At 43.4% G+C, this 121896-nt stretch overlaps 1 protein-coding gene across 10 annotated transcripts; it reads right to left on the bottom strand.

The window, feature by feature from the left end:
• Positions 1-1585: 1585 nt before the first annotated feature.
• Positions 1586-118994, bottom strand: CAMK2G (calcium/calmodulin dependent protein kinase II gamma). Of its 10 annotated transcripts, XM_084210687.1 has the most exons (23): positions 118771-118994; positions 116832-116926; positions 65372-65431; positions 50200-50254; positions 49564-49629; positions 46692-46764; positions 43390-43492; positions 42436-42519; positions 41430-41524; positions 38825-38947; positions 36493-36576; positions 35803-35845; positions 28003-28043; positions 19451-19483; positions 15578-15646; positions 13922-13966; positions 13251-13299; positions 11100-11213; positions 9303-9428; positions 6742-6817; positions 6154-6248; positions 4859-5104; positions 1586-2311 (listed from the first exon to the last, which is right to left on the bottom strand). In XM_084210687.1, exons 1-22 carry the CDS (start codon positions 118833-118835, stop codon positions 4872-4874), a joined length of 1827 nt encoding a protein of 608 aa, XP_084066813.1. In that variant the 5' UTR covers positions 118836-118994; the 3' UTR covers positions 1586-2311; positions 4859-4871. The 10 variants fall into 10 exon arrangements, with proteins under 10 accessions (XP_084066813.1, XP_084066818.1, XP_084066816.1 ...); XM_084210692.1 differs by lacking the exon at positions 9303-9428; XM_084210690.1 differs by lacking the exon at positions 15578-15646.
• Between the last annotated feature and the right edge of the window lie 2902 nt (positions 118995-121896).

Below are 121896 nucleotides of genomic sequence, written 5' to 3'. Positions count from 1 at the left end.
TATACTTAATACAGAGGGTTCTCTTTTTTAACTATTAATAATTACCAGGTAAAGAGACAAGGAAGATCAGACCGAAAGAAGGCATGCATTATGTTTTGTATTTATCTTTTTTAAGTGGCATAACTGTAATCTGTTTGCTTTCTTTGTGGCTTAAAATTTTTTCTGAATGAAATATCAAGGCTTTTTACTTTTCCACTTCAGTCACTGTCTTAAAAATGTTTCGAAATAATAAAATCTAGTGTTTGCCCCCCCATGGGTTCAATCCTGTCCTCACTCCTCCCCTGGGATAGCAAAGGGAGGAAGAAAAGGGTGTTTGCTCAAATAAACCTGGGAAGTGTGGATGGTTTTTTCCTCCATCAGTGGTTAGCTGATCTAATCCTGGTGTGGGATAGCACCTCTCCAATAAAGGGAGCAGAGCGCTATCTGCTGCAAAGTGACAGCTCCACTTTGGGCAACAGCTTTTGTTTTCTGCATTTTATTGAATAAGGATTAAAATTCCAAATTCTCTTTCTTCTCTTCTATAGTCTGCTAAAAGATTGCCACCCTCTTAGTATGCTGTCACAGAAATAATTTTAACTCTTTCTAGAGATCCAAAAAGTTATTAGGGGTAGATAAATTCAGGTAAAAGCCCATTTCAACTTCTGCAAGTGATGCCTTCCCTTGGTCAAGACAAATCCCATCAGGTCTGCCAGAAAGGCCATTTTCTTCTTGGGGCTAGGCTCCCTCCTTGGTAAGGTCAACAAAACACTTCCATATCTCCCACCCAATGAATAAAGGAACTGAACTCCTTTTGCAGCAAAGAAAAAAAAGGAAGATGAATTGGCCCAAAGGACAAACGTCAGATCACGTGTTCATTTCCCTTTCCCCTCTGCTTCATGAGGTATCCTCTAACACCCAGAGGCAACACGGGGTGGGGGTGGCCTGGATTCCTTCAGCTACAGCTTTTGAGGTTCTGATCTGATAGTTTTCTGTGTTACAACATCACTGTAAAAAATAGAAAAATTACCCAAATAAACACTAGGAAACATGACACTTACAAACATCAGATGGGTTAGTGGTGGGGAGAAGCACCTGGCTGGGGCTGCTGGCTCCCATTGCTATTTTACTGGAGACCAACAAATCATACAGGAGGCCAGGTAACCCCTTTAATTCTACGGGTGCATATATTTCAGTATAAAAAACACACGCTATTTATGCCTCATATAGGAGTGTATGTGCAAGTTTTCATGAAGAACATAACACTAAATTTTTTGTCTGCTTCCTAAGGAACATGTCTTCTGCAGCACTGTGGATCCCAACTATGCTACTAAAAAGAAAAAAATAGAAAATCCCATACAAATACCCTCTTCCTCTAAAATCTCTGCTCTTAATGAAATGGTTTTTTATTTTGTTAAATTAAATAAGCTGGCTTCAAAACTCCATGTTTGTCCAGGTAGTGGCTGTTTCTAAAACCAGTATCACTAAAGAGCGAGCTTCTATTCAAGTTAATTAATTGGGTTAATAATGGGTTACTTAAACCCATTTTTAAATCCCTACTTCCATCTTTAGTTTTAAATCAACATTCCATTTTGTTTTATTTTGTAAAAAAAAAAAAAGAAAAAAAAAAAAAGAAAAGTCTGTTTTGGGATCCAGCAGCCGAGCAACCAGGTCTCCATAGCATTCTTGCTGTGCAGAAATCGAAGAAGAAACAGGCTGAAGTCAGACTGCTGGGCAACAGGAAGAGAAGCACCTCCTCTCTCTTGAACCCCAGTCTTCACACTGGCTCCTCTGGGGTCTCCTTGCCTCCTCTCACCGACTGTAGTTGCAGCACAGCCCGAATGTGGCATTAACTTCCACATCGCTTTGCGGAGCACAGTTCAGCCATCCACTGTTCAAGCCGCCTCCTTTCTTGCTCTCCCTCTCTCTTTCTCTCCTTCACTTTTGCTTTCCCCCTCACTTCATTTCTGAAAGATGTTCTGGCTGCTGCCACTTTCTTAGCCCTGGGGGAGGGGGCTTGTTGGATAATCTGTCATTTATTTAGCATTATTCCTGTTTTTTTATTCTTTTATACAAACAACATGTCTTTTTTTTTTGGATTTAAAAACACCTTCGTACAGCAGAAACAGACACGATGGATCCATGGAAAACAACAGAAAGGCAGTGCCCGGAGCATCAGATGCATGCAGGGTTTCGTGCATTTGGCTGCTGCCTGTTTGTAATTTGTATTTATTTTTTTAATGTCAAAACAGACATGACCGTTGCTGTCACTCAGGCACTCCAGAGCTGCTTGCTAAGAAGATATTGCCCTCCAGCTGAGTATCTCCACAAGTTGCTGCAGTCAGGAAGAGGTGGTGTCCACCCAGAAAGGAGAGGGGAGAACAGGATGGAAGATGAAAGGAAATAAAGCCATACATTAGCTGTACACAATTAAAAAACCACGTTTTCTACAGGTTAATTATTTGGTGTAAGTAGAAACTCCTAACATAAGACAAACTGCAGCTCATGAGGAGACCCCAAAAGGTAAGAGGCACTTCTCCTCTCCTCACTCCTCCTTCCAGGTGGCTGAGAGTGCCAGTGAAAATTAAGTAATTGCTAAAATGTATTACATGCTGCTTTGGAGAAGCCCTGAGCCCATCCTCTCACAGCCATAACCCAGAAGCTAAAGAAGTTTCCTAAGGAGTGCTCAAAGGCTCTGGTCCTAAGGAACATTTTCTGCCTCACTTTCCATTGGCTTTTGCCTCAAACTGAAAGATAATTATATTTTTATTAGGGTTTTTTTTCAAATCTTCAGTAATTTTGTCTCTGAACTTTCTTAATATTTAAACAAATGTATGAGCTTCTCTGCAGTTTTGTCAAGTTGCAGCCCTAGTGACTGCTTTTTGCAAAGGCCCTTCCTAGTTAACCCTCATGTGCCAAATTACTGGATTTATTTTGATCAATTTTAAGTCTGGGTTTTTTTAATGTCTGTTTAGCATTATCCTGTCATGAAAGTATAGCCAAACTCTTCTTTCTACTATTTCTTAGTTTGCAAATCTTTGCAGAATCTCCCTTATAAGTCTTCTCCCTTCTTGGTTTCCACTCTCCTTACACAGAAGTCCTCTGATTAACATCAAGCTTTTTTTCTGGCTGCAGTTTCCTTTTCAGATGATTTACCCAGAACTGAACTCTGCCTTCCAGGTGAGAAGAAACCACTAATTTCTATTTAAGCATTCTACTCACCTCATTCATTCTTCATCCTTAGCTTTCACTGCACATGGGATAACACTACTCCAAAATGATTCAGTGCATTCAGATGGGGGCTGCCCACACTGACCCCATTTGTAATTGCTTGTGGGTATACCTCCTTCAGAACCCAGAAATGCATGCAAATACTTTTACTTCTATTAGTTTACAGGGTATTTTTAAGTATTGTTTCAACCAACATTTTGTGGTTTGGAGATACTTTCTGCTCTGCAGTTTTCAGAAACCCTCCAGCACATAGTTTTGGAGGGCTTCAGCATTTCCACAGCCAAGAAACATACCTCTTCTGCAGCAGACTTTCCATTCCTAAATTTCCTCAGAAGTCATAGGCATAGCCACTGAGCCATACTGATTTTTAATTTAATAATTTCTTCTGCATCTTTTTTTGGACAGACGTCTCCCTCAACATTTCTGTGATGAAATCTGATGCAAGTTTTTTTTTTTGTTTTCCTGCAAAGGCTTTTTCCTTCTCACTGCTTTACTCCCTGGAAATTCAGCTGATTTTCCAGCTCCCTTGAAAGCTTCCCTGCTTCTGGTGCCCCCAACTGGCTTCTGCTTTTCAAATTCCATCTGTGACCTCTGCAGTTTGCTTGTGATAGTTCACATTCCTTCCCATTGCCTTCAGTGGGATGAATACAAACTGCTCTTGGCTTAGTACCAAGTTGTTCACAGAACTAGGACTCAAGTAGCAACTATACTTAAGTGGTTCATCCTTAAATGACCACATTAAGAAAAGGTTGCTTCCCAGCTGGAAATGTTTGTTGTGTTTGCCCTTAAATAGAAAATACTTAGTAAAAAGGTCCTAAGATTAGGAAACTTTGGGCTATAAAATGAATATAACATATATTTCAGCATAAAACAAAAGGATGCAGAAAGACTTTGTACATCTAATTAAAAGAGACCACTATGGCAATAAATGAGAATGCCTTAATGCTGAAGAAGTAATTTGATCTGTTGTCCTTCAGGAGCAAGCAGCAATGACTTCGTCATGACATATTTTAGACCTAAAGTTTCTTCCAATTATGAGTTGTGGCAAGTTAATTGGGGTATATTTTAAATCCTCTGATATTACTGTTTGTTTAGATTCTTTTCCCTTCTGAGTTTTCTCAGTGTGGTACATTAAATACTTTTTGCTTATAGGAAAATCAGTAGTAAAATTTATATGAATAAACCCTTACCCCTTACGGCACAGAAATTGTTCTGTATGGATTCTACAATATCCTTTCTAGAAAATGACAATCATCAAAAAAGACCTCTGAAATGACCCCCCAGCATGGAAAGGTAGACTTGAAAGGGCCAACCTGTGCACAGCATGAGATACTCCTCCTTTCTGCTCCAGATTAGCCGTTTGTCCAAGCACAGACCTGAGCACCTGGGAGGAAGCCCAGCTGCTACAAGGGTACCTATGCCCAGGAACAGCTGTCTGGCACGTGACTCCCATTTGTCAGGAGTGGCAGATAACCCTACTGAGTCCAGAGGACAGGACTTAAAGGAGCACCATCTACAAGCCAAAGTTTTCAGTCCTACAGACACTAAATATGATTTTCTCACAGCCAGCTAAACAGCCTTGAATGCTGAATTCCCACATACAGCAGCCTCAGCTGTGAGTGTGACGTACTCCTTCCCTGAGAGTCCATACCCGTATTTGATCCTCACTGGAGAGGTGCTGCAGGAGCTCCAGAGCAGTGGTAGTGGACATTGAGCCACTTGCCATCTCGGCGGTGCCAGACACGGGTCTCCTCGGACTGCGTGGTGCGGGGCCGGCCTTGGCCGTCGATGTACTGCGTCAGGCGGATGTACGCGATGCAGGCGGCGTCCTCCCCGATGACGTGCACGTGGGGGTTCAGGATGGTCGTGTGGATTGGCTTGCTGTTCTTCGACAGTACTGGCAGGACATGCAAAACCATCGGGTTCATTTTACAGCTAAGAAGGAACAGCGTCCCACATTCTCCAACCTCTTCCATATTCTACTCACCTTTCACTGGATTCTGGAATACCACAAAAATTGGTCCTACAACTTTTCAGGAAAAATCCAAGCACTTCTTACCCCTATCAGCTCTTGTTCTATTCAGAAACTGCACACTTATTGCCAGGAATCCCCTGGCCCCTTTGCCCCCACTTCCTCTGCTGCTGTGTCTTCAGTTATGGAGAAAGATCTTTCGCTTACAGAATATTGTTGCAAAGGAGTTAGTAATCACGAGATCTTTAAGCTAGGACAGCATTAAATATGAACAAACCTCAGAGAAGTGTTAGAATCACTCCATAAATAGGCTGTTGAGAGAGACAAAGTCTCTGCATACTCAGAGAACTACATATTGCCCATACTAAGGACCTTGACCTAACCCCCAAATTAAAACAGATTGAACAGCTCAGGATTTAAATTTCAATTATCTCATCCTGTGGAGACATCCAGGAGGGGAGACAAATCCCATAGCATAAATGATAGCATTTCTCCCAACTCTTTCCTGCCCCAGGCTGATAAGGTGACTCTTGTCTATATAAAAAGTTCATCAGGCCTTAGAGAGCTGAAACCAGCCAGGGAAAACTCAGAGCGAAAGCATCTTTATGCCTGACCATTCAGTATGTCTACCCCAAACATACACGTTGCCTCCACCAAAATCTGATAGTTTTTTTCCAGTTTTGTATCAGTAAGAAGTCCAGTGAGTCAAACTTTTAAAACTCCTGCAGTCCATGCCAGGTACAAAACATTTCCACCTGGCAGACTGTATGCCTAGAGTGAAGGGATGTGGGGGGTATAATTGAAATTGTTGCTGAACAGGCTTTTTGACAGAAAGGCTGCTGGCTTTTATGAATGCATCATAAACCCAAGCACAATCAAGTTCCTGCTTATTCTGAAGGCAAATTTTCCTCCCCACACGTGACATAAAGGAAGAGTAGAGAGAAAGGCTGGAGTTACCAAATCTACCCACTCACAGTTTTCAAAGTAAAACTTATGGAAATCCATTCCTTCAACCAGGTTCCCCAGTGCTTCAGGTTCAAATGAGGTCAAGCCAGGATCACAGATTTTTCTGCAAAGAAAAGCAGCACAGGTTTACAGTTTGCATTTCAGCCCAAGAGCTATTCACACAGTGAAGTGCTGGTATGCTATTTGACTCACACCTTGTGTCCACCTAACTACATCTCCCTACTCCAAGAAGTAAGTTCCTGAAGACTCAACCCTACTGTAACTCAAGGAGCCAACTAGATGGCATTTCACATGAAATAAATTTCTAGGTTACTGACTTTCCTTTTATTCTCTTGCTGCTCTTCACGTTGCCCTCCCCTGAACTTTTCTTACAAACCCAGGACATTTTCCTATTGTTGCTCCTGTTGCTGTTTGCCACCTGACTTGATATTCATTTAGAGCTCTACTACTCCATCCCTTACTCCTAACTGATGTAGGCTAAAAAGGATAAAACCTTTTACCATCCCTGACTGTGTGACAGCTCCTCATACCCAGGAGCCAGAGCATCACTTGCACACAAACTGATAAACAACCTGTCAGAAAGCATCTCTACTTACGTATAAGCCTCAAAATCTCCATTGTTGATGGCCTCTATCAGCTGCTCTGTTATCTTAATGATCTCTTGCTTACGCACTGTGAACAAGAAGAAAGAGCAATTTAGCTGCGCTGAAGAGTTCAGTAGAAATATGAGGCTAGTGGGTGCTTCCTACAAGCAATTTGTAGAGCACCATTAGTCTAGATCTCATAGGATGCTGCTCCCTGCATTCTGGAGATATGCAGTTAAGACAGTCATCCACATGAGAGCAGGGGGGCAGTGGTATGAAAGGGAAATGGTGATCCCATAAGGCAGGGAGAAAAGAAATAAAGAGACCATATTAATTTTCTTTTTTTTTTTTTTTTTTTCTAGAAAGGTGTAAGGCACCAGAGGTGTCTCCTAAATGACAGCCAGAGCTGCTTCTGGGGAGTCTGACCAATGAATGCCAGTGGCCCTGCCCATGTGAAGTAGTTGTTTGGCAGCTTAAGGTGTGGAAAACCTTCACCACGGTAATCATATACAAATGGCCACCACACAGATCAAGCCAATTGGAAAGAGTCTCCCAACAACTTGCCTATCACCATCATCAATACCTCAGCTATTGTGAATGCTGCAAACAAGCAACTAGGACATGTAGGGATGGCTTCTGCAAGCTAGAAAGATGACGGCAGCAGGATGGATGGGTTGGATGAGCAGGTCCTAGCTATGTCTGAGAGTGCACACTGTTCCTCAGGCAGTTAGCTTCTGCCAATCCCTATAGCACAACTCTTTACAGCACTCTGACAGCATTGCCATTAAGCCAGCCCAGCACTCTGGCCTTCAAGATGAATGAAGACAAGGGCTGTCTGTCTACTGTTGTTTGGCCCCCATCTGACCAGACGTCTGCACTCTCTTCTCTTGGTTCCCCACAGCAGATTGCCCAGGCCCCATCCCCTCTGCAGTGCTCCATCATCCATGCCGATCTCAAGAATTAGTAACATTTACAAAGTTTCAATTAGGTCTGTTAAACAACACAATTCTATTCTATGACCACTGTGTGCACCATATCTATGCCTGAGCCTATATGCACAACACCACATCTCTTCAGCCTTCCCCACACCTGTAGGTAGACTCTTCTGCACATTATACAAGCATTTAAGAGGTTCTCTAGCATTCTTTTCAATGTTATCAGATAATACACAATTCCTGCCACTAGAAGTGCCATTCTTGTGCCTTTCAGCATCTAAAATATATGTGTCTAACATGGAACCTGTCTGCTGACTGTTCTCCCTTTGGGCCCTGAAACAAATTGGGACTTCTGGGAAGGATCACATAGGTATCTTAGATGCCTATCATTAGGGGTATGGTGTTTAAATCCGACCTGCTACCCTTAGATGTTCAAGTCAGGGAAACTGAATTCCATTCTAAATGCCAGAAGATGCTACTCTGAACTGCTCTCCCCCTTGCCCATGCACCTCATCCCACCATAAGTGCAGCCAAAGACCACTGGCTACGAAAGATGTCCGTACCCACTCTGGAAATCAGTTAAGAGAATTTTACTACTGAGCCAGCCTCAGAAAGCACTCAGATAGGGGACATCTGGCTCCTAACAATAAGGTGGTGGGTTTTGCTATGCAGGCTGTATACACTTCTACCTGTGAAAAGATCTACACAGGGAATGGGTCAAAACGATACAGTGGGCTATGTCTGTTGTGAAAAATGTCCTTCCAAGCAAGTTGCCTGGGGATTACTTTCAGACAAAGAAGGGCTACTTGTTGGACCTCCACACCCCACCCATGTCCAGAAGATGGAGTGCATGGGAAAGGCTGCATTTGGGATGAGTGAGGGAGTCTGCAGTCCACAGTCACGGTGTGCTGGCTCAACTTAAGGAAATCTGCATCCCCTTCCAAGGTGCCTTGATGCAGTGCCATCAGGCCTGTCCTTCAACACTAGACCATCCCATCAGACTGTGCTTGTCTCCTGGCTTTCACTACGTGTCCCGAGCTAGAACCGGCACACGGGAGGTGACCGCTCTGTCCGAAGGACAGAGAGCCTCGAGACGTCCAGGGGGACGGCACTCGCGCCTGCCGCTCCCGATGAATCCGCGGGTCCTCCAAACTGGCACGGCAGAGGCACAAGCGGGAGGTGACATGCACCAGCACGGTCATCGAGCGTGGCCCGTGGCTGCTCCACCCTGCTTTGTGCGAGCCCAAGAGGCAGCCCGCCACATCAGCTACACCGCCGGCCGGGGAGCGCTGCGGGCGCCTTCAGCGAGCGCCGTTCACGGCCGGGGCCGAGCCGGGGCCGGGCTCTGTGTCCCCCGCGGGCCGGGGCGGGGCGGCGGCCGCGGGCGGGACGGGCTGAGGGCGGCCCCGCTCCCCGCCCCTGCGCATGGCGCCCCCCGGCGGCCGCCGCCGCTCCCCGCACCCGCTCCTGCGGCCGCACCGCCGCCGGACCGATGGCGCCAGCTCGGAGCGCCCAGCCCGGGCACCGGCTCGGACGGACGGGGTGAGGGGCAGGGGAGGAGAGAGGAGGGAACTTTACATCCAGGGTAACTAGCATGAGTTGCACTACTCCACTACTGCTACCCAGCTGCTAACTTACACGGTGCTCGGTCAAGTACAAAGGGAACTACTGGAGTGAGCAAAGGCTCCGACCGAGCACGCTCTAACTCCAATGTCTGCCCTGGGCTGTCCCAGGCATGGAGCTTCTCTTCACAAGACTGTGTAGCTGCAAAACAAATGTAAGCGTTAAAATAATAAACAGACAAAAATTAGAAAGTAAAATAAAAACTAACAAAGAAGTACAGACACACACAGCCCCAGCCCCGGTCAGCACACAGACACATCCACATTCCAGTAACTTCTACCTGCTCTCCTGCCTCTGTCACATCACTTGGGCCAGACACTGCTTGGCAGGGGCCACCCGGGCGCTGGTGCAAAAAGTACAGCAGGAATTGCACCAGTGCTGGAGGAAGTTTGAGGGTGACCTAAAACAGTGGTTGGAGTAGTGACAGCAGCACAAGGGCAGGTACAAGATCAGGTTAAAGAAAGTAAGGATATCCAAATCACTGCATATCTCAACTTGGAGGGAAGTGAGGTGGGAGAACACTGACCCACTTGGCGGAGAAGTGATTCAGCACTCCTCAGTGTACCAAGCAGGGCCTTGCTATGAGCAAGAGGAAGGAATTGATGAGAGCAGTGATGGAGAGCTCACAGCAAACAGACTTCAGAAGAGATCATTTCCCTTCCATTCTGGCTAGGCAAAACACTTTTCCTATTGCACCTTACAAACCAGTGGTCTGACATCCTTTGAGCTACTTCATACTTTGAGCTACTACCAGAGATGCTCCAACTGCTGTATCATATGAGATACTGGTGCTGCGTGTAGAAAACCAGGAAAGTAAGACAGGAAGAGGCAGAAGAGGACACGCCTGGTTCTTCCTTCCTAGACTGACCTGAACAGAATCTAATATTCCAGATGTTCCCAACTCACACTAAAGAGCCTTCTACTATTGCTTTAAAGTCAGGCAGCTAGTACAGTATGTCTGTGTAGGTGAAAGACTGTGAATTCCACCTAGATTTTCTCCAACCTAATAGCTTTTTTCATATGCATTTTTCAGAGTTTTTCAGCCACAGGCTCCTATACAGAGCTAGCAAGTTCAGGAGATATCCAGCAGAACTTACCATAACTCATAGACTAACCATTGTACCAGCTAACTGAGCTAAAGACAAACACACAAGGTAAAGCTCGTGACAGACAAATGCTCTTCAGAACCAACATTATCCCAGAATTTTCACTCAGAGCACCTGATAATGGATTAAAAAATGCTTTGGGGTCTTTCAGGAGCCACAACCTCCCTTTCAAAGCGCCTTAAAGTAGTCTGAAAAAACTAGTTTTTGTTCCTTTGGTACTTCTGAGCACCATCCATGTCAGAAGTCCTCAGAAGTTCTGACGAGTGAGACTGAATTCAGTCTCATGCATCCCCTCCATAATCACATAAGCAGACCTGCACCACTGACCCCATTTACCACAAAGAAAACTAAGAGATGCAGTGACTTGCCCAAGGAAACCCCAAAAGGCAGTGTCTCTGCAGAGAACTCCACATCTCACCCAGATGAAAGCAAGGGAATGAAATTAGCTAGGATGAGGTTCTGAGTTTTGGTTTGTTTTTTTCTTTTTTCAGAAAGGGAAGGAAATGTTTGGAAAATTTCAGTGTGCAAAGGAGGGTATTTTGCAGGAAGGGAGATGATTTCTTTGTATTCTGGAACACTGGAAATGGAAAGTCAACATATTTGGAAGGAAGTTGAGGAAGGGAAAAATCTTAGGTAAGGAGAAATGGGGAGGGTGGAGGAAGGGGTGAGAAAAAGATGCTGTGAAGCACTGCACCCCTGGACTTACTGGCTGAGAAACAGAGAGAAAGCTGGGACTGCATGGACTCAGTCTGTGTTTTGCTCTCACTGTGCCTCCGTCCTTCAAGCACTGAGCTGCCGTCCCCGGTGGAGAGAGGGGGAGCTAGCATGGCAGGGAATTAAAACACAAACACAAACAGAACACGCAAGTTCAGTAAATAAAAAAAGAGAAAGTAAATAGGAGAACATTAAAGAAACCACAATGCTGGGCACAAAACATGCAGGAGTATCCTCCAGGGCAAAGCCAAGTAGACAGCTCAACAACATGAACCTGCTGTGCAATTTAGAATGACACAGGGGCGGGGGCCGGAGGAGAAGGACGACACGCACTGCCTTTAGCCCCCCCACAGTGGAAACAGCATATCCCTGAGGCAACTGTCACTGATGGATAAAGATAACATCGCCTGCAGTGCAGCAGAACTGATCTGTGTATCCTGGTGTCTATTTAAAACAAGAAGTTGGCAGAGGAACTGCACAAGCACTTCCCTTTTCTGAGAGTCATGGCTATGTAGAGCACTGAGAACTTCAACACTCCCAAACCTTTTGGTCTACTTAGTTTTGCTCAAGTGCTTGCTTATCTTAAAATGTGGAAGGGCAGGAATAGAAAAAGAACACTGGTGAACACAGCTACACTTAAAACTTGATGACTAAAATTACCAGAGCTGGCCACAGCACAAACCACAACTGTGCAAACTCTTTCCCTCCCAATCACCATTCAAATGCTCTCTTCTATTAAAATCATAACAAAATTTTCTAACCTCTGCCAAAAAAAAAACCAAAGCACAGTTTTGATCTGTAGCAATGTAGCCCTATACAACTCTGTACACTGACCAGCTGCCTTCCTTCCTACCCACCTTCTGTTCCAGTCCTAGACTTCTTTTCCTTGCAGCATTTGTATTCCTGACTTACAACACCCATTGGCTTAGCTAACTCAACCATGGAACCTCTCCAGAATAAAAAGTGCCACAGGAGACAAGGTTCTGGACAAATACCCATTCTGGATGGCTTTCCAGAAGAGCTGATAAATCAAATTTATTACTGCAATATGAAACCCATCCAGTTCCCATCACTCAAAGCTAGGTTCCTAAACCACAGCTTACTCTTTGGCAAAAAGGTGGGAGCTAGAACACTGTCATGTAACGAGGCCAGATCTTATGTGAAACAATCTCTATTGCAGAGCTCATTCACTCACTGCCATGTGTTTCTGCTCCCTGTGATTCCTCAGAAGAGGAGCCAGCAGCTTGTGACAAGCCATGGGAAAAGCATCAGGAATTACCCCACTGACAGATGTGACATTGCTGCTACATCAGAGGGTCAGCACTGATTTTTCCCTGGGTATGTAACTCAGATGAACTACAGGGAGAATGAGAATACCTCTGCCTCAAAATGGAAGTTATTGACACATTTGTCTCAGAATGCAAACTACCTTCACCCATCTCAAACTTGTTTATTCAGGAAAATGTCTGCTCATCCTTCATTAGGGGGGTTAGGCAAAAGATAGCTGCACAAACAACATGAGCAGATATGGACCTTGGAGCTCCTTCATTTAAGAGGTTTACAAGCACATGATATTTATGATATGGTCACTGAAAGATATGAAAACTCTTCTCGGCCTCTCCCTCTACTGATATCTCAGTCAAGGACAACAAGGCTGAGAATTATCTTCATCCTAAAGAAAAATAGACCCAAAGAGAAAAAAATAACAAGGGAAGTCTTTGCATGTCACAAAAGATATTCCCAGAAAGGGGTGAAAAGGGAGACTGAGTAGTAACAGAGAGGTTTCAACTCTCTGTAATCTACAGGGAAGCAGAAAAAACAAGCAGAGTTCAAACCTCAAGGGACTGGTAGGGATTTTTCACACCTAGAAATGGACTTGAGATGAACAGATTATGATATATGCAAGAAAAGAATTCCAACTCTTAGACAAAAACAAATTAGGTCAGTGTTTATATACCACAGAGGCCAAGTCAGATGGTTCCCCAATGCATGGTCCCACTGTGACAGGAATGACAGCGTCATGGCGAATTTATGAACTGAGTCAGACACAGAAATCTGGGAAGCTAGTTCAAGGCAATGATTGAATCTCTAGAATTCCTTGCCTACACTTAGCTGTATTAGAAATTACAGGCAAAATACCTACCTTTCAGATCCTCATCTTCAGTGGTGGTGTTACAGCTCTCTGTGGAACCCTGCATGGCAGAACAGAGCATTACCAGGCATCAGCAGTCGGGAGAATGAGCAAATAGTTTGATTTCTTTGTGAAGAAAGATGGGGAAAAGCACAAAAACATTGGCAGGGATGGAGAAGATTTGAATGTAAGCAGGCCAAATACAAAGCATAACATAACAGCATCTGCTCAGCTTTTGCATGTTCGAGCTCTTAACCCAGAACTTTTACAAGTGTGGAAGTTACCAAACTCTGTCAAATTAAATCTAATGGGAGTTGCTTCTGAAGTAGAGCTACAAGAAGCTAAAGAAGGGCTCCAAGGCTTTCTCAGAGGAAGTGTCCATTTGCAGAAGAAAAAAAAAAAATTGTCTAAGTGCCTGTATCTCCTCTTCCATCCCACATATGAAAGAGAGTGGTGGTTATACACCACAATAGGAAAGATGTGTTACTATCTGAACAGTTGTTTTTACTCAGCCTCTTTGAGAGATCCACAGCCATGTAACACAACCCTCCTAGTCTACTGTCATCAATATTCAGGAGCATGCTACAAACTAGATATTGGAAAAGTAGAAACTGAATTAAGACACATGAAGACAAGAACAAGAGAGAAGCAGAGGTTTTTCTAACAACACTCCCATCCCTTACCTTTATGCCATCTGTAGCATTATGGACAACAGTTGTTTGAGGCTCCTAGGAAAGGATGGAATAATCATTAAACTCTAGTTCCAAAGCATTCTCTAATTTACTTTCTTTCACTCCCCAGCAAGTGGAGAAAAGGTGACTGACATCAAAAAAAGTCAAATCAAATCACAAACTTCAAACATCACACGTGTGCCTGAGTGCGTGTGCACACACTTCCTGCACAGGTTTCACTACAAGAGAGGCTGCACTAAAAGCTACAGTCACAAGGAGACAAAGCCCCCAGCTTCCCTGCAACTTCCCTAATTCCCAATTCACTTCCAGTGAACCAGGCTGGCACAGACACCAGGGGGCAACCAAGCAGCCAGTCTGCACCCTCTGAAGCCATTCATGAGGTAATGACCCCTCAGCAGCATCCTCACTGGAAAATGCTTCAGAAGAAGAAAGGGGGAAGAAAGGATAATACTGAGCTGGGGCCTTTGTCTCCCAGTTTTTTGGAAAAGTTGCTGGGTATTTTACCCTAAAAAAGGGACATTCATAATTTCCATAATAAAAATAGGATGAGCGAGACCACCTCAATGCCTCTCAGAAAGGAGTTGCTAAGGAACTGTGAAAAAAGGCACATTTTTCTAAAAGTCTCTGAAATGAGCTCCAATTTCAATAATAACCATATTTAATAATTTAGAAAGGCTCTCTCAATATCAAAAACATAATGAAAAAGCTAGTGAAAGGAAAGCAGAAAATTATGAAGTGTCCCAAGAATCCTTCATTCTACAACAAAAAATCCCCAACACCAAATCCCACCCTCCCATGCCCCAAAAATACCAAATCCAACTCTCCAGAGACGGACAACAAAGAGCAGCTACCAGGCCCATGGGTGCTAACTAGCTCCTGCACTCATCCCTTTGTTACTAGGACAAGACTTCAGGATCTTGCACCATCTCCTCCCACTGCTGTCGTTCTTGCTGGGTGGCTCAGCAAGGAGGGCATTAGGGACAGTGCTGGGCAGTGCTGCGCACTCACCCGTGTGCCTCTGCCACTCGCTGCACTGCTGCCTAATTCCACGAGTACTGAGGCAGGCCACACACCCAAGCTGTGCCATTCAATGTACTTGGCACTGGCACTGTACTGGCACTGTAGAGCTTGCACATAGGCCAAACAAAAAGTGCCAGCCCAGCAAGTCAGTGAGCTGCAGGAGATCAGCCACTCAACTGAGCAGGCCAAATGGGTCAGCAAAGGATTCTTCTAAAAACCGTTTGTCTGCCATTTCCTCTCTGGTGTCCTGAAGTCCATCCTCCATTTCCTGAGTGTTGGAGAGTGGATGGAGCTTGACACTCTTTTCTTCAAAACCATCCTCCCCAAAGCCAGCAGGAACAGTTGAACGGGACACACAGAACTATACAGGGGTGGCACACGGGGAAGTCCAGGCAAGCTGCGATCCCCACATCCAACCACAGCTCTGCTCAGCACCCCCATCCCAAAGCCTGTGAGGCTGTGATCAGGCCCCACAGCAGCACAGGGACACAGACAGAACGAAGCCAAAACATAAGCTGAAACAGAGTGGCACAAGCAGCACTCGGGAAGGGGTTTGGGAGGAGAAGGGGAGAGGACAGAATCAAAATTAAATCAAACAGGAATAAAAATAGTGGTTGGGGAAGATACCATGGACGTCTGCACTGGGGGTGTTTCTTTTGCAGTGCTTACTATACTGGTTTTGTTGTTGCTCTGTGGCTGAGACAGAAAAACATGGTTTTAGTTCCCATGCTGGGCAGCAGAGGCAGCAAGAAAATGACAGTATTGCTTCAAACCCAACCATCTCTTCAGACCCGACCCTCCCCACAAGCTCAATCACCAAGAAGAGGGAGGAAGGAGGAGTGCTGCCCCAGTTGCTGGACATCAGCCTTCCTCCAGAGGCAACAGAAGTTGTAAGGGATGTACCAAAATTCAAATGTGAATGGACTGCTAGAGCTATAAGGAAGGAGAACAGAAGGCAAAAAGGCAGCAGCCCAAAGGCATGGGGAGAATCCTGCAATGAGCACTAACAAAAAATATCTGAAGGAAAATGAGACATGGCAGCTGTCCTGAGAGAAAGAGACTACAGAAGTGAGAGACACACAGTAGTCATGGTCTCAAACAGGGCACAAATGGGAGTCAAGTCTGAGGTGTTCCAAAGTGTACAGAAACAGTTCTAGGTGAGAGTTCCAGGGAATCTATTGAGCCAAGTAAAAGTGTGGTCAGCCCTAGAAATGGTAGAGAAAAGGTAATGTATGATATATTGTATCCCTGCTGTAACCTGAACAAAGAGACTTCAGGACCAAAATATTGAAAGGAATTGGATTGGGACATAAGGAAAAGGCCTATATAGTTCCACAAGTAGGAAGTTCTCTGGATGGTGCTCAGCAGCTTTTCATCTCTCCCCTCTTCAGACTCTCTTGTAGCTGTGGCAGAAGAATAAAATCTCAATTTTCTGCATTCATACAGCACAACAGTGAGGCCATCACCAGCTTGCTGAAAAGAATCATCCCATTGAATCATGTATGTCAGGAATGAACCAAGTCTATGTTTGTAGACAGCCAAATCTATCCCTAAGTACAAGATTCCTAGTCCACAAATCTAGCCCACGTGTGACCCCCACACCAGACTATGTCTCTTTTGCTGCTGGATGCCAGCAGCAGCAAGGTTAAAATTGTCTCTGCAGGAGCCTCGCTCAAATTCCTTAGTTTACAGATCAGGGCATCTGATGGGAGCTCACAGTAGTGTGCCCTTGTTGCAGTGGCTCTCTATCCCACTCAGGGAGTGCAAACTCATAGTGCACAACATTAGGCCCTCATCACCACACCACAAACACCACAAAAAATGGAGAAGTGAAATGCTGAGCTGGAAAACATCTGCCAAAGGTATAATTATGTCGACCAATGACAGATCTTATAAGACTGAGACTTAACAAACTCCTACTAACAATTCAGCTTTTCTTCACGAGCAACAGGTCTTGGCTTAACTGTCCTTTTTGGAGAGGGAGAGAGGAGAAACAGAAGAGGAAGATGAGGCAGGTGGAGGGGGGAGGAAGTAGGAGAGAGAGAGGCAGAAATGAACTCTTTAGAAGTCCGTGGGAAAAAACCTCAAACATTTACACTCAAACTCCAACCTAAGAAAGGAGAAATACCACAGAAGTTATGGTTTGCTGCCTCTTTCTATACATCCCTGCACTGTCCTAAGACTCTGGCGTTCCATGTTTTATGCATGTATTTCCAGCCTGAAGGCAGAAGAGATAACAGGTCACTGTAGATGTCAAAGAGGAACAGATCAACCTGAAAAAGTTAATCCCAAGCTATTTTGTGGCACAAACACAAACTTCTGACAATGGTCCACCTCTCCACACAGCACTGAGGCTCTTGTACTTCTTCAGAAACAGTCATCCTAATGCAGAGATCTATTTTCCAAACCTCTTCCAGGGAGAGGAAGGTAACCCATTTTTTTTTAGCCCACTGGGATAAGAGGATAAAATTAGCAAGGAAGAAGCTATACAAAAATAATTCCACTGTTTTGGAAGGCCAAATGAGAAAAAACCCCAACAAAACAACCAAAACCTAAACAAACATCCACGAAGCCACCGTTCCAAATAAAAAGTTGACAACAGCCTGTGAGGAGTGATATGTTGCCTTCTAAAGTGCAAAGCCCCACATACTCAAAGCACACAGCCTACCCTTCATTCTGCACTGAGCACCCAGCTCACCCACTATATTCTTCCCCAGCCAGGGGGCAGAAGACAACAAAGTATCACGTTTGCTAGTCCAGAATTGGATAGCATTTTACTAAAGGATAGAGTGCCAATGAAATTAGAGGCAGCTTAGCCTGCATGTTTTTCACAGCTCTTTCTCGGGTGAAGGAAGTTATCTGACATATTGAGCTTCCTGCACGCACTCACATCATGTGGCCATCTAACCACGTGCTCTTCCCTGGAAGAAGCTAGCCTTTCCTTCCCAGAGGTGCAGGCAGCACAGCCAACTCTTACCCCTCCTTCCCCCCTACTGCCAGCCAACATCAGTCAGGGTACAATCCTTGGTAATTCTGTACAACTCAAGTTAAAAGAGGCCCATTCACCTACAAAGGTGCTAGGTCCTTCTTCAGATCTGTAACACAATTTGTTTTGGCACAGCAGTTGGCAACATTTCCTGAGCTCGACAAGAGACAGACAGACAGGCACAAGCAACACAGAGGGTGCAAGAGAAAGAAAACAGACCAGTGCTCATATCGTAGAGACACACACATAGCCAACTAAAAGAAACTACCAATACATGGGCTGTCTCTGGTTATTCAGCCACTTTCACTGCTTCCATGTTTTAAGAGGTTGATGCTTATATGGTTTACATATCCCAGCTACTATAAAACATGCAAAGGGAATTTAAGTATTGCTGGCAGAAGGGCAAGAAAGGCAAAGTGAACTTCTGCCCCGCATAAAGGCAGGGCTGGTGAAAAGTTAGTCACTCACTTCAGATTTTCAAAGCAGTAGTTTGGGATTACTTTTTTTGTGGTTTTGTTTTTTTTTTACACAGTTTACGGTGTCATTGAAGGAGGAAGAGGAGAAATATCTTCCAGGTAGTAATGCAAAAACAATTATTCTGCTGTCTTGGTATTGTAACATTCCCACCTCTATCTGAAATGGGAGAAATCTTTTCTGTTTTTCTGTGCATAGGAGATAATACAATAACTAATTCTTGTCCTTTGGTTTCTGTTCATGTCTTGGTGTCAAAGTGTGTCACTGGGCTGTGTATGACTTCTGACAATATGACACTGGCCAATTTCCTCTTTGGACCCTTGAGAGTGGATTTGACTATTTTTTTAACAAATTCTATAAATGCCAAACACCTTGATGAATGAAAAAGGAAATGAACAGGACGGGGTGGGGGGGGTGTTATTGGGTATTTGGTCATGCTGGGATACATAAACAAGATCAGGACAAAAGGAAGTTTTGGATTATAAAGGCTCTGAACAAACCTTTTCTGTAAGCTAAAAAAAGAAATGACCGGCAGCTCTGAGATGCCCAGTGGTGCTGTGCCTGCCCATTTCATCTGAACAGTGGAGCCCCATCAGTCTCTGCCACATTTGGAGTGACTCCCAGTTTGTTCTACATTGCAAGACTCCTATCAAGGATGACAGCACCAACACCAGGCAAAGCACCTGTTCCTCTTTTTGGCACCTCTGCCACAGAATGACAAAACCTCCTGTCCAGGCAAGGCACACACCTGCTCTGCTGAGCCCAGGAGAACCACCGTCTTTTTTCGTTTCACACTCAGAGCAGGCAAAGTCAAACTGAGTTGCCAGCAGCTCGATTTTCTGCACAAAATGGGAGCTGTATGTGGCCAGAGGATCCCAGAGCCCTTTTTGTGAGGACATGGACCCCTGGGTGCACACTGATTCCCCCCGGCCGCCCCCTTGCACGGACATGCTATGTAGGGTGATGAGCACAAGCCGAGCGTGCATGGCATGGAGAATGGCGGAGGCACGAATCGCAGGCAGCTTACGGGAGGTGCTCACCATCAAATGCACACTGGAGCTCGACTTCCTTTTCTGGACACATCATTGAGAGAGGGAAAGAGAAGGGAAGAGAGGAGATGAGAAGAAAAGCACAGAAACTATTCACACATTAGTGTGCCAGCAAGGGCCCCCCTGCCAATAATGCTCCCCTGAGGCAGGTATAAGCAGCAGCAGAAATGCACAGACACGGAAAAAAGGAACAGAGAGAGAAGTCACCATTAAAGCACAAGACTACACACCAGGGAAAAGGGCAGGGCTGAAGACCCCCATCTCCTCAAACATTGAGGTCAGAATATAGGTGCCCCACACACTGATATAAGGGGAGAAGAAGAGCACAAGATGTAGGATACAAGGGGGTGTCTCTCTGTGCTCTCCCACCTCAGAAAATGGGGCAGCTTCCCCACCAAACTGAAGAGGTAGGCAGAAATCCCCTGTGTGTTCACATTTGGAGAATGCAGAGGTGTGTTTGCAACTCAAATTAGAGGGTAGGGAGGAGGCCACAACAGAAAGGCACACACAGGGACTAAAGAAAGAAGAGGGAACTTGTGCGCATAGCATGGGGAGGAGAAAGGCTCCCTCACATAGAATTTGGGCCTGATTGGAGAGGTAATGCTCAAACAAGAAAGACAGAAGCACTCAACAGCCAGAACACTTTACACTCTCAGATACTGGGAGAAGAACAAACAGGTTCAAACACTACTCAGCATTCTTGGACTCTACTCTTGTTCAATGGCATCTTCAATCATCTTCAAAGACACCTTCACACCAAATCACACTCTCCAGTAAATGAGGCTCAACATGCACTTCCCTCCTCTTTCATCAAATTCTCAGTGTCATCCAGTTCAAGCTGATCCTGGCAGGTCTTTCAGAACGCCATGCCTTCCCCTTGCTGTCTCTACGTACATTTTCCGTCTGCCCCTCTCCTTTGGTACTATCTATTTCTCTGCTATTTCTCTGCTGCTTACTACAATCGAGCCCACAGAGTGGAAGAGCACAGCACACCTCATGTCAGTCAAAACCCACGATGGTGTGGGCTCAGTTCTGTCGCTCTGGACTCCTGCACACTACCACAGCACCCCCTGGAGCAGCTTATGAACCCAGAACAGGCCATGGAGCTGTAGCTCCCCACTTCATACACTTACTGAGCCTTTACAGCTCTTACCTTGAATATTGCCTTCATCCCTGCTATCCTCACATCAGAGCTCAAGCTCACACACACAGTGGCATGTGTTCAAAAGCAGAAGTGCCCATGTTCACCTCATACTCAGACCACATTCCTAATCACACCATACAGTCCACAGACACATAGCCACTGCATGAGCAGACTCAAACTAGCAAAGCTTCTACCTCATCTGATCGTTAATTCCAGAACAGACTCTCATCTGTTCACCATTTGTTCACAAATCTTCCATTTCATGGAGGCACAACACAGGGCTTGCCATTACATTAAGTTTTCTCTCATTTCTTTCAGGACAATTTAGCTTCTCCACAGGCTTTTCCTCAAGCTAGAACTAAAATAGCATGTGCATGAATATAACACTTAGACTGCTATCAACCCAGAGAAATTCTTGTACCCCATCACAACAGGGAATTTTTAACTGGGAAAAGTGAAAATTTACAACAATGAAAAACTACTGCTTTTACTTTTAATGTATCCTGTAAGTTGCAGCAGACAAAAAGAAACTATATGGATACTGAGGTAAACCTGTCTCTAAGAAAGACAATCTCATTTGAAATTCATACAGACTTCTAGTAAGTTACAAAAGAAAATATGAACAAAAAAATGTTAAGATACAAGCAAAAGGTTCAATAGGAAAAGAATCAACCAAGCCATGCGGAAAACAAACACCCTCCTACACAGAGGGACAAGAAACACTGACACAGGAGGAAACAGAATCCTCTGCAGATCAGAACTTAATTAGAGTACAAGCTAAATTTAAAACAGTGTTGTTCTATTACAGGGCATGATGTAGTGTAGAAATCCCAGAAAGCACATTATTACTGGCTACTATAATAACACGGGGAAGAAAAGCTAGGCTGGCAGTACTAAAAGGGCAGGGAGTGAAGGGCAGTCTGTGTTATGAGCAGAGCATGAAAGTACTAGTAAAACACAAGACAGGTTAGATAATGCCAACATGAGGCACTGGCAGTAAGTGCTAAAGCATCAAAATTTATTAAGTCAAATCATATACAAGGAAGTTACTAAACCAGGTCAATCTCCCAGCACATCTTAGCAGCTTTATCAGAACCATCTATTGTTACCTTCCCAAGGAGACTAGCTGAGTGAGCAAAGCTTTTTGTTCTTCTTGTAATGTGACTACAACTTAGCAAAGTAAGTAAGAGAACAGAAGTTTAGTTACAGAGTTCTCTTTCCCTTCTATAAGACAGAACCCTCTAAGAACTACTAGGCAGGGCAGAGATATCCCAGGGAATGAAAAAAATTGTTAAAGGCAGACACAGCCTATGGTAAAGTACCTCACTGATCACTTTAAGGGTTTCCCTACACCTGAGGGACAAAACATTCTCCCAAAGCACTACAGACAACAAAGCTAGGGATGAATGTTTGTTGCAGTTGTATTTTTATTATGTGTGTGAATTTTAGGTGTTCATCTCTCAAAGAGGAGCAGATTCTCTACAGTGAAACTTAAGGAACAGCCTTGCTTTAGGTAACAATCAACAGAAGTCAGCAGGTGACAGAAGATAATCTGAAGAATCACTTTCTCTTCAGCATGGCAGCAATACTAGAAATAGTGAGTGTAAATCATTCCACAGCCCATACTAAAACATACTATAAGAAATAGAGTGATTCCAAGCAAGGTCCCATTCACAGACCTGGGAACTTAACATGGCTATTTTATTTTTATGACAGCTCTCTGTGTTTCCATGTTCTACATGCAGTTCTCCCCCAGTCTGATACTGACAGTATTTATGTTAAAATATCATGCTTGCAGCAACTCATATTCCTATAGAGAGTATAGTCATTTCAGAACTTAAGGTAGCAAAAAAATGTTGGACTAAAACCAGATCATCATAGTGAGAGTCCTCTTGAACCAGCAAATTTGAGGTCCTATTTCTACTTCTGCTTTAGCCCTTTTGTGTGATGCTGAGCAAATAATTTAATCTTTGTCAATCCATCTCCTCTCTTGCCCTTTTGTCAGCTTGTCTATTTAAATTGTAAGCTAAGAGGCAGGGATTTTCTGCTTAGCCACCACTAGCTAAGCACACTGGACCCTTGATCTCAGTTGGTGTTTCCAGGCATTACAACAATGCAGTGAAAAAACTGACTGCATCAAAGATGGATATAATATACTACTGGATGTCAGTGCTTAAAAAGATCTAAAGCAGTCCCCAGGTGTCTTGCATAATACAGTTCAGCACAAAACTCTGCTGTTCAGATGAACTTGGGCTCTCCCTGTTTAGCTTCACCATAAACAATCAGTTATACTTTAAACAGTATGTCTTTAAGATTATAACAAGTCCAGATACAGAGATAGGAGCATTGACTCCTGTTGGTCACCGTGTGAATGTTACTTGACCCTCGCAGATTTCATAGGTTGCTTTACCTTGCTACTGTGCCTTCTCTGTTTAAGGCATGCTTTCACCAACTGCTTCCCAGCAGCCATGCCAGTTTACAGAGCATCCTTCCTTCCCCACATACTCTTTACTGGGCAAAGGGCAGAGAAAGTGGTACACATCAGGCATAAAATCTACACTTACTGCAATATTCCTTACAAACAGCAGAACAAATGGTATTTGGTACCTCTTTGCAGTTATGTAACATATAGGGCAGATTTTAGAACATTAACCTTGTTAAAGCAAATGAATGGATTTTTCCTCTTTCAGTCGAGTTCTCCTTTCAGCTCTGCTATTCAGCTTTTACTGGGAAAGAAAACAGTGCATGTGGCAGAAAGACAAGGTAGAAAATCAATAGACTTGGTAGAGCATTGCAAGTGAATGCTGTTAAAATCTCCTGCATCCCACAGCATGCTCCACAGTTCACTATCCACATAGTGTTACAGTGGGCCTGAAGAACATTTTTGATATAATTTTGTAAATCATAGTCACAAACCCATATGGTCAGAAGTAAACAAGAAAGAAAAAAAGAAACTGACAAAGAGCTTAGAGAAGGACCAATTAAAAAATAATTACCATTACATGCTTAATTGAAAATAGGACTTTGTGCATTAAAAGATTCTGATTATAGAAATGGGTCTTACAGGCCCTGCTAGAACTGGAAACACACACAGCCTCTCACAGCAGGAAGTGAAATACCCCTTTGGAAAAAAGGGAACACGACTCTTTCAAGTGCTACCCAGAGACAAAAAAAAAAAAAAATTCAGCAGTAGGACTGTAACACTCACTACAGGGAGCCCAGACCCTGACAAGCATAGAGGAAGGACACTCAGCATAAAGTGTCCTTAATCTTCATCCAGGTGTTACCCCAGCCCACTCCTTAACCCCTCTCACCTTGCAGTAGATGGCAACTCCACATAACCGTCATAGAGGGGAAGAAGAAAGCAAATAATCTAATTTGAAAGTATCAAAAGTCAATTTTTTAATGATAGATGCACAATGTTGCTCATAAATTTAGAATCTTAAAAAATACCTGGGACCTACAGAGATGACCACAAGATAGGTGGTATGTTACAGGGGCTCTGCAACTCGTCACTCAGTATCTTCTAGCCTCACTTTCTGGATTTGAAAGCAGAAAACCATATTCCTTGGGGATAAAACTTGGGCCTTCCTGCTGCTACTCCAACAGCTTGGATCCAAATTCTGCTTGAAGAAAGTGAGTGCAGCACTACAAAGGTTTGGTGAGCAGGCAGAATTTAAGATTCAAGGCAGTTTAAATCATTCATTATTTAAGATAATGGAAAAGTTCTCAAGTGCCAAGCTGATGAAATATCTACCAATTAGGAGAATTAGTACTTGAAATAGAAACAACAGTGCAAAATGAAAACCAGGAATGCTTCAAATAATATTTGGAAAGGAATTTTCTGGAGGGGGCGGCCATATCTATGGAAATTTATCAAAACAACCCCAGTGTGGACACACTAGTATTGGAATTTAAAAAAAGAGTTTCTTTCCTGTTCTCCCCTCCTAATTTGAACTTCTCCCACTGCCTTCCAAAATGGTCTGATCCAAGTAAAATGCATGCATCCTCATTGCTTTAGTGCTAAGCTTTCTTCAGCAAAGGATTTGAGGCTATTGCTAGAGAAACAATAATTGTGCTTTTTCTTTAAATATCAGCCCAACACAACTCACGCTAGATGCTCATATCACCATGTATGACTACCAAATCATTCCTCTCTCATTTATGCTATGTCAGCAAGTACATGGGGTACCTTGCATCAGAAATTCACCAACACACATTTTATGGAGTTATTGGAAATAAAACTTGAGAAAGATGTATATGTCTCACTCAAGCTTGTGTAATACCATGCAATAGAAATTCCTACTATCCTTGTCAAACAATCCAGAATTCTAGCACAGTCAGCTCTGAATACCAGCCAAAAAAAGGGAAAGTTAGCTGTAACAGAAAGTAAATTAACACAAACTGGTGGTGCTTTTTTCTCAATTTCTTTAAAGCCATTAAGTTTTACACTAGCATAATAATCTATTTGTGGAAGAAATACTCTTTCAATTCTTATCTACTTTGTGGATATTTATGACAACAGTCTTATAGTGCATAGTCCCCCTGGATCAGATAAAACCAATGAAGAAACTGAAACATATTTCCTCTCAAATCTCCATAAAGAGTTGATTTCCAAGAAGGTTGTAAGAGACAAACATAAAACTGTACAATCAAACAAACCAATCTTCTTATCTGGAGGAAACATGAAACACAGCCTAACCAGATGGCATGTGGTCAGCAGCAGACTCCAGTTAGAAGTACAGCATGCAGTGCTTGTTCTAAACCTACATTGGAAGTAGAATAATCTATATAGGAAGTGGGAGTGAAAAGGATACCACAAAGCTGAAAATCTGGTTGGTGTTCAAGCCACGATATTTGTGCTCTGCACTACTGCAACGGGCAGAAAATCATTGCTTGCCACAAGTAAGACCAGATGCTCTTACCTCAATCAGACACTGGCACAAGTCATTTGTCAGAAATGTACAGGGTGAGAATGTGAGTGGAGCTAAAATTACACGTTTCCTGCATAAGGAGCAACATGTGACAAGTATGCTGGTCACAATGGTGAGGCCACCAACCAGACAGTGACCAGCACAAAGACTGTCCTCAGCAGTCAATGGGCCAGTACTGCTCCAACGAGCAAATGGACATGGTGAAATACTACACTTCAAATGGGATGCAGTGCCCATTACAGTAGGGCAAAGAAAAAGATAAGCATGTAGACACAGAAATCCTACAACAGAAGTGTTAAGGATGTCCTACTAACACGCACAGACCATTATGTATTCTCTGTCTTGTCCAAGCTTAGCACTGGGAGAAAACAACTTGTACTTTTAAAAGTCTGTATTACTGAGCAGAAGAGTAACTCAAACAGGAGTTTAATAAGAAATACATTATTTATTTCTAAGTTTTAACACTTACAGAAATGAGGACTCAAAATCCATACCTGAAGGAAGACACCATCAGGGGAAAATGGGAAGATTAAACACCTCTCCCTGGGGACCATCAGCCCAGGGTGAACATGAGCAATGCACCTCATGGACAACACCGAGGTTCACACTGCAAAGCCAGACTGCTGTAACACTTTGAAGGGAGGAAGCTACATGGTCTCTTCAGTGTCCTGCAGAAGCAGTGGTTTCCAGAGGACAATCTCATTCACCAAGAACAGAGAATGCTACGCTCTCTAATATACCTTCCACTTTCTCAAAGTATTAAATTACACATACGAGGAGCAACATACACTGCAAAGGGATGAAGAAAAGCAAATCCAGAATTATCATTTTCACAGAGGAAGACACTGTGTACTCTATGAACCAAACACCACAAGCTTTCTATGGAGCTGGAAGGTTCTAATGTACAGGGTCTCCTTGTAACTACATTACCAGGAAGTTGTGCCTCAAGATTTATGTGTACATCTTTTGTCGATTTTTTGAATATTTTAACCCAAGATATGACACTCCCTGAAAGCTTGTTACAAATCAAGAAGCCTAAGAAGAAAGGCATTTTTTTATCTAGATAGGTAACAAAACTTTGTAGACATGTTGATACCTGCTGTTTTTCCAATTACTTCTCCCCTGCCTCATTGGGATTTTGAAGCAAGCACCTGTTGGATCTCATTTCACAACATCAGGGATAATCCATTCTTATTCCACTGGAATTCTACTGTAATGTTTTAAATATCAATAGATGCAACAACTCTATCACACTTGCTGTATTAGTGTGCATGTGTTCAATGCATGTCTGTACAAGAAGCAAGCTGGTGCAATGGCCAAAAGCTCACTCTTGCAGGCACATATCAAAGACAAGAATCCTAGGACAGGAACAGCATTTTCACAGAGCATTTTGATCCAAAAATAAACAAACCCCAAAACCTGGATGTCAGTAGGGCAGAATGCTGCAGAACTGTAAGAATGCATTGTTTTATTAGAGCAGTCCTGAAAACAAACTCTTCTGAAAACACCTCTTATTCCAGCAGCCTGCTTGTACTGTGAGCCCTCTGGGAACAAAGCCTCATTAAAATGGAAAAGGGCTCAGAGAGCAGGAAAGAACAAGTGTGCTGGTCCTACAGTGTGAATGTCAGCCCCCCAGCACAGGGAGAATGAAGACTGCCCACAATGCTAAACCAGGAGATGAACTGTTCCACCTAACAGCTGTGGAGAAAGGTTTGGACTTCAACTCTTTTCCACGTGGAGGACAATTATCCTTCAGAACAGTTAGGGGAGGACCATGCTCTAGCCTATAATTGTCTCTCCTCCAGTACAAGACAATAAAGGGCTGCTGCCTGCAAAAACAGAGCCTTGGCAAGGGCCTGTGTGACCTCCAGAAATAAATGATGACCATGCAACACAAAGAGTGACATTGAAGTGGGGAAAAAATAATTCCCTTCATAAGGGAACAGGAGAGTGCCTCCTGTTCAAGGCACATGAGTTGAACTTTGAACACCATCCTCAGTTTCTGTTCTGTCCAAAGATGAACATTTGGAGGCTCCTCCTTCCCCACCCTTCTTCCCAGCTCAGCCTTCAGCATCTGTCCAAGAGAGTAGACCGAGAAACTTCCACGGGGTCTGCTGGCTATATCATCAGTCACTCAAAATTGCTCTGTGCAATTTTCACAGTCAGAAGCACTGAACAGAACAGACTAGTCAGAGGCATGTGGAACAACTGAGCAAGTCCTTGGTCTTTCTAATCCAGTGCTGACCAGTTCTCCATACATCACAGAAAGGGGAAAAAGAATTCCTGCTGCTGCAACAGTGTACTTTGGTAGTTATGCATGTAAGGAACACTAAGATCCCACCCAGGGTTATATAACATGACACAGGACTGTGGTTTTACCCTAGAAAGGGACAGGCACCAGAGAGACCGGCTGCTTTCTGTTCAGATGGTGGATGAGACAGTGAAATGGCAAAGCAAGAACTTACCTTCACTCCATCTGACTTCTTGTTCAGCAGGCTTTTGGCAGCTGTGGAGAAAAGCAGAAGTAGGTCACATTTTGGTTTCAAGACTATCTTCTCTCTCTTTCATCCCCCCACTTCCCTCAAAAAAGCACAAAACTTCAGAAGGACAACCATCCTGCTAATTTCTCTCTAGCAGCAAGGGACCTGGAAAACAGGACAAGTCACTCATCAAATTCATCCTGATAGCAGAGGGTCATCTATCCTATCCATTGTTCACTTACTCAGGCAAAATACTACCACTTTCACCAGCCCAAGAAGACCAAGTCTGAAATGGCAATTTAGAGCTTCTCTGTCAATCTTCCATTCCCACACTGTGACCCCACCCAGAAGTGTCAGCAGTTGCAGGGGGAAAAGAAACCTGTCTGATTTTTGCAATAGGATAAAGGCTGCACCTGTAAGTGCAGTCATTCACATAACAGATGTGGTTTATAAAGGGGGTGCTGATAATACAGAAGCCTTTTAATTACTGTTATTCACAGTTTCTCTGGAAATAGCCAGATAGCTAAAAGAAAGGGACTGAAAAAGTGCAAAAGGCAGCATCTGAAAACGGTAAAAAAAAGGAAGAATGGCAAAAGAGACAGGGAACTAGGCTAATTATCTTAATTGAAAGATAAAAATGCTCTGCTGTGCTCAACTTGAACAACTGGCACTACCAATGAAACTGAGAATGATAAGCACATACAGACAGCCCACTACAAATGCCAGGCAGAAGGCATACTTGGGAGCGATGAAGGAGCTGCTTCATCTATTACACCAAAGTGGTACATTAACCATGACTGTCAACAGCAAGACCCCATCTACAACTTCAACAGATACAAACCATTTCTCCTCTACTTCTGAAGAATGTATTCAGTTGTATCAAGTTCTGTAAACAGCATGCAAGACAACTACTGTACCAACACATGCTGTGCCTCTCCTAAGCCGCTACCTTCTGGGTCTGAGCATGTGGGTATTAGGTGCAGCAAAGATGAAGCCTAGAGAAAAGGCAAGTCCTAAGACAATGCTGACATGACTGTTGAAATTCCCAAAGACACACTGACCAACTTGCACAGAGTGCTCAATCTCCCTAGAAGCAGCAACATTATGCAAAAGAGGTTTTTGCAATACCTAAGCAACTGTTCAAATTTTATGTCAACCACATTTTCCACTCTGCCTTCTCTACAAGACCCTACAGACATGGATTAACTAGACAATATTAGCTGAGTTGGTGCAAATGACTACAGCATCTCCTCCCAACAAAGAGGCGGCATCCCATATAAGCTTACTAGAATCTTTGAATTAGTTTCCTAATTCTACTCTCTAATGCAAGTATAAAGCTAGATTACAATTTTGTTTTCATTCCAGCTCTCAGAAGCCAAGAACATTGGAAGAACCTCATGCAGAGGTTTTCTGAATGTGATGTCAAAACACAGTGATCCAACGTGCACACATAAAGGTGGGTAACAACTCATCCGCCCTGCAAAAGTCTCTTTTCTGAGTGTACACAAAGCATTGCAAGACTGCAAGACAAGTAAGTTCTTGCCACCTTCAAAGCTGGCAAGATTCTACATGCAAGTGAGAAGGAGAACAATGTGACTATGGGGTCAAAAGGGATCCAGCGTTCATACCACTCATGCATGAAGGCATCTCAAACAACAACTGCTGAAAACAAGAAACTGTTACGGCCTTACAACACTTCAGAAGGAGTAAAGGATTCTGCAACTTAACAAATACGCCAAATGGGACATCCTTGAAGTGAGAAAAAAAACCCCACCATCAGAGAAGCAAAATAGTACCACCATATGTTCTGGGAACAACCCAGACAAGCAGGGAAGCAACATTGTTCACACTCTGCAGTTTTCCCACAACCTCACATTTGTCTTCGTGGACAGAAGAACAGCTAAAATCACGTTCTACGATGTTAGAGCAAATTCAGCTGAGAGTCCCTCTCTGCAGCCCAGCACTATGTAATGCTGATCCGTGTTCCCTGGTGCAGCCTGCCCATCCAGCCTCCTTCCCTGATTGTACCTCTGCATGGCACACACTGCTCTCCCACAGGCCTGACAGCATCCCAGGACTGTAGAAAGAAACTTGGTCTGTGGTGTATTTGGTTCATGCACCATACCGTGTTTATAAAGAGCTGGAGAGCCCATGAAATGCATTTACACACAAAGATGACTCAGACACCTCCGACAACAGGGAAGCATGCAGGTCTACCCACAGATCACCGTGTACAAATTACAAGACACAAATTAAAGGGGACGCAAGAGGAATTTCTGCACAAGCAACAGACAAGACTTTCTGTAACAATAATCCTTTTAGAAGACAGGCAGATTAGCAAGGGACAACAGGAGGGGAAATATCCAAAGACACATGCAGGCAGATTCTTTGCTGTTTCTGAAACAGTCTTGTAGCAATGCTCTGTGGTTTTCCAGGTGTGAGATGCTCGGACTAATTTTTTTTATCTTTCCCATTTCCTCTGAATGTTAAAGGGATTAAATTCCCCCTCTCTTAATTCTAACAGTTAAGAGTTCTTCTAGAACAAAGAAACATGAAAGCACATGCTGCTAACCCAGTAACTTAAAAACACAATTCTGCTCCTGGCTTAACAAGACACTCTTCAGTTAAACTCTGAAGAGAAACACAAAAGGCCTCTCCTGCACATACTCCTCCCTCTTCCCACATTTTTCAGTTCTGGCATCCATAGTAAACAGCCTGGGCTCTGGACCATGCTCCTGGCAGAAACACAAATCCTTAATGCTGAACTCATCAGCAATAAACACCAGACACTCTGGATGTACCAGAGCCAAGGGGGGACTGAAGAGGAAGTACTCACCCCAAAGACAGCCACGGACAGTGCCTTCCCCACTGCCAGCCCCACTCCTCCTCTTCCAGAGCAACCCTTCATCCAGCCTGTCCCCGGGTTAGTTCTGTCCTCAACTGCCAAAACTCAGTTACATTTCTCACATCAATTAAGCTTCCAGAGAATTCTTTTTTAGGATGCAGGAAGAACACTGGGGCTGCTTTTATTAAGTCTGACTAACTTATGATGCTAGTCTAACAAACAAGCAAAGTTCTGACTTCTAAACACAAACATTTATACCTGAAGAATTCTGGACTTTACTGAGATGTCATAAAATAAAAATTGTATCATACCAACACAGACTTCCCAATGATACAGAGTTGCAGCTTGTCATTCTCATATTCTCAGTTAAAAGAAAGTAATATTAACTATTTCTCAAATTGATGTCACATCTCGGGTCACCACAAAGGAGCCAATAGTCAGTGTGCAGTCACAAGAGGCACTCTTGGCTACCATCACACACAATAACCATGAATGCAGTGTTTCCTGAACTTTAGAGAGAGGAACGTAGAAGAAATTATTCTAATCATTTACATCCACTTTTGATGATAAATTAGACCCTCTGGCTATAGTGATAAACAATTAAATGCAGTAATGAAATCTGTATCACTCTAGGAAGTTGCAAATGGAAGTCCCTAACTGCAATCCACTACTTCGGCAGGTCCACACTGTAGTAGTTGAGCATCATTCACTGAAACCCTTACTGATTCTTAAGAGATTTGGTAAATACAGAGAAAACACTTAAAAACAACTTAATCTTTCATCTTCTGCTTGGGAAATGTGGTTTCCAGTGATGTTATACTTATTTAGTCAAAGCTCTACAAATACCTTAATAAATTTTTCCCCCTCCGTATTTTCATACCTTTGGATTCCTACCAGGAGATACAAATTTCTGGTCCTGAATCAATATCTACCTAACATAACACAGTAGAAACTTCACATCAGTTAAAGAAAAGAACTCAAATTTCAGCCTGAGTATAGATATATATATATATATATATACATACACACACACATATGCACAAAATAGCAAAAATTCAGTTCCACAATTCTGGAAGGGAGGTATAAGAAGACAGCAAAATATTTCAGTACCACTTCAGTATTTGTATTATTTCCTCCTTTTTGCTCTTTAGTCAGCTAAAAAAACATCTCTGTACAGGTTACACTAAATATACACAAAGATATTCAGGCTTTCTTTACTTAGTCAGAAAGAACTCTGCTCCTCAAATCTGCCTCCAGACTCTCTCAACCTCACCTATCTAGCCAAACACTCAAATCTGCACATTGGAGTGTTAATAAGGATCTGTAAGAGACATGTAACAAATTCCAGTTATTGTCACACTCTGCCACAATAGCTCCCTCATAAAACTGACTTGAACAAGCAGTGACAACCCAGAAGAAAGGTCAACATCAGTTAAAAATAGAGGTTTCAGGCATAAGGTGTAATTACCTGCAATGTCTGCATTAGAATCTATTTTGAACAGAGGACTTGTGCTGAACCACGTGATAGAAATTAATTTCCCAGTGTGAAAGCTTGTTGAACAGCTCCCCAAATTAACAATTGCAATCCACTTAGGAAAACAGTACTAAGAATTTCACATAGGCCACGTGTAAGTTGTGCATAAAAACTGGCTTATGGAGAAAAGCCACTTCTCAGCATTTTGTGATACTCCTCCTGGCATCATGGCTGCTCCCAAGATGAAAACCAGCTTTCTTTCATCCTTTTACTTAGTTTATTGCAAGCCTACTTACAGAGTTTTATCTACATAAATGAGTCCAGGCACTCTTAAATATAGCAGGAATCTCTAAAACCTTGTCAACTCTCTTCTAGTAATAAATTTACATTTACTTCTCAGAAGATGATTTAGGAGTTTCTTGCATATGATCTAATCAGATGATTTACCGACTGCACTTCTGAATTCTGTAAGTGAATGCAGATCAGATCAGTGCTTGCTTGGATCATCTGAACATCTGAAGCCCCAAGTGAACACCCAAGTAATCCTGTGTATACCCTGGTGTGACCCTAACAATCCTACAGCAAAACTTAGATTGCATCATCTCTCTTGCAGCTGAATTAACACCTTACCAGAGTGTGCAGAGAAGCTACAAACCCCTTCCTGTAACCAGGTTTCATCTTCTGACTTATGCTGAAAGAAGTGCAACTGTATGTGCTTTTAACAAACAGCCTACAGCTGGCCTGAGATGCAATCTTCTAAAAAGAACCACAATTAGCCAATCTTAAATGGCTGAATATGTCATAACTGGGGAAAGGAACCAGATATCCCTTAATTTAACTGACCTGGGGCAAAAGGCACCTTGCAAGTGATAAATTACTCACAAAAGAACAGAAACTTTTTTTTCTTTGTAAAAAGTAAGAATTTTTGATGAGCTAAAAAATGGGAGAGAGAGTACTGCTACAGATTCTTTAGGGATACAATTCGTCAGGCCTATACAGAGAAGGAGCTCCATACTACAAAATGTGACACAGGAGATAGTAATGACAACAAGATTAAAGGAGTCTTCTCATATTTCCTGCAGATAGTACAATCGTGCCTAATTAATTGACACTTGGGTCACATGAGCCTTTATTTTCCTCTTTGTTCGAAACATCTATGAAAGAAGCTTTTAGGAGATCTTATCCCCAGGCAGGAAGAAGCGTCTCTCTTCATAAATCTAGTTCCCTGTCTGCTGGGAATGGGACTTTTAAAAATCCACAAAACAGTGTCACCCAATTAGAGAAAAATAAAAACCCCTTAAGGGCTTTAGGGAAAGAAAGAAATATCACTGCAGAACCCTTCAAGTCTGAGGTCTACCTTAAGTTCCCCCGCAAACTTTTAAACTTATTACTTTTAGTTAGCATGCATTTATTCTTTAATTCCAGCAGATGCATCTACTTCAACTGCAGCCAACAAGAAAGCCAAAGTAAATGAAAAAATAATTACAATTTTAAAAAGTCAAGCTCATATTACACACAGTCCTGCAAAGGAAACAGGAGTAGATGATCTCATCCCTCTAAAAAGACATAAAAAGGAATTGCTACTCTGGACAGAGGCTTTGCATCTAAATTCACAACATCTCTCTCTGGACAGTTTTTCTGAGTGTCTCATACTTGGAATCACAGTTTATATTCAAGGCAGAACTCAGTGACACTGCAAACCCTGCACTCACTATGGGCCACCTAGGATTTCCTTTTCTTCAGCTGTTAACTGAAGTGGATCCAGCAGCTTCAGCCCTTGACACAGAGAAGAATGAGTAGTGCAAGCTTTTTCCTCCTCAGTACTAGCTCAGGGATTAAGTGGATGTACAGGTCACACACCATTAAGGAGAACCCTTCTCTCTGACATTTCATGTACTCAAAATCTTACCCATAAGAGATTTTCTCACCCAAGCACTCCTGCAGCCTCATTAGAAGTGACAACATTCGCAGAATAAAAATTATCTAAAACTTCTGTTTATAAAAAAAAAAAGAATAAAACCCCTGACTATTTCAGAATCATCAATTAAGTGAAATAAAGATGAGCTGTGTAAATAGAACAAAAAAGTTCACACCAGCAAAAGGCCCAAGAAAATTTTTAGCTCTGTACAGGCCTGCAGAAGTCCTGTCATTGTGCCATAGCTCCTCAAACAGTTATTTCAGAATCAATCTCAGAAAACAGTATAGCATTTTTAAGTCCTGTAATAGCACAAATATGGGACAGATGAATGGATAAAATTGCTCTGTTCCTTTAAGGCCAAACTATGAGAAATGCAGAAAAAAGAAATTGTTGTAGTCACAAGTAATGCTGACATATTGGCAGAGGTCTACCTGAAAGCAAGAACCAAGAAAAAAAAGTTTGGATGTTGGTGAGGGCTGGCTATTAACTGTAGCATAGTTCCACATAACTGTTTTTTTTTTTTTACATCACCATACAGAAGGTTAAAAATGCTGCCTTGAGTTCACAGAAGAATGTATGCATGAGTGTGCACTTTGTGTGCTGGGATGATCATTTTACAGAGGCTTTCATTCCAATTACAAGTTTATTGTAACAACATCCAGAATATAAGTATTGGTATCCACCATTAGTAAATGGCCAGATGAAATCAATACACTTCCATCATCACATAATCCACATAGCAGACTTTGACTTGAAAGCAGCCATAGTAAGGTGCAATAAAAATCTGACTCATGCATTCAATGACTGCTCTTTTAAAAGAGAAAAAAAATTACAAAGAGGGCAAAGAAAACAAAGATCCCATAAACCAAAAGCACTTACAAATAGAGGTTTTCCACCCAAATGAAAATGATCACAGATAAGACTGCGTCACCTAGGTGTGCCGAGCCAAGACAGTAATCTTCCAAAAAGCATGGATTTACATGTTGAGATTTGCATTTTCAGTAAATGCACTATGTAATGCACTTGGGTGGGAGCCAGACTACCAGCTATTAAATTTAAAAGGATGAAAACCACTTCTGAGACTCCAAGAAGGAAAACTAATAGCCAGACACTTCAGACCCATTTTTGATGAGTCAAAGTAATACTATACCTAAAGAGCTCCTGTCCCTATTCTCACCAATATTACTTCCCTGTCCCTGCCTCAAGTCTGAAGGAAACACTCCTACCTGATAAGAGCTCTTCACTCCTGGTTTATGATGGGAAAGCTAATGATACCAGCTGTAATTTCTCACAAGTAATTTGCTAATAAAACATCATGAGATGATTATAGAAGCGGACTTGACTTTTGTTTTGTACCAGACTACAATACCATGCGTTCCTCTCCAAACAAATAATTTCCTATTTCACACTGGTCACCGGCTCAGGCAAAAGACCACCATTACACCATGATGAATTGAAACCATGTTTCTTCCCCTCCTACTTGACTCCAAAATGGTTAAAATATTCTCACACAAAACAAAACCAAGGATGGAAACATTGAGAACTTACCGGAAAAATTCCGAGACACAAGCATCGTCGTGAGGATTGCACCCTGTGGGGAAGACAAAGCAGGGATTACAGAAAGTGCCACCTGGGAAAGGGGCTGGGCTAACCCATGGAGGACACAATGCATCAGTTACCAATGCAGAAGTATACCACTGGTAGCCTGAAGAGCCCCAGCGTATCCAGGAATCCCATGTGTGCCTCTTTGGCCCGACATGGGACCACTCGCGGTCCTGCCTTTCTAGAGCAGCAGCTAGATGCCAGGCAGGATAGCCTAGGAAATCTGAAATGGCACTAAGAATTAAACACATAGCTGCTTTCTAGATTTCACACAGCAGAGAGCTGCTTTGTGCATAGGCCAGAGGCTTTGCCCAGCTGCAGGCAACTGGTAACACTAGTACTGGAAGGTACAGAGTGTTCAGAACTAAAGTCCCAGAAGTACCTGCTCTGTTTCAACTCACTGGCAGAAACTAGAAGAGGTGAATATGTAGCAGAGGAGGCATGGGAAGCTTAGAGCTTGAGAAAGAAACTACTCAGCTCCTCAGTACACTACTTCAATGCACTGTACTGGAGGATCACATAAGGTACTTTTCTAACACTGTGCTAGTCATGAAAAAAAGTATTGCTACTAGGAAGGCACTAACCTCAAATTCAGAGAACTAAAATCAAACCTAAAGTGAATTAAGATGTACTTACCTTTAGCTTCCTTCTAGCATTGAACTTTCTCAAGCACTCCACAGTCTCTTGCCTGTGCATCATTGATGCAACAGTGGATCGTTGCTGAAAAACAGGAAGAGCAGAAGATCAAGAACATACCCATACCAAATCAGTCAGAGAAGTTCATTCCACTTGCACACAGTCAACACATTCAGGCTGACATGGCCAAGCCTCTCACCACTGCACGGATGCAGAGCACTGCAACTGGTGCATTACCTGAGAACTTCCATCAAGACACATTAAATCAAGACGGGCTATGACAGAACTGCACCCAAGAAATTTATGACTGAAGTAAAGGTGAGAATCAGCACACACAGGACTTAAGATAGTAAAGAAGAAGACAAAGAATACCTTTGGGAAACTGAGTTAGAGGCACTACAGAAAAGACCTGGGCCGCATTAGCTACAGTTTGAAAGGGAAATTTCAAGCTGTAAGGGAATGCTTCTGAGCAGCAGCCTTCTTGGACATGGCAACCCCCTGAATATAAGAGGTTGACTAGCAGAGGCCTTGGCATCTTTGTATCAGTATTGCAGAAACAGATTCTCAGCATGTAAAAGATCATGTATTTCTATTGTACCAACGGAAGAAAAAATGAGCATAATCTCTATGCAGTGATGCACATCTGTCACCCACCGCAGACTAGGATGCCATCAGCTGCTAAAAGACAACTTCCCAGAAGTGCTGCAGCCATTAAGACCACAAGAGGAAATCAGAGACTGTTACTGCCAAGTATTTAAAGCACATGAGGAAGCCAGTGACTAATGCCAAAGTAGCTGTTGCTCTTGCATAGAACCACAAGCCTGAATTCCCTTTATGAGGACAGTGGGTGAATTTCTAACCTGGCACATAAGTGTGAACAAGGTCTCCACTAACCTTCTCTTGCTTGGAAAAAATTCTGCAATACCCAAAAGAACTGTAAACTGTGCGTATATTCAGCTAGTTTCATGGGAAATCTCTGCTTTGATCCTATTGTCAAAGCTGGTCACCTATTGCAGTACACATGGCAGTGTGTGGGGAGAATATAGCAAAAGTGTCCCCAAACAACTCTGGCTGGTTCCTCCAGCCTTTTCAGGAGAGACAGTGATGTCCGGTTGTTCAATGTGCACTTACAAGAATCAGGACACACACGTCAGAAGTTCAGTGATGCTAAGACACTCAGTGTCTCAGAAAAAGTTTTAAACTTTTTTAGATTTCCTGCAACATTTACTTTAGAGGAGCCATACATACCCAGTAAAAAACAGATGTTGTGCACACAGGGACTGCAAAGCAAAGGGAAACAACAGACTTGACAGGAGGCAGTTTCACCAAGAGGCCGACATGGCTGGGAAGTGAAATCAGACTCTCCCTAGCTCAGAGAAGGAAAGCTGCCACAGGGAACGGGCTATCATAATACAACTTTGGTTACAGGCATTGGGAGGAAAGTTTAATACACAGGAATTTGATCACAAGCATGCAAGGAGAAAAAAAAAATGCAGTCTCGGCTAGTGTAAAGTTTTGATTTCCAAGGAACTTGCATCATTTTACAGCCTACACTCCTGTTAGACAGATGTTCACATAATTAACTTGAAATCTGTTGATTTGTGGTATAAGGACACCACCACCACAGTTTCTCAAGAACAAATAAGCAAAAGAGCACACTAGACCCATCCCAGAAGTATGCTCTGGTATTACCAGAGCATCTGGTAAGACTTAGGTCAAACTATTTCATCCTGCAGAGATAAAAGTGCATCACTGCTGCCCTCCCCTACACCCACACCCAGATGTGTTCTGGGATTTCCTTGCCAACTTTGCAAAAAATGAAAAATACTTATGTGTGAGGTATGGCAAGGCAGAAACTACATACACAGAACAGCAAAAGATTTTTTTGCTGATTTCAAGTTGACAGCCAGTTAAGCTGCAACATAGCAGAAATGTCCCAAATATTGCCAAGATGCTATGTTGTAAACTGAAGCAGAGATGAAGAACAAAATGGTCCTAAAATTTTTGGCTGATGCCAAATTCCATTTGACATTTTAGGATGCTATGGATTGGAAAAGATGTGGGGAAAAAAACAGAAACTGTGGACTCTGACAAAATTCTAAAAGAATAAGGGATTATTTTTTTTACTACTATGGCAATAAAAGCACCACAGCATGACAAAGTTGGCTTGTTGAAAGTCAGTATCCAAAAAAAAAAAAAAAAAATCTGAAATATTTGAAATTGTAGTGAGGGGTGGAATGTGGTGGTTTTGCCACCACAGAAATATACTGGGTCCTTCAAGTCTTCCTGGCATGTCCATTCAAGGCAAACCTGTAAAAAGGAGAACACTTACACAAACCCATGGGTGTTTGAGAGCCTGGTCAGCTGTGATGCGCTTTGCTGGGTTTATCGTCAGCATCTGGTTGATCAAATTCTTGGCTTCGGGAGTCACAGTGTCCCACTCAGGTGATGGGAACTAAAAGAGGAAGAAGGAACAGATGATGAACTGAATAGAAATATCTTCTACTATCACAAGACATTCTTCCCTGCCACACAGCTAAATGCCAGCCTTTGCCCTTTTGATACCAGGGCTAACACAGTAGCAAAACCCACTAATTTTTGTGAAAACTCATACTGAACAAAAATCATCCAGAATCCAACAAATGAATGGTGCCAGACAGCAGGACACACCTGTACCATTCACCAGACATAAGCAAGAAGATTTAAAGTTTAGAAGCCTTTTAGGAATCACTCAGACCTTTGAATTTCTTTCACACTCAACAGTTAAAAAAGTAAAGTCACAGATCTTTTTAACTGAGTTCTTACATGAAAAACACAGACACTATCTGTTTTTACCCCACCTGTCTCTTTGTACAGCATGCTAAAAGCTCTAACAGCTTATGAAAAATCACAGTTAACTACAGTAAAACTGCACAAAAGCAAAACCTACTAACAGGGAACATCCCATCAGGTACACTTTTCCCACTATAGAACACAATGTCCTGGAACAATACCACTTGGGTGTAGCAACCCAGCAGCAAGTTGTTAGCAACCACCTACCATACCAAGATCTTTACTTGGGGGGCAGGAGAGATGTAACAGTGGATGGGAATACAGAAGCATGAAAACAAAGAAAAGAATTTTAAGTATTTCTGCTGATGATTGTCCATGAGGAGTAACTGCTTTCTGCTATAATTCCAGCAACGATAAAGATGAGATATTTACACCATCCCGTAAAGGCTTGCATGTGGTATGGATGACAGCATGCTGAGATTAAATCCTATGAATCTACTGTACAAATACGGTGATCTTCAGAACACAAATATGCTGGTGGGGTGAAGCTCCCTGTCTTTAAGTGGGAGAATAAAATGGATTTATCCTGAAAACATTTCCCTACAGTACTACATAATTTAGAAAAAGTTTATTCCATCTTTTTTTCTCATGCTTTTTTATCGCTTTACTCAGTTGGGTCATAACGATACACCTGCCATATTTGATTTGTATATAATCAAATTTCTGCATCTGCAGGCATCACTAAGGCATTATACAATTTGTTTTGCAAACATTGCATGAGGATACTCAAAAATCATGATACTGAAGTTTCAAGCAAGGACACTTTTTCCACACCTGAACTCTGAAGCATTCACGGTAATGTCTTGCAAAACCCCTACCCAACAGCACAAAGTAAAAAAAAAAAAAAAAAAATTCAGTGTTTTCACTGTTGCCACTTCCTGTCTGATCATGTGCCTACAGGCCCAAAATGAAGGAAGGATCTAGTGAAATTTGTTCACTATAGATAAGAATTCAAAAACAATAGATAGGTAAGGAAGAATCAGGCACTTCACTCTTCACGACTTACAGAAAGAGGTATTTAATCCCTGAAGTGCTTTGAAAATCCCAATTGATATAATTAGTGGAAAATAAGAACCACCAACACAAAAACTGGAGGGGAAAAAAGGCAAGAGAAGAACACAAGTCCATTTAAGGCTATCAAGTACAAAGACATGACTTTGCTTTCACTCAGGAAAGTCACAGAGCCAGGACATAGGCAGAGCTTTGTTCTCACCAGCACAGCTGCTCTCATGGTCTCAAGCACAGAAGCTGGGAGGTAACTGCCAGAAGGAGTCCAGCAGAACCCTCGCCTTTTGGGGTTTTATTTTTGTTTAATACAAACCACAAGACAGGCTACAAAAAGAACTCCCCAACTTCCTCTTGATATTCATGCCCACAGACTTTAAGCTAGGATTTCCAGGAGTTCCTTCTGCCCTCTCAAGCCTCTCCTTACATGGAAGAATTTATGTACAACATAAAAGCTGTGGTACTCAAACTATATTTTAGTCCACCTTTGCTTCCCTCAGTACTAGCCTCCTTGCTATTCCTCTTTCAGGCACTTTTTACACCTCAGTTTTGCTGTGCTTTAAGAAGCATTCCATGATCTGCTTGGCTTTTTACAAGAGCCTCCAACCCAATCCACCATGCTGATCCCCACCACAAAGCCACCCCTCCAATGGTCCCCCAACCATTCAGTCTTCTCACTGGGCTCCATTCTTTCCATGGACTAGAGCACAGAGGAGTAAAAGACCATAATTGAAGCTAATATTCCACAAAATACATCCCCATACTTTTTATTAGGCCTTGACAAAGACCAGCTCCTTCATTCTATCTTCCCTCTACTTCCCTAAAAATATCAGCATTACTAGAAGACACCATTTCCCACCCTCTACATTTCCCTAACAAGTGTCAACGTTCTAGTGCCCGCTGTGATGCTTCCCCTTCATATCCTTTCAGCAGCCCCAGACTGGACTGTATCCCAGGCAGTGAAGACAACGAGGTGTATGAGCACGTCAAACATCACTTTGCACAGAAGCTTGGCCTGCTGCAGGATGCCAGGTAAGACAGTGCCATGTTTTGGATGGCTTCTACACCCATGCAGGTACTCAGCAAGAAAGTGCCCTTACGTCATAGGCTCCGGCCTTGATCTGCTGATAGAGTTTGTGCTGATCTTCATCCCAAAAGGGAGGGTACCCCACTAGTAATATGTACAGAATCACTCCTGGGAGGGAGAGACAGATACACTATGGTTAGGCTAATATGCCATTTATTCCTTCAGCCCCTCTTCCTTCCCTCCTGACAGTCCCCAAGGCAATGATTGCTCCATGTATTCATTTGCCATCATATTTAGCCTTCTGAGATAGCAAAACACAGTACAAATCTGTCATCTGCTGGACCTCACCCTGGCACTTCCTGTTCAGCTCTTAACACCAGTGTCATGAATTCGATTGAGCTGTATAATGTCCTTCTACCCTCCTCGGGCTGGGGAGCCACAACTACCCACCATGGCTGGTGAGCCACAACTCCCAGCTGCTCTATGAGTAAGATGAAGCCACATCTCATACGGTTCCTGGGCAGCAAGGGACATTTTAGGAGGGACTCCCTTTTTAGATGCTTACTGTGCACGGTGTTGGGACAAAAATGACACTGACAAAGCTGACACTCCTGGCCTGCAGAGAACCATTTAGTCCATGTCAGGCAGCACTGATATCACAAATCTTTAAACTTATCTGTCCCAGATACATTAACACTTATTTATTTTCTTTTAAAAAAATCATCCCTCTTCAGTATTTTATCTTCTACATAGTTAGTGTAGTAGGAAATTGCTACAGTTATCTAAACAACTGACTCTGCAAAGCATAGACAGGTCTCCTATCTCTTGCGTCTCAAACATCTGATACATGGCCCAAGGAAAAGATTGGGAGCCAGAATCAAGTGAGTTCAGGCTCCAGTATTCATTCCATCTACACAAGGTGCTTTCCATCTACACAAGGTGCTTATCCTCAATTGTGCCTTCATGTCTCCACCCAGTAAGAAGGAGCACTGTGCACCCTCCCAGCAACAGGCTACAAAGAATCACACTTTTACATGGAATGATGTTGTTTAAATGTAAAACATTTTGTCAAATCTTACCACATGCCCATATATCCACTGGTTTTCCATAAGGATCTTTTCTTAAGACTTCAGGGGAGAGGTAGCCTGGAGTACCAGCAAACCCTGCCAGAAAATGGATGACATGAAGTACTTACAGTACCCAAGCAGAAGAGAGCTTGCCAATCCACTAGTGGTAACTAACAAATTCCAAAACCTGTCTCTCCCACCCTTCATCTCTTATTTGCTAGAGGTGTCTCTTGGTAACCCAACAAAAAGAGGCAAGAACCCCCAAAATAAAACAGAAAATCAGATAGGATCCAGCACCTATGTACTGCAAGGAAAACAGACAAGTAAGAGGGACCATGTCAACCAGCTGGACACAAACTTGTATGCCAGGCCTTATATAATTGTTACATTTAATGGCTTGGAGTTTGAAAACACAAGACACAAATGGGATGCATGTGATTGCTGAGTGATATGGGGAGACCAGGAGAAGAAGTTGTTTTTCCAGAATCTCTGCAGCATTGCAGAGTATCAGAGCTGATTTTTAGCTTGGAAAGGTCTAATTTCTAATTATGTTTTAGCTAAACAAAGATACGGTCAGATCCAAATGTGCCTGAGGAAGGCTAGGTCAAATGCATTTCTGTAAAGTGACCAAACAAAATTCCAGATGTCTACACTTATGAGCAGTAGGAAAGTTCAGATCAGGGTCTAAACTTAGCAGCTGCATTCATCTCTGACACTAGCATCTACTGTGAACTGAGAAGAAAAATAGAGAAACACATAGCCATTTTTTCGGTCTTTCTTTATTAGTTTTTTCTCTATTGTACCTAGGCTTGAGCCTAAGACCCAGAGGCTGTCATGCTTGGCAAAGAAACAGCCAAATACAGAGAAATGTGCTGGAAGAACTGAGACAAAGTACTCAGGAGGATGCAACCCAACCAGCCACCAGAAAACAGGGGAGCAAAGCTGGGAAAGCTCAAACAGTCTTACCAAACCAGGCCTGCTGCTCTCCCTGGACTTCTATAGCCAGTCCGAAGTCAGCCAGTTTGACAGCAGCACCCTTACATTTACTCGCTAGTAGTAAATTCTCAGGCTGAGGAGAAGAAAAAAAAAAAGAGAGTAAGAATGAAAGACTGACATCCTTGTTAAAACCTCTCACCTAGTATTCACATCACTAAATTGCACCTGCTGACTGAATTTAGCATGCAGTACTAAACCTGTTCAGATGAAGACACAGCAACAGCAACGAATGGCCTTGACCTAGAGTGGCAGAAAATTGTCAAGTCTAACACAAATCCTCTGGCTCCTCTGTGGGAGACAGAGCCTCTTCCAAACCAGCCCATGCTGACACCAGAGGGCACTGGCAGTACAGCTCCTGCAGCACTTAAGCCAAAATTCTATTCTGCCCTCCTCAAAGAGGATAACTGGAGGAGGGGAAAGGGAAGCAGGGGAAGAAGGGAGGGACAATGCAGGAGATACAATCTGCAGTGATGTTTCTCCCCTTGAACATTAGACAGTCCCCAAGGCACTGAAAAAGTAAATATGATGCTAATAAGGGCTGCCAAACACACTGCTGTAATGTGGGAAGGCATCATCTGGCTAGGCAGTAGTTTTCATCCCTTACAGAAAAAGCCTCAGCCTCAAACTGGCATAAGCAGCACAGCAGTGAGTATTCTTGTAAGCAATTTTTTCATGCTACACATTTACAGCAGCATAAAATATTCTGTCTTGCTACTGCTGCCATCACCTATACAAGAAGCAACCATGTCACTTTTTCCCTGTGCCAGGAAAGGGAGACAGACTTTTGACCCTCATATTTTCACCTTGAATGAATCTCACTCAAACCATAATTCTGTTGTGTTCCAGCAGAGGACTGCAGCAAAAGGCCTTACACAGCTCCAAAAAGTGGACTGAGAATTGGCATCTTCCTCTGAAGCACCAAAGCAGCTGGTGCTTCAAGGGACCCCTTGAAACCCCAAAGCCTTTAAGGTGATGGCTATTACGACTTTGCAGGAAAATCAGCTGGAAGATAGGCAGGTCAAACAGTGGTTTCTCAACCTAACCTCTTCTCATCTTATATGCAATTCGTTATCAAGTTGATTTTTTAACTGAGCAGGATGGATACCTGGAAATCCAGAAACAGGAGCTTGTCTCAGTTTCAAAAGTCTGATAAGGGTCTTTTTTGCAGCCTGCTCACTATTTCACCCCATAGCAACTCTACCCCTGTTCTGCCTGACAGGCACAAGATACTTTGCTCACTCATCTGTCCTAAAGTACTGGGCATGTGCCTACTTCTACCTTGAATGAAAGGAGAAAAGCCTTCCTCAACACAGTCCTTGCCATAAGCAGCATGGAAGGAAGGACAGCTGGGTCTCCATAAATTTGGATGCCACTAGCTTTTCATGATATGGCAAGAAGAAAAGATTGTGGTAATTAAGCTACACTAATGAAAATTCACCTCTATAAACAAGACCCTAAAGCAGAAGATCAATTAAATATTCTGAAAATCCCTCTCAACTCCAGATTGCACCTAGGCTTAGCTTGACTAAGAGCAACATTTAAGACAGACTTGTGCTAGTTAAGCACTTTGTACCTCTATTTTAGAAGCAAACACCTTAAGGCTAATGGCGTTTATCCATGTGCATGTTTGCCAACATATGGGTTGTCTCAGGTTTCACATACTTTTTGGTGAGGATGTGAACACACACTAATTTCTTACAGTCCCTATAGGCAGCTCAACATTTGACATTTTTTAATAACATGTTAGCCAAAATACAGGCTTATGAGTGTGAGGTACAAAAGACAAAACTTTACTTGAAGCAAGCTCTGCAGTTATTACACACTGACCTGAAGGCCAAGCTTTTGGAGAGGAGCTAAATATTAAAATAAAATAACAAACTAAATAACTAAAAATATTAAAAAGCATAGGAACTTTCATTGCCAAAAGGAATGGTTACTCCTCAGGCCTGGAGAGTTTCAGATAATCAGAGCAAGCAACAGAAGAAACATATTAACTACAGCAGGGAGTGTCTAGAAGCTGAGAAATTCTGAACAAGTTGCTAGCTTTCCTACAAACAAAACTTTTGGAAGGAAACCAGATTATATTTGAACACAATGAAAGCTTCTTCTGTACTGTAAAACATTATTGATTTCCATAGACTCCCTAATTTTGGACACTAGTGCCTCTTGGATGCTGCTCTCTCAGGAGCTGGTGTTGGGTCTAATCAGGAGCAGCCACAGCCCACAGTAGATCATTTGCATGTTTTTACAGTGTAGTGAAGCAGAAGGTCAGAAGTATTGCATGGGAGTTTGTCAGAAACACAAAGGATTCTCCACCAGACCAAAACACCAGAGGAACACTGCCACCAAACTTGCAACGTGCTTTTACCTGATTCTCTGCAAAATATTTTTCTACCTTCCCCCTCATACATTGTTTAACAAGCCCAAACCAACATTAGCAGCAGGTGTCATCCTGCATTAATTTAACTGGACTGTTGGTGACCATCACCATTGCCACTTTAGACAGAGAAGGCTCCAGGGCATGCAGACTTTTCTGCACAAATCTCTTCATTCTGGAGCCTGCCCAGCTCCCAGCACAGCTGCCCAGTTTGGGGAGTTTAGGTGACTCTACTGCGGAGGCTTAGGGGCTATAAATGTGTTATAATGTGTCAAATGATTGATTCATCCAGTCTTTAACTGGCCAGCAGTTTTAGTTTTAGATTAAAAGTGCTTCTACTGATGAGAGAAGAAAGAAATAACACAAAGAAATTCTTGTTGAACATCTCTGCCCTTGCACAGCGGCATGTATTTGGCAACACTGCAGAATAAAAATATACATGCTCTGTGCAGACAAACTCATCCTGGCAGATTGAACAAAGATTGCTCCAGGTCTCTAGAGATCTCTTCAATCATAAACTAGAAAGTGTCCTTCATTACAATGAATCCTACCCAAGTTTGTCTGGAAGCATACTTCTCTCCAAGATTCACAACTACCACATCCTGGAGCTGCCTCAGAGAGGCTGAGAGCTGGCAAGGTTCACAAAGATTGAAAACTTCCTTGGGAGTTCATCACACCCTCTAGCCCTCTAGAAAACTGTGAAGAAGCAAATTTGTGCTTCAGGAACCCCTGAACCCAGTTAAAGTAAAACAAACAAACAAAAAGCCAACAAACAACAACCAAACCCCAAAAAAGCCCACACAAAAATCCCTGCTAGCTGGCAACACAATATTCCTGCCTTTTCCAACGATCCCCTGGCTGCTCTCCTCACACTACAGCACAGAGGAAACATTACCTTCAAGTCCCTGTGCACAATATCATGCTGGTGAATGTGATTCACACTCTCCAGTATCTGATGAATACAGTGGCTGCAAGATAAAAGGGAGAGACACACAAAGTTACACACACACATTTAACATCTCATCTCATCACAGAACTACTTCCCTAAATTTCATATTTGTACTATGGGGCATTCAAGATCTCATGCTGAATGTCTTCCTCATGACCAGTGGATGCCACAGCTCAGCACCATCACAGCTGAACAACCCCAGTCCCCCGAGGAACAGGATGCCAAACATCCTTTCTGTAGCAGGACCACTAAGCCTCTCTCCTACCTCCCATCATTTCCTTCCTTCCCTTCCCATCATACTAAGCCTCTCAGTTGTTCCTTCAGCCAACAGTGCCCACCCCACACAGAACAACCAAGGTATCTGAGTATCTTCAAACAGCAGCCAAAATTGTGCAAGCAAGACCAAATCACTCCAGGAAACATTCCACTGGGCTAGTCCTGAGCAAAGAATAAACTTTGGGAGAGCAGCAGCCTCCCCCAGAAAATTCAGGATGACGACGCCTGGGCGCCTGCCAGTTTGCAAAGCTTTCAGAGCAGCATCTCAAGCACTTTATATACACAATGTGCACACACACCCGCTTGCTGGGTGCCTTTTAAGTACAGATCCCACTTAAGGGGTTAGTAATCTGAAAAGCAGACTCATTCCGTTAAGTGCAGCGTGCTGCACTCCCCCAGCTCACAGAAAACCCTGTCTATGCCATTCCCACTGCTGTAAACCACAGGGACAAAAACAAGATGTTATTTACACCTGTCACATAACGACAGCACAATCCACCCATGGGTGAGATTCCAGGTTGGAACCATCTCTTCCACTAAACATTTATTTTGCTCCCAAGGATGAATGTGGAACGGAACAGGGATTTTGACAACTACAGCTGGGCAGTAAGCACGCAGATGTGGACAACTCAGAGAGGTCTATGTCCTCACTGTAGGATCTCTCAGACCCTTCACTGACTTCTACAAATCTCAGAGGAACAAATTTGAAATGAGTGAAATATTTGAGGAAAGGAAAAAAGGCTACAGGAAAAGATGGGAAGAGGGTGAAGAGAGGAAGAGGAGAGGAGGTACAGCACTGTATATTTGCTATCCCCCGCCCTCTGAAGCCGGCAGTACGATCCTCAGGGTCGGAATCCATGAAAATCTCCCTGCTCCCAAAACAAAAATGTATAATTAGAACAGAGCTGAGTCTGAGCGAGAGAGATTTTCTGGCCAAAAATGGCAAAAGTGTGAGGTGTCCCAGGCGAGCCAAACACGGCAGATTGGCACAGACCTCGCTCCCTCGCTCTCTCAGACTGCTCTGGAATTCAGCACAGCATGGGGAGAGAAAGGGAGGAGTTTCACTCTGTCATCTTGTGGGCACTTGGAGACCTGACCAGCTGACAGTCAGAGGGCTGAGCACCCTAAGGAGGGTTCACAGAGCAACAGACTGTCCTCCTTTTCCCCTAACCTTGCCATAATTTTCCTGAGCAGTGTCAGTCACTGACAGCTTTTGAGCACTTCAGGGAACAGGCACTGGCAAGAGGAACAGGGGAAGGATTGTGATTGATAACCTCAAAACTTCCCAGCTTCAAGGCAGAGTGGCATGATTGATCTGAGATGCTGTGCCTACAAGATCCGTACACCCCGCTGAAAGCATCTATGGGGCTCTCAGACCTCTCTGCCAGGAGCTCCAGCAGAGCTGATGAGTTCACTGGCCTTCCCAATCACCAGATGGCTCCTGGCAGAGCACACAGGGCAGTGCCTCATTTGAAAGTCTGCAATGACCAGAAGACACACACTGTAAGTGAACCACGAGGAAAGCAACTAATTGCCTGCAGACTCCATTAGCAGTACCTACACCAGCACCCCAGGTCACAGTCTCTTTCCCTCCTTGCACTCAGTATCATTGTCCTTAAAGTACTGCCTACCAAACTCAACTTGCCACAGTACCCACTACTTCCTTCTTACTCCTCTCTTCTCATGGCTTCCCTGATTTCTGCTTCAGCAAGGGTTAGTATGGGATAAGAACATGAATGGGGGTTCAGTCTGCAGGGTGAAATATCACCACTGGGCCACTCTGAGGCCATGCAAAAGCAGAGCAGGAGTGGCCTAATCCCAACTTTGATTCCAGATGCTGCATGTCCAGCAGATGGATGGGTCAGACAACACCCTCAGCTACTGCTGCACATAACATCCACCATGTATAAACAGGGACATGCACGTGCCCCTTCAAGAAACTCGCATGTGGGAAAGGAGGGAACATTCAGGAACAGAAGGGCATAACTCTAAATCTTTTTACATTAAAATATGAAGGTTGCTCTTTCATGTTGTACCTTCTGTCACTGCACTGACCAGCTGAGAGTTCCACAGAAACACAGCCTTCAAAGCCTCCTTTCCTCACTGTCCTGTAAACCATTACCTAGACACAGGCAAATTGAATGAGTCTGCCCAACATCACTGGAAACCCTGCTAGAAGAAGAAGAAGGCCAAGCAGGCAGCACCCTCACAGCTCTCCTTTATGTTTGCTCAGTAAGGACATGCTGTCACCAGAAAGGCCAGGTAGGACAAAGCTGCTAGCAGTGGCTCTCCCAGCAAAGAGCACAGCATTTGCAAGTGGCAGAGACAGCAATGTCTCCAGGTGGGCAAAGGCTAGAGCTGTACTGAGTCAGGCTATCTGGTGACAATTAAGTTCATGCTAATAGCAGAAAGAGGATTTGTTTTATCCAGACAAGGGGCAAGAGTGTTAGAACAAAGCCACGCACAGATCAGCAGTCAGGAAATTCATTCCACTTGTACATGTACATGGAACACACGTGCAAGGGTCTGGAAACAGTCTTACCTGGCATCTGCTTCACTGTAGTATTCTCTAGCAACAATATCTTCAAAGAGCTCCCCACCAGTAACCCTGGAGTGCAAAAGAACAAAGGATGTTAGAGAGTCCATGCTTGTGCAGTTAAAGGATGTATATGGCCACCCACCTGGGTCCTTTACCAGAGCCTGCATGGGATACTGCCTTACAGGGGAACCAGGGCAGAGCTCCACTACCATGGCATCAGCACTGTTATTTCCACATGACTGAGCCCTTGGACAGCCTTTGCACCAGCAGTGTACAGGACACTGTTGATACACTGTGCAGGAATGCCCACACACCTCTGCTGAGCATAGTGTATGCTGAGCTTGGGAAGGACAGCCCTCCTCTGACCCCTGTTGAGCTGCCTCAGAGACAAAAATCAGTCTCCATACAAAGGACAGACATTCTTTGCCATCCCACACTTACACCTGGTGCCAGAAGCCAGGAGCTTTCCTGGTCTGTCCCCACCACACAGTCAATGGATTTTTGTCAAATAGGCCAGAGGTATTTACAGGTCTCAAAAGAGAAAAGGAACATGATACTAATGCAGGTGCTTTTATTCCACTCTTAGTCAACCACCAACACGCCTGCATCACTGGTGAAGCATCAGAGACAGACACTTACAGATCAAAGACGAGGTAATGGAAACCTTCTTCTGAAATACTGTCATGGAGTCGCACTGCAAAAACAATCAAGAATTGGAGATTTACAGAGCATGTAGCAAATATGACACTTCACAAATCAAACTCATGCACACAACCAAGTTCTCCCTCAACCCACTCAGTCTATTAATTCCCCATGCCCTCTACTATGTGTGCTCCCTTAGTGACCTATTTTCTTCTGTTATCTCAAAGGAACAGATGGGTGTCCTGTACATACATTCACCCCTCTCCAGCATCAAAACAAGCTCTGAGTATTTTTGACCTCCTGTTCATTCTTCCTCTCTAGTGTTTCAGTACCCTCCTTTCACTTTTCCTGCCAACTTTTTCCTACATGCTCATATTTTGGCATCTCTCCCAATCCATTATTTCCTAAAACAAACCTTTTTCCGAGTCCCAAAACAAGCCCTCAATCCATAAATTGACTTCTGACTCTACTGGCATGTCAGTACCATTGGCCTCCTTTCTGCCATTTATCTGTAAGGCTTAACTATGTTCTCTTCTGTTATTTTTCCTCACTTCACTCTGACTTACATCACAAATCCTTACACAAAATTCAGATCCAGTTTTTTGTTTGATTTTTCTGACCTGCTTGTTTCCAAAGACATATTTGATCACATTCCACTTCTCAAAATTTCATCCACCTTCAGCAATCCCTCCTTAATTCTGCTGCTATTACCTAAATTAACTTTCATCTTTTACCATTCCATGTCCCAGGCTCATGATGGGCCACTATCCCCTGATATTCGGGGATCTCTGAGGTCCCGTTCTCCTGTCCCCATTTTACACCCCATGTTATTGTATCTATGCCCTCAGCACAGTGCCATTTCCTCTTGTCTGAATCAAAATCTCCATTTATTTGACCATTCTTGGATACCTAGGCACTATTGTAACCCAAGAGGAGAAACTTCATATGGCTATAGAAACCATACCTTTTGCTTTTTTCCTCTGCTGAAGAACATCACTCTTTTCCCTGCCAATCAGTCACAAGTTAGCAATTCTCTTTCACTCAATTCCTAAGCCTTCACATCCTGACTAGAACAAGACGTCTTCTTCATATGACCATCTATAATCTTTGCCTATTGATTCACCCAAGTAAAGCAACTAGCTGAGACAAGACTGGGTCTCAGTCACTTTAACACCTTGTAATTGAGTATTGACCAAAGCAGCGTTGACCGTTCTCATCAGTACAAGAAAAATCTCATTATCCTGCTCTGTCACTTCAATGGTACCTTTGCCTCTCTTCCCTATCTTCCATTCTCTTCCACATAAAGCACAGGTGACCTTCCTTTATTTTCCCAGCATCATGATTTTCTCTCTGTCAGTAACAAGAAGTCAGTTTGCACCTCTTGTCTGTGCATGACATCAGCTACCATCATCACTGTCTTGGGAAGGCTTCAAACTAGCACTGGGCACATATGGAACAGCTTTTGCACATGTTGTCAGTGCTCTTCTTTACTCCTCCTTGCAACTCTCCTTTGTTAGGCACCCTTCCATGTGCATGCAAACACACCCAAACCCAGAAGAGAGAGTAGCACAGATGTGCAGAGACCACTGCAAGTACCCTTCCTCAGAGGATTTCATTCTTTCCTTGTTCTTTTTGCTTGCTGATTCCCACATTTTTTCTTCCTTTATCTAAAAGCTCTCTGACCTGGTCCCTTGGCAAATTTCCATTCCTTAGCATTTCTACTGCATATCTAACTGCAGGGGTTTGGGAGGAGCACTCCATCCAGCAAAATGCTGCAAACAAGCCAGTGCAGCATTCAGGTGCAACATGCTGTTCCTAATGCCTGAGAACAGACACATCACCCTGACCAACTATGTCCCATAAATCACTTGCTGCAAACAAAAAATTCTTCCCAGTAAGCAGTTTTAGTTGGGTTTGCAATAACTTCATTGTAACACAAATTTGTGTTCACAAGAAAACTTGCCTCCTGAGCACTTGGCAGAAAACAGCAGAGGCGGAATTACAAAAACACAAGTGAGAAGAAAGGTATTTCCTAGGAGAGAAGATTTCCATTCAAGATTGGAAACAGGATGGAAAGCAGCTGAAAAAGATACTTGGATTTCCAGTGCAGGGCAGTTTTCACTCCAGTGAAGACTGCTTGAGGACAAAAGCACATCAACAAGAGCTGAAACCCAAAACACAGGCAAAAGTCTGCTGAGAGACATCATGAACAGATGGAGAAACTTCAAGGAAAGCTGAATGTACTAACAAGGTCATGTTTGGTGATGCACAGTGGGCATGAAGAAGCGTTTTCCTTCCTCTGGCACCTGAATGGTCACCAAAGCACTGCAAGAGCCACCGAGCACAGAGGAGAGTGGCATGAGTGATATCACAATGGAGGAGTACAGCCACGAACATGCTGAGAACAGTGGCCTTGAAAAAGACATGTAAACATGTTGGCAGGTAGAAGTGAGGAATGGTGAATGATAAACTTTGATGCAAAGATTTGGACAGTAAATTACATCAGAAAATGAAACACAAATTAGCTGATTGGTGCTATTCCTTTGTCCCAAGGAAAGCAATTTTGTCAGCTACATTATGAAAAGGGAAGGAAGTAGAAATTCAGCTGGCAGAGACTGGCAGAGGCAGCAAAAAGAGCCTTCAAGGACAGTAAAACACCACTTGCATCCTTAGGTGAGGAACCATGACAGGACGGCAGAGACAGTTCATAAATACTGACGTTGTGCACCACCCTAGGGCTGCAAGCAAAAGAAGGCCTTGAAGGCAGGACACAGGGCATTAACAAGGGAGCTGCCTCCTCACAACAGCCCACAATGATGCTGAAATAAAATCTGCCTGGGACTTCATCTGCTGAGGTAATGAAGCTTAGGGAATAATGGTAGAATAGCAAAATCCAGAAAAGCTGTAGGAAAAATTACACTGGGCACCGCCACATTGCACAGGAATAATGAGTGACAGCTCAGAATAGTAGGCTTTAAGTGTGGAGTGAGACAGCAATAAGGGGAGTCCGAAAGGATCAAAATAAAAGTCTGAATATACCAAAACTCTCATGACACTCAATTCCAGCCCTAACTTCACATTGATGCAAAGAAACAAAAACAATACACAGTAGCAGAACAGAAATAAAACCTAGTGTCCTTTCACCCTGAAGCTTTGCTTACCTGCCCTCCTGCAAAGCCACAAGAGCTCTCCTGACTAGCAAAGAGTCTACAATGGACAGCTCTGAGGTCATGGTTCACTCTGCTGACATGCAAAGTTAAAATGCCCTGCTTTCTACTACAGTTGTGCACCACCCTAACTAAGGGATGATTAGCATAAAAACATGACCTGCCTTTTCCAAAACTATTCAGCTAGTCCATGAAATGGCATATATTCAGAAATAACTGAATGATAAAAAACATTTTAAAAGTTTCTCCAAAAAACATTTTAAAAGTGCCTCCTCTCCACTTTGGTGGTTCACAAATACGATCCACAATGTGTGAGTATTCACCATGAAGAAACACAAACATCAGAAAACATCTGATACCTTCACCATCCAGACAATATGGAGCCCTCTCTGCTTAAGATAACCTGTGCAAATGTCCTCCACCTGAAGGCAAAACACAGATTCCCAAATGGCTCAGTTCCAATGGCCCAAATGCCAGTTCCAAGAGCAAAACTCAAGTACTGGGCTGTCCTCTGTTTCAAACATCTTCCCATGAAAAGAGGATCCCATTTCTTCCACAGGCTGCTGGTCCTGACACACTGTCTAACAGTGTGTCTCCTTTAGTACCATAAGTTCAGCTTTAACACAGTGGTTGAGCAGAGCCCACAACAGGTGCTCCTATCTGTATAACCTGTTGACACAGTTTACAAGAGAGTGAAAAATATAATTATATGTAGACACTGGAGAGCAAAATACTCCTGAAACCTGATTATCCATAATAAGAAAAACAGAGAAATAAAAACAAAAATATTCTTCCAGTTAAACTTTTCTTCAAAAGTATTACAGTACTCTTTGTTTTCTCTCATCAGGGGACCAGTGATGCATGTGTCTAGCAGGGTAGGCTAGACAAATGCACACATCACAAAAGGAGTCACAAGCTGCAGCAAGAGGGAAGTTGCACAACAGTAACAGAGTGTCTCAAAATACAACCAAACTAAAAAGAGATCAGTATTTGCCAAGGAAGCTCATCTCACTCTATTCACCAGAAGATGAGGTGGATTATTTCTATTAGCTGATTCTGTTACCAAGAAACAGCAATTCAAACCGTATTTCCTTCCTAGCCAAACCCTTTTAACACAGGGATTCTTTTAGATCTAGGAAATTAGACCCTGCCAACACCACTCACAGCTGGAGTCACCTGATGACTCTTCCCATTCAAAGATCTCTGATGGATGTAATACAATGGTTAGGTTCATAAGAGCAGACAGAGAGGGGAGTAGGAAAGAAAAAAGAAGCAAGTCAGACAACAAGGCACTAAATCAATTACAGGATATGGTGAAAGACTTCACCCAAAGTTTTATTCAGGAGGAAAAAAAAGGTCCCATCCACACAAAAAAATAAAGAGGTTTTGTAGAGTTCACAAGCACATCTAATTTTGTAAGACTGACAAGTCTTACAGATAACTTTTGAAAAAATACCTTAAAAACCACAGAGCATTAGTAAGCACTGCCAGAACAAATGCTGTCCAAAGGAGCAGCATCAATTACAGACTGGTAGGTAGAAAGCTTTCCAACAAAACCAGCTGCTCAGGCAGGAGAAAGTGTACATCACCACTTGGATGATATTGCCAAGAAGCACATAGATTCTGAGAGGAATAAGCAGTGGTTTCAATATAGCATCTTGATTAAACAATCTTTTCAGCAAGCCACAAAGAAAGCCTAATGGGTTTTTCTAAGTATCTCCTGAATCTGGCACTGCAGTGGTACTCCACCAAGGGTCTGCTACTCAAGGCTGTCCCCACAATTTTAAATGCACACATGTAGCTTCACTGTTAAAGAGCTGTGGGACACACACAAGACAAAACCTAGCTAACTGCTCTAAAGCATCCTTTTCTTCCCTCAGTCTGCTCTCCAGCCTTATCCTCTGTAAACTGATTTACCGTTACAGGGAGCACCTCCCACAACACTGGCCTTTTGGAAAAGTAACTAACAACAGAAAAACAAAAATACCAAATGTCTCCCTTTCCCCAAAACCTCAGATTTGCAGCACACCCTGCAAGTTAGGGCAAGCTTTTTTCTGTCTTGTGTGGGTGTGTGTGCAAGGTCCGTGGCCCTAACGCAATCCAGGGCATTTGCAAAGAGCCTGATACCACACTGAGTGGCTCAAGGGACGTGCTGCGGTTACTGAACCTAACAGCAGCTGTGGATTGGAGTTCAAGCACTTTCTAAGAACATCTGCTGTGAATATTACTTTTCCCTGCCTGCTGTCTTCAGAGTCTCACTGGGAATCTTGCCTCAAGAACAGAACTTCAAGCTGCTACTTGAAAGTGTTCCAAAATCCTTGTGCACTTACCTTTTTTATTTTAGAAAGAAATAATACTGATAAGCTATTATATTAACGAGAGAAAATTAGGCATTTTCATGAAAAACAGCAATGCAGTCATGCCATATGGTTTGCATTCCATGCCTGAAAAAAGTGACCTAGTACAGCCTCAGCTCTGTGATGCCCAAGTGTGATACAAACGAACTGAACATAAGAGGAAAATCTCCTTCATAACAAACTGCACCAGCCTAACAACAAATGCAAATTGCTGCTGAGTCACGCAAAGCAAGGCTCTGTGAATGCAAAAGTTGAAGTGAATAATGAAAAAATCAGAAAAGAGCTATCAAATTTTGTAAAAATCCAATCGAACTACAAGAACATAAGACACTGAAAAGCAACAGGCGTCTCATCTTTAAAAGGTCATATCTATAAGGCTAATTGGTATTGGGGTCACAAACACAGAATATGCCTAGCCTAGCTTTGACCCACATCTCCTTTTCACTCTGTCCAGTGTGCTGAATATTATTATCTTTTTACTCTTACGTCAAGCACAACAGGCCAGGAGGATTTATGCCTGCCACGTAAGCCCCAGGATGAACATTCCCTGTATCCCATATCCACAGGAAACAGCAGAGCAGGGCTGTACAGGGGCTCAGCCCATGGCAGGGGCGGGCAGGCTCTTGTTAACACAGGGTGATTTCTGGCAACCTGTTGCAAGTAAATATCTCCAAGCAAAGAATTTTCCAAAGTTGCAACAAAAAGCAAGTACAGAAGCAGAATTTCACAGGACAATTCCCAGTATCTTCATGCAGCAATCACTCAGCTCTGCTTAGGAAAAGGTAACAAGGGATGAAATCTGCTTACTCCTACATATCAGTGGTCTTTGCCTGTCCTTAGGAAAAGAGTTCAAGCTACAGGTAATCTTGTCTGCTAAATCTAGGTTCACTGGTGCTCCAAAGTGTAAAGCATTTTGATACTAGGGGCACATAAAGGACAGTATCAGCCAACTACCTCTGCACCAACACACATTGAGCGCATAATGCAATATTTAGGGCTCTCAAATTAAGTTGCCGGTGTTGCAGAGCCAATAAAAGACAATGCAGAGGTTCATGATTGTCTCCTGGGTCATGGTAATTGCAACACAGGAACTCTTCCATGCAGCCTTAGTAGTGCAAACTCAAAAGTGCTCTGGGATCTTCTGGACTGAACCATGTTATTTAAACATCAGCCACTCATTAGGAGAAACCACAGCTTCACTTTTCAGCAACTTTCAACCAGACATCAGAGATTTGCCTGTATCACGGAGAAATGGAGGAGGTAAGAGATGCTGCAAGGGTTTATTTCATGCCACTCTGCATACCAGAAGCAGCAGAATAAAACTGGAAGGTAAAATCTACCTGATGTCCTCTTCCATGGATACTCTGCAATGTGCCAGGAGGTACTGAAACTATACACATGGCCCAACAGACTGCAAACTGAGCACTATTGTCCATGGCAGCACAAGTGACAAGTGAACTGAGGCAGATGGCTACCACCCACACTCCCTGCTTCCCCAGCTGCTCACCAGCCTGGACAGCCAAGACGGGAACTGTCCCACCATATCCAAGCCTGGCTGTGTGCCAGGACACTTCCTGCACGCTTCACATCACTCAGGATGTCTGTCCCGCGAGGAGCCACCACCAGCCTGTGACTGCCTGTGAGCTGGGTGCTCAGTTCCCACCCCAGCTGTTTCTCTAATTACATTAAACACGCAAAATTCAGTTGCAGCTGCTCAGGCTGTCTCCTAAAGGACTCTCCTTTTAATTAAAAATTCACTATTAAAAAGCATTAAATTGTGTAATGCAAATAATCCTCTAGAAATCATCTGTCCCAGCAGCTAATGCCCAGCTTTGTCAGAGCAGTAACCAGCAGCAGCAGGACAGTTAGCTAACAGGACACAGCAGGCTGCTGTTCCCCAGCCCCTCAGAAACGTGCTCTCCTTCCCTCCTCTCCCAAATCTGACATGGCGAGGTCAGGGTATGCTGGACATATATCAGCTTGCTGTAAACTCCCCAGGCACACAGCATTTTACACCAACCGCAGTTCCAAAGCTTTGGAAAATGGGAGAGAAGGAAGATTTGCTAACACTCTGCTCAGGTTCAGGCAGAACCAAGCTGCTGCAGGCTCTGCAAAGAAGGGCAAGGAACAGTGGCAAGGAAGTATGAAAAGGCCCACAAGCACAGAGGTGGATTTCCTGTCCCCCTCACCATTGTTCTTACTGTAACCTTTTTAACTCTCCAGCCCTAAAAAATGAGACTAAGGTAGTGCCAGTTGGAAAATTACCTTGTGCACAGAAATTCACAGCCTAGAAAGGAGCTGCAGGGAGAACAGTACCTTTCCTGTTAAGAAACCTGTCTTTCTGCAGAAGTAAAAAAGAAAAAAACCTACAAAGTATTTTTAAAAAACATTTCAGTGCCAACTAAATGCTATTTTGTCTGTATTGAAAAGCTGAAGTTCAGCACACAATACATAACATCTAGAATGCCCTACTTAAACATTAGACAAGCCAAATGAGTGAATTCACAGGAATATTTCCTGCTCTCCTGATAACAATGCAATCATGACCATCCAGAATTGTTATTAATAATTTCCTATTAGCCACATAGCAGATAAGCAAAGTACTTCTGATAACCACTAGTATTATATGAGAGCTTTTTCTAAAAACACACAAAATAATAACAAGCCGACTTCACTGGTGTCTCAAAGAAAATAAGCAGAGAACACCCACTTTATTAAAATTAATAAAATACAGATAGTGGCCACAACAAATTTTAGCTCTCTCATACAATGCTCTGCATCTTGCCATTTCTGCCATCAGGGATGAATCCCTGCAGACAGGTGCTGTGCCTGCCATCCCCAAACCTCGCTGTGTGAATCTGATGTTCTCAGCTCGTGCCTCGCATTGCCCAGGACAGCCACGAGCCCTCGGCACAGCCGCAGGCTCTGCTCCAAAGGCTGCCTGTTGCCTGCAGGATTTGACCAGGGCGCAGCCACCCCCTGCTCCCATCAGGCCTGGGGCAGAGGGAACCCAAAGGAGCCTCTCTCCATTCCTCAGTGCGGGGGGGAAGGCAGAAAGTAGGGGAATCCTCCTCTGATTTTTGCAATACCTTTGAGTGCACAGAATCTGGCCCTCATCCCACTATTTATTTTTTTAAGGGATTGTTTGCATACAGATAAATCTCACAGCTAAACAGAAGAATAACAGAATCCAAATATGTCTCTAGCACAGACCGGAAACACATACAGAATAAATATATCCCCTGGCAAGGAAAAAAATGCAATTATTACTCCATTCCCAAATTGAGATGGATATGGAGAAATGGTTTTCTTAAAACCAGAGAAAAAGCTATAGGAAGAGGTGTCAGTAAAAGAAGAAAATATGCAGATAAAAATAATAGTGAAATAATTAACTGTGAAAATCAGAATGAGAAATGAAAAGGTGGACTGTGAGGGGTTTTGGAGAGCATTCTATGAGGCAAACATGCATGGTCACCCACCTAAATCTCTAACAGTACAGAGACTAGAAATAACAAATGGTAACTTGCAGCTTAAAGGCTCAAACTTTGCAGCAGGAACTCACTTCAGCTGATAGTCTGTTTGAGGGATTTGTGAGCGTTTGTTGGTTGGTTGGTGTTTTTTTTTTTCCTTTGGCAGGGTAGGAGGAGAGCAGGTTAAAGGTATAAGTGCAAGAATATTATTGTTTGACCTCTTGGGAAACTCAGCCACTTGCTGTCCTCTCAGACAGCCCCATGACACTTCCAAGGAAAAGCTGCTCAAAAACTGAGAAAGTCTCAAAGCATAACTCTTACTACAAGGTCTATTTTCCCCCTACTCCACCTTCCCCACAGCATGCCCTCTGCACCAGAAACAGTCCTTCAGCAACAGAAATTGCAGGGCAGCAGATTCAAACAGCCAGCCGTGCATGGGAGCATCCCACTGAATACCACTGAGTATCCACAGGGCAGCCATCATGGCCAAAACACCAGAGAATCCCCTGCATTTTAACTATTCTTTGCACATTACATCCTTTCTGTCCCAAATGCAAAGGCAGTCTGGATGCCTGCAGCCAAATGAAAACAAGGAAATCTGCTGTTTACAGCAAAACACAGCCTACAGTTTTTTTCTGGTTCACTAAGGAAGCAATTCACATCTCTTGTTAAGGAAAAGGTGATAGGAAAACATTCCAAATGGCAGCAGGGGGGAAATACTGAAAGCTTTGTAATCAAGACTAGTACGTTAAAATGAGGAATGAGTGGACCTGAAGTTGTGGCTGATGCCACCAAGACAATAAGTCCAGTATTAAGTCTGCAGATGTGATCCACACACCCTGTTTCCCACAAAGGTTCACTATGAGTATTGTGGGATAATCCAGCTGGGCTGGACACAGAAGCACAGCATCCTTCTTTCTGTCTTTGCCCCACTTCACAGCTCAGCTGTAACCGTAATTTAAGGGCACATAAACTGGAGCCCTTTTCTTATACATATCCATCAAAATCACTCCCATCACTCAGAGGTAGGAGGAGAACAGACCACTTGTCAAAGGAAATAAAATTCAACTGGGTCAAAAGAAATTCTTCTAATTCACAGGAGATTTCTATACTATTTTCTCCCCATTTTAAGTAAGGACATGCCCAAAATTGTGGGTTTGTGCTGAGAAAAGCCAACGGATAGAAGTTAAAATAAAGAAGAATTCAGGTGCAAGCATATTTTGGAGAAGAAGTCTGAAGTAGGAAAAACCTGAAAAAGCAATAATTCTGATAGATGCTGAGGACAGCATTTCACCATTGCTATAAATTCCCGCAAAGAAATTAACTCTGAAGCATTCAGCAGAGGATACAAAAGAGAAATCAGAAAAATATTTTGGCTCTGGCTCTTGGGCTACTACCAACCTCTCTTAAAACATGTGGTTTTATTATTCTAGATCTAAGGGCATGCAGTTCTTCACAGCAATGGGCTGCCATGAGCTGGGGCACAATGACCAACTAGAAGTGCTCAGTTCCAACTATGAATGAAAGATATTCAAGAACTTCTTTTGTACAGTTAGATTAAAAACACCTAAGAAAAAATACAGATCAAGTGGTGACAAATCCAGAAAAGAGGCCCATATTTAGACTGCCACAACAAAGAAAATTTAGGAGAAGGGCAGCACCTAACAACACAGTGGACAAAATCCACACACAGAGCAGACTTCTGCTCTGTACTAAACTAGTCACAACCCTACCTTTGTAGGAGAATGATAGAAAAGACTTTTCAAAACTATGAATGATGATTTTTATTGAATTTTGCATCATTATTGCTTTGGGAAATAAGACAGGAAAGGTCATGTTTAACATGTTTCTGAACTTCCTATCTGCACTGAACAAACCTGCAGGAAGATTCTAGGGTCCCCAGCTCTGTTACTGCTTTAAACCTTTGATAGGTAGCAGGAAGCATGGGGAAAAAAAAATAATGTTTCACAAAGACAGTGTCTGTAGTGGATGAACTACAGTACTTAAAAATCCAGATTTTCAGACTGACTAAAGTTTTCAACTAAGAAGAAGACCAAAAGAGCTATTCCTGTAAGCAGGAGTTGATATTCAAGACATTGTAAGTTTAGCTCTGATCTTAGCAATTGCACAGTTTTCACACAGCAAACCATCTGGCACAACCAGCAAAGCATCTGCAAATGAAGGGTCAGGGCTATGTGTGTTCTTATAGAAATCTGCCTCTTACCAGCAAAACAGGGATTAAGGGGGAAGCAGCTGTATCATTCTCTTCTACATGTTCACAAATACATCCATGTCTAATGTCACAAGATCTATGTCTAAGTGAATCACTGAACACTAAGTTGTTCTAGAAGTGGAATTTCCCACAGAGCCATAACTCCTGCCAACTTCTACAGGCACTTTATCTCTTTATGGACAGTGGGGTTTTAATGATGTTTTCTTCTTCCTCTTCTACACATCCATATCCTCAGTAATGGGTGCCTTTTTTGAAAAGAACAGACCACTGACTGATCTCTGTCCAATTCTGCTGTATTTGATGACCATGGCTGGCAAATGTCTCTCTGGGCCAGAATGCAAAGTTCTCTAGGAGTTGTCAGAAGGAGAAAGAAAAAACTGACATTTAGGGAAAGAAGTCCTTACTCTAGTGAAGTCTGACCAGCTATAATGACACATTTCATATCATACATCCCGTAAGTCAGAAATCAGAAGAAAATTGCCTCAAGTCAACTTTCTTTTGTCCAGACAAAAAAAAAAAAATCCTTATTGCAACACCAAGCTTTTAGGATTACTCCACTGTGATTACCTTGGCCATAATGTGCATCTAAAGACAAGCCAAACACCCAGCTACAGAGCCAAAGCCTGTAATTAGAGCTGATATTTGATGAAGGCATGTTAGGATAACTCAGAAAGCAGTCATTAAAAAAAAAAAAGCAACAGCAAATGGAAATAGCACTTCTACTTTGTATCTAGAAAAATCTTTTTTTTTTATCAGAGTAGCAGTGTTATGGTCAGTTCAGAACCAACTGTCCTGCAGTAAATGCATAAGACCACAAATTCAACAACAGGCTTGCTTTATATCCTGTGTACAGGCAAGAGGGAAAAGCAGCCTGCCTCACAGAGTTCTAACTTTCAGTCTTCTGCCCCAGACTCGCTACAGGCTCAGGTCCCTGTTGATTTGCTGCAACAGAGTCTGCAACAAACACAGTAACAACAAAAAGTTGAAATTGAAAGCAAATGCAAAAGCTGCAGAATTCTTTATGGTTTGTATAGTCTTACTCACATAGCTCACACTGAGGCAACACACTAAGTACTCACTCAGAAGAGTTTACAACATGGAATGCCAGTAACTTGGTGATTACTAACTGCTAGTACACATTTTGAGGGAAGAACCTCACTCCATCAGAACAACATGCTTCCCTTCTATGACAAAATAACAAGTCCAAGGAGCATGGAAGCAGCAATGCATGTAACATCTGGACTTCAGCAAGGCTTCTGACAGCATCTTACAGGCTCTTTCCACAAGCAATTAAGAAAAATTGTGTATTCAGAACTAGCTGACAACAGCGCATACAACTCATTGAAAAAGTACTCGAGTAAAAAAAGTACTTTGATCATTGTCAAATTGGAATGTATCAAGTGATATCTTCAAGAGATTGATGGGACTCCAACAGTATTCAACAGTATTATTAACTAGCTACAGGATTCAATACATGGCATTGTTATCAAAGACCACATTCCTGTGGGAGCTGAAACCCTTTTACATTATCAGAAGATAAATCAAAATGGTTTTGACAAATGTGGAGAGGTGAACCCCCAGTCTGGATTTCTTCTTATTTCTGTCTTTTTAAATAAAGATAAAGGTAATATACAGTCAGTTCAATAGGGATCCTCATTTATACAAGAAAAAAAAATATTTGCTTGCCAGAAGTTGTGCAGAAACTAGTCTGGACCAATAATGTGTCAACAATATATTTAAATGAAAAGCTTCAAAGGTTGATGCACAAAACAAACATCTTTAGTGGGACAGGTGAAGCAATTCTTTCCCCTCTGGACAGCACTGACATGACCTCAGTCACGTCCAATTTTGGGCATCACATGTCTAGAAAGATATGAAGCAACTGGAGAGAGTCCAGAGAAGTAGGAGGGGGAAAAGAAAAAAAAAAGTACTGGAGGTCTAGAAAATATGACATATGAGAAAAGATTGAAAGAACTGGGTTTGTTTAGTCTGAAGAAAAAGACTAAAAAGAGACATGATAACAGTCTTCAAATATGTAAAAGATTGTTACAAGAAAGAAAAACTACTTTCCCCAGATACTCCAGATAGAACTAGAAACAACAAGCTAAGAGAAAGGCAAATTATGTTTTTAATGTTTAACTGACAGGAAAATGAAACATTTGAAAGACTGCCACCAGGGGCTGTGAAAGGATTAAAGGTTTTTAAGTACAAACATGCCTGGAACCAGCCAGGTATAAAAGATTTTCACAGGACTGCTGAATGAACCATATGACTTCTTGAGGTCTTATTCAATGCACTTTGATTCTGTGTTGTAGGCATAAAAATTAATTCCCTTACTCTTATTTGTAAGCACTCATTGAGTTTACAATGACTAGTTTCTTTTCTTAAAAGAAAAACTGCTCTTTCTAGGAAGATGGGAAATTCTCTGTAGAAAATGCAAGAGACCACTGACATTCCCCCAGACTGTCTTTTCCAAACCACAACAGAAGACAAGCACTGCCACTCATTGCAACTGTAGAACTGAACCAGGAATGTGATCTATTTCTCTATCCATGCTGTTTACTTATAAGAGTGGTTTTCCTGTTGTGCATAAGATTTACTCTGTGAGAGGTTTGGAAAGAAAAGATGTAAGAAATTATAAAAAGGAGAGAATATAGAAGTGAAGATCAAAATATAAAGTAGCATCACCAACTAAACTAAGTATAGCAAGTTTTACAGGGCAAATGAAGTGCAATAACTAGAGTTTTAGTCAGTCTGAATACTGCCCAGCAATAAATTTACTGGCTAATATGTTCATCAGTGTAAATTACTGCCAAAGGTGGCCCCTGGTCCTCTCAAGCCATACCTATACCACAACTACACTCAGATGCAAGAAATCTCTTTCTGATTAAAAGCTGCTGCTAAGGAACTTTGCATTAAGCCAGTCCCTGAGCTTGTAGAAACTGCCTGTTGATCACACAAGGAACAGAGTACAGATGCCAGTCCATGGGGTACACTCTAAGGCACCTTTCCTCTCCCAGCCCTTCAGAGCAAATGATTACAAAGCTGAAAGTCAGAACACCAGAGAGATGCCCTTAAAGTATGATCTCTGCTGACTGATTTATGCAAAAGTAATACAAAGCAATACATCATAGTCTTCCCAGGAATGGATATTTAACTGTGGTTTGGTTAAAAGTGGTGGTTTGGTATTTCTTAATGTTTTCTTAAACAAATTAGCTCAAATCAGATTGTAGCTAGGATCCTAGAGGCTTTATTTATTTAAAAAAGCTAAAAAGAGGATTATTAATAGTCAAAGCTTCCATGGTGCTTTGGAACTAGCTAAAAATCCATGCCCTCTCTCTACATTTCAGTAAATAAGGTAGATTTTTTAATGTTGTGCCTTATTTTGCCTCTCTCTTTATTTTTAGACAAACTATTCCCTTTGCTCCAGTACTCTTTTGTTTCCCCCTCCTTCAAAATAGGCAATTCAGTCTTGGTCCCTTGTTTTCAGAGTACATGGCCACTGCAATGAGAGTAGCTGAAATATTAGCATGTTTAAGTTCGGGCTTGTCTCTGAATACAGCATTTAAACTGCCATGTCAGTAAGGGCCAAGGAGAACAAACAGAGGATGGATGTGGAGAAAACTAACACAACACCTCACTTCCATTGCAGAATGTCAGATGAGCAGACAAGAGTCATGCCTCGCCCAAAGAGCAGGGACAGCTCTGCAGGGGGGAGCAGGCTGGAACACGGAACTCTTTGGTGAACGTCTGGGGCAGGATGCTAAGGCATGGGACAGAGTTGGATGCAGAATTTGTCAGAGGGATAAACTACTGAGGTGATTTCAACTTTGACAAGCTGTTGTGAACATTCAGAACACATCTGTCCTCTTACAGCCTGCTAGCTGAGACATATTGCTATTCTTGTCTCACTCCTACCCCTCTGAGCCCAAATAAATTTACCAATATTTGGATGCTTTAGAAGTCGGCAAATTCGAGCTTCACGTTCCAGTTTCTGGTGATCTGAAAGAGAATAAGAAACAAGGTTTTAGGTACCACAACTCTGAATTAAGCTCTTCCTCATAGTCAACAGAGAGAGGAACACAGTGACCCAGCAGACATCCTGAAGGCTGAGAACTGCTGGAACATGTCTGTCTCCCAAAACTTCACAGGCATTTCAGGAAAGGGCTATACAGCAGAGGCTGCACAAGGACTGCTGCTCACACTACAGAGCCAGCACTAAACTGGTAGTGCACCCTTTGATTCAAAGTGAGTAGCTGCAGAAAGGCACTGAAAGGCTCTGCTCCTCCATCAGCTTTTCAAATATGCAAAGCCAGTTCCAGTGAGACCCCTTCTGGGAGGTATCCTTTCTCCAAGGCTGGAGAGTTGGAGGAAATGTCTCGGAAGAAATAACACACATTAAATGGGAAAAGGAACTGCTTCCACTCCAAAGAAACACTGTGAAAGAAGGGCAGAGTAGGAGGGAGAAATACACAGCTTCTGCTAGTGCACAGCCATCACATGAAGCAGAGAACTCTGCCAGCTTCAGTGAACTGTAAAGGTAACCATACTTCAGTACCCATGGACAGACTCGCTGGTGAAATGCTGATCACGCACTTAGAAAACTCCAGGCAAGAAGTTCTGCTCAAATGCTAAGTATGCTTCTTCCAGCCCAAAGGCAACATCAGTTCAAGCACGACATTCATCTGGATTAAAGAAAAATATCAAGGAGAGTAAAAAATGGTTTCTCTTCCCATGTGTGAGTTCAAGGAAAAGAGAAGGACCTAGAACAACTCTGCCTTCCTTAGCCAAGAAGCAGGAGGCTTTTTAGCCACTGAGACTTTTCACTACAGCAGTGGTTGATTCCTGAATTTACACTACAACGACCCCATCTTCTCCTGTGAAATGCTCACACTGGACAAGCACAGATTGACTGAAAGGAACTGAAGGAGACAAAATCTTTTAGGCAGCCCTGGCAGCTGCTAAAATCTAGATGTTTGTGGGTGCAAATGCCTAGAACAAGACAAGTAAGAATGTCCAGTCCTAGGACTTCCCATTCCAGCCATCTAAAGAACACAGCAAAGTGAAGTAGCAGTCCCTGCCCACTCTTGACATTTCCTGTCTAGCAGATCTTCAGCACAGGTGTGACTCTGTACCCCTGTGACACACAGACCTTCACAGGAGTAAGCAGGACCCTTAGCTGGTTGGACTACTCAGCAAATCACTGGTAGGAATGAAGCACCCTTTGATTTATAGGACCCCCACTGGAGACCCACTTCAACTAAGCTGTGCTGCACTACTCTGCCTGAAAATTGCCTGTTCAGCTCCTTGGTCTCTGCATCATCTTCCCTTCTCTCTGTAAAGGAGGCTTTGGGCAATTGTTCTCCTCCCCATGAGCAGAAGACAGACTGAGCCAAATCTCAGCACAGAACACTTTTCTCTCCCAGGCTGGGAATAGAAGCTCAGGGCATTGCACGATTCCTGTCTTCTTTTCCACTGCTGAACTATAGAAAATGTCCCAAATAATACATTATAGGGCTGAGATGTGCTTACATCCTCATCTGCTATTGTTCAGGGATGGGGGAAGGTAAATTACTCCTTTCATCTCTCCTTCTTTCTCAGTCCTGGAAATTATTGTTGTTGTTGCATATATTTCAGCGTTCTGTGCCAGAACCACTCTCCAATAAAATACGAGGCAGCAAGAAAGCCTGGAGAGCTTCCATGCTCCTGAGGCCTTGGTGCAGTGCAAGCACTTTCTCACCTGCATTAGTTGGGAGGGGTGGGGGTGTCTTTGCTTCCCTTTTAGCAGCATCTCTCACAAACGAAGTTTTGCAAAACACAGTAGCAAAGTAACAGACAGTGCTGCACACTCTGCACTCAGGATAGATTCTCAGAGGAGGACAACAGTTTAAGATAAACTATCCACAGCCTGCTTGCGTGCTTTGGCCTCGCAAATTTCCCACTTTCCCTCTCAGCTCTACTTGGAGCTCCTACAGAAGGGGATCCTTCATCTGCTCAGATCACATTGCCCTCGTGCACAGCTATACTTGCTGAGAATCTGTTCCCAAGTACAAGGGCACAGAGAAGCAGGCAGCAAAAACAGCTGAGCAAAGGGGGAAGAAGAGGCAAGAGCTCACCACGTGCTATTCAGCTCCCAAGTCCTGACAGTCAGGACAGACAGCTGACAGGAGCAAGGCTCAAACAAAATGACATAACCATCAAAATGCCATGGGAGATGTAAATCAAGAGCAATTGCTCCCCTGAAATCCTACACCATCGTGCAGAGGGAGGGGAGCTGGCAGGGCAGCTAGTGCTCATGGGCAGCAGCCACACCAGAACTTGTGACAAGAGGTCACCACCCCACACTCCATCCCTCCAGCACCACACAGCCTGGCCGGAGACCAGAGGAGGAGTACAGCACTCCGGTCACAAGGTACAGGAAACTATTTCTGGTCGGGGGGAAAGCATACCACACTCTTCTGTCTCCAGGGCAACAAAACAGGCCAACTCAAGCACAACTCGCAGAGAAAAAGCACACTCCAGCCCTGGGAGCACCAGCCCGCAGCAGTCAGCCGCCACAACTGCGAGCAGTGAAAGGTCAGGCTGGGCGGGTTTCCTGCCGCGAGCCCTAGAGGATCACAGCTCCCGTTCCTGCAGGATCGCTCGTCCTGCTCCAGGCAGCGCCAGCACACGGCCCGACCAGTGACTTGATAAACATTCCCTCACCCCATCCTCAAAGGTCTTCACCTGGTGGCCTTTGGCATGGTGTAAACATTTGACTCTTATCAAATCAGCACCAGAATCAAATCAGTACTTATTCAGAACAACCTGGTACCCAAATGCATAAGGAATAAACACAGAACCTCAATTTTCTACCTTACTCTAGTCTAACAAAGGTTTAGTCTCAGTAGGAGACAAAATATACAAAATTTTTTGAGTCCAGCAGAGCAGTGAATGGGTTGGCTTTAACACTTTTCTCATAAAGGATCTGTCTGAACTTTAAAATGCAAAGCAGTCTTAACTGTATTAAAATAACAAAAGATCCCTTCCTTACCAAGAGCTTGCAAAGAAATAATTTCTCCTCCCTCTGCCCTAAAGATAAAACTTTTTTCTGCAGGTCATTTGTGGAGTGTAGGTGTTCATTCCTAATGCTCAGTGGAACGATACCTCATAGCTAACAGGAGCACAACAACACATCTGACCTACCTTACAGGATTCTAGGCCTGAAACACTGGGCCCATTTCCCACCTTTCACAAAACTGTGACATTCAACCAGTAATTTCCATAATCTGCCTAAAACAAAGTATATCCTTTAGAAAACATAAGGGTTCACATTCAAGAATACAAGTGATAAATAAAGTCATACACCCACAGAAATTACTGCAAATGTTAGCTATCCTTCCTGTTAAAATTCAGCACTGCTGTTCCAAGTCTGAATTCATCTACCTCCTGCTTCCAAATATTGGATTTCATTAAGCTCTTTTCCTGCTACGTTACAGAGCTGTCTAGCCCTGAACAATAACTGATGCTTAAAACTTAAGTACAGGATATTACAAACACTCATCTAATATTCATTCACTGTTTTCCAGCCAAAAAAAAATAATCTTGCTATTTGGAAAATTATTCTATCTGCAGGCTGAAGCAATGAGTATCTACACAGACAGGAAAGTGCAGTCTATGTATCTCTTTTGTAGCAAAACTTAAAATGTAAATGCTTAAGAAGATGGTGCTTAAAAAAAAGACAAAACTTACTTGTGTTTGATACACAAACTAAAATGTGAATATCTATTTATCTTTATCAGTCCTTTATATAGTATGATTTTTGTATCTCTGTTCAGCATGTAAACCTACATTTAATTCAAGTACCTTTAACATCATTGCTCTGCAAACATAGCATTGTCATTTTAGACATTACCGCTGGGTTTCTTTAGAACATAACTGATGAGAAAATGCCTTTTAAAAGAATTGGCATTTCTTGGGGATGGCTTTTGATTTTGATTTACTTAAATAGAAAACAAGAATGGCTGTGTTAGCATCAATTGTAAGAGTTAAGGACCTATAAAAATGAAACTGCTGCATTTTACACAAACATGCAGTCCACTCACTGAGACAGGACTCTTCATGCACATGGATGGACAGAAAATGCTGTGAACAATCAGTAAAAAAGTCACTGCTGTAAGAAACTCTAACTGGGAAGGTTAAAACAACAACCCTGCCTGAGTACAGAAGACAGCAGACCAAAACCAATCATAGTTTGTCCTGATTTTCCACAATGCATTAAACTTCAGCAGACACGCAGGATAACTTGATGCTAAAGAAATCCGACCTGGCAATCTCCAGCAAGAGCGTGGAATATAACCGGTTTTATACTGATGCACATTTCTTACTCTTTGCTAAGAAAATAATTTTATTGTCTGACCAGTTCTATATGATATCCCAAGGATGCGGCGGCAGAGATGGCTGAATAACATGAGACCCATTTTCTAGGCTCTATTTTTCTTCAGGGAAACAGTTCCAGTTTTCTACTCTAGCCACTACATGAATGACTGCTTTGCAGGAGGTTCATCCTCACCAGGTCTTTCTCCTCCAAGGGTACCCAAGACCCAGAGAACAATTTCAGACACAGAGCAGAGGATATCTACAAATCCCAGTAGTCCAGAGCTGCCAAGTGAGAACATTTACATAACAATAACAACAACAACAAAAATATGAAGAAAAAGTTCACTGTGCCTAATCAGCCTGTTAAGAAGCTGTGTGAGGAGAAGGGGCTGCCAGGGAAGCACAGGGAGACCTGTCTGCATAGAGCTGAGGTATGCTTGTGAGAGGCAGAGCCTGAAGAACAACACCTACCATAAGCCCAAAAAAGAGATCAGTCCCAAGTAGGTGGGGTGAGGGCCAAACCTGAGCCAGAGAGCAGGAGGAGCTGGTTAGGTGTCAGGTGCCAACACTGCCACCCTGCACTGGCAACAAAGTAAGAAATCCTCCTGACTTCAGGCAGAGCTGTGTTGCCCTGAGCGACTCCTGTCCCCAAGAGATGCACAGAGGGCTTCTGCTTCAGCTGTGGGCTGCTGCCAAGTGAACACGCTCCAGCCACAGCTTTTCCATAAGCTCCACAAAGGATCACTGGCCAGGGAGGTTGAAAGAGAAGAGCTTTTTTTGAATCCCATCCCCCTCCACCTGCCCAAGGAACACTGAAATTTATTTATTGCTTTAGGAAACAAATGTGAGCAAAAGGACACCTGTTTCAGGTCATTCTCTCTTCTGGCAAGAGGAAGTAGAAGTCAGCATTAAAAAGTCATTTAAATACTGGACAAAACAATTATTGACATACACCAAGATTTAGCAGTAAAAGTGATTAATTTCACACCGACCAGAAAATAAGAATTAAAAACTTAATTCCAACATACTTTCTTTAACAAGCATTAGAAACACAGTACTGTTTCAAAATGGTTCCCTATGGAAAGGACTACATCTGCTGCAGCATTTACTGGCTAATTTTACCTAACCATAGTGTGCTGGTTCTATATATATATATATATATATATATAAATTATTTTATATATTTTAATATATTTATATATATATATTTATACTGAGGTCTTGTGGCTAAAGCTCACTCTTTATTTAGTACACCTGCCTTAAGAAAGGAAAAAGATAAAGGAGCAGGGGATAACTTTTAGCAGTCTAAATTTTAGCCACTTTAGTGGAAAGGCAGATTCTTTCCTAAAGCAGTAAAAAGAAGCATCAAGAAAACCAACACTTCGATGTGAATCAGCTCTGTGATAAGAATCTATGTCATGAAGAAAAAAACTAGTGCTCCTCCCATTACAAATGCATAATCTTTCTATTCTCAGCTGGAATATACAATCTGGGTGCTCAATACTGCAGCCCACCTGTCTTCATCCTGCATTAGGACCATGCTCTGTCCTTGCTGTTAAAGGAGGCTTACAACTATCATTCCTGTGGGAACACATTCTAGATTACATTTCTGAGAATGGGAAGAGTCCGGAAGAAGAATCAAACTCAAAGCAATAAATTCAGTTTGATTGCTGTCATCATGCCAATTCCGGGAGATAGTCAATTGGTGCCAGCTGCTAAGATATCATTTGAGTTGCTTCAAGACAGAAATCGAATTTACATTAAATACATTTTGTAGTGTGAGACTAGTCTGAACCTACAGGTTCCTTCATACTTGTTTAAATTTAAACTTCCTCTCTGAGACATTCCCAGCTAAAGTGAGTTAGCTCCCTCATCCTGCACTTCAAGACACAGACTTCTCCCCATATTCTCTCATTTTTTCCAGCAAGACTGTACTACAGAACAACTGACATGTCTCAGCATTTGCAACAGGTAGCAGAGGACAGTATGCCATACCAAACCACCAACTTAAACAGGGATAGTAGCAAGTCTCAAACTGACACCACTTCCCCATCTGCAGAATTAGTAGAAACAAACATAAAAAATCATCCTAAGCCTTAGGAATGACCAGAGGTTCCCATTGATTCAGTATATCCTTTCTGACAAGAGCTAAGAGCAGATGCCTAAGAAAAAATGCAAAGAATATAAGCATATAATGACCCCTTCCTGTCTCCTTTTCATTTCAGTGTTTCTACACTGCCATTTCAAAGACCAGCTAAAATTAATAAATCTGTAGCAGCATACTACTGCCATTGCAGGTGACATTTCTGAAAGCAAGTCTGTTTTCCAGCCTCTCAGTGCAGAATGATCCCAGTGCCACCATGTCCCAAGTGCAGAGGGGCTCTCACACCCAAACAGCATATCCAGCACCTCTGCAGTAGCAACTGTGCAAGAGTCACAAAGTCACCAAGGGGAACACGTCTGGAGCCAGCATGTGAAGATGAAAGAACCAAGATCTACTTTCTCAGCCAGTGAAAGCTAGAGAAACAGGACAGTGGCAAAATCCTCATCTCTTGCCATCAGCTACAGACAGAAGGAGGAGGTTCAAGTGCCAACATGACACAATAAACAAATATAAGATTTCTTTTAAGAAATGCGGGCAAACATATTTTCTGAAAGCCTTTCCTCCAGTAAAACCACTAACATCAACACCTTGCAACAGCCTTTTCCCATGGTCTCACTACTTCCCAGAAACAACTCCTTGTGTAAAAGTATAATATGACCCCTAACAGTACATATACACACGGATCTTAAAGACAACCTTAAGTCCACATCGTTGGTCACAAGCTCTGTTTACACACACCAGTATCTGTGAACCCCTTGGTATTACTGTACTGAGACACCAAAACAAACAAATTAAAAGAAACAACCTACATAAACTTAGCACAGTCTCTACTTTTCTGTTCAAGTAACACAGAAATTAGACTTTGAACACCACAGAGTAGAAATCAAGATGGTTCAAGTAATTCTATTTCTATCTCAAATAAGCACCCTGAAGAACGGGCTCTCTTTTCTGGCATTTCATTACCTTGTACTTACTTTGCAAAGATAATATGACTGAAGGCAGACATTAATATGTATACAACAGTGGCCAAAGCAAAAAAGCTATTAAAAATACCTAGAACAGAGGAATCTTATTTAAAAAGTCATAGTGTACAACTTTGGCATTGCACTTTCTACACTTGGTGTCACTCAAAGCTGCCTTTTCTATTCACATGTATATTTCTCAGTTTATCAGTTAACAACCTGTGGAAAATTTTGCTTTGAATTATCCAGCAGGTGGACCTGGTAAGAGAAAGAGAACTCCTATCCACTTGTTTTCAACAGGAACACATACCCTGAGTATTACCTACTGTACACCCTACAAAGCAAACCAGCAGCACGCTGCTGTGCACATTAAGAGGAAGTGGGGAGCTTGGGCTCTCACAGCCACCAGCAACTTTCCAGGAACTTCAAGAACCAAAGGAGGTCAAATTAGTGAATCAGCACAGCCTCACTGCTACAGGTGAGAGTGATCTCTGTCACAATTAATGATGTGAGCAGATTAAGTGTGCTTAAGCCTAACATGCCATTCTTTGCCTACAAAGGCACGGATCAAGTCATATTGTGTGTTTCACTATCCCAGAGAGTATGATAACCAGGTTCTGCAGGTTCTCACCTCCAGAAGATCCCACAGTTTGATCAAAGCCAGCACTACAAAGTAACATGAAATACAACTGCATGGGCATTCAGGAAGGAGAGGGAGCAAGCACCCAGCCATCCACTGCAGACATAGTCCTTGGCTTAAAACTTGAGATAAACTCAGAATCTGGGCAAGGGAACGCCTTCTGACCTTTCTACGGCACTCATGGAAGCATTTTGTAAACCCCCCTCATGAGACATCCTTCCACAACACACACTGCCCCCTCCCCATTAGCCAGAGGCTCCTGCAGCCCTGCTCTTCAGGCTGTTTTAAAAGCTTTACTGTTCCCAGTCTTACTCAGCAAAGTGCAATGAGCCAAGTAGAGCCCAGTGGATTCAGCTGGAAGCCCTGGTCTCAATGCAGCCACTGACAAATGAACCAGCAGCATGACTGCATTAGGAGAGTGGAGGATACCTGCCTACAGAACAACTGACAGAAGCCAAAACAGCACTGAGACCCCAATTAGAGTCTTCAATAAAATCTGACACGACATACATGCAATCTCATGCACGAGCCCTGTTTGTGGTCCACACTTCTCAGGGCATATCAGTCTCTCTTGCTGGCAAGATAAACATCTCTCCATCTCCCCAGTCATCTTTCCCATGCTGCCAGTGGGATATACAAGGCCTGTGCCAACTCTGCTTTATTATTATCTGCCTTTCCCATCAAATATTTACTTTAGTTGCTAAAAACCAATGAAGAATTTCCAAGAGCCTCTGACTTGAATTTCATTCCTCCTCTTTTTTCCTGCTAACCATCAAGTTGATTTCATGTCAACACAATGGAGGAAAGTCATAGAAGGAAGTATCTTCCAGGGTTGGTGGTGAATGGGTAGGAAGGAAACATTTCAGCTCACAGGTTGCCTGCAAAGCTCTGTGCTAGATTAACATCTACAGACATAAATTTGGTACCTACAGTCTACCGCAATAATTAAGAATTCTACAAACTGACCATTAAAATTACCCATCATTCACCAACTCCAAGGCTATGGCAAAGAAGGCCATTTCTTGTTTTACAAACTTCTTCCTTGCTCAGGGTGGGAAGGAACACAAGGAAAATCAGTGCTGCAGTGGGAGGTACTGGCAACCATTCCCACAGCAGCAGATTGTAGCTCCCCTCTAAAAGAATACATCCTCAAGCTGACAAGAACAAAAATGCAGCCACCTTCCTCCTAATCTGAAGCAATGAAGATCACCAACCACAAATTCTGTCAGGCTGATAGAAGCACAGCAAAGGGCATGAATATTATCTGTCGTGGCCAGGAGGCATTTGTGCACCCATCACAGCCCTGACACAGGAAGAAATGTGGTGCAATTGCACACCCCCTAAGAATGGTGTGATTGCCCTGCTGGCCAGCCTGGCACATTGGGGCATTTGCTTGAAGGTCCCCACTAAGTGTGAGATGAGCATAATAGCTTATTTTAGCTCTTCTTGGGCATATTAGTGTAATTTTAAAAGCTTTCAAAAGCCTATATCTCAGAGAAAAGAAGGACTGTGGGGTACACAACTAGCGAAATGAATGAAGTTTTCAAAACAGAAGACACTGAGCTCCCCAACTGTGAGTGGTCAAACAAACTTCCCTTTCTTACTCCAAACCAGAGCAAAAATGACTACAACTCTCTGTCACAATCATTTCAGACTGTTTCTTGCAAGAAGACCATCAGTTCAGAGCACTTGTGCAGCCCAACTCTCAAAGCACAGCCCCCCACACCACGTGCAGAGCCCTCCCTTTCCTTGTGCCTGCCCCACCACATGCGCCCACCTCCTTTCCCCGGTAAGACTGTGGTTCAGCACATTCTCCTCCATTTTGCCTCCCCAGCTTGCACTTTCCTGTGCAGCCCCACATCCCCCCACTTTCAGCAACTCAGCAGGGAGACATCCCCGATCCTTTTGATGGCAGCCCCAGCTGCACACAGGGCAGCCCCAGCCCAGCTCTCCCAACCCTAGTTTCCCATCTGCAAGGGCACCATTTTTTTTTTTAACTGCATTTTACAAGTAAATCACGTGATCAGCTGCTAGTTTGGGCGCAGAGCCAAGAAACACTGCTGTATGGGGGAAGGGAGCTGATGTATTTTTTGTTTCATGTGACCAGCTTACCAGAACTTCACTAAGGCCAAGAGCAGATCCTCCACCCACACCCCTCCTTTACCACAGCCCCTTCCCCCTGACACTCTCACAGCAGAGGTGCAGAGCAAATGCACATCAGGAAAATCAGGCAGCTCACATGCCTACAGCCAACCATCAAGTCCAAAAAGAGGTTGGATACCAGCTTTGCATCCGAGCGGATCCACTGAAGGCAAACATTCAAGGAGCTCATCTCTCCCACAAAGGTTCTGGCTCCCATACAGAGAAAGGGAGAAGTTGTGGGTTAGGAGACGCTGAGGCAGGAGGCTGCAGCACCAATGCTAACTTGCACAAACATACCACAATATTTTGGTTAGAAAGTTGAGGGGGAATGTTTTAGATCCAAGAGGCTGGCTCTAGGATGCATGCTTAAATAAAGAGCATCCCATCATGCTCTCACAGACACATGTAGAGGGGATAAGCGATTTTTCAAAAAAATACACAGTCTAAATTTTAGATGGGTTCCATATGCTTTCTAGATGGACAGGATAATATGCATGGCAGCATCTCTTAGCTCACACAGAGCTGTACAATAATGTATTTCCTTAGGTGCCCTTTAGACATCTCTCTTGAATTGCCCCTAAACCTACACAGCACAAGCAGAGATTTGGGAAAAAAGAAATTCTGGCAAAATTCTAAAAGACAAATAATTAAATGGTGGGGAAAAAGAAGTTAGAAAAACAAACAAAATATGCAAATAAATTAACAACTACTTCCATAGTATCTTTTTTTGGAGAATCTCTAGGTGTCTAACAAATATTACTCCAAGGCCAGAAAACCCTTGAAGCATGAGGTTTCTATCTCTACCTTTAAAGAGGTGGAGAAGAAAAATAGAGGTACTGAAACCAGAGAACATGTCAGTGACAAGTCAGTGACCAAACTCAGATCTTTGGAATCTGAGCCTTTTACTATGCTGGTTTTTCATCCCTCTGCAGAAAGAGAAATGAAGATAGAAACAATGCAGTTCAGATCTAATGGATTTTGAACACTCAAAGCAAAAACTGATAGGGGCAGCATTAGTACGGCTGTGATACCTCATCATGTCTCACTCTGGGAAGCATGAAATCTGACTGGCATGCTAGGACCTAAGGAATTTTTATTATGAGGTCTGGTGTTCAGAATTGGAAAAAAAATATTTTTCTTTTTAAAAAACCCAGATTTAGTCTCTTTGGGAACTGCCACCCAACAAAGACTGCATTGCATTTGACAAGAGCACAGCCTGAAAATAGCTTCCTTCACATGAAAGCTCCAGATTTGGACAATCTGGTACGCACAACAGCTTTAAAGTGGTCACCCTGTTCCATTACCATGCTTGCTTTCAGATTCTGAGGGAATGAGGCACCTGACTTGCACCTTTTTCCAAAAAAGCAGCTGTTATGCTACAGTTTTGATTTATTCTCTGGCTAAGTTAATTTCTTGTTTTGACCAATGTTTAATGCTCCTGGCTAGATCAGTTTAGATCTTGTTTGTTTAATGCTCCTGGCTAGATCAGTTTAGATCTTGTTTGCCTGGAGGCATTTAATGCTGCTACATTACCGTAATACCAATTTTAAGGTCATCTACAGCTCCCCCACACCAAGTCTTTTGCTGTGATTTCGATCTAAATTATGTGGTACATTTTGGCATTGAATTGCACAGCACCATATCAAGTCAACAGATACTTACTGAATCTCAAGAGATGGTCAGATTTGCTGATTAACAGACAACACACCCAGAACATTCTCACTGATGGAGTCTACCCCGCCACAAAGGAAGACTGAACATGAGGGATTGAAACTGTAGCCCTCATGTTATCTCAGAGCAGACAGCTCTGTAAATTGCTGCCTATCTGAGGCAAAAAATGAGAGGAGAAAGGGTAGTGTGTCACAAGGAGAAAGAAAATGCAGTGAAACAGTTATTAAAGCACTAACACTGATAGCTACAAAGGAACTTTCTCTGTTGAGATTCAGTTTTAATGAGGTGGCGGTTAAGATGTCAAGCCAACATGTCTGAAGACTAAACCCTACTTTGTCTACAGAACACATAAATGAGAAGAGTGGCAGAAAAATCTTCTCCACATTACCCACCAGGCAGCCTCAGCTTTGACCTAAAAGGAACACTTCTGCCCTACAAATGTTATTTCCACAGAGTTTGAATTTCAAATAAAGACAGCAGACCATGGTGTTGTCTATGGCCAGTGCCTGAGGAGTCTTCGCAGTCCAGTATGAGCTACATGGAGCACACAGGTAGGCTGTAGACTGCAGCACTCCTTGGAAGAACAAGCTTCTGAACAGGCACCACTCATAGCAGACGACACAGAAAAAAAAAGTGTCCTTATACTCATTTTTTTTGCCATATCTACCTGGACAGCTGGTCTAGCAAAATAAGAATTGGGATCTTGCTCATCCCATCACTAAAGCTGCCATCTTCATTTCAAGGGGAATGCTAGCAAAGACCACGATCCCTGCCCCTTCCTAAGCCTCTCTCCTTTTCTTCAGTTCTTCTGTAAAGAAGTGTATCCAAATAGTGCAGTCCTCCAGCACAGCAGGCAGAGGACAACTACAAGTATATACTGTGAAGAATACTGCTGCAGCCTCAGCACAGAAATACATAGCTCACAAGCTCACAGACAGCTGGGGAACTTGGAAAAAAGCAGTATGGCCCATTACCTAAAATAAATAACTAACTAACTAGTCACTTGTGCTGTAGGACTGGTCTGTGCAGAAAAAGAGGTTCCTGGGTTCCGTGACCCAGCAGAGGAGGGGAGCAGTAGCAGAGCAAGCAGCAGTGTTCAGGACTTAGGGACAGCAAGCTGCTCCCAAGCTGCTTATATCTAACACAGCCAGGATCTGGAGTGACAGCAGCCAGCGGGCAGGAAGGCCTAGAAAGTGTGTGCTCCAGGCCCTGGGAAATGCAAGCATAAAATGTTCTTCTAAAAGAAAAACATTAACGGCACTTGAAGACAGGAAGAGAGACAGGAGACAAAGACAACTAAAGAAGTGTCCAGAGGGAAGACAAAGCCACGTGTATGGAGCATGGGAAGGACAGAGAATCCACCAAAAGGGGCAGCATAAGGAAAATGGGATCATGTGAGATGAGTAGGCCCAACTGAGAGATGTGATTTGTTGGCCTTGGTGAACAGGAGCAAAAGGCAGCACAATGGCTGCCCAGGGCAGGCTGCTCTCCTTCATGGGCCATAACCCTCAGCAGCCTTACTGACCATGTCACTCACAGTTCAACAGAAATTAAGTTTGGCAACTTCTGATTAGTTAAGCAACTGTTATAATCATAAATGAATCTGGTTTTCATTTTACAATTATTTAAAGAATTTCCTGTTCTTCACACTGTACGCATATTTACTCCTCCACCACACTCTAAAACATGTTTCTCTGTTCAGCTGGAGCAAAGCCATAAGACCCTCCAGTCCTCACCGCCAAGGAGGTGCCCGGAGAGGGCACTCAGCCTAACCACAACCGCCACCATCCAAAACAGTGACCATGCTGCTGGCGGATCAGCTCAGGAAGTTTCTGCCTCCAGCCCATTTGCTTGTTCTCACCTCCTCAGCCAAGTTCAGTGCCAGATCAGCTGTTTGGGTGACAGCCCTACGAGCAGGAAAGGAGAAGAGAGCAGCAAAGGCAATTTTAAGTCTTCTCTGAAGTCAGTTAGCTTTGAAAGCAGTTGATAAAATTAACAACCCTAACAGAAACTGCCCACTGCAAACAGCAACCAAATAAAGCCGCTAGTTCCCGAATGGCTGATGACCAAGCCACAGCTGTGCCGGGTGGGGGAGGAGAGGGGGAAAGCGCGCATGAATCCTCGAGTGAGTCACTCACTCCCTGCATCCCTGCTGGCCTAGATAAATGCTGCTGCCAGTCGATGATGGGTGCTGCAAACCGACTCTTAAGCCCACAGCATCCCTGCTGCTCATCTCCTGGTGGGCACAAAGCCTGCACTGAACAACACCATCTTTGTGCAAGTGGGCAAGTAAGAGAGGTAGTCACAATCATGGGCTCAGGTGTTCCCATTTGGCTATGATTGACTTTTATGTCTCTTCTTGCCCTTGCTCCTGCTTTCAGGAATTGTCCCTCAAGGGCTGAGATCTCAGGCAGATGAGGATGCATTACAAAGTTTGCCCATTTAGACAAGGAAAATACTGAAAAAAGTGTGAAAGCAAATAGATAATAAAAATAGTAATAAAGACACTGTGTAGGATGTTGCTCTGAGTCCCTGCACTGGCATTAGTTTGTTTACAGTGCAGGATGCTCACTTGTACTGTCTGAGCAACAAGTCCTGGTGGATCACATAATAACTGCCTTACCTTGATGCAGAAGTTTAGGATGAAGGCAGAATTACCCAAAGCACAAAATGCATCAGAATTAAGAGCAAATCATATCAAGTCTATACCACATGTAACATCTCCACTACAGATGCACCAAGGTCAGGGAACTGGTCTAAAACAGACACTCCAGCTAGTTAGGTGCCTGTAGGACAAAGCCTTAAATGCTGTAATACTGAGGCACCACAGCTGCAAATCCTGCAGTCTTGTCATGTTTTAAGAATGAAGAAGTTTAAATAAGTCCTGTGCCCAATGCAATCCCTGTGGGACAGCTATTGAAGTTTTAACTGTCCTCACCCCCTGAGAATGTGACAGATTTTTTTACCCTGGTTTCCCAAGTGTACAGATATACCAGAAGGAACACAGCAAGAAGAGAAAAAGAACCTCGAAGGAGCAGTCTGAATTAGCTGCATCTACAACACTGGTGTACACGCTGGATGCTAAGGATTTCAGAAACAGAAGCTGGCTAGCTGATACTCATACCAAGAAGAAAAGGTCAGGCCACAAACTCCAAGGTTCAGCCTAATGGTGCTACATTTTGCAATTTTCTAAATTCTACTTTCTATGTCACACAGTTCTGAAAACTTCCCTCATGAATGTTGATTGTGAAATTACAAGAAAAATGGAACCCTGGGAAAAACACAGTTGTACTCACAGTTAAAACTGACCAAGACTGGTGTCTCCTCCAAAACATTATCATAAGTATTTCACAGAATCCAAAGAAATAAAAGAACAGCTTATCCTTCATCTAATCCATTTTCCCCTCTGGCTTGAAGATATATGTTACAGTGATTTTCCTACTCCCTACCACAAAAAAAATTCCAATAATTTTAGATGCACCTGTAAAACTTCCTGCCTGCAACTTCGGACACATGATGGGAGGACTACAATACTGCCACACATGGTTAAAAGCAAGGAATATATGAAGAAGAGAGAGCAGCACAAGGCAGCAAGTAAGGTGCTGTAAAGGGCACCTGCCTCAATCCAGGGCACATTAACAAAAAATCCTACCAAGTACACATACATGCAATAGCCCCATAAAGGGTCACTGATATAACTAAATACTGACAAAAGGTCAATGGATTCAGCTACTTGTGCAGTCTTTATACCTGCTCCCTATGCAGGTGGAATTGCTTGAAAGCTTTCATGCCAGGTTTCTCTAATGAAACAGCCAAAACAGGCATATCTGAGCTCCTTTACTGCATTACTAAAAGTGAAGAGGAAAGAGATGATAATTTCTACAGCCTTCAGACCCACACATTGCACAGTGAGAAAGAGCAAGAGAATGAATGAAACGAGTGGTCAAGACACAAAGTACTGTCTATTGTACCCCAAGACAGGCAAAGCAAACTGACTTACTCTAGTCACAAGCACTCTGTCCAGTCTCCAGCTGGGTACTCCAGCACACTGGTTCTTCTGAAGCAGACAATGCTGCTGCCTGTTCCAAGAAAACACCTGGCTAGCAATGCCGATGTGCCAAAAAACAGGCTAGCCCAAGATAATGATGTCTTCATGAGGCTTCTAAAATCTCCTGAAAATGCCAAGATGTCCTGCCTTAAAAAACTCTGTCTTCCACCCAGCTCTACCAAAGGTATCCTCAAACAGCAAATCCTTGCTTTAAAAGAAAATGGTCCAGGGACTCAATGAATTATGGAGAGGCAGAGGAATGCATCTTCCCATTATACTGAGCTCATGTAAAAGTACAGCAATGGACAAATCAACCAGTGGACTTGGGAGACCTGGGAAGAGACTTCTTTATTTCCTTCTATCGGTCAGCTTGGTCTATCCACTACCACTCTAAAGTAATCTCTGCTTAACTTCCCAAAGCAGATTCCTATCAACTGGCTCGGGTCCTGCTTGTGCAATTAATCACACTTTGTCATATTTAAGAGTGGCATTTCTTTAGCCTAACTCTGAAGCCTAGGGCAAGAGACTGCTCACTGAGCTGTCAAGAAGACCAAGAACTCAAGAGATAAAAGGTCTGTGGGAGGAGGATGTCACTAGGATTATTGAACCTGTGTGGGATAGAGCCTGTGTTCTTTGGAGAAAGAAACATTTTTAGGAGAAACAGCTTGCTGCTACCACCAGTTATGCTACCTTTTATATGGCAAATTTGTTTCCATTTCATGACTGGAGTTTGAATAAACATGATTGATTCCAGCAGATTTCTTGCTTTTGAAGTCCAAGTTTTCCCTCTTATATTCCTTCCATCCCACCATAATTGTGGATTCTTTCCTTACTTCACATTTTAACCAATAGATTTGTGCTTATAAATAAAAACTATTTTTCCTTTTGAAATATAAACAACAAACTCAAAAGGCTTATAGAAGAAAATGACTTTATACTAAAGTCAGCAAGTAACTTCATATAAATCTTAATTTAGAAGGTACCCAAAAGAGAGCTGAGGGCCACTGCTGGTGACCTCTAAAAGTCAGGCAGGCGCATAAGACTCGGCTATCTCCACTTGTGTGTACAGACTGGGTAATAAGACACAGGAGAAAAGCCCCAGAGAAAGAGATCTGAGGGTCCTGGGCAATGGCAAATTGAACATGAGCCAGCAGTGCCCTGACAGACAGGAGAGCCAAGTATGTCCTGGGGGGCATCAGGGACAGCATGGCCAGCTGGGCAAGGGAGGGGATTGTCCCACTCTGCTCTGGGGCCTCCTCACCTTGAGTGCTCTTTATATGTTAAGAAACATATAAGGAGCATCCAAAGAAGCACTAGGAAGATGGCAAAGGGCCTTGAGGGGAAAGCTTATGAGGAATGGCTGAGGTCACTCGGCCTGTTCAGCCTGGAGGAGACTGACGAGAGACCCCACTGCAACTCACAACTTCCTCATGAGGGGAAGCGAAGGGGCAGGTACTGATCTTTCCTCTCTGGTGACCAGTGACAGGACCTGAGGAAATGACCTGAAGCTGAGGGGAGGTTTATGTTGCATGCGAAAAGGCTCTGCAGGTAGTTGGACACTGGAGCAGGTTCCCCAGGGAAGTGGTCACAACACCAGCCTGATAGAATTCAAGGAGTGTTTGGACAATGCTATCAGGCACCTGGTGAGACCCTTGGGGATGGTCCTGTTCAGTGCCAGGAGCTGGACTTCAATGATCCTTGTGGGTCCCTTGCAGCTCAGGATATTTGGTGATTCTATGATTCACTTCTACAAGCACCCCAGAGACTGGTGAGTACAAGCGTAGGCAAGAGCAAGCAGCTAGCCTGCCACAGGAGGAGCAACTAAGGTCAGTTATAAGCTGGATATAAAGAGAGGGTGGGGAAAGGCTGCAGTGAAGACTTGGTGTCATACCAGGACAGGCAGAGAGAGCAACCAAAGAGAACAAGTCATGATTTGGCAGAGGGAAGGGCAGGATGGGAGGTGCAGAGCAAAATAGAGAGGAAAACGAGGCATGATCCTGCCTACAAAGGACCAAAAAAAAAAAAACCCTGAAAAATTTTTCTTTCTAACATTGCAGTGACAGTTAAACTACTACTCTAGCAACATAGAACTGCCTGAGGAATGTTACACAGGCTGGTTTGCACCGAGTGGGAAGGAAGAAGATGCACCTGATGGCCTCCTCAAAAGAAGACACATGGTCTTACCAAGTACTGCTCTTCTTTGCTCTCTCCAGAAGGTTCACAAGGCAGAGCTGGAAGGACAGTATTTGACAGCATTAAGATATCTTCCTGTCCTTGCTGCCTTGAAAATAGAAATATATCTGAGGTGCAAAACAACCTGACCCAACTTACAAGCAGTTTTCTACACTTCTTTTCTGAAAAGGTCAATGTGACAAGGTCAGATAGGCTTTTATGGAATCTGCTTGCCAAATCCAAGACAGCACTCAAGAACATTATTGTTCCAAGTCCCTTACAGATCTGTCTCCAACGATGAATAACCTTTGAGACCACAGAGAAAATTCAAAGCAGGGTTCAGAGAACTTCTGTGTGCAATTTTTCAATTTGATATACCATTTCCACCTAAAACAAAGCTTTCTATTAAATTACAAGTCCTTCTTTTTAATAATGCACTTACCACAGGAGTTGTATCTCCCCAGACATCTTGGTGAATACTGTTTCTGGTTCTTTAGGGTAGCTTGTTAGCATACTGTGTGTATCTGCAAGGGCCAGACAGCATGGCACTAGCACAGTGAGCTTTCTCCAAGAGCTTTTAGCAAGCCCACAGGCTTCCTAACCTGCAGGCTGGCAGCTGTCTGTTAGTAGAATGCCAGGAAAAAAATAGGCTGCCCCTTCACAAGGATTAGGTGTGCAATCAGGAGCAAGTGTCTGAGCACAATGTACAGGACTAACTGCATGCTGTCACACATCCAACCAAAAAAATTAAAGAAAGGGTTTATTCTCCTGCATTATAGACATGACACAGGTTCCAATATGAAAAACAAAGATCAGCATATGGAACAAAAAATCACTTTAGGAGTGCATCATGACCCTCATAAAAAAATAAATACAGAAATTACCTTCTAGAATTAAGTATCAAATGAGGAAAAGGAGCAATAAGCTGCCTTTTGTAAAAGACCTGCATCACCGGCTACACCACTGATAAAAATAAAATAAAACAAGAGGAAAGAGAGCTCTGAGCAACTGCATTTATATTAGTGAGATAGGAGGGGAAGGGAGAAAAAAAGCCTTCATTAGTCACTGATAGGACTGACAAAGAGTGCATTAGTTATCCAATTTTTTTTTCCAGAGGAAGCTGAGGAGGGCTCAATCTTCCCAGCTTCCATGGGAGACAAGGTCTCCATGCCCCAAAGTGCAGCTTCTGCACATTTCCTTCCAGAAAGTGCTCATAATGGCACAAGGTCTCCATATCCCTTCTTCTAGGCACTGCCTTCTGCTCTCTCACAGACACCAACTAGGAAGATGCAGCTGGAAAATGGATCCTTCCAATTGGCATTGGCCCACACTGTGTCAAGGCTTGGTCTGTTAAACACACATCAAAACAGCACCGCCAGCTCTGGTGGAAGGAAGACGCAGGAAAATCCTGAGGCTGCAGCTTTTCTAGTAGCTGTCACTGTTCTCATGAAAGCTCATCCACAAAGGAAGAGTGCAAGGCAAGCAATTCAGATGTTTTGAAAAGACAGCCACTCCTCTTTTCCTCCCTAAAGCTGCAGCATGCTGCAGAAAGCCCAAAATACACAGAGACTCTCCTCTAACCAGGGCAGCTTGAGGTGTCTGAACTACACTGTACTTCTGCATGGCTTCTGTGCCTGCTTCATCTTTCTAAGCACACCTTATCCCCAGCAGTCAGACAGAAGTCATCTCTTCCTGCACACCTTCTTGTTCTATGTTGGCTATAGCCAACAAGGAAGGCTGCAGCAAGAAGGACATGCTCCTCAGCATGAAGGGAGCACCAAGGAAATGCTGCTGCTGTGCTTCCACCAGCACCTGCAGAGAGGTTCGCATTCCAGAGGGCTGGAGGGTCAGGCAGGCTGAGGAATGCAAGAGTAGTCACAGAGTAAGTATGCTGTCCCTTCAAATGTTGAGCTGTTATCAACTCTTCAAGAGCTTCTGAGGTGTGGGGAATCTGCCTCCAGTTCACATGAGCAATTCTAGGAAGTTGTCAAATTCCCAAGATGAGGGCTGCCAGCTCAGTGCACATTTTACTGCTACTATACCAAAAATCTGTTCATTCCTGCTAAAAAAAAAAAAACCAAACCCACAAAAATCAAGCCTGTAACCACATTCCAGTCTGCCCTGCTAACAGTGATTTTGCTGCCTCCTTCCCCTGCCCAGCCACTCATTCATCTTCACACAAAATAGCAAAGGGATTATGTAGATGTTGCTTTGCTATCCTGACCTTCTTAACCTATGCCCACATGCCATCAGTGATGTTGTGCGTTCACTGTCCCTTCAACCATACGTCAGAGGCTAATTCCCTTCTGGCTGTACCCTCATTCAGAAGCTGGATGATAATTCTCATCTGCCACAGAGCTCTGTTCACAGGAATAGAGACAGGAACTCCCTGCATCAGTACAGCTGAGGTTTGGAGCACAGAACTGGTTGTAAAGCACACAAAGAAGGACAACACAGGCAGTGTATCCTGAGCTGTGTCCAGCTGAGGAGTAGCAGGAACACTGAAAAACTGAATGCTCAGAGAAGTAATCCATGGCATGGCCAGCATAGAGCATCTGTGGATATCTGCCTGGGGAAGAGTAAGTGGGGGTGGGAACTGCACCATGAGGGACAGGATTTCACTCTAGTGCCCAGGAAAAGCAGCTGTTCAAATGGAGTTAAGGCTACTGCAAAGGAGTAACAGAAGGTGGCTGAACCATCAGTTTGCATGCAAGCTGTTTCCTTCTTCTGGGTGAGTTGCTGTCTAATCCAGAAAAAGAGGCTGCACAAGTCTTGAATAACAGGTCAGCAAGGATTTTCACAGTGATTACTTGACCACACCTACGGACAAAGGAAAGTTGCATCCCATCCAACAATGATAAACGACCTTCACTGTCCACTTCCTGCTTCACAGAGCCTGAGATGCTAACAGCAGCCTTGAATAAATCCATGAATCCACCGTGATATCTTGAGTGGGGAAACAGCCTTGATTTAGAACAGCATCCTGATAGATCTACAGCTGGGGAGATTCCAAGTGAACAGGAGGAAAGATTCTGAAAATTGCTTGGCAAACTGGAGGAAGGATATAATAGACACAGGACCAGGTGGCAGGGAAAGGTCTCTGGCAGGGACAAGAGGGTAACTTCTGCATGGCCGTAACTGCAATGATCACAGTCAATACTGCTGGTGAACTTTGTGTCAAGAGCCAAGCACTAGAAAAATGAAATTCACAGAACCTGTCACCAGATCTGAGAGATCACCCAGAGCATGCAGGGAAGCAGCAGGTATCTCTTATTTTGATTTCAAGAATCAGGTGATCTTGATTTCAGCCTTGTCATCCTCACAGTTCTCCCATATTTACTGCAGTGCTTGAGGCATCTGCCCTTGGGAGCTGTAGGGCTGACACATCCACAGGGCAGAGTTGAGTCACCTTTCCAAGAACACGGTTTTCTCTGGAGTTTTGTGAGGAGGGAGAAAAAAACCAAAAAATACCCAGTAAAAACCAAGGAATCTTCAAACCACAACCCAACAGTCCCACTGCTGAAACTTAAGACACCAACATAGCTAATAATTCCCATGGTTGCATTTTCATTCCTTTGGCAGGAAAGGTGTGTGGAGGAGCAAAGTACACATGGGTTACTAAGCTTTACGGTCACTTTCCTAGTTTTTAGATCCCTTTTTCACATTTCATAAGCCATGAGAGTCATGGTAATTTCCAATGCACACTACAGCTATAGTACCAACTTTCATGACCTCCAGGACATTAAAACCACCAGCACCCCTACCACACCACAGCTAGCACAGGCACACGCTATCAAAATCCTTTGGCTTTCTAGAACCTTCTCTGCTACTGTGCCATGAAAGGACAGATGGATGGCTCCTGAAGTGTCTTCCATCCATCTGCTTCCTCACCTCAGCTAAGGGGACAGAAATCAGCTGTCCCTTGGATCCCATGATGACGATAAATCCAGCATCGTGGACAAGCTGTTGCCTATAAGTGATCACACAGATTTTTCTCCATAGGGTTAGAAAGAAGAAAAGTTCCAGGAGGCTGGGCTTCAGTGAATGAGACCCTCTGCAAGAGGATATCATGAGCAGCTGTCCTCTGAGAAGCCAAGACCTTCACTTTAAAAGGACAGCAGCAGAGAGAGATATGGTGTAAAACTGAAGTGATAAGCAAACTGCACAATAATTTCTTCTGGAACTGGCACTCATGAGCAGGAGACAGATGCCCAGCTTCTGATATTGTTCCTGCTGGGCACCTTCTGTCCTTGTAAAAGAGCTCAAATCTTTATGGAGATGTCTACTCCACAATCAAAAGTTTAATCACAGCATGAACATACACATCCATGTTAGCACTACACCTCACTAGCAGGACTAGTAATAGTGGGATACATAAACTTGAACGCAAATTGTAAGGCCTGCTGGGGACTTACATATGTTCCAAAGCTGCTAGCCGCCACTGAAACCCATATCACTGAGGCTTCAATGCTATTATCTCTACAACACTGAGAATAAAGTTAGTGAACTATGTCCTTCATGCTGCAATCACACCTTCTGCTACACTACCAACAGAGACTCAGCTCTCTCTTCATCAGTTTCAGATGTTTAGTTCTTGTGTTTAGACTAGGAGTAGCACAGTAAAAGGAATGGACAGAGGGAGAGACAGAGAGAAAATACAGACACGGAGATATTACTAATAATGCTTTGCTTGTCCAGTCCTGTGCATTTTCACTCTCAAACACTGAGCACACCCAGAAACAAAATTATACGAGAATAGTGATTGTATAAATAATAATAATCACAATAATAATAACAACATAAAAACACACCAAAAGGGAGGGACACGTGAAGACCAGCTCCAGGAACTCACAGCACACGTGGGTGAAGTGATTACATCTCTCACAACTCCATTGTGCACGGTCAATTTCATTTTCAGTGCAATGAGCAACCTCCAGAGAAGCTGCAGGTGAGTTCAGTCACACACGGGACTGCACTCACTCAGCATGATGGTCCTCCATCTCAGCATGCTGGCAGCACTACTTCCTCATTCACTGTGATCACTCCATTCACTTGCCTTTCTACATTACTGCAGGATGGGGCAGTACTGATAGTAACTGTGTTCAATTTATGGCTCAAGTCTATACTTGAGTGTGCTATTCCTAGGTTGAGTTAATGTTCTCCCAGGTCTGACAGTCAGAAGAAATTGCAAACAAACAAACCAACAAAAAAGAGGCCAGGCCTGAATCACCCAGTACTGCATTATTTTCCTTCCAAAAGGTAGGCATCAGAAAGAAAAGAGGTTTTCAAAATTATCATTCTGAATTTTAAAAAGATTGGGCCACCCTCAAAGGCACATGGACAGGAACAAAAATGAGGGTACAGAACTGAAAGAAGCTTTGGACCAGGAAGGTCAGAAGAATGACACCAATAGAGCCATCATCAATAGGACTGAACTCCATCCCAGTTAAGCATGTGCTTGCTGTACCACCAACACGCTGCCAGGAGCTCAGGAGTCTGAACCATACTCAAATTACAAGCTGCACCTGGCTACCTGAGGCCACTGAGTTAAAGAAACTGAGAAGCAGATCACCCATAAACACACAGTGCTACTAACTATGGATGCGTGTTTTGGGACTTCTGGAACAACTAGGTCCATGAGGGCTCAGGTTATTGCTGGAACAAGAGCAAGCCTCCATCAGCTGATTGTATTTCCTTCACTTCTCTTCACCAAGCAAAACCCTCAAAATACATAATTTAAGAAAATAATCAACCCTGCTAACAAACCCATAGAGTGGCTGAACACACTCCTTTCTTCCCTTAAAATTCACACGGTGTAAATCTGTTTAAGAGTCCCCAAAGTTGGAGACACACAAGCTAACAAGATTAACACAGAAAACAACTAGCTGGACCCCTAGGGATCTGCAAACTAGTTAATTTTGCAGGATCAGAAGTATCTAGGAAAGAGAGCACAAGGACAGTGCAGAAGAAAACACTCCATTCAGTCTGCATCACTACCAGCCCACTACTGGGCAAAGAAGCAGTCACTAGTAGTCCCATATCCTCTATTTTGCCATGTCAAGAAAGCAAGTAAAATAGGAAGCCTAAGAATGAATGCAAAAACAGTTATTACAGTAAAATAATGTATCAGAGAGACCAGTGTCTCGCCCAAGAATTCAAAAGGACACTTTAAAAACTCACCAAAAGAGGCAGACTTGCTTAATTGTTACAGCAAGCTTAGACAAAAGAATCCTGCTAGTTTGTTTCAGAACTCTTCTGAGGTAACTGAGGGAAACGCACTTGGGTGACAGGACCCGAGGAAAGAGTGGATGTTCCCTGTAAAGCCTTGATGGCCAAGGTGCTTGGGGGAACAGTAACAGCCTGCCCAGCTTGCTTTGCTTGCTGACAAAGCACAGCGGCCTGCCTGCACATGCAAACCCGTGTGCATGAAAGGCATTCCTCCCAGCTCCAGCACTTAATTGTGAAAATATTTGAGTGACATCCCACCAGGGTACACAGGGGACATCATTCTGCCCAGTAGTCCAGGAAAGCTTACATCTTGAGATGCACAAAGGCAGAGAGGCAGCAGCTGAGGGGGAAGGTCTAGGGAGATTAACATGTTTATCTCCTCGCTTAAGTCTCTTACCGGCCAATGGTTTCAGCACGATGGCAGCAACAGGACTAAAAATAAGAACTCAGGCATTACCAGTGACTCACCGTGTGGGCAATGACACTGCGAGGGATCACGCAGATAACCGCTCCCACTCCGGGAGCCTAGCTCCTCCATTGTATAAAATCACTCGCCGCAGAGACAAAGGACACACTGCATAGAGATCTCTTCATTCAAGTGATCTTAAGACTGTATGACATTCTCTTCAACCATGCAGTAGCTTTAAATAGATAATCAGACCAATCTCAGACCCAAATGTTGGGTTCAGCACCTGACACGGAGGCTTGAGGGGATAGAATACACCATCAAGACTATGCTTCCAGAACATTAAAATTACCTGTTAGAGGTGATACTAACCACCGCTGGTCTTCCTTTCTGTCTGGATCGTGTCTACCAGTAAATAAATTTCATAGGCATAGCAATTTCAGGATGTTGCATTAGAAGAGTTCCTTCAGCAAAGGCTAGTGCACATCAGCAAAGCTAGCACCACAGCAAGACAGTGCTTACCCTAAAGAACCTCACACTTCCTCCAAAAAAGCCCATATACCCACTAGATAGTATTTTAGTAATTCAGCTGCATAGAGATGCAGCAGCATCTCTGATTCCTTACGTAAGCTACTGGAATTAAGGGTTTCAGTGGGACAGCTGTAGGAGTTAACATCCCACTACAGCACTGATGTAGTACCCCAACTTTCTCCTCTGAAAGGCCACAGCTAAGATAAAGCCAGATTTTTTTTTTCATAGCTCTAGGAAACAAAGAGATCACTCTTCTGGCACTGCCTGTGGTTCAGATTTGTCCAACAGCAGGTAAAGGAGATCCCCTTGTTGCAAAGCTGGCACTCACGGCAGTCACATCCTTCCCCTGCCTCTTGCTAATGGCCCTGTATCCTCTTTACTTTTGATGCTGACGCAAGCACTTGTGCAGCAGCGCACTGAACTGGATAACTGAACTGATCCATCATTAACCTGGTTCACCACACACCTATATAAAGAATTTGTGCTAGTGCAAGGAGGAAACAGCCAAAAGAAAGGCTGCCTCTTTCAGCAGCAGCAGAGCTCATGCTGGCTGAGACTGCTCATGTTGCTATGGGGGACAGTTCAACTACCCTTTGCTGTGATACTCCAAGATACTGCTTGCATACAGTTCATGTCAGACCATGAGATGTTCTAGTCTCCTGACTGAATTACCCCTAGTTTCTGACCCATCATAAGAGAAAACTGTTCAGAGCTCCCCTAATATTCTCCCTTCATAACTTCTGCCACTCATAAAAAGACCATCATTTTTATAAGTACATAGGGGATATCTATCTTTACCATCCCTGCCTCATGTAGTGAAGAAAAATACTCAGTTCTGCAAATCAAAAAAGTAGAGTGAGAATATAGCAATTTATTTCAAATTTGCAAGGAGTCAGATCCTGCGCCAAAAGAAAGAAATAAAACCCCATCCACAGAATACCAGAATATCACACGCAATCTGGATTGTATCAAGGCAAATAGGACATTGCTATTGGGACAGCAGTGCTTAGAGATGGGCTGTTCAGCAGTCAGTGAAACACAGCCATTTCCTAAGAAGTAATTATGCAGCTGGCTGCTTACAGTCAGAACCAAGGACCTCTCCCATGAGAACAGACACTGCGTGATATCCCTCAGATTGCCTACTGCTCTTTAACAAGAGCAGCCAAAACTACAGCGTACCAACTCCTAAATCTGCATTTAGCCCCCTCTCATGCATTCAATATACTGGAAAACTTGCAAGGAGCAGCATCTCCTCCTATGTCCATAAGCATGAAGAGCAATTCTCTCTCTAGCTCTAGCTGGTCAGGAAACCACCAAGTCAGAGCACGGAGGCATTTACAGCATTCAGAGTTAAAACTGGAGACAGCTAAAGCTTCCCAGTTTGCCCAACAAGAACAGAGGCACACATGAAGAATTATTCAAATATTAGAGAAATAGGACACTTGCCTCTGCAACTAAAAGAAGTGGAAGCTTCAAGGGAAGAGCAACTTCTCCAGAAAAGCACATCAGTGACTGCTTTTGTGAGAAGCTCTTCTTTATCACAGCCTGTACATAATTCTGCACGCTAAGAGAAATATCACAAAGATGGCTCCACAGGAACAAAGGAAGCAAAGACATGTCTGGGGAAAGCAGCTACCAAATAGCCCAGGCAGATGTGGGAAGAAGGCATTTCAGAAGAGCCAGGTGACACCACCAAGAGCCGTGGCTGGCGGGAAGTGCTGTGCCAGACTCACACTGATGGCAGGCTGCACTGCTGTGGGCTAAGATAAACCTGTCTTGGCCTCTCTGATCTGCAGCACAGGGAAAACGAGATAAGCAGAGTCCAGAGAGGGAAAACACCCATTTTACCAGGAAAAGAGGGGATTTTGAAGAGTTTGCTTTGTTTATCAAATAAGCAGGTCCTCATATAGGAGAACTTGGGGCAGTTTGCTTCCTGCCATCAGAGGTGAAAGAGGGCAACATATCTCAGAAAACCAGATGTCTGCTGCTCTAAGGTGCTTTTCCAGTCTTCTCTGCCTCCTGCTGTGTAAATGTATTTTGTCCTATCCAGCTATTCTTACAAAAGACAGTGCTTAGGAACTTTTGGTTGCCTTCATAATAACAAGAGGCATCCTTTAGTCTTAACCACTGGGCAAAATCAGTTTGCAACTCTGTGATCAGATGTCCCAGGAATATAAGTGGGACAAGAGAAACAATGAGTCATATTTCGGCAAAAATACACCAGATCTTTATTTTGCATCTTCCTGTGTTCGTCAAGTGCAAGGCTGCTTCCCTCTGCTCCTCATACTTTTAAAAGAGCAATAACTACCACCACTCCCCCCACTCCAAGAAAAAAGCTTTATTATTTCTTCTGATTTTTGCTGAACCATCATATTCCCAACATGTTAACTGTCTTCACCATGTCTGAATTATGCAATAGGAGAATTCAGATTCAGCACCAATTTAAGATACAGCTTTGTTCTGTGATTCCCCAGCCTATGACTGCAATTCAGTGGTTCCACTACCACTGTCAGCTTGGAATGTACTTTGAGATTCCCTCAGCTTATGAAATTTTATTACAAAGATAAAATATTTGCTCCTGGATCAGTTCATAAGATTCTGATTAGCAAAGCTCTGAGGGCATCACTAGAAGAGCTCTAATCATCTACCTCAGTAGACCAGACTGACCCAAAACATGACAGCTTATTAGCAAATATTTCATGTTATAGGAAAGATCCTTATGCTCGGCACATAAATTGGTAAAGTCTGCTTTTACTATGTAGAAAATGGATGTTAACATACAGATAGGTCATGACTAAGCATCAAGAAGAATTTGAAACACCCTTCAAACAAAATACAGATCTAGCATTTCATACTAGCTGCAAAAAGAACACCTAGCATTTCCTATGACAACTTCTAGCACTAAATTTTCAGATGCTTTGAACAGCAATTAACTTAGCCTAATAGCCCAGCCATAACAGACTACACCATTTTACAGAAACACAATCCAAGACTAAAATTGTCTGCATTCTAAAAGGTTGAGGCCCGCTATGACTCTCTGCTTTACCACAGATGATGCCTGCCCAGCAATCTGACTTGCTTTGACCAGACATTAGCTACTTCTGAATGAATGGAGACAGACAGGAGAGAAAAGGATGAAAAAAAGAGAGGGTATTGGGCTTTCTGTCTGAATTTAATACCAAACCTCAGCAGACACCAAAATGCAATGACTGCCTTATCACCTTATTACACAAGCTACGAGTAAGGTTTTTAAGGAAAAAGGGCAATATTGCCCCAGAGATACCCATTTGCTATAGGTGCTTCTAATAAAGGGCACTTCTTGGTGCCTCCTCTTCCATACCAGCTACACAGAAACTATGCTCTAATATTCAAACATTAAATGCACTTTGAAGAGGCACCCAGTCATTTATCCCGATTCTCCAGAGTCAAAAGACATTCTAGACATCTTGGAAGTGATGGCAGATTGTGATAAACTGCATCTTTGTTCACTATGCTCTTTTGCATACTTTTCACAAATCATAGAAAGGGTGATAGAAGGAGAAGTGGCAGCTACTGCAAAAGACATTATCCCCTAGCAAAGGATTCATAGATGTAAAAGCCTTCCTTCCCTACCAGCCAACAGTTAACCCAGGAGTGGGAATAATAAAACACTGGATTGCAGCACTGAATGACCAAGTCAATGAAGAGAAAGAGGAAGAATATTTACGTAGATCCTGTAGGCAAAACACACATTTTTAAAAATGGAATACCTAAGTTCCATTCCAAAATACCTAGAAGTGAAAAAAATAGCAGAATTAACATTGTCTATGCAAATTGGTAGTGATGCCACATCATAGATGTGATTAGAGAATGCATGATTAGATGTTTGATCCCAAGGAATGCTCAACAATGGGAATGTCAAGATAAATTATCCCCAATAGAAGCATGGGTGCTCAGTGCTTCCGCCTCAAAAACAGACAAGCTAAGGAGAGCAAGAGGCAATTAATGAAGTCCAAGATTTAGCACAAGCTTACATCACAGTATTCAGGTTTGTGGAATTACTTTTTCCCTTCCTTCTGTTAACACCTTGTTAGATGATATGAAATTCCAGGGGAAATCACCTCTGTTTTGATTTTTCAGTAAGGAAATCCCAATCTTTTCAAACACACAAGTCTAAGAAAACAGAGCAGAGGCATATCTTGGTAATTCTGGGTCAAATTCACAAATCTTGGACTTGTGGCAGTGTACAGCAGGAAAGAGCAAGACCTGGAAAAGAAAATCTGGCCAAATGTGCATGTAAAGCTGGCACTGGTGAGTGGCCTTGGCCATCAGGCCACAAAACACTTTGCACCAAGAACTAATTTCTCCTTTCACCTACAGAGCAGCGCTCTGCACACCCCCATCAGTGCTCTGCTCCCCGCTTCACTGCCAGCCACCTCCTTCTCCATGAGCTGCCCTGCTTCCTGTCTAAGAATCTTGCAGCTTCACTGGGGATGCAGCAGCTCACCATACAGTATATTTGTTGGCTCCATTTTAAAGGAAGCTCCTAGCCAATGCTCCTACATGCCCTAGGCATCCACTGGATTCCAATCTCCACACAGAAACAGCTTCAGAAGCCTGTTTTCAAGAAGGTGATTGTCTCCCCCAGATGGCTCAACAGTCTCTACAGTAGGGGTTGAGTGCTCTATGGCAAACACTCCAACTGCTCTCTTCCACAAAGGACACATACATTAGCATATAAAATATCCTGAAAAATTACATGAACCTCCCAAAACCTGCTAGAGGCAAGGAAAAGTGGTTTGAAATGCTTTCTTTATAGCATAGAAACAGCTCCTCTGTAAGCAGGCACTAACACCTTTCTACTTAGCACCAGAGGATGAAGAGACAGAAGAATTGCCACTGAGCTGGACATTGTCTATCCATCTAGGACTGCTTTGAGCATGTGATCCTGCCACAGATGGCAGTTAATAGGATGGTGCCTTCTTAGAAGATGAAGTTCAATTAAAACCCTGAGGGGTGTGGTACCATTAGTTTTAGTTGGCAACCAGGGTACAGAACCAAGAAATTAAGTCTTCACTAATCAGTGCTGCCCCCAAAGCGGAAGAAGAAACATGAAAATCTCTCCTTTGTACTAAAAATCTCTCCTTTACAGGAAAATCTCTCCTTTGTCCTAAAATGTGCCCACTTTGTCCCAGAGCATGGAAGTTCTCCCAATATACAGAACCTATAACCACAAAAAACTGTAATTCTTAGTAGAAACAGAGCAGTAACAGAACCAGAGAAATCCTTTTCAGTGAAGATGGACAAGGTGGTCTTGTACTAAGTCAAGCTATTCCAAGTCTGCCGGCTGGCATGACAGGCTGTCCTAGCTCAAAAGGGAATTACTAAAATGTATATGGGAGTGCAATACTGAGTGGGAGGACACCAAGGCAGAGATATAGGTAGCTTTCACTACTCTAGACTTTCCCTGTAATGCCTTGCTGTTTATTCATATGAACAGCCATCATCCAGGCAGTCTCCTTGTGTCCTTTCCTAAGCAGGAACGTAGGGTTTTTTGTATCTCAAATCCAATAAAATCATTGCCAATCCTCCCCTTTCCTTAAGCAGGATTATTCACATATTGAAAAGCAATGTATATCCTGTCTAACTAAAACAGCACATGATGCGGAGGTGGCAACACACAAAAATACAAACATAGCCAGATGAATAACTATGCAAAAAAATCACTTTTCTACTCCATGCAAAAAAATCACTTTTCTACTCTACTCTGCTCTGTGTTGTTGACTCAGATGCATTGATTTGAACAGACAAAAATAAAGGGTTTTACTACTGCTGCTCCCACTGAATCTTGGGAAAGCAAAGCCAAGCCTACATGCCCCAGTCTCAGCTAGGCTCAGTCTGGGAAGTTCTTTAGCTCTAGAAGCCCCAGCTCTGCAAATCCCCAGCAGGAACTGCAGATCACGGGCACATATGTAGAAGAATAATTAGTTTCAGAGCCAAGACTGTGCTCCTCCCCCACCCCTTAAATTAAATAAGCCAAGAAAGAGTACACAGCCATCCAGTCATTCTTGAAGAATTATTTTTCTGACTAGCTCTGCACTTTAGGGATGCCATTTTTCATTATTGTTAATAGGTCTCATTAACTAGAAGCTCTTAAGCACAAGACCATTACTAAATGCAGTTTACACTGCACAAAAGCAATGCCCTTATTGTAGCAAGGGCAGAAGGGAAGGAAACAGTTTGCCTTTCCATAAATACCAATAATTCAAACCCAAGCACTATTTTCTCTTCATTTGGGTTCACAGTTACTTCAAATTAGTAGACAGTTAAGAGAAGGATGGTTTTAAAGATCTCCAGTTTGCAATTAAGCTATACCTCATGACTTAAAAATGAACAATACCTCATTTTAAAACAGAAGCTTTACTCAAGCCAAACTTTCAGACCTTTCTGGGGTTAATGATCACATCATGGACTTGTGAAGATATGCAACCACACCCTTAAATTTCAGGCACATAAGCAACCTAAAGAAACAAATACATATTTCCCCTCTCTCACATACAGACAGAACAGTGAACTCTCACTTCTGCTGAAAGTCTGAAATAATATGTGTATTTGGAAGCCCAAAGAGAAGCCTCAATAAAAATTTCACTTTTATGAAGCTACAGAACTACTGAGCACACAGGGAAAGTTGACTTCTTCCTAGAAGAGTCAGCCCAGGCTGGCGCTCAGAGGGATGTGGACAAGTTCAAGAAGTGGGCCCATGGGAATCTCATTGGATTTAACAAGACCAAGTGCAAAGTGTTGCACCTGGCAGGGGCAACCCCAGGCATCAATCCAGGCTGGGGTATGAACCAATCCAGAGCAGCCCTGCTGAGAACTTGGGGGTGCTGGTGGATGAGACACTGGACACGAGCCAACAACATGCACCTGGAGTGCTGCCTTCAGCTCTGGAGTCCCCAGCACAAGAAGGACATTGATTGGTTGGAACGAGCCCATAGGAGGGCCACCAAGCTGATTAGAGGGATCTAATCAACTCCTCCTATGAGGAAAGGCTGAGAGAACTGAGATTGTACAGCTGGAGAAGAGAGGGCTTCAGGGTGATCTAACTGCAGCCTTCCAGCACCTGAAGGCAGCCCACAAGAAAGATGGAGAGGAACTATTTATAAATGGCAGGCAGGAGAAGGAGCAATGTCTTCAAACTGATAGAGGTTTAGATCAGATACTAAGAAGAAATTCTTCCCTGTAAGAGTGGTGAGGCATTGGCACAGGTTGCCTGCCCCATCCCTGCGAGTGTTCAAGGCCAGGTTGGATGGGACTCTGAACAACCTGGACTTCTGAAGGATGTCTCTGTCCATGACAGGGGGGGCTAGAACTAGATGATCTTTAAGGTCCTTTCCAACCCAGGCCATTCTATGATTCTGTGATTCCACGAAAATTGAAATCCACTCAAGAGTCAGAGAAATACCTTCTCCACTTATTTTAGTGTTTCACTTATTTTAGTGTTTCACAAAACTTGTACAATCACCAGGGCTTTCAGTTAGTAACATAGCTGACACCACTACAGCTTGTGCATTGAAACAGCTAGCAACTTTTAATATCATTTTCCATGGAGAAGGCTTGACATCATGCTCTTCACACTTTCAATTCAAATATTGCTTAACTCAAAGTGAATTTCTAATCATGAACAGACACCCTGTTTGTTTGGAGGTGACCAACATATCATCCACAGAGAGAAGTAGAACAATGTTTATAGCTCCAGCGTAAAAAGCCAATACCAACCATGCACCACATAGAGGTTGTTCACAGGATTGAACCTGGGAGAATAGTGTTTCACATCCTCCTTCACAGTATTAACATTCTTTTATTCATAGGAGGTAAAAAACTGGGGGTGGCAGGGAAATGCTTTTTAAGTGTCTTTTATATAAACCTGCACCTCACAGAATTTCTAAAAACAGCATCATGGAATACTACATTTTCTTGAAGCTTTTCTTTTCTCCTCTGTCCTCCATCAAAAAAATCCACTAGCAGAAAAATTCTTTGCAACCTGGAGGCCAAAACATTATGTGCAATAGTGCTAGCATAGGTCCCTGCATGAGCATTAGTCCTCAGCAGCATTACACACTATGCAAACCTGCTAAAGATGAAAACAAAGCTCAAGCACAAAAAGACAAATACAATTTCCAAAAGTGGAGAAAGTCAAGTCATGATAGACAGTACCTAAATTTAATATACACTCATTGCCAGACCTCGAATTAATTTTGCCTCGTATTCAGTAACCAATGGTGTCTGAAACCTGCTAATTCAGGTAGAATAGCAACAATACAACTTGCAACATGCCAGAACATTAGGACAGCCAGATGGCAGAAAGGACAGACTGAAAAAGGATAGTGTCTGGATGTACATTGCTGCTTTTTTTCTGCTGTTGTTGTTTTGTTTTCATGGTTTTTCTTGCTTGTTTGTTTGGGCTTTTTTGTATCAAGACATAGGATGAATCATTCCCAACATCCACACCTTCCTCCATCTTTCACTCTCCTGTTCTGGTGTTAGGAGAGCACCTTTCTCTCCAAAGGGAAGCCTGCATTCTTTGCTGAAGTTATAAAGAAAACAACTGTCAACAGGAAAAAAGAAGTCACGTATCTATGTTTCAGGATGATCCCAGTCACCCTGTACAAAGGAAAGAACTGATGAATCTCGCAATGCAAAAAACACAACCTGAAGAAGTAACTGTGTAAACCCTCTCCTTTTTTAAAAGCATTCCTCTTCTAATATACTGACTTAAATTACACACAAGTTTTTAATTCTTTTTTTCTTATCTACAATATTTGTCTAAAGGCAACAAGTTTGAAATGAATTATTGAAAAGATAAATTTTCTATGCATTGCATAACCACATTTGTTTTTATTACAGAAAGGGCAGACCAGAGCCTCTAACTAGTTTTCACACCACACTTTAATTAACCTTAATCACATTCCACCTCTCCCTACTATTTCCCTTTTCCCTCTACTCTTATATGGCTATTCGTTGCAGCACTGCCACAGTATGGTTTCTAACTGTCTTCTAAAGAAAACCAGAATCACCCCATTTGAAAAGTAAGCAGTATCCCCAGCATACACATTATTAAGTGTAGAATAGCTTTCTGGTCATTCCCTTACGGTTTTTATTCCTTCCCCTGGCCTGGCTTTCAGTTAATGACAGGTCTTCAGCCCTGTCCTATAACTTCTCATTATTCCTTCCAATGAGCTAACAGTAATCTTCTTAAACACACACAAGATTTTATTCCTCCCTGGGTGGTAAAGGATGTTCTGCTCTTAAAGACTTCATATTAGTTTGACATTATCATATGGTCAAGAGGGCTTGCAGTAGGGCTTGCTCAGTATACCTTGAGCACCTACAGCTGTTTCCTGGGGAAAGATTTCAAATGCGTAAACCATGCATTAATATGGATGCTTCTAAATTCTCCAGGAAGGCAGAAACCTTTGCACTAACAGACAGATTATTAGCCAAAAGACACAGCAAGAGCGGGGTAGAACAGTTACCTGACAGCATCCCATAATCCAAATTTTCACAACCGAATCAATTACTTAGCTCTCAAAATGCAGACAATTATAGAGTTTAGGTAAATTCTTGTCATGACATTAGGGTTTTCTTAACTCTTAGGTACAGTTGCTTATCTTAGAGATTTAAGTTTTCATTTCTGCCACCTTACTTAAACAATTCAGAAAATAAACTATTGCAGATGGTACTGTCCCTGTAGTTATGAATACAAGTTAATAATTTTACATCTAAGTGACTTCCTTTAATTATTCTGATTGGTCTTCACACACACACACACACAAAACCATGGTGTGTTTATTGTCATGTAAGAGCCTTCTGTACCAACAGCAGTTACCTCTGATTGAGTTTTCAATCCTCTTCATCTGGAAAAATCACTGAAAGGGAGAGAGTCCAAAGGCATACCAAATGTAACATATTTTGGAGCTGTATTACACAACAGTAAGCAAATCAGAGCACAAAGTAGTACAGAAAACACATCAAAATATTATCCCTGTAACAGCAAACTATACCACAACTCCTCATTCTACTACATGCTTTAGCCCACGTTATTTCCTGCCAAATGCCCACAGTTTTTTTTCTACCTACACTCTTCCTATCACTGTTACAGCAAAGAATATGACTTGGACTCTTTTCCTAACTCATCATGGCTCATTGCCAAGTGTTCTGGAAAGCACTTGAAAATTTGCATCTTTCTCAGTATTCCCAAGTGTAAAACAAGGCTAATACTTCCCTGCCCAGTAGTAGTACTGGGAGGATCAAGGATATTTAATGAAACCTCTTGTTGTATTACATAGTTGACAGGTAGAGCAACCAAGTAAGACCGAGGATACATGGTGAAAAAAAGCTGCAGGAACACTTTCCTTGTGGTGCAGAGGAGCACATTGCAGTGGAATGATGACATTCCTTCAGGTGGGGGAATACAAATTTTGGAAGGACAAAGCAGTAGGGGCAAAGAGAACCAAGCTCCTGGAAAACAAGACTAAACACCCACAAACTCCTGGAAAACAAGACTAAACACCCTAGGAAAAAACCTACTTGGAAGAGGAGGTTCCCAGCATTGACTCCACCTTTACCAACACATGAACAGAAACCATAATGCTCTCCCTGTGCACAAGGGGCCACAAAAGCTCCTTCTCAAACCCAGTGTGCTCCAATTCAGCCATCACTGTCAGAGCTGTCCAAGCCTGCACACCTACTGCATCCAGTCCCAGTTTTCCCATGACACAGCTATACGATGTGGTTCTTGAATAAAATGCTATATGATAATGCAGCCACTGGTCACCAAACAGCTGGATTTATTTTGAATGAACCAAGGAAATTTATGCTTGAATGAAAATGAGAGACACTCAAGAGGGAAACAACCTCAGAATTTCTGCATACTCCTAATACTGGTATTCAGCAGAACATCACTGTTCAATGCATAATGCCATCCTTCACTGCAGGAGATGCTGTGGGGCCTCTGTCCATGCAACACCAAGGTTACATCCATTGCTTCTTTTTAGCTATTCCAGCCGCTGGGAGAAGGAAGGATGCTAGAAATACTGCCTTGATTTGATATTTGAAAGACATGAATGAGAGAAGTAAACAAAAAAGAAAATCTTCTTAAAGGCACAGATGAATGGCACTGCACCCCAGTGCTGAATGACTTCCCTCCGAAAGAGATAATACCTCCGTTAAAATACGCTCTTCTGACAAGAAGGAACATCAAGCCCCAGGGGATTAGAATAATTAAAAAAAAAAAGGTCAAACCATCTATTTTAAGGCTAAGTTCCCCTAGCAATGCTAGGAGAACTTTAAATTAAGCAGAGCAAGCAGTAAATACAGAGCAGCTAACCAGACATTTCAACGAGAGAAGACTTAAAATGCACACATGTGCCACAGCAGATACCACCTGTAGCACAGCCACCAAAATACTTCTGTACCAAAGAGCAAAGCGCACCATGTCTCAGTAAATCCTTTGGCATCAGGGAAAGAGACAGCGTGGTTGCCTCTGGCTCCTGAAGAGTCCAAGAACTTCATCCTGTGCATATAAAGTGCTCAGGCTCTTCAAGGTATTGTATGGAAGCAAGACAGCAAGAAGACATAATAAAAGCTACCACTCACTAAAACAACTTCAATTGTCAGGATTACTTTAAAACATACGCAGGGTTATGCATGTATGCTACACACATAGAAACACTTTGTATCTAAAAGCATAAAGAGGAGTTTCTAAGCACTGATAACTTTGAACGTGCTATCTAATCAGGGAGGAGTCCCCCCCAATCTTTCTGTAAGCAGCTTTCCTTGCAGGCAGCTCACAAGTCTCTGTGTTGCACAGGCACAGCACCCACCCACTCGAGACTGCTGCCACCATCCCTGCACTACAGCCACACAGCTTCCTGATCCCAACAGCATCAGGCCTGAAAACCAAGTTTAACTTGGTTAAACTTGTTATCTTGATCCAAACTGTTACTTTGATCCAAAGCTACTCAAGGGGCTCTTGCTTCCTGTGCTCTCTTCCAGGAGTACAATACTGGCACACAAAAGCTATTTCCACATACACTCCAAAAGCTCTTTCCACATGCACTTTTCTCAGACCCAGCTGCAGAAGATCCTGGTTTCCAGAGCTACACTAAAGCAGCCCCTTCTATGGTTGCTCCAAGACATATGAAGATGTAAACAGATCTCCAGTCTACCAAGAGACTAAATAACTGCCAATCTTCACCACTTCAATAATTCCTTACTGAATGGTTCTTCTGAACTTGTTTTCCTGATTCAAGGCATAAGACTAAAAAGGAAAAGAAATGTGCTGCAATACAGAGGGAACAGACATATTCAGAGGAAAACACAGGTGCTTCTAAAGCCAAGTATTTTGTCAGCCCACAGCCTTGGTCAGTTGAGCTTTGTAATCTGCCTGTATTATATTCATGCTTTGTTAGCTATAGCTGCCATAAAGATCAACTTTTTGGGCGTTGCAAGTCACAGACCTGGGGGGTGGGAGAGGTGTTTCAAAAGAATAAGCACACACCTTCTCCTCTAGCCTAGACCAGCCATTTGGCAGCAACCCAGTGCAACATAATATATCCAGTACAAGGAGCAAATTGCCTGCGAGGGACTGGCCTGTACACTGACACACAGCTCTGCAGCACTGACATCCCTATATACAAAAAATAAAAAGTAAAAGGGCAGAAACAAAGTCCACTGCAATCAAAGAAAGGCTTTATTTATTTTTAATATCTTTTTTCTTGTTTTCTTCTTTTCCCCTGGGCTAATTCAGAAGCCCATTATACTTTTAACAGGGAGTTATGCTGCACAGTCACTGGGGCTGTGTCCCTAAGTGTTGGCAATGTATTTGTAAGGAACTCATGATCTCCATGGGCACCTTTACAAAAGAAAGATCAGGCATGCTATCAATGAATTGGGAGTCCTTTCTGCATCTCAGTGACATTTTCATCACCATAACTGGCCACGGGTAGAATATCCCAGGAAGCAAACCCTAAAAATAACTTCTTACAACAAGTCAGACAGTCCCCCAGCAAAAGGGGAGGGAACATTGCTTACACACAGTTAGCACAATTTGGTTATTACGAGAGGGACAACAAATGTCCAGAAAAGAGGAGAGGCAGAGAGGAAGCAGAGGAGGAAAAGCGGGTGTTGAATCATACATCATTTTTTTCTGCATCACCAATGACTGTCAATTGGAAATGCTTTCCCAAGTGGAAATAAAGAAATTGAAATAGAAATATGGAACCAAGTCTGCCCAGAATACTTTTAAATACAGTGAAGGAAGAAGCCTTGCCAGAATGCACCAGAATGAAAAGCATTATGCACTCCCCATAAACTGCAGGCACCTTGGAGGAAGGTCCTTTAGGGCCCTTTCCAGCGATGGCCTAAGGGGCCCTAGGAATCCCTGTGAGCTACAGAGGAATTTCTTCGCCAGGATATCCTCAGAAATTTGTGGACGGGGAACAAGGAAGCAATTGTACAAGTGCTCCTGTCATAGCTGATAGCCAGGCAGTCTTTCGAGGAGCTTCTGCTTCCTGCAGAGGAGAGGCAGGGGAAGAGCAGAACAACAAGTGGTCCACTCCTCAGCCACATGCTTAAAGCCACAAGCCCCCCAGCCAGCCTTCCTGACATGTGCTGGAGGGGCTGCAATCTTCTCAGAGTTCCCCTCAGATGGCTCACCTACCCCACTTGTAGCAGGGCTACTGCACACATGGCTCTTCTCCTCCTCCTTACCCTCACAGCAAGTCACTCGGCAGCAGTCCCCACCCTGCCAGGTGCAACACCTGAACAGCCAGGGCACTCCAACTGACTCCACCTGTAGGCTCTCTCCCTGGCATCATCCCTTTGCACTAGTACTTGTTCTCTCTGACAGCCATGCAACAAAAGAAAACACGGTTGTAAACCTGCAACCCATGGGGCCTCTGTGAACTTCTGACTGACATGCAGAAGCTCACAACAAGCTCCAAAATCTAACAGGACATGCTGTGTAAGAAGGGAGTGTGCTATAAAGACATCCTGACAGGACTGGCCCTAAGCAAACACCTGGTAAGACTGTGGCAGAGTGAGGAAGGGGAAAGCATGACAGGATTTTCCAGTTCCAGGATTGCTGCCCACTGTGCTTTTCCATGTTTTCCTGCCCCTGAGCAGCTGATGCATACACAGGCACAGAAGGGAGGGGCTCCTACCATCAGAACTGTGCTGCCATCCCTTTCTCCTCCTGCAAAAAGTCTTTTCTGAACAAGTTTTCCTGTGCTTTGGGGAGGACCCAGCCACAACTGCAGACACTGGGCTCACTTGCACTCACTCCCTCTTGATTTACAGAAATTCCCTGCTAACAGCTGCATTGCAGATGAACTCTCTTAAAGTGGACACGCAGTGAGACAGTAGGACACAGAGCTGCTCCAAAGGCAACCCAGACATATCAGCACCTCCTCTGCTGCATTCACAGCAACTGTACGTGCACAAGAACTCCAGCAGCTCTGTCTTAAACTCACCAGGCACAGAGGGTCCTAACAGCCTAACTAAGAGAAACCACACCAAGTGAGCTTATTTCTGGACATAAGTTCCCTTCTCCTCCCCATCAGCTGACCACATCAGGTGTTGTGGTTTTGGATGAACCAGCCAAATAAGTATCAGACTACAGCTGGTTAGCAGACAAGGTAACAGTGCGACAGGGAGGCAGATCGCAGCAGTGTCAAGTCACTGCAATGCAGGATCCAGGAATTCAAAGATGCAGAAGGAAGAATTTAAGTTCCTCTGGCTCACTAGAGCTGCACGTTGCCTTGTTCCTGAGCCAACCCCCACCACCCCTTTAGATAAGGTAACTGCAACCATTAGACCCAGGTTTTGTTTCCAAGACAGGGAAATTTTGGCTGTGCTTTCAAATGAGAAAAAACTTCAGCAATTAACATTTCATAATTCATCAGGGAGATAAGACACTTCTTGACTATTTGTGAAGTGGTAGGAAGGAAAGCTTTTTAAGCTAAGCTTCAGGACTACTGAAGAAACTAAATGTACATAGCCACAAAGAGTTAAGAAGGTATAATGTGCTTCCTTAAAACTGTAACCAGGTGTGCAGCAATATAAACTGCTAGCAGCAACTAGAGTCACCTGAACTTGTTAGCAATATTTGATAATGATTATCAAAAAAGCCAACTGCCCTGGGTCCCTTTTTTCATATCTTCTTCTTGAACTTGGCTGTCTGGAGAAGACAAATGAGAGCTCAACTCCCAGTCTACTACTGTAGAAGTGCTTCCGCACAAAGGACAAGCTGACCAACACTTCAGTCCTCTACATCATCCTTATTAAGTGCAAGAGCAATTCTGACAAACAGAGAAGGCTCTGCATCAAAAATTTTAATCCAGGCAACTTCATAACAAACAGCAGACACAACACAACACCCTAATCTGCAGAGCTGGCAGATTCTAGGCCAGATGACACACGAGTCAAACAAAAATGGGCAGAGCTGAAAGCCACTTTTCAATCTGCAATTCAAAAATCAGGAATATTTAAAGTAACACAGGAGTTGTGAATCACTACTTTAACTTGTAGTGAAGAAACACATCATGACAATTAAGCTTTGTCTCTGCACAGGCACCAGTTATAAAATAAAGCTGTGCAACTTCAATGCTTCTAATCTCTCTGACACAATCTCAACAGAGGACATTTGATACCCAAAGCTTACATGGACAGGGCCTGAGGCAGGCAAAATTAAACTTAACAGCACACCAATTCTATTGCCAAACGACAGAAAAGTCCTGCTTGGCATCACCAAGTCATACTCTCTAGTAGCCTCCAAGAAAAACGTTCCAGGGGCCAGTAAAGACAAGTTCCTCCTTCTACATCTACCTTTTTCCTCCAGCCAATGGGCAATTTCTTGGCCCGTTACTCATGAAATGTTATATGCTTTGACATAAAGGAATATGAGGAAATAAATAAATTTTTTATAAAAAGGAAAAAACAAACCAAGATACACATGGACATTTTCAGAATGGCAGCTGCTCTAATACAGTAGAAACACAAAGTTTATTTGGCAGGCACTGGAGACCAATATAGGATGAGTTTTAACCAGCTGTTTTCCCTGAAAAAGCTTCCAGGGTACCCATGTAATTTGAAATGTGCATATAGAAAGTGCATTGCAGAGAGAGCACTGGACTGTCCCCTATGAAGTCACATCTCGAGTCAGGTGTATGAGATCAGGTCTCTAGCAGCAAATAGAGCTGGATAAACACACACATCTCACCCATCTCCGGAGCTGCAGGAAACTTTACAGACTAAATTCTGCTGCACCTCTCTTGTGAAAGAGAGGTCCCTGTAAAAGAACAGGGAACAGAGGGAGTACAACAAAGTTTAAGGATTTAGCTCTTCAGTCTCCTTTTTTTCACGTCAGACATCAGGCTATGTCAGACTGCTTCTCCTTTTCTCACTGCTCCCCTGGGATTGAGAAAACCTCTTTCAAAAAAGAGTTGTCTTCAACATCAAGAAATGACATCTCTGTCTTCACAGCTATCACTTACCACAGTCTACACCAACTGACTTATCAGGGATGACACAGTAACTGCAGAAGATAAAGCACATCCAAACACTGAGTTGCTTCATAAGACAAGCTGCAGCCTACACCAGCTAACTCAGGTGCCTAGAAGAGGAGTAGAAGTGAAGGAAAGGAAAGAATCCTTTTCATAGGCTTTCAGAAACTGGCTTTGGAGGCCTTGTCCTCACATATGGCCTGTATTCACAGGAGCTTAAAAAGTCCACTGGGATTTGGCCTGGTGGGAAAGACCTATATCAATAATTTCCATAGATATAAGTGTCTCATTCTGTAAATAAATGTTTTAAGTTGAAGAAGCCCTTCTATAATGAAACTAGTTTTTATTACCACAATTCTACCTTACTAAGCCTTCAGACAAACATTTTATACTAGTATATTGCTGTTCAGAAGTTTTCCAGGCACAGCCAGATAGGTCTTTCCTGAAGCTGCCTGCAAGCAGGTATCATAATAATTTGCAGTACTGCAAAGAACCAAGCGATACCACATTTTGCTGAGCAAAATGAGAGCACTGAGATTTTGGGCAATGAGTGTAGAGACCCCCTCACCAGCTCTGTGCTCCCCAGCCAGCTGCAAATCACTAATTAGCCTAGGACCAGTCCTTATTGTGGTCAACCTCCACAAAGGAGGCTGCAGCACAGGGCCGTAATAGGGCTTCCTCAGACTCTAGAGGAGGGAAAACTGCCAAGCTTAGCCTCTCTCATGCACTGCCTGCCCACCATGCTGTCAACTGTGATATGCAGGGACACTGCCCCAGCTCTGGGAAAGGAATAAAAGCATATGCAGGGTCAAGAGCACTACGAGCCCTTGTAGTGCTGGTATGGTTTTGCATCAGACATTTTCAATGGCAACAGTCTTGTGCTATTGATGCCAGTAGTGCAGGCTGGTTAGAATCATGTTTGATAGTCTGCAACCTGCAGTCAACACTGAAACTTGATTTCCATTAACTCTAGCGCAGAAAATCTCTAAGCACAAAGTAAAGAACTAGACTTACTTGTAGGTATAGAGAATAGGAAAAAAAAGACTAAAAAAGAGAGACGATTTTTTCCCACTTCTTACTTTCCACCTGACAAGGCAATGCAAATCCCAATGACTTATGCAGTGAAAGGAGGGTGCATTCACCCTCTCTTCAAAGAGGAAATCTATCAGGGCAGTGTTGCTCAGAGTTTAGACTGGAGGAGGAATGCCAGTCTGCATTCCCCCCTGCCATCCCAGTTGTATAGGAAAGTGAGCCTGGCATTTCTCACTAGGATACTGTCTGTTAATTCATCACTCACCCTCCTCCCCTCCCTTCTCTCCTATGAGAAAGTTTGATCCTTTGGCTCACATGCATCTGGTAAATTTTTCAGTCCCTGTTTGCCACTGTCATCATGGCAACAGCCCCCAGAGATAACCCAGCAGCTCTGCCACAGCAGGCAGGCTGCCACTCCCTGTCTGATCTGCCATTTAGCCTTTGGCTCGTAGGTCTACAAAGAGCTGTGGCCGCTCCCAGGCTCATCATCGCAAGCATATTCCTTCTTTAGAGATAAGTTTACATGGCATTTGTTTTTCTTTAAAATTAACTGTGTCTTCATTCCCACAATGCCTGAGACAATTCTCAGCCCAATTTTTAGGACTCTGACAGAATCACACAAATAATCGCACTGCAAAAAGAGATGATGCCTTTGGGGTCCCAGAAAGAAAAGTTTTGTGTTTAACAGCGAAATCACCTGTGGCTTCTAGCAAAGAGAAAAGATTAGCTAGCAACCTTCTCTGAAGCACCACACTAACCTGGACTTGTCCCAGCGTCACAGGTAAGCACACTCCAGGCACAGGTAAGACAAGGGCTCATGGCTGTGGGGGCTTGGGCAACAGCTAACTCAGGACGGGAACTTTGGACGGGAGCAGGACAGGGGGTCACCAGAGAGATATGTAACTCGTGCTCTCGGGAACATAACGCGAAAGTTATACGCGCACACACATTCTCTGAAATGTCATCGCATTTACTCAACTCACATCTCAGAGATGGGGAATTCTCTTTCTGGCTCTGCCAGGAGCAGAGCAAGACAGATACTGACACCAGAAGTAAAGTCACATGGTCATCTCCTCCTCTCCTGATTCCATCATAAAAAGGCAAGATACATCATTGACCAGCTCTCCTGGCATCTCTGTATTAGTCTCAGACGTCAGTAATCAGCCGTTTGCACCAACATCCACATTTCCTAGTCTGGTCATCTAAATTGTGGGAGCAACAGAAATGTTACAGTATTCTCTGGGAGGGAAGGAGAGTAAAGCAGCATTACTAAAGGGCTATTTTCTATCAAAGCATTATAAATTAATATAATTATGGGTTAAAATAACTGATCCGTGAAAAACAAATGAACATTCAAAATGAACTCAAAATTAAAAAGGAAAGAAAGGCAAATGAAGAGTAAAAGGTGAAAAAAGCTACAAGGAAATAAAATCTAACAACTATAGACTCAGTTTCAGCAGAAAGTCAAATCCATGCTACACTTAACTTTGGCTACCCTTAGTGTTCAGAAAGCTTACTTCTAAGATAGTGCCAGCCCATTTCTTCGGAGGTATTCTGCAACTGTTGTCCAAAAATCATGCAGGCAGCAATACCAGAATGTTTGGGGAGATGTAACCAAAGTATAAAGTGGTATTTAAATTTAATAAGGTATAAAAAGGAACATGATGTTAGCCTAATTCATAGGACCCCAATTTTTGAAGCATTAAGCTTATTTTTGTAAGGACCAGCAGCAACTACAGCAGTTGAAGTTACAGGGTCAATTTCCTCCATACACTAAAAAAACCCCAAAACATCTAGTGAGCAACTCAAAATTTTAAGGATGCATTTGCCCATCAGAAATCAATGCACCTCTGTTTTCTCAAAGATAACTACTCTGAGCACTGACATCACTTCAGTTGCAGGCAAACACACAATGATGTGAGATGCTCCACATTTCTTTTTACAGCATTCAAGGCTTCTTTCCTGTGCTGGTGACCCTGGTGCCAGGCAATATTGCCCTCTTTGCCCAACCAAGCCAACAGCAATAGCTCACTTTATAGTCAAACACTGGCATATGAATGTGGGTTTTTTTTACATCTGTTATGTTGGTAAAAAGCAGGAGATTTCAAGAACAGAGGAAACAAAAAGAAACACCTGAATAACCAAAACAGGTGACAGGTCAGAAAAAGTGGGGGGTGATGCCTTCATTGTCAGGGTTGTGTTCACAAACAGCATAGTGAACAGCACAGAGAAATTTTTGCATTAGCATGCTTCCCTTTTAAAAACTGTCTTCACCCAATCTGGAGGGAAGAACAACTAGAATACTTGCAGGGCGTGGAAAGGAACAAAAATATTGTGACAGTCCTCTCTTAAAACAGTGGAACAGTGGTGCTAACCCATTGTTGGGGAGTAGGGCACTCTTTAAAAATTTCTTTCTGATCCACAGATGAATCCCCCTCTAGTGATGATTTTGCTAGCTGTCTAGAGAAGGATTAAATTTGGAGACTGAAATCTCTGTGATACACCACAAAAAAAAGCATCCTTCTTACAAGGATCCTTCTTACAAGAACTCCAAGTAGCTCTCCTTACCCAAAATATCTACAGGCTGCTCAACACCCTGCTCTTCACCCTAGGGACACCTACAAATATTTCAACCATGGCTCGCTGATCAGAGTAAATGCTCTAGAGCCAAGGGCTTTGGGACACGTGCAGGAGTTAGTCTAATCACATTTCTGCCATACACAAATCCAGTTTATATTGGGAAAACAAGAAACCTGACTCTCTCACCAAGCTTCTTTCTCTAACCTCGTGCAGAGGCAGTAGGAATTCCTGCCCAATCTGTGTGCCCACTTCCCCCCCCCCCCTCATTGTTAATGCCGGAAATTTAATACTCAATGTGACCACTGAGAAGACAGACACAAGCTGAAATCCTGTCTGCTCTGTTCCAGCTCCTTTATAAAATATACAGCGTAAACTGAGAGGCAACCTGGGGTAACCCCAACCATCACTAACATCCACAGTGGGAGGAAGCCAGCTTCTAGCCATAGTGAGCCACAGTAAAGCAAGGCTTCCACCACTCACCACCCCAACAATCTCTGCTGGCTCTCACACCAGGGTATTTTCCTGCCGGTACTGATATGTTGGGGCAGGCAAAAAGCCAAGCTGACCCTCAGCAGCCCCCCACTAAGTTCCCAGGTCCAGCCTCTCCTCCAAGGTCAGGGTCTCCTCTTTGGCACAAGCCCTCCTCCTTCTCCAAACACCTCTTCCCATCCAATTCCAAAAAATGAAATTTCTCCTACTGGTGTATATATACTATCTGAACCCCTCTTCCCCTGTGCAGGGGACTGCAAGCAGAGGCAGGTGGGAAGAACAGGGGGAGGCAGGCTGCTGGCGGGAGGTAGAAGGCTGCTGTTTCTAACATCAGCTGAGCAGCCTCACCACCAGCCCCTGTGGCACTTGTGTGCTGTGGGGCACAGTGAAAAGTTCAGCCACTTGCTACCCACAAACCCACTCCACCAACTAATTCCTCCCCTGCAGCCCCATCCCGAGCACCCAGACTCTTACAGTCGCTCCACCAGGCAGTTCCCAGCCTCATACGCTGCTCTGGGGGGTGTGCAGCACTCTGCTCTCTGCTTCCCTCCATGTGTGCAAAGACCTCCAAAAAATTTCCAACCCACTGCAGCTGGTCAGCTATATATGCTCCCAGCATCTCTCAGACTTCTGCACACAGCAAAGGGGAGGCACGGGGTGGAGCCGGGGCACAGGGAAGCTCTTCACTCAGCCCATGCTGCAGGAAGGAAATCTTCTCTCCCAAACCAAATGACTGGACCTGATTTGGCTGCTCAGCAAGTACAGCTGAGCAGACACAGTTTGATTTGTCACCCTCTGCAAGAAAGGACATTTGTCCTCAACCTGCAAACACAGGAACACATAGAGGACACCCATCACAGGACATTTCTATGCGAGTGTGGCTTTGCACTTGAGCCCCCCACATGCTGGGCTCGCCTGCCCTGGCGGAGCCGGTGGCCCGCTGCAGTGCAGCAGCCTGCACACAGCCAATTCCAGCAGTGTGCGCTGCCCCACAGACACTCGAAACCTGGCAGCCTCAAGAGCAGTCCAAGGGAGTTTTAATGCAAGCAGCAGCTAGGAACATGTACAGACCAGATCAAGAGAGATGTTAGGGACTGATGCTGCTAGACTTCCTCTGCAGCATTCAAGCTCAAGGTCCAGGCTGACATTTTCAACAAAACATATTGTAAAGCCCAAATCAGCAACCACTACGGAACCAAAAACCCGGACAATAGTGGTGTGGGAAAATAGCAGAGTTGGAAGTATAAAGAGTGGTTTTTTCCTGTTGGGGTTTGCTTCACAGAAGTAATTCCCTGCTCCTCCCACAATCCACATAATCTCCTACAGGAACAACAACAAAATAACTTAGTAGACTGCAAATTTTTATCTGGTTTACAATCTTGGAAAGATGAAAAACAGGGAGAGAAGCCACCTCTATTTCACAGTCAAAAGCAAAGCCACAGTAAGGACAGTGAAGTGGACTAACTTACAAGACAACTGTTTTTAATTCCTTCATCAAGAGATGTCACTTGCCAGAGTTAAAAGATATGGATTTTCAACAGCAAATTAAATTTAGCAATAGATGTAATACACAGAGATTTTTCCTTCCGCACCTAAAAAAAAGGGCAGAAATACTACCGGTGGTGGCAGAATCACTAAATACTATTTGATATTAAAAACATCCTAAAAATTATCAAATCCTAAAGCTCTGCCTACCTTTTTCAAAAGCCAGACTCTCTCTTGAAGTATATGCTAGCAAGTTAAATTGGGGATATCTCCCTACTGCCACTGAAGCTGCTGCTTCTCTCTTGATCTTTTTATCACTGCAAGTAATATTACTTTATTTGAACGTCACTGTAGCACTACTTGCTATGAATTTTCATGTTCAAAAAGTATATTCTAGTGAAAGCCACAAGACAACTTTCAAAAAATTACAGTTATTACTTCCCTCTACGCTAAAAGTCTGTGCATTCAATCCCGTAGGAATTTCAGATGACTGAAGCATTGTATTTCCTCCATGTGTAATAACAACTGCTCTTATATGTCAGCTGAACGCTGACTAAGGTGAAGTTCCTCTCCCTTTCCACAAGCATTTGGACCCTATTTAACATTACACATCTTGGCACGATCTTCACTGGGCAGACTTAAGCATCAACACAACATGAATAATAGCAAATACTTCACTAAAGCCAAAATATGAATTTTAATTTAGACCAGCTCTCACTGACAAAATTTATTAAATGAGAGAATAGGCATCCAAAAATCACAGACAGTATAAAAAAGAAACTCCTCTCAACTGCTGACTTGGTATTTTATGAAGGGTGAAGTTTACTAGACTGAAGCTGTTAGGACCAGCACTCTGTCCACCCTCCTTAATTTCACAGAGAAACACCATGCCTCTTCAAGTCTTTACCCTTTCATTGCATATAATTCACCCTGAAGCATTCCTCATCCTCCTTTTCAGCCACATACAGTAAGCTTTTCAGCACTTCCCAGTTAGTTATCTAGTATTTCTTCATCACAAGTCTTGGAAAACTAAGGTGACAAGAAGTACTGCAGGAGGAGAGCAAGGCTCTGTTACCATTGCCTTGAACAGATTCAAGGGAAGCACTACAGCAGGCAAAACTTCTGTGAAGCAGCGATGGGCTATACTTTGCAGCAGCAGCAAGATGCTGACTCTTGAAGTAGCAGTTACTGCATCAGGTGTCCATGCAGGTTCAAATTCTGCTAGAGATAGTATAAAATGTTAAATGTAGCTATGCTTAAATTAGAGAGGGGCTGGCTGTCCCCACATAAGGGAATATTCTGGCTCTCTGACCATGCCTAGAAGAAAACCAGCAGTGTGGGAGGAAGGTCGGGAAGGTGGGTTACCCTGCACAATGGACAGCGTGCAGCTGGGTGCACAGGAGAGCCTTGGACAGAGGTACTGATGGGCAGAGACATGGACAGCCCAAGGAGAAGGGCCAGCTTGGGGAAAGGACACATCAGGCAACACATATCCAAGATGCTGCAGAATTAATGCCATAATTCTGCTCCTTAGGGAGGCAGCTTTCTAAAATGCCTTTTTCCAAGACTTTCATTTTCAGGTTGCTGAATTGAATCTCCCTAATCACTGATTTACAGCTGCAATGTCTAAATAGCACGCATTTCTCCTTCGATGTTTAAAGACCTATTCCAAGGTGAATTCACTAACTTCCTACCAAAATACTCATGTCTTTTACTATAAGTACTTTTTGTTCTTACCCCTTGAGCTCTCAGCAAACACAGCTGGAATAATTGAGGAACCTACATATTCAGCTAAAGTCACCATCCACTTTTCACAGATTCCTCAGTTCTCAGTTAAAACTTCAACACAACCTGATCAGTACCTTGTTTCTGATACTCCTCTGTAGAAGCAGAAACACACATTTTCTTTCTTGGTTCTCCTCACATTTACCCTACCTAACCAGTACGTTTTAAAGTATATCATTGCCAGCTGCCTTGAGTTGAGTAGCTAATGACCAGGCTAGCAGCCTCAATGTATTTTATTTATAGGAGGGTATGAAATCTAAATAGTAAGTATAGATCAATACATTCACCCATACTTACTTTTCCTACTTTTTGGGTCATTAAACTGTCATCACCTTACTATGAAAAACAATTTGAATCTTTGCATTTCTCCCTCTGTAACTCATTAAATGACCAAACACTTAAAAAAATGATTCAATCAGTTTTTCTGAAAGTTTTGGCCCTCAGCTAATATATTTTTGAATTTTCATCTGTGCTCAGCATGCATTTTTTCCCATTTTTCTTATCTCCAGAGCTAACTTCAGTGCCCTGTTCTTTGTACGATAAGGGCTTAACCTTCATGATCAGTTAATCAAACAGCATCTCCCTTCTCCAAGCAGCCTGGTGTCCACTAACATCTGAGAAAGGCTCTCCTGAGCTTTAGTCCTCACCACAGGATGGACAGGGAAGTCTGGGGAGCAAACACAGCATTAATAGCCGTCAGCAAAGCAAAGCCACTCTTCAGACCTCTCCCATATTAAGTTGAACTAATTTTGAACCCAAGAGATTGGATATCCCACCTACATCATCAGGCACTGTCACGTGACCATTGAGGGGACACTGATTCTCAAAAGATCTGCAGCCACTTAATTAACAATCCAGGGCTCCACTGGTTGGTCCCCAAAACCACCTCACTCAGGCTAAATACTAAACACCTTAGTAGATATGCTTGCTTCCAGAAGTAAAAAAAGAAAAAGAAAAAAAAAAAAAAAGAACAAGAAAAAAAAGAAAAAAAAGAAAAAAAATCACTGCTTCACAGCACACTACCACTGACACTACTTCTTTATACAAACCACACAAACTGCAGTAAATGGAAATTTTTCACTATTCTTCAAGCTGTCTTCTGCTCTTATCATCACATTTCATATTCTGGCAAAAAGGAGAATACATATTCTATTTTTCTTTTTTGTAAGGATTAGGTAAAACATTATTCACTTCTAAATCATTTCTCAAGATCATTTGCTTTCTCCTCATGCTTTTCCCTTTCATTTCTCTCAACCCCCCTACTAAGCCCTCTACTCAACTAGCAAGATAATCAAGGGCTTCATACATTAATTTTGTGAAATCTGAAAGGCCTCTAAAGGCTTACAACTTTTCTTGCTCACCTTTTCTAGAAAGAGTTGCCTCTGGAATCTCAACTTGTTGTACTCCCTGTTTTCAGCATCTTTCATTGATGGTCAATTTCTCTCATTCTCCCCCTCATTCACCCCACCCACCCAATCCCTGTAGTGATTCCCTACACACTTGAGGATGCACATTCCCCTCACACTATATGGCTACTACTCTTTATGCATACTTATGTCCCTGGAAAGCAAAAGACTAACAGCTTAGAAGAGTTCGATTTTTTCTCTTTTCATAACACTACAGTCTAGTTTCAGGTTCTGTAAGTCTCCAGGAGTAATGAAAGCACAAACCCCTTGTTCTAATATGCTGAGAAATCAAATTGGCAAGACTTCTCCATCAAACATATTTCTGCCTATGAATGCAGACTTTTTAACTTCCAAACACACTACCTTTAACTACAGCAAGGCATATAGCATGAAAGGAGCAGGGCATATAGCAACTATCTTTCAAAAAAATAATCACATCTGTTCTGGTAAGACAAATCTCCTAGGTAAAAAAGACATTCAGCAAAATAAGTCTGCAACACTTCTCTTTATTATGAGTGATTGGTACAGACACACACATAGATGAATCTACCTCTAGCTCACGTTGAAGAAGAAAGATCTCAAGAAGAAAAAAGACAACATCACATTACAGAGTATCCATTTCCAGACACAGGAATTTTTCTATCATCCTACACTACCTTCTTTCAGGTTCCTCTTTGCCACACAACTCAATTATTTTGAAATGTCTAAAAATAATGACTGAAACAAGTAACTCCAGATCTCTTAAATTTATTACAGCCTCAACTCCAGTGAAGTATTTTCCTATTAATATAGGGAAGAAAGGTAGATAGAGACACTAACCTCTGGCTGACAGTTTTTTGGTGTTGATGATTTTTGCAGCATATTCCTGTGAAGAATTTTTCTTTACACATCTGCGGACCACAGAGAAGGCTCCCCTGGAAGAAAAATAAAGAGGGTAGGTGCTATGAAACTGAAAATGAAACTATAACAGCAACAATTTCTGTTCCCAGAGTGGACCAGATTAAGGAAAGGGCAGAAGACATACAGAGGAGGGACACAACACCTGAGAATCTGATGAACAACGTATGCTGTCTGATCAGCAAAAAACTTAAGTCTATATGGTACTCAAGCCTCCTGAAGACTCCTCAAGCTCTCTCACAGACAGTGCAGCAGGAAGAGCACACTGTGTGGGATGAGAGAGACCATACAGGCATAGAAATAGGACATGAAGGGATTGATAAACAAGAGACAGACAGAATGGCACTGCAAACACTAGCTGGTTAGTCCATCTCCCAGAGACAGCACCCCGACAATCACAGCACAAACCCAGGACTCACGTCTCCCATGCTCAAGTGCAAGCTCAGTCACAAAATCATTCCAACACTTTGCAGAAGTTACTAGTTCTCTTATATCCCTCAACCCACTTACAAAATGGGGATGCACATGTACCTACTAATGAAATGAGTAGAAAACTACAAGGCTTTCTACATTTCCTCAAGCTGGAAATATTGACTTTATTACAACTATTCCAAAGAGAATTACTCTTGGGGAAGAAGTCTGAGAGAGAGGGAAGAAGGATTTCTGTGAGGGGAAAAGAGTGAATACAAGAGACCAAGGTGAAAAGACAGAGACTGAAAATCTACAGGACTACACAATTAGCACTTGGAAACAGCCCCTTATTTTTTAAAAACACAAAAAACCCCCCATGGTGGGTAAAGAACAACAACTAGCTTTACAGGAAAGATCTGAAAAGAGGAAAGGACAAATATGAGAAAACTAGCAGAAAATTCCAAGTCCTTCAGATCAGGAATGCAAACCCATGTCTAGGGACAAATGTCCATATTTCAACTATGAGAGAGGGGAACAGAAGCTGCACAAGGGCCCCACAGATAGTTAGTCCTACAGAGAGCCTAAAATAGCTTGAATCCTTCCAATACTGCAGAGTCCTTCCTTTTTATCCCCTTCCTCAACCTCTACATACAAACCAATGAGCATCAAGGTGAGCACCAGCACTGGGGCCCGGGCTTGGTGACACACAGCTGCAGCAGCCTGGGGAGGGACAGGGACACCGGGCTATAGAGAAGAGATGCAGCAGAGCCCAGCAGTTGGTGCAGGAAGGGAGGGAGCAAGCAGTAGCACCCAGGAAAGCACTGTCCCCATAATCCTACTCTAGCCCTTTCTGCACTGCTTTCCTGCCCAACTGCGCTCCCCTGCAAAGCCCTGTCCTAGGGTGCAGCAGCAAGTCTGCCAATGCGGAGACAAGTGCGGAGAGAGGGAGGGAAGAAGCGAGGAAGCGGGGAGGGAAGAGAAGCGCGGTGCAGCAGCACCTGGTCCTTTCACAGGGACAAGGAAGTGGGGACTGAAGCATCGCGGAGTGGCTGTAACAGTGTCGCGTCCCAGCGCAGAAACAGTTGCAGGGAACGGCAACGTGCAGCTGGGAGACGGTGCGGGAAGGAGAACGGGGCAGCCAGGTCCCGAGGAAGGAAAGGAGGGAACAGAGAAAATCTCGGGGTGCAACAGGAGCGCGCAGCCCGAGACAGGGTGCAGGGACACCCGCTGCGGCGGGGCGACCCAGGAGGGCAGGAACACCTTGCCCTCCGGCGGCTATGTCGCTGGGGTGGACGGGGGGCTGGAGAACCGGATTACAGCGCGACAGCTAATCCTTCTCCGGCTCTCGGGAGAGCCGGGTCGCCGGCACAGTGCTCCCAGCAGCGCCGGTGGGTACCGGGGCCGGGGCGGGCGGCGGGGCGCGGCGCGGGGCGCACAGCAGGCTCCGTACTTGCCAAGCTCCTCGTAGAGCTGGTACTCGTCGGTGAAGCGGGTGCACGTTGCCGTGGTGGCCATGTTCGGGCTGCGGGAGGCTCAGCGTCGCTGGGGCATGGGGCAGGGCGGCGGGGACGGGCCGGGCGGCGCGCTGCTCGGCGGCCTTCCTCCTAGCTCGGCGGGGCGGCGCGGGCTCCCCCGGCGCCCGGCTCGGCGCTCCCCGCTCTGCCGTGCACAGTCACCGCTCGCCGGGGAGGGGAAGGAGGCTGAGCCTGGCCAGCACCGCGAGAACTGGCTCGGAGACACCCCGCGCCGGCCCCCTCCCTCCGCCGGCCCCGGCCCGCCGCGGGGTGTGGCCGCCGGGGGCGCTCCCGGGGCGCCCGCAGCGCCGTCGCCCGCCGGGGTCTGCAGCCGGGGCGCGGCCGCTCCCCCCGCCCGCGGGCGCGGAGCGGGCACTGCAGTGAGCGCCCCCGCCCCGCGCCAAGGGCGGGCGGACTGCGGCGAGCGCGCCCCCTCCCCACGCGGTCCGCAGGCGGCCGGGAGCGGACCCCGGCCCGGGGCACCGCGGGTATTTCTCTTAATTCCCCGCGTGAGGGGCGCCGGGCCAGCCGCGGCCGGATAAGCTTCCTGCGTGCAGCGGGAGGGGAGGGAAGAGGGAACCGCCGCCGTCGCCGCCGCCGCCGCCCTCCCCCGGGCGCACGTCAGCGGGGCTAACACCGGGCCACCCGGCCCTTGCGTGTCGCGGCCCGCCGGCAGCAGCCGCCCGGCTCGCTCCGGCCGCTCCGTGCGCGGGGAGGGAGAAGCGGCAGCTCCCGGCCGCCGCCGCCCGTCCCGACCGCAGTCCGAGCACGGCGCAGGGAGCCCGGCACGCTGTGCTGCCGCCCGCGACCCAAGGAAGCGGGGCCTCAAGCCCTTCTGCGGATCCACCTCAAAGTTGGGCCCTGTGCTCCTGAGCGCTGTCAGGCTGCCCGACCTTGGGGACGCGTGTGGAAGTCCCCGAGGAAATGAACCATCTGGTGCAGAGGTAAAGCGGTAACACGCGAAATGGCTTGAACTGTTAAGAGAGTGCAAACCGGCATTCGCACACACGGGTGGTTTATGGTGATGAGACTTGGACGCAGAAGACAAACAGAAATCATCAGTCTCCCAACTACAAAAGAAAACAAACCAGTCTCTGTGCTGTCTCTACTAGCACAGCATCTGAGAGTGCTGCTGCAGTGCCTTCATAAGCAAGTTTGTTTTCTCCTTTTAGTTAAGTGAGTCTGTCTCTGTCTGAACAATTGCCAAATCTGCTTAATATGCAGATTTATATAGGGCAGTCACTGATCCAGCCAGAGAGGGAAGGGCTGCACTGGCCTCTCCTGCGTGACTGGGAGTGCAAGCTGTGTTAAGAACATTCAGAGAGACAGATGAGTGTACCATAAGCCAGGAGTAGCATTAAACTGATCTGAAAATTAAGAGTACTGTATAAGTACCATATATTTCTGCACCATGTCTGGACTATGAAATCATCATGTTATTCAATCATATGAAAAGCAGTGACAGCAGCCACCAGCATAAACCCCCCTGCTCCCTGTCTCCAGGTTAAATGCAGCCATCCCAGTGCTGCAAAGACTACACCAAAGTGATGCAGTGGGCAAAAATTCCCTCCTCCTATGCAGAAAGTAGATAGCAAAAGTAGGACAACATAACAGTAGCATTACAACAAAGCAATACCTCTAGAAGGTGATTATGAAACAACAGCATTCTGCGTCTTACACCATGCCAGCATTTAAACCTGGAAACCTGCTGACACAGCTGTATAATTCAGAGAACCAACAAATGATCTATCCAACAGGTATCAATTGATCAGGCTCCTGCCAAGATAAAACTGTTCCAACAACCTCATTTGGTGGTCCACCAGTGTCTTTACCAGAACAGTTGCAGCCAAGGAGGAAAGCAGTTTGACAACCCATGGTCCTTACCAGGGGAATTGGCTGATAACATGAAATTCAAGTGGGAGATTATATATACAGAGGTGGGCAATGTTGCTGATACACAACCAGCTCTGCATTTCCACCACCCAAAATCACATTAGATGTCCTTTGTGCAGGAAAAGTGAGCTGTTAAGTTTGTGCTGTGGTTGAGCTAGGCGATGTCATCAAGAAATATGCAACCCATTCCCCAATGTTAAGATGCACAGAGCAACTGGAACAGGGCTCTGTTCCAACAATACAAAACTGAGAGTGGAGGATTAGGCCTAAATTTTAGCATGCTGTAGTGAATAAGCAGGCAGAGGGAGTGAATCTTACTTTTATGCAGAGGAAAGCAGCTGAGCCATGACCAAGAAGTACAGCAACAGGAGAGGTTTATCTAAAGCTATGTATTAAACTGAGAGCTATTCTGCAGTTGAAAACTGTTTTAACTGGACTCAGGGAGTGTTCTATGCTCTACACAAAGCACCCCATGATATTTAAGAAGCTCTGATAGCAGTGGTCTTATAAAAATACACGAGGAACGTAAAAAGAAGGAGACAGAAGAGGACATTTCTCATCTTCAAGTGCTACAAGAAAACGTGAGGTCTGGAAATCGGCAGGGGAACAGAGGAGCAAGTGTGTAAAGAAAAGCTAACCATGTGTTTTGCATAGCAAGTGCTACAGAAACAGATTGCTAACTGAGAAACTTGTGTTAAGTGAGAAGTGGGATATAAATTGAGTGACAGACTTGATTAAACCAAGTACTGAGTGGGAGACTAAATTATGGGAGTAGAGTTTTTAAAAGGAATGAAGCAGGAGGAGGGGTGGCAATATGGATAAGAGAGTATTGTGTCAACAGAAAGAAATATTGATGTTCTGGCTGACATTCCAGTCTACTTGTACTGAGAGCAAAACTGCAAACAGAGGTGAATCTGGATGGTGCCTGGTCAGACTAATGTTGCAGGGACCAAAAAATATCTGAACAATAAGAAATGGTTTTGAGAGCCTGTGCACTAGTAATGGGAAATTCAGCTAATGAACAGTGAGATCCTGACCTGACTTATATGCAGGATTGAAATCGAAGTAAAGCTTTGCTTTTAGTACTAGCCAGCTGCAGATTTCACATTACCAGAGTGGCGGTTTTGGTCTCTATCTTTGAAGTAGCGCAGTTTGGCTTATACAGTACT

This window comes from Fringilla coelebs (assembly GCF_963513975.1).
Source record: "Fringilla coelebs genome assembly, chromosome: 8".
In the NCBI taxonomy this organism is placed as follows: Eukaryota; Metazoa; Chordata; class Aves; order Passeriformes; family Fringillidae; genus Fringilla; species Fringilla coelebs.
Note: the sequence above shows the minus strand (reverse complement) of the source record. Positions and strands in the feature narration are given on the sequence as shown.

Coding starts and splice junctions, on each gene's coding strand:
- CAMK2G (XM_084210687.1), bottom strand. CDS start 118,835: ATGGCCACCACGGCAACGTGCACCCGCTTCACCGACGAGTACCAGCTC. Junction 13,300..13,921: donor ATGCTACAGATGGCATAAAG/GTAAGGGATGGG, acceptor TCTGCCATGCAG/GGTTCCACAGAGAGCTGTAA. Junction 6,249..6,741: donor GGAGATTTTGAGGCTTATAC/GTAAGTAGAGAT, acceptor TTTTCTTTGCAG/AAAAATCTGTGATCCTGGCT.